The sequence below is a fragment of the Oncorhynchus keta genome, chromosome 7 (genome assembly GCF_023373465.1).
Source record: "Oncorhynchus keta strain PuntledgeMale-10-30-2019 chromosome 7, Oket_V2, whole genome shotgun sequence".
Taxonomy (NCBI): Eukaryota; Metazoa; Chordata; class Actinopteri; order Salmoniformes; family Salmonidae; genus Oncorhynchus; species Oncorhynchus keta.
This window is the reverse complement of record NC_068427.1, coordinates 2,290,120-2,434,298: the sequence shown is the minus strand read 5'-3', so window position 1 is coordinate 2,434,298 and position 144,179 is coordinate 2,290,120. Positions and strand designations below refer to the sequence as shown.

The window sequence follows — 144,179 nt, the reverse complement described above, 5'->3', positions numbered from 1 at the left end:
GTAAACAGTCTTCAGACATAGTTTCAGGCTTTTATTTTGAAAAATGAGCCAGAACGATAACATCGCGTCAAGTGTTCACATGAGTTTTGCTCGCTCAATAGAATTTGGATAGGTATTGCTTTTTCCTCTCCTACTGTGAAAGACATTTGCGGTTGATATATTATCGATTATATATATTAAAAACAACATTAGGATTGATTATAAAAAACGTTTGACATGTTTCTGTGGACATTTTGGAAACTATTTGGAATTTTAGTCTGCGTTGTCATGACCGCTCTTTCCTGTGGATTTCTGAACATAACGCGACAAACAAACAGAGGTATTTTGGATCTGAAAAAAGTATCTTTATGGAACAAAAGGAACATTTGTTGTGTAACTGGGAGTCTCGTGAGTGAACACATCCAAAGATCATCAAAGGTAAACGATGAATTTGACTGCTTTTCTGCTTTTCGTGACTGAGCTACCTGATGAATTGCTACCTGATAAAACTAATGTTTTATCGTGCCATCAATAAATGTACACAAACGCTTGGATTGCTTTCACTGTAAAGCATAATTTCAAAATCTTACACGACAGGTGGATGAACAAAAGGCTAATCTGTGTTTTCCTATATTGCACTTGTGATTTCATGAATATAAATATTTATAGTAACATTTATTGTATGTAGCGCTATGCTATTCAGCGGTTGTTGATGACACTTATCCCGATATCGGGATTGTAGTTATAACAAGTTATACAATACATTTTCATTTCCCATTTCTTTCCCTCTTGAGTGGGCGCAATGTGTTTTTTTGTGCACGTGAATGTTCACAAGACTCATGAGGTAGAAGTTTATTTAATTCAATGTATGGTTTCCTTTGTTCACATTTCCACTTGTGATTCTAAAGGGACATTTTATGCTTCCAGGAATTGTGTACAGATCTTTGTGACATGGGGCCGTGCATTATCATTGTGAAACATGAGGTGATGTCGGCAGATGATTGGTACGACAAGGCCTCAGGATCTTGTCACTGTATCCCTGTGCATTCAAATTGCCATTGATAAAATGAAAATGTGTTCATTGTAGCTTATACCTGCCCATACCATAACCCCACCGTCACCAACGTTGACATCAGCAAACCTTCCGCCCACGCAACGTGATACACGTGGTCTGCGGTTGTGAGGCCGGTTGGAAGTACTGCCAAATTCTCTAAAACGACGTTGGCAGTACAGATTCTTATGGTCGAGTCAGCATGCCAATTGCACGATCCATCAAAACTTGAGACATCTGAGGCATTGTGTTCTTTGACAAAACTACACATTTTAGAGTGGCCTTTTATTGTAAACAAATTTGAGCACAACATTTTGGAGAAATAAGCTTTTTATGCTTTTTATGGAACGTTTCTGGGATATTTTATTTCAGCTCAAGAAACATTTTACATTACATTTAAGTCATTTAGCAGACGCTCTTATCCAGAGCGACTTACAAATTGGAAACATGGGACCAACACTTTACATGTTGTGTTTAGATTTTTGTTCAGTATACAGTACATATGACAATATAGTTGTACATGCAATTGGAATATATACTGTAACAGGAATTAAAATTATATTAACATAGCAGCATATACACATCAACAAAACCCTAACCCATACACTTCTCTCTGGAGAGAGGGAGAAACAAATTACTCTGACAGGCTAGATTTATGGCCCTCTCTATCTAGACTGGTGGAGATCTTATCTAAACTGTCCTGGCGCCACATGGTAGTAAATTACTTTGCTGATGTACTAGCTCCAAGACCCATATCTGAAATATCTATTAGGTTCTAGAAACTCGCCATGGCATAGTACTAGCGCGAACGATGAATGCGCAGTGGTAGCATGTGCATAAACTTAAGGCTATACAATAACCATCTCTAAACTAACATATTATGCATAAATAGTCATGCAATTAAGGCAATGTTGGCACAGAAAATATAAAAAAAACTTGCAGATGTCATATCTGAAATATACACGTACATTAGCTGCATGTTACAAACAGTACAGTATGCGCAGTTATACATGTAAGAAAGTAACTATAGGTGACTGAGCATTGCTAACAGCATAAAACCCACAACAGTAAACCCACAACTCCATATGAGTCCAAATATGCATTCTCTGATTGGTGGAATCCAGGAGGCTGTTATAGGCAGCTGAGAAGCTCAGAAATCACCCTAGCGGGACTGTGGGGAAAGTCACTTGCACAGGAATGGCCTTTTGAGTCAGTAAACTGAATAAGAGAAACATTTTCATGTACAGTGGCTTGTGAAAGTATTCAACCCCCTTGGCAATTTTTCCTATTTTGTTGCCTTACAACCTGGAATTAAAATATATTTTTTTGGGGGGGTCTGTATCATTTGATTTACATAACATGTAAATTGAAGAACAAACAAGATATAAGATTTTTTTTTTAAACAGAGAACTTGAGCATGCATAACTATTCACTCCCCCAAAGTCAATACTTTGTAGAGCCACCTTTTGCAGCAATTACAGCTGCAAGTCTCTTGGAGTATTTCTCTATTAGCTTGGCACATCTAGCCACTGAGATTTTTGCCCATTCTTCAAGGCAAAACTGCTCCAGCTCCTTCAAGTTGGATGGGTTCCGCTGGTGTACAGCAATTTAAGTCACACCACAGATTCTCAATTGGATTGAGGTATGAGCTTTGACTAGGCCATTGCAAGACATTTAAATGTTCTACCCTAAACCACTCGAGTGTTGCTTTAGCAGTATGCTTAGGATCATTATCCTGCTGGAAGGTGAACCTCGGTCCCAGTCTCAAATCTCTGGAAGACTGAAACAGGTTTCCCTCAAGAATTTCCCTGTATTTTAGCGCCATCCATCTTTCCCTCAATTCTGATCAGTTTCCCAGTCCCTGCCAATGAAAAACATCCCCACAGCACGATGCTAGGATGGTGTACTCGGGGTGATGAGAGGTGTTGGGTTTGCACCAGAAATAGCGTTTTCCTTGATGTCCAAAAAAGGGAGTCTCACATGCCATTTGGCGAACACCAAATGTTTTAGCTCACTGTTTTCTTTAAGCAATGGCTTTTTTCTGGCCACTCTTCCATAAAGCCCAGCTCTGTGGCGTGTACGGCTTAAAGTTGTCCTATGGACAGATACTCCAATATCCACTGTGGAGTTTTGCAGCTCTTCAGGGTTATCTTTGATCTCTTTGTTGCCTCTGATTACTGCCCTTGTTGCGTGGTCCATGAGTTTTGGTGGGCGGCCCTCTCTTGGCAAGTTTGTTGTGGTACCATATTCTTTCCATTTTTTATTAAAGGATTTAAATGGTGCCCTGTGGTATGTTCAAAGTTTTGGATATGTTTTATAACCCAACCATGATCTGTACTTCTCCACAACTTTGTCCCTGACCTATTTGGAGAGCTCCTTGGTTTTCATGGTGCCCCTTTCTTAGTGGTGTTGCAGACTCTGGGGCCTTTCAGAACTGGTGTACTGTATATATACAGAGATCATGTGACACTTAGATTGCACACAGGTGGACTTTATTGAAGTAATTATGTGACTTCTGAAGGTAATTTTTTGCACCAGATCTTATTTAGGGGCTTCATAGCAAAAGGGGTGAATACATATACACGCACCACTTTTCAATTAATTTAATAGGAAAAACACCAAGAGGAATGAATACTTTTACAAGGCATTGTATGAATGGTTCTGAAATATGGGAGGGGCCAAGTGCTTATACGCTTATACTGAATGTGCCTGTTTGAGCTCTGTTAGACAGAATGGATTTGGTTTCTCAAGGGGAGGCTGTGCAGTCTTGCCCTCTACCTGTGTCCTTTCAGATTGGACATGTTAAGCCTGATACAGAGGCTATTGCTTTTGTGCTATTGTCCTGTATATTTGGTATATCTATTTGGCACTTTCACCATTGGATCACCAAAACCTGTAAATAAATCTACACTCTGACCACGTCAACCTACCTTGCATCTGCTGATTTCATGCCCTTGCGACTGCTACAAGGTCCCTATTTTACAATTAGGCCTACATAATCAAAATAATGAAAAGGGCTGTCAGATAGTCTCAATAATTAGACAAAGTTGAAGAAGTCATTGCAGGTTTAGATTTGCTTATTTATTTGTATTCTTAGAATGCACGACTTGGACTTGACTCGAGACTCAGACCTCGTGATTTCAGACTTGCTTGTGACTCTAATAATAATGACTTGGTCCCACCTCTGGGTTTTAATGTTCAAAAGCTGAAAACAATCCTGGATCAAGAGTATGAAGCATGTTTTCAATTCCTGCTCTTCACATACGAAATGGGATGCAATTAGGGCCAGATTTTGTCCATCTGTATGTGTGCATATGTGTGTGTCCGTGCACGTGTGTGTGTCTGTGCATGTGTGTACGGATGTGTGTGGGTGCGTTTGTGCGTACATGCATGCAGGCTTCTTGCACATGTGTGAATTTATCGAAACACATTGCCCACTGGGCAAAAACTGGTTCAATCAACGTTGTTTCCACAACATTTTTGGTAAAAAATGTGGAAAACTGATCGATTTGCAAAAAGTCATCCATGTAAGGAATTTGAACCTAAATCCAATGCAATGGTGAATTTTTTTTTTGATTTCATGTTGAATTCACATTAGATGACAACTCAACCACATGTAAATCAAAAATAGACGTTGAACTGATGTCGGTGCCCTGTGGGTGTGATCCCCTTTGATGGGATGATGAAACGGTGTAACTTTCAAAAATGACCCTATGATGATGCTTCAGGTTCATATGGCCTCTGGTGACGTAACATTGTTTCAGTTGGCACTGTCTGTGACTAAGACTAAAGAGTGTTTCTTTTAGAAAGGGCCTTCAATGTTTTGATTTGGGGGCCACCCTTGCTTCATATAAGGTGATGGCTGCGTCTTGCTATCTTTGTCTGCAACTATTGACCCTGGTTTGTACTGTTTACCCATTACAACAAATCTGATAAATCACAGTTTTGAATGGATGCCAACAGCTGGCTGGATGCAAGGCATCAGTTACGAACATCCATTATCAGTGGGCCATTGGTTCCAGACTGGAACCTAGCAGTTGGTGGAACACATTCTTTGGGCTTTTTTGCAGCTAAATTGGTCATGCAAACCCTTGAAATATACAGCAACATTTTTTTGAAAAAATACAGGTGCTACTGACAGTCGTCCAGAACCAAGGATTAGTGACATTAGTGGGGAAAAAGACGGCGCCACAGTGGGGGAGTGAAATGCATTCCTTTTGAGACCAACAGGTTTCCGTTTCCTCTCTATGAACCCCCATATACTGGTGATTCATACTTGGTACTCCAGTATTGGAGAGTTTATGTGCTGGACTCAATCAGCAACAGATAGAAGTGGCTGGGGGATCCAAATGAGTCATCAACGCCAAGTTGATCACGGTCTTGTCACTTGTTATTAAGTAAACAAAAAAGTGAATCGTCTGGTAGGCAGATTGGAAGCAGATCATCAAAGCCATCAATTTAAAATGATCATGTCAGATGTTATGTATTGCTTATGCGTTATGAAAATCTCACCTGCACCCATAGTGTAATTACGAGTTGCCTTCATGGCAGCCCCTCTTTAAACCTCTACAGGATCGGTGTCCTCCCCCGCAGGATGGTTGAGCTAACGTAGGCTAATGTGATTAGTATGAGGTTGTAAGTAAGAAAAGCATTTCCCAGGACATAGACATATCTGATATTGGCAGAAAGTTTAAATTCTTGTTAATCTAACTGCACTGTCCAATTTACAGTAGCTATTACAGTGAAAGAATACCATTTTATTGTTTGAGGAGAGTACACAGTTTTGAACTTGAACATGTATTAATAAACCAATTAGGCACATTTGGGCAGTCTTGATACAACATTTTGAACAGAACTGCAATGGTTCATTGGATCAGTCTAAAACTTTGCACATATACTGCTTCCATCCAGTGTCCAAAATCGATATTGCGCCGAGATTCCTAAGTCATATATTGGCCTTTCTCTTGCATTTCAAAGGTGATTTTCCTGTCACAGCCTTTAATATGTTATATTCTCCTACATTAATTTCACATTTCCACAATCTTCAAAGTGTTTCCTTTCAAATCGTATCAAGAATATGCATATCCTTGCTTCAGGTCTTGAGCTCCAGGCAGTTAGATTTGGGTATGTAATTTTAGGTAAACATGTTAAAAAAGGGTCTGATCCTTTTAACTCATCACACTTACTGTAAGGGCTCTTGTGTTGACATTGCCAGCGTACCCATGCATACACCTCAATCAAACCTAATGTACCCCACTAACTGAATGCAGTAATTTTGTGTTCAAAAGCAAACCCAGGTTTTGAAAGCGAAAGGACTGTTTCTATAGACGAACTCTGACTTCCAGGTGTGAGACCCAGATGAGTCACTCATCTGTCCACCGCCGCGGATCATCTGGAGGGCCTGGTGTCTTTCCAAAATATCAATGTTTAATCCCTTTAAGAATGAGGGGAATCAAAGGAAATGGGTTCACTGAGAGATGGCTTGCAGCTGTGCCTGTGCTTCCCATGTGCGCCGCACATTTCAAGCTTATTCGTCCTCTTGGGCCCAAGAGCTTTCTTTTTTATTCCGCCTTCTCTCTTTTTTCATCTGGATGGCTGTCAGGGATGTCTGCTTCCCATTTAGTCTTTTTCTTTTAAACATTCCTCCCTTACTTGGGCACCCTAGAGATGACAGGATGCCATTAAAATAGCCAACTGGTCAGTTTCACCTACACTAAGCTCTGTAGCATTTACTCCCACTCAGAGAAGTTTTGGAGATTGACAGTCATTGTGAGACATCATTGTTATTTGCTCAAAGATGCATATGATAGGCTAGCTTTGGTTTTCCTTCCGTCAAATGTACCACCTTTGGAATTCCAAAATGATTTTAATTAAATATAGTAAGTGAATCATTAACATTACTGGATAATGGAACATTTACAGTGCCTTCAGAAAGTATTCATACCCCTTGACTTATTCCACATTTTGTTGTGTTACAGCCTGATTTCAAAATGGATCAAATAAAAACAAGTTCCTCACCCATCTACACGCAATACCCCATAATGAAAAATTGAAAACATTTTTGAAATTGTTGCACATTTATTGAAAATTAAGCACACAAATATCTAATTTACACAAGTATTCACACCCCTGATTCAATACATGTTAGAATCACCTTTGGCAACGATTACAGCTGTGAGTCTTTCTGGGCAAGTCTCTAAGTGCTTTGCACACCTGGATTCCACAATATTTGCCCGTTATTCTTTTAAAAATTCTTCATACTCTGTCAAATTGATTGTTGATCATTGCTAGACAACCATTTTCAAGTATTGCCATAGCAGATTTCTACTGAACAAAAATATAAATGCAACATGCAACGATTTTGCTGAGTTACATTTCATATAAGGAAATCTGTTAATTGAAATAAATAAATTAGGCCCTAATCTATGGATTTTAGCTGACTGGGCAGGGTTGCAGCCATGGGTGGGGAGCCACTGAGGAGCCAGTCCCAGCCAATCAGAATGAGTTTTTCCCTACAAAAGGGCAGATTATTACAGACAGATATACACCTCACCAGGTTTTCCTCTGAGATTTTGCCTGTGCATAGCTCCATTTTGTTTCTTTTTTTTGTCCTGAAAAACTCCACAGTCCTTAACAAATACAAGCATACCCATAACAAGATGTACCCACCACTATGCTTGAAAATATGGAGAGTGGTACTCATTAATGTGTTGTATGGGATTTGCTATAAAAAAATTATATACACACTATATACACACACTATATACACACACACACTATAAACTCCCAGTAACATATTGGGTAAAACACCAATGTTTCGGCATCACTGTGCCTTCTTCAGGGTAATGTCATGAATGGTTGAACCAAGTTTTGGAGACAAACAGTGCAATTAGTGTAACAAATTACAATAGTGAGGGTGTGTCATAATTATTAGATTGATCAGAATTAATTGAGTGAAACTCTTAAAAGACAATTGTTTACAGCATATAGAATGTATTAGGCTATTGCTATCATATGGAAACATGATTAGATATTGTACATACGTAGAATGTATGCACACATGACTGTAAGTCGCTTTGGATAAAAGCGTCTGCTAAATGGCATATATTATTATTATTATTATTATTATTACATAATATTACCATCAACATACATTATTGTTTCATTTAATTTCACGTATATGTTTAATTGTTTCCAAGAGAAATAGGATTTCCTGTTTTTAGATAGGACATCCAGAAGGATGCACACTGTGGTAGTAGAATACCAATGCTACCTCCTCTCCATGGTAGAGTAACATGCTCAATGCCTGTGTATTTGAGGGAGGAGATAGGGTGGTTATAGCTTCCACAAAGGCAGCTGCTACTGGATAGTCAATGTTCTTACACCTGATTGAGCTGCGGTGTTGGATCAGCTATGAATGGATTTGCACCAAACATAACACTATGTATTCAGGAAAATAAGTGAATTGCTTTGCCACATTTTTTTGCAGTATTCAATTTAGTGCCTTCTTGCAGACAAGATGCATGTTTTGAACTATTTTTTATCCTGTTCAGGCTTCTTTCTTTGCACTCTTCCAATTAGGTTTGTATTGTGGACTAGCTATAGTGTTGATGATGCATCCTCAGATTTTCCTATCACAGCCATTAAACTCTGTAACTGTTTTAAAGTCACCATGGTGAAATCCCTGAACAGTTTCCTCTACGGCAACTGAGTTAGGAAGGACACCGTTATCTTTGTAGTGACTGGGTGTATTGATACACCATCCAAAGTGTAGTTAATAACTTCACCACTCTCAAAGGGAGATTCAATGTCTGTTTTTTTTGTGTTTAACTATCTACCAATACCCTTCTTTGCGAGGCATTGGAACTCATTCCTGGTCTGTGTGCTTGAATCTGTGTTTGAAATTCACTGCTCAACTGAGGGACCTTACAGATAATTGTATGTGTGGGTTACACAGATGAAGTAGTCATTCAAAAATCATATTGAAAAAAGAAAAGGAGAATGGCACACTCCAGGAGCTCAGATGCAATAATTTAATAATCTAATATCCAACGTTTCGACAGACAAGCTTTATCATTGCACACAGAGTGAGTCCATGCAACTTATTATGTGACTTGTTGAGGAGATTTTCACTCCTGAACTTATTTAGGCTTGCCAAAACAAAGGGGTTGAATACTTATTGACATTTCAGCTTTTCATTTTTAATTTGTAAAAATGTCTACAAACATAATTCCGCTTCGACATTATGGGGTATTGTGTTTAGGCCAGTGATAAACAAATCTCCATTTAATTCATTTTAAATTCAGAATGTAACAGAACAAAATGTGGAAAAAGTCAAGGTGTGTGAAGGCAATGTAAATGTTTTTTTATGAACTTGTCTTTCATTTTAGGGGGTTCAAGGACAATCTAGATGCATCAAAAGCCCAATTTTTTTCCTCTTTATGGTTCACAGTAGTGGACAGACTCTTCAATTGAAAGACCATGTAATTCCTCCCCTCTCTCAGAAAATTCAATATCATAGTTAAGTTGGGAACATGTCTAGTTGCATATTTGTTTGCCTTGATGACTCTCTGGTTTAGAGCTTGTGCAGTTCGCTTCCCAACAATCTCTGATCTTTAACGAAATGATAACAAACCCACATATAATTACAGTTAAGTTAAACAGATCTACCGTATGATGAGCTGAGTGCTCCACCAATGGCATTTCAAGGTTGTGCTGGGGGTTTGGGTTGGCCCTGCGATGGAAATCGCCTGTATAGTTTTGCCATCCCCTGTGGCTTGTAACTTAGCATCCCCTCACACATGTACACACACTTATAAACACAGTGTAAAACCTGTCAGCTGTGTTTGCCATTTCCACGCTTTCAGGGGTCCGTGCTTGAATCAGTTATGATTTTGTCTATGTTTCAGCACACTTTGTCCCTGTGAGAACTCCTCCCTGGACTGTGGGCTATCAGTGTCAGTCAACACACACACAAACACACATACACACACAGACAGACGCACACACAAACACACACACACATGTTTGTTCTACTATCCCAGTGGGGACCAAACAGTTGATTCCCGTTAAACATCATATTTTCCCTAACCCTTAACTTGACCTTATCCCCTAACCCTAATTCTAACCCTAAACCTAACCCTTAAACCTAAAAATAGCCTTTTTCCTTGTGGGAACCGGATAAATGTCCCCACGTCTGGTCCCCACAAGGATAGGAAAACCAAAGCACACACACACCCCATATTCCGGATGTTGTTATAAGGGGAACGTGCCCAAGGAGACCATTTCCAGTGTATAATGGAGACAGCAGACTCCCCAGTCAGGAAGTAGTCTCATTGAGGAGGACAGATTAAACACTGGAGAGTATAACAGTCATGGGCTCACTAAACTGCATACCACATTACTGCACATTACTTTTAAACATATTGCATCACTTCCATACATACTTCTCACAACTGTATGCTGGCAATGTCAACACAAGATCCCTTACAGTAAGTGTGATGAGATAAGTTAAAAGGATCGGCCCATTTTTTTCAATTTTCCTCTAAAATTACATCCCCAAATCTAACTGCCTGTAGCTCAGGCCCTTCAGCAAGGATATGCATTTTCTTGGTACCATTTGAAAGGAAACACGGAAGTTCGTAGAAATGTGAAAGAAATGTAGGAGAATATAACACATTAGATCTGGTAAAAAACAACATTTTTTTGTATTTTCGTGTACCATCATCTTTGAAATGCAAGAGAAAGGCCATCATGTATTATTCCAGCCGAGGTGCAATGTAGATATTGGCCACTAGATGGCAGCAGTGTATGTGCAAAGTCGTTCTCTGATCCAATGAATCATTGCATTTCTGTTCATAATGTTGACTGCCCAAATGTGCCTAATTTGTTTATTAATACATTTTCATATTCAAAACTGTGCATTCTCCTCAAACAATAGCATGGTATTATTTCACTGTAATAGCTACTGTAAATTGGACAGTGCAGTTAGATTAACAAGAATTCAAGCTTTCTGCCAATATCAGATATGTCTATGTCCTGGCAAATGTCCTTGTTACTTACAACCTCATGCTAATCGCATTAACCTATGTTAGCTCAACCATCCCGCAGGGGACCCACCAATCCTGAAGAAGTTTTAAGTACTGTAAGATCCCTGCTAAATAATCAAGGAAACTAAATAGGTATTCAGCCCCCTAACCCCCCAAAAGATGCCAACAAACATTATAGTGTATTTTCTAGGGCAACAATAATGATGACAGATCACCAGATAAGGAGGCATTGGCCAGACACCAGTCATGTTTTAGATTAATGGAGGACATAACCCCCATTGACAATGTAATCAGTTCTGTTTGTGTCTTGTATGTTGTAAGGGGCCTACCATCCATGGTGCTACAATGGACTACTCCTGGGCCAGGCTGACTAATGCCAACCAGTCAGTGCCATGCTGGCACATGTCCCTTGTGAATTAGCTGTGAATCATAATATCTGATTGGCTATGTTCAACCGTGTATTTACTGATGGCTTCCGTGAGTGTATGGTGACAGTTTCTCTCTCTCGTCCCTCCCTCTCTTTCTCTGTGATAGTTGCTGGGTTGGATCTGTAGGTCAGGCACCTTCATGACCAGTATCTGTGACGAGAGTGGCCTGTAGCTGATCTACTTGTGCTGGCAAACACCTCAGAAGGGACAAAACGTGATTACTAATAAGACAGGACATCACAAGTGTTGAGTAATATCTGAAATCACCTTTATTCTCCAAATAATTTTACATGTACAGAAATTTGACTCCAGACAGACAAACTGAATATACATGGACAAGATAACAATACCCATTTTATGTGTCATTCATCAACTATACCTAATTTTTCAACAGATGGAGGACAGGAGAGAAGCTTTGCTCATGGAGTCCTCTGATGGAAAGAGGTTGATACTGATGTCTGAATAGGGAGAGACCTTGAAATCAGCATTATAATTATGCAAGACACATATATAACTTTTTAAATTATTAAATCGAATGGTACTATCAATGGTGGGCAGATACTGGACACCATACAAGAAGGTCTCACGACTGACATGTTTGGCAAGGTAGTCCCAGCACCACCAAGAAAAATGTTGATAGGTACAGTATCTGTATCGGCTGTGAATGACAGTAAATGATGAAAGAGTAATATTTGCAAATTGTTATATTAGCAGAACACTGCTTCTACATTATTATGTGAAGGATTGTTTATTCTACATGGAACTGTTACAGTTCAAATTTATTAAAACACATTGTTTAGAATATCTACAAAAGTTCAGCAATTGCATTCTTCTCCTATTTCTTTGTAGGCTACTCAGTATGAGAAGAGTGCCATCCTCCTGTACCTCACAGCTGCCTGTAGTTATTGATCTTTGCCTGCTGGACCCATGAGGCAAACTCTGTCATATCCAGGATGGAGTGTCATGAACTCCACCCCTTCTGTCACCTGACTGCACCTGTCCATAACCTGTAATATATTACATCGATGGAAGGGACTTCACCACCCACTGGAGACTTGAAGACAGAATTTCACCCAGAGAGCTGTGCATGTCAGTGTTTGGTAAGACTGCCAAATCCTTAGATTTTACCAAATAGACAAACAGAATTCCACTCCACTATAGTTCTGCTTAGACAGCTGAAGTTGTTCTTTACACACAACTGATTTTCATTTGCTAAGTAAGTGTAGGCATACCTTCTTTATTAGCACATCATTATGATATTTACAGCATAAAATGTTTTGTTTTTGGAACGTGGACACATCCATTTTTTTGTTGATAAATGTATCTACACTTAAGCTGGGCGATGTTTACAAAATGTCCACATGTAGCATACTCCTGTTGTAGGGATATTTGTAGTTCTGGGATTTGTACCCCGGGAAAGATCTATCACTGGACATAAGGAGAGATGAGACAAAATTAGCCAGATATTGAATATTGTGTTGCAGGACAGCTGAGCTGACTCATGACCGGGCATTCAACTCGCAGTTGATACCGTTTACGCAGTAACATGTATTTACATGACGTGATGAAATGTTGTAAGCTTCTTTCGTAGTAAAGTGTTGTCAAACAAGTGTCAAATGAAACACATTGCAGACATTGGCTCTTGCTATCGTGTGATAACTGATTTGACAGAGCAATATCATCTAAATAGGATAGCCAGCTGCAGCTATCACCAAGCTATGCTAGCTGCTGTCAGCTTGGCTGAACACAAGGTCGAATCAAATAAATGTTATTTGTCACCTGCGCCGAATACAACAGGTGCAGACCTTACAGTGAAATGCTTACATAGAAGTCCTTAACAAACATTGCTTTAAGAAGTTAGGAAGAAAAATGTGTTAAGTAAAAAATAGATAAGTAAAAAATAATTAAACAGCAGCAGTAAAATAACAATAGCAATAGCGAGGCTATATACAGGGGGTACCAGTACAGCTAGTCGAGTTAATTGAGGTAATATGTACATGTAGGTAGAGTTTAAGTGACTATGCATATATAATAGAAAGACAGTAGCAGCAGCGTAAAATAGGGGTCTGGGTAGCCCTTTGATTAGCTGTTCAGGAGTCTTATGGCTTGGGAGTAGAAGCTGTTAAGAAGCCCTTTGGTCCTAGACTTGGAGCTCCGGTACCGCTTGCCATGCGGTCTATGACTAGGGTGGCTAGAGTCTGACAATTTTCGGGCCTTCCTCTGACACCGCCTGGTATAGAGGTCCTGGATGGTGAGAAGCTTGGCCCCAGTGATGTACTGGGCCATACGCACTACCCACTGTACTGCCTTGCAGTCAGAACCCGAGCAGTTGCCATACTAGGGAGTGATGCAACTAGTCAGGATGCTCTCGATGGTGCAGATGTAGAACCTTTTCAGGATCTGAGGACCCTTGCCAAATCTATTCAGTCTCCCGAGGGGGAATAAGCTTTGTCGTGCCCTCTTCACCACTGTCTTAGTGTGTTTGGACCATGATCGTTTGTTGGTGAAGTGGACACCAAGGAACTTGAAGTTCCCACCATGCTCCACTGTAGCCCCGTCGATGAGAACGGGGGCGTGCTTGGTCCTCATTTTCCTGTAGTCCACAATCATCTCCTTTGTCTTGATCACGTTGAGGGAGAGGTTGTTGTCCTGGCACCACACGGCCAGGTCTCAGACTTCCTCCCTATAGGCTGTCTCATCGTTGTTGGTGATCAAGTCTACCACTGTTGTGTCATTGTCAAACTTGATGATGGTGTTGGAATCGTGCCTGGCCATGCAGTCATGAGTAAACAGGGAGTACAGGAGGGGACTGAGCATGCACCCCTGAGGGGCCTCCGTGTTGAGGATCAGTATTACGGATGTGTAGTTACCTACCCTTACCACATGGGAGCGGCCCATCAAGAAGTCCAAGATCCAGTTGCAGAGTGAGGTATTTAGTCCCAGGGTCCTTAGCGTAATGAAGAGCTTTGAGGGCACTATGGTGCTGAACACTGAGCTGTAGTCAATGAATACCATTCTAGCATAGGTGTTCCTCTGTTGATGCTGTTGATGCTCTCATGCATGTTTCAGTGTTTTTTTGCCTTGATGAGAGCATAGAAGTAATTTAGCTCGCCTGGTTGGTTCGTGTCACTGGGCAGCTCGCGGCCGTGCTTCCCTTTGTAGTCTGTAATAGTTTGCAAGCCCTGTCACATCCGACGAGTACGATTCCATCTTTGTCCTGTATTGAAGCTTTGCCTGTTTGATGGTTCATTGGAGGGCATATGAGAATTTCTTATAAGCTTCCGGGTTAGAGTCACGCTCCTTGAAAGTGGCAGCTGTACCCTTTAGCTTAGTGCAGACGTTGCCTGTAATCCATGGCATCTTGCTGCGGTATGTACGTACGGTCACTGTCGGGACGACGTCTTTGAGGCACTTACTGATGAAGCCAGTGACTGATGTGGTGTACTCCTCAATGTCAGAAGAATCCCGGAAACATATTCCAGTCTGTGCTAGCAAAACAGTCCTGTAGCTTAGCATCTGCTTCATCTGACCACATTCTTATTGACTGAGTCACTGGTACTTCCTGATTTAGTTTTTGTTTGTAAGCAGGAATCAGGAGGATAGAGTTATGGTCAGATTTGCTAAATGGAGGGCGAGGGAGAGCTTTGCATGTGTCTCTGTGTGTGGAGTAAATGTGGTCTAGAGTTTTTCCCCCTCTGGTTTCACATTTAACATGCTGGTGGAAATGAGGTAAAATAGATTTGAGTTTTCCTGCATTATAGTCCCTGGCCACCAGCAGTGCCGCCTCTGGGTGAGCGTCCTGTTTACTTACGGCCGTATACAGCTCATTGAGTGCGGTGGTGGTATGTAGACAGCTACGAAAAATACAGATGAAAACTCTGTTAATAGTTTGTTAATAGTGTGGTCTACCGCTTATCATGAGATACTCTACCTCAGGCGAGCAAAACCAGAAGACTTATTTAGATTTTATGCACCAGCTGTTGTTTACAAATATACATAGACCGCCACCCTTTGTCTTACCAGATACCACTGTTCTATCCTGCCGAAAAAAGCTTAAAACCTGCCAGCTGCATGTTATTCATGTCATCGTTCAGCCACGACTCGGTGAAACATAAGATATTAGAGTTTGTAATGTCCTTTTGGTAGGATATTCGCTATCGTATTTTGTCTATTTTATTATCGATTGACTGTACGTTGGCTAATAGGACCAATGGTAAAGGTAGATTACCCTCTCGGCGACGGATCCTAACCAGACCCCGGATATTCATCCACAATACCTCCGTCTCTTTCTCCTGCGAATGATCAAATCAAATCAAATCAAATTTTATTTGTCACATACACATGGTTAGCAGATGTTAGTGCGAGTGTAGCGAAATGCTTGTGAATGACGGGGATGAGAGCCTTGTTGGTTGTCTAAAGTAGATCCTTCCCATCAGACTCGTTGATGAAAAAGTATTCCTCCAGTATGGGGTGAGGTATTGCTGTCCTGATATCTAGAAGCTCTTTTCGGTCATAAGACATGGTGCCAGAAACATTATGTACAAAATAACTTTCAAACAATGCAAAAAAATATATACGAAATAGCACATTTGGTTACAGGATCTTAAAACGGCAGCCGTCTCCTTAGCCTACAATTCTAACTGCATTTGCTGACGGCTTTAAAATCTAGTTCTCTCAATAGCAAACCTGGCTTAGCTTACCTCCATACTGCCCTTGTTTGTATGACTGAATGGCAAAGACACACCCAAGAAACACCCACATCAAACCACACCCCCAAGACAACTTTCGTTTGCCTTAACTCATTGCCACTAGCATTTCTTCATGCGCATTGATGAACAATAAGCCCATTTCTTTAATTATAGTCACCCTTTAATTGTCATAAAAATTACAGTAAATGTTAGTTGTTTTACCACAGATTTGCACAGAGGTCTTTTGTTGAACACAGCTTTGAGCTGTAAACTCAGTAAAAAGGAATCGTCCTCTCATTGTCAACTGTTCATTTTCAGCAAACTTAACATGTGTAAATATTTGTATGACCATAACAAGATTCAACAACTGAGACATAAACTGAACAAATTCCACAGACATATGACTCACAGAAATGGAATAATGTGTCCCTGAACAAAGGGAGGGGGGGTCAAAATCCAAAGTAACAGTCAGTATCTGGTGAATAAAGTACTGCATTAAGTACTGCAGTGCATCTCCTCCTCATGGACTGCACCAGATTTGCCAGTTCTTGCTGTGAGATGCTACCCCACTCTTCCACCATGGCACCTGCAAGTTCCCGGACATTTCTGGGGGGGAATGGCCCTAGCCCTTACCCTCTGATCCAACAGGTCCCAGACGTGCTAAATAGGATTGAGCACGTTCCTTCAATTCTGACAAGTTTCCCAGTCCCTGCCGATGACAAACATCCCACAGAATGATGCTGCAACCACCATGCTTCACAGTGGGGATGGTGTTCTCAGGATGATGAGAGGTGTTGGGTTTGCACATGGTGTTTTCCTTGATGGCCAAAAAGCTCAATTTTAGTTCCTTCTTCCATGTGTTTGGGGAGGCTCCCACATGCCCTTTGGTAAACACCAAACGTGTTTGCGTATTTATTTCCTTAACCTCTACCTGACACGCAGGCGTCCCATCTAGACATCTGGAAATGCAAATGCACTACGCTAAATGCTAATAGTACTAGTTAAAACTCAAACGTTCATTAAAATACACATGCAGGGTAGTGAATTAAAGCTACACTCGTTGTGAATCCAGGCAACAAGTCAGATTTTTAAAATGCTTTTCGGCGAAAGCATGAGAAGCTATTATCTGATAGCATGTAACACCCCAAAAGACCCGCAGGGGACGTAAACAAAGACGTAAACAAAATAATTAGCATAGTCGGCGCTACACAAAACGCACAATAAAATATAAAACATTCATTACCTTTGACCATCTTCTTTGTTGGCACTCCTAGATGTCCCATAAACATCACTATTGGGTCTTTTTTTCCGTTTAAATCGGTCCATATTTAGCCTAGATATCAATCTATGAAGACTGTAATCAAGGAAAAAAACATTGTTTTATAACGCGACGTAATTTTTTAAAATTAAAAAAGTCGACGATAAAACTTTCACAAAACACTTTGAAATACTTTTGTAATGCAACTTTAGGTATTAGTAAACGTTAATAAGCGATCAAATTGATCACGAGGTGATGTGTATTCTATAGCTGTCCATCTGGAAATAATGTCTTGGTAAATCTCAACCAAAATATCCGGTCAAAAGAAACAAATAGTAGGCAAATGACAAGACTCTAGACATCGTGTGGAAGCTGTAGGTATTGCAACCTCAGCCCCATTAAATGTGGTTCACCTTTATCAATGGGTTCAAGTCGCGCATGGATATATTTTTCCATTTTCAGTGATCAGATTTTCCTGCACTTTTCGATGAAACGCACGTTCTGTTATAGTCACAGCCGTGATTTAACCAGTTTTATAAACGTCTGAGTGTCCATCCACACATACGAATCATATGCATATACTATATTCCTGGCATGAGTAGCAGGGCGCTGAAATGTTGCGCGATTTTTAACAGAATGTTCGAAAAAGTAAGCCCTAAGCTTAAGTGGTTTAAGCAATGGCTTTTTTTGGCCACACTTCTGTATAACCCAGCTCTGTGGAGTGCACGACTTAAAGTGGTCCTATGGACAGATACTCCATTCTCCGCTGTGCAGCTCCTTCATTGTTATCTTTGGTTTCTTTGTTGTCTCTCAGATTAATGCCCTCCTTACCTGGTCCATGAGTTTATTTGGGGTCTTCATATATATACAATATGTATGCATATGAATACATATGCACACACACCACTTTTCCGGGTGTTTTTGTTACATTTTTTGCAACAAGTAATTTTTTTCATTTCACTGCACCAATTTGGACTATTTAAATTTCACTTCAACGAATTTGGACTATTTGGACTAAATAGAAAAAACGCCTAGGGTGGTGAATACTTTTGAAAGGCACTGTACCTTATTTACATAAGTATCAGTACAAAAATGAAAACAACATTTCAGAGACATGTCCACTGTCAAAGCCACCAACCAAAAAAATATTATATATTTTAGTTTATATATTTTTTTTAGGGTCAACAATAACTTGTACCATAGAAACAATTACAGTGTCTTATAAAATCCTGATTGTTGGCCTATTTCTTTTTTTTTTTTTTTGGGGGGTAAATGTATATATAATTTGTTGGGATTCTGTTATATAAAACTAATAAATTAAACCAGTCTCCCATATCTCCTGAAGGGGCAGAGAGTCACCCTGAGGACTGGGATAATTCGTTTTTTTGGTGTCATCCTTGTTTTCATCTCCACCACAGTGTTTCTGAATGTGGGGTAGGAACTGTGTGAGTTACTGTATGTCCACATCTGGATGATACTGCAATCTCGATACACCTGAGCACTGATGAACATTGGGTAGAAACAATGTGCTTATGTGTTATCGCCATTATGATAGCCGGCCCACAATGGGTTCAGGGACTGGCAAGCAGTAACTTGTCCCCTGACCAAGCCACTTGGGAGCACTTTTGCCACAGTAAATTCTTGGGAAGGAAGGCCCAGAGAACACGCCCCCTCCCCAGGACTCCAGCTAGGGGCCGAGGTCTGCTTCTTACCCCGCGAAACTATCTGTTTTCACCCCACTCTCCTTTGACCCAACACGGTATCTGTGCCAAGACGACCGCTGCTGCACAGAAGCACCAAGATGATCAAAAACCAACATTGAAGTCACCCCCTGGCCCAGGCAACCCGCCTCTGGCCTGGACCCTTTCCACCAAACCTTGGGAGCTGCTGAGCCGACCCTCTGAAGGATTTTCCTGGGAAAAGGACCCGAAGAGCTGCGTCCTGTTTCTATTTCTCCTCGAATCGGGCCTGTAAGGATTACCTAGTCGAGCCAAACAACCTTGTTGGAGAACACGTTCAGCCACTGCGTTCTCATTCGAACCATTGGTACAACAATCCCGACCGTTAAAAATAACTGCGTGCAATACAGTTTTGGAAACTTCAGAAACTAAACTTTCATATTACTATTTTACAAATACAGAATATACACTTACTGTGCACAGTTTATACACATATTCCCACGGAAATGTTTTGCACATTTTACCTGAACTAAACTTAAAAAATAAACGTCCCTTTTTCAGGACCCTGTTTTCAAAGATAATTTGTAAAGATCTAAATAACTTCGCAGATATTCAGTGTAAAGGATATAAACACTGTTTAAACCCATGCTTGTTCAAATAACTATCGACAATTAATGAACATGCACCTGTGGAACGGTTGTTAAGACACTAACAGCTTACAGACGGTAGGCAATTAAGGTCACAGTTATGAAAACTTAGGACACTAAAGAGGCCTTTCTACTGACTCTGAAAAACACAAAAAGAAAGATGCCCAGGGTCCCTGCTCATCTGCGTGAACGTGCCTTAGACATGCTGCAAGGAGGCATGAGGACTGCAGATGTGGCCGGGGAAATAAATTGCAATGTCCGTACTGTGAGACGCCTAAGACAGTGCTACAGGGAGACAGGATGGACAGCTGACAATCCTCGCAGGGACCACGTGTAACAACACCTGCACTGGATCGGTACATCTGAACATCACACCTCAGGACAGGTACAGGATGGCAACAACAACGGCCCGAGTTACACCAGGAATGCACAATCCCTCCATCAGTGATCAGACTGTTCGCAATAGGCTGAGAGAGGCTGAACTGAGGGCTTGTAGGCCTGTTGTAAACGCAGGTCCTCACCAGACATCACCGGCAACAACGTCGCCTATGGGCACAAACCCACTGTCGCTGGACCAGACAGGACTGCAAAAAGTGCTCGTCACTGAAGAGTTGCGGTTTTGTCTCAACGGAGGTGATGGTCAGATTTGTGTTTATCGTCGAAGCAATGAGCATTACACAGAGGCCTGTGCTCTAGAGCGGGATCAATTTGGAGGTGGAGAGTACGTCGTGGTCTGGGGCGGTGTGTCAGCTTCATCGTACTGAACTTGTGTCATTGCAGGCAATCTAAACACTGTGCGTTATAGGGAAGACATCCTCCTCCCTCATGTGGTACCCTTCCTGCAGGCTCATCCTGACATGACCCTCCAGCATGACAATGCCACCAGCCATACTGCTCATTCTGTGCATGAGTTCCTGCAAGACAGGAATGTCAGTGTTCTGCCATGGCCACCGAAGAGCCCGGGTCTCAAATCCCATTGAGCACATCTGGGACCTGTTGGATCGGAGGGTGACTTGGTGGACGAGTGGGGTAACATCTCACAACAAGAACTGGCAAATCTGGTGCAGTCCATGAGAAGGAGATGCACTGCAGTACTTAATGTAGCTGGTGGCCACACCAGATAATGACTGTTACTTTGGATTTTGACCCCCCCTTTTTCAGGGACACATTATTCAATTTCTGTTAGTCAGATATCTGTGGAACTTGTTCAGTTTATGTCTCAGTTGTTGAGTCTTGTTATGTTCATGCAAATATTTACACATGTTAAGTTTGCTGAAAATCAACGCAGTTGACAGTGAGAGGACGTTTCTTTTTTTGCTGAGTCTATTTGTAACTATACATCCTTGGGAGCTATTCCCATCCCAGCTCGCACTACCCTTATCCACCCATCAAGATGTGAGGTGAGCTTCTGTTTTGGCACACTCCTAGTCCCAACAAATTAAACTCCTAATCTACTGGAGGCAAAGGCTCAAAGGGAACTGAATCATACCACAGTGTGACATATTCATGCTGAAGCCCGGGTGTCACAAGCTTGTCCAGATGTATCTTGGCCATTTAAGTTTAGTGGATTTAGGGAAATGAACAGTGGTGAGGGAGTGTTTGTTAAATTCCCACCTGGCTTCAAAATAGTGCCCTCTGCTTAAACCCAATGGATGTGGTAACATGATGTGCAGCCCCTCCTTATGTGACATACACTGAGTATACAAAACATTAAGAACTCCAGTCTCAACAGTGAAGAGGCGACTCCAGGATGCTGGCCTTCTTAGCAGAGTTGCAAAGAAAAAGCCATATCTCAGACTGGCCAATAAAAATAAAAGATTAAGATGGGCACAAGAAAACAGACACTGGACAAAGGAACTCTGCTTATAAAGCCAGAATCCTTGAGTCGCCTCTTCACTGTTGACGTTGAGACTGGTGTTTTGCGGGTAGTATTTAATGAAGCTGCCTGTTGAGGACTTGTGAGGCGTCTGTTTATTAAACTAGACACTCTAATGTACTTGTCCTCTTGCTCAGTTGTGCACCAGGGCCTCCCACTCCTCTTTCTATTCTGGTTAGGGCCAGTTTGCGCTGTTCTGTGAAGGGAGTAGTACACAGTGTTGTACGAGATCTTCAGTTTCTTGCCAATTTCTCGCGTTGAATAGCCTTCATTTCTCAAAACAAGAATAGACTGACCAGTTTCAGAAGAAAGTTCTTTGTTTCTAGCCATTTTGAGCGTGTAATCGAACCCACAAAAGCTAGATACTCAACTAGTCTAAAGAAGGACAATTGTATTGCTTCTTTAATCAGGACAACAGTTTTCAGCTGTGGTAACAAAATTGCAAAAGGGTTTTCTAATGATCAATTAGCCTTTTAAAATGATAAACTTGGATTATCAATAGATTATCAGACACGCAACAAGAAGGTCTGATATCATTATTACTGAAACAAGACCCAAGTGGTATATATAAAGATCCAGCCCATTGAAAAATTGGAGACCTCTTGCACTTCAGTGATATGATGAAAAAATCAGAGCAAAATGCTTGGTGCATAGAATTTAAAAAGTATTGTCAGATATTATTCATCCTAGTCAGACAGGTTTTTTACATGGACGATACATTGGATATAATATAAGACAAGTACTGGAAACAATAGAATACTATGAAATATCGGGGACACCAGGCCTTGTTTTCATAGCTGATTTTGAAAAGGCTTTTGATAAAGTACGACTGGAGTTTATATATTAATGCCTAGAATATTTCAAGTTTGGGGAATATCTAATAAAATGGGTTACAGTTATGTATTGTAACTCTAGGTGTAAAATAATAAATAATGGCTACATCTCAGAAAGTTTTAAACTATCTAGAGTAAAACAAGGTTGTCCACTATTGACATATCTATTTATTATTGCCATCAAAATGTTAACTGTTAAAATTAGATCAAACAGTAATATTAAGGGATTAGAAATCCATGGCTTAAAAACCAAGGTGTCATTGCGCGCTGAAGATTCATGTTTTCTTTTAAAACCACAATTAGAATCTCTCCACGGCCTCATAGAGGATCTAGATACTTTTTCTATCCTCTCTGGATTAAAATCAAATTATGACCAACATTACGCAAATTTAACATTACCGTATAGTTTATCAATTAAATGGTCTGACAGAGATGTGGACATACTCGGTATACAAACCCCAAAAGAAAGAAATGATCTCACTTCAATACATTTTTATAGGTTAGAAAAAATAGATAAGATCTTGCTACCATGGAAAGGAAAATACCTGTCTATTTGTGGAAAAATCATCCTGATTAACTCATTAGTCATTTCACAGTTTACCTATTTGCTTATGGTTTTGCCTACACCTAGTGGCCTGCTTTTTAAAATATTACATTTAATTTGGAATGGCAAGCCAGACAACATTAAAAGGGCCTATTTATATAACGCATATGAATTCAGAGGGCAGAAATGATTAAATATTAAAGCATTAGACTTCTCACTAAAGGCATCAGTCAGACAAACTAGTTCTCTAGTAAATTGGTAGGAATGTCTCGTCCTTTGTTCAATAATGGCCTTTTCCCTTTATTCAGATTACACCTGCTCACTTCAGGACGAGGCGCAGGGCGATCCGGATGGAGGCGATGGAAATCCCTCAACATTGACGGACCCACAACCGTAAGGCTCTCCAGAGGGTAGTGAGGTCTGCACAACGCATCACCGGGGGCAAACTACCTGCCCTCTAGGACACCTACACCACCCGATGTTACAGGAAGGCCATAAAGATCATCAAGGACATCAACCACCCGAGCCACTGCCTGTTCACCCCGTTATCATCCAGAAGGCGAGGTCAGTACAGGTGCATCAAAGCTGGGACCGAGAGACAGAAAAGCAGCTTCTATCTCAAGGCCATCAGACTGTTAAACAGCCACCACTAACATTGAGTGGCTGCTGCCAACACACTGACACTGACTCAACTCCAGCCACTTTAATAATGGGAATTGATGGGAAATGATGTAAATATATCACTAGCCACTTTAAACAATGCTACCTTATATAATGTTACTTACCCTACATTATTCATCTCATATGCATACGTATATACTGTACTCTATATCATCGACTGCATCCTTATGTAATACATGTATCACTAGCCACTTTAACTATGCCACTTTGTTTACATACTCATCTCATATGTATATACTGTACTCGATACCATCTACTGTATCTTGCCTATGCTGCTCTGTACATCACTCATTCATATATCCTTATGTACATATTCTTTATCCCCTTACACTGTGTATAAGACAGTAGTTTTGGAATTGTTAGTTAGATTACTTGTTGGTTATTACTGCATTGTCCGAACTAGAAGCACAAGCATTTCGCTACAATCGCATTAACACCTAGTGGCCTGCTTTTTAAAATATTACATTTAATTTGGAATGGCAAGCCAGACAACATTAAAAGGGCCTATTTATATAACGCATATGAATTCAGAGGGCAGAAATGATTAAATATTAAAGCATTAGACTTCTCACTAAAGGCATCAGTCAGACAAACTAGTTCTCTAGTAAATTGGTAGGAATGTCTCGTCCTTTGTTCAATAATGGCCTTTTCCCTTTATTCAGATTACACCTGCTCACTTCAGGTTGTTTGAATATAAATAATCTCCAAAATATATTTTAAACAACCCTTAGAAATGTGGTTACAATTTCAGGTTAATCCACCTGAAAAGACAGAACAAATAATACAACAATTATTGTGGTTAAAGTCAAATATACTAATTGATAAAAAATGTATTTTTTAAAGAAATGTTATAAAAAGGTATTTTTGTGAATGATATCATAAATAACACAGATATATTGTAACGTACTGGGTGTCGTGAGTGTGAAGGCGCAGGGAAACGGAGTTCAATATAGTGCTCTTTTAATGCACACACAGGGAACCACGGCCACCCCACTAAACACTGTGTGCTCAAAACCAAAAATGCCTCAGACACAGGGAACGAAAACAGTCCAGGACTATATACGAACATACACCAACACGTTCGTCTGTATCAAACACCAGGGTTACAATAATCAATCCCGCACAAAGAAACGGGCGGGCCGGCTGAATAATAAAGCCCAACTAATTACAACCAACTCAAAGCAGGTGTAATCAATAAACACATAAGGAGGGGGAGAAAATAATCAGTGGCAGCTAGTAGGCCGGCGGCGACGACCGCCGAGTGCCACCCAAACGGGAAGGGGAGCCACCTTCGGTCGGAGTCCTGACAGTACCCCTCCCCCTGACACCGGCCTCGAGGTCGACCCGGAGGACGAGGCGCAGGGCGATCCGGATGGAGGCGATGGAAATCCCTCAACATTGACGGATCCAAAATGTCCCCCACCGGTACCCAGCACCTCTCCTCCGGACTGTACCCCTCCCAGTCCACGAGGTACTGCAGGCCCCTCCCCTGGCGTCTTGAGTCCAGAATGGCCCGTATCGTGTACGCCGGGGATATCCAGAGGGGGAGGAGGGACCTCCGGCACCTCACTGTCCTGCAGGGGACCAGCTACCACCGGTCTGAGGAGAGACACATGAAACGAGGGCTCAATACGATAATAGGAAGGGAGTTGTAATCGATAATACACCTTGTTTATTCTCCTCAGGACTTTGAAGGGCCCTACACACTGCGGCCCCAGCTTCCGGCAGGGCACTGCGGTGGCGGTCAGCACTCCTTTTCTGCCGTCCACTAGCTTGTTGGAGGGATTCCTGGACGGCCCTCCAGGTCTCTTTGGAGCGCTGCACCCATTCCTCCACCGCAGGAGCGTCGGTCTGGCTCGTATGCCATGGTGCCAGGACCGGCTGGTACCCCAACACACACTGAAAGGGGGACACGTTAGTAGAGGAGTGGCGTAGTGAGTTCTGGGCCATTTCGGCCCAGTGATGTATCTCACCCAGTACCCTGGCCAGTCCTGACAATACGACCGCAGAAACCTACCCACTTCCTGGTTCAATCTCTCCACCTGCCCATTACTCTCGGGGTGATAACCGGAGGTCAGGCTGACCGAGACCCCCAGACGCTCCATGAACTCCCTCCATACTCGGGACGTGAACTGGGGGCCCCAATCAGAAATGATGTCCTCCGGCACCCCGTAGTGCCGGAAGACGTGGGTGAATAATGCCTGTAGGGCTGTAGGGATACCGGGCAACGGGAGGATACGGCAGGACATAGAGAACCGATGCACAATCCCCAGAACCGTTGTGTTCCTCCGAGACGGGGGAAGATCGGTCAGGAAATCTACGGATAGATGAGACCAGGGCCGTTGTGGAACGGGGAGGGGTTGTAACCTCCCTCTAGGAAGGTGCCTAGGAGCCTTAATCTGGACGCATTCCGAACAGGAGGAGACATAAACCCTAACGTCCCTAGCCAAGGTAGGCCACCAATACCTCCCCCGAAGGCTCCCCACTGTCCTCGCCACCCCAGGGTGACCCGAGGAGGGTAGGACGTGAGCCCCCCGAATCAGTTGGTCCCGAACACCAAGCGACACGTACTTCCGCCCCGCCGGACACTGAGGAGGCGCGGGTTCCGCCCATAACGCCCGCTCGATGTCCGAGTCCACCTCCCATACCACTGGTGCTATCAGCCTTGAGGCGGGAAGGATGGGAGTAGGTTCGGTGGACCGATCCTCCGTGTCGTAAAGGCGGGACAGTGCGTCCACCTTTACGTTCTGGGAGCCCGGGCTATAAGATAACGTAAACCTGAATCGGGTGAAGAACATGGCCCACCTTGCCTGACGTGGGTTCAGTCTCCTAGCTGCCCGAATATACTCCAGATTCTGGTGGTCGGTCCAGATGAGAAAGGGGTGCTAGCCCCCTCAAGCCAGTGTCTCCACACCTTCAGAGCCCTGATCACCGCTAACAACTCCCGGTCCACCACATCATGCTTCCTCGAGAAGAAAGCGCAGGGGCGGTGTTTTGGTGGCGTACCCGAGCGCTGTGATAGCACGGCACCGACTAATAAAGCCCAACTAATTACAACCAACTCAAAACAGGTGTAATCAATAAACACATAAGGAGGCAGAGAAAATAATCAGTGGCAGCTAGTAGGCCGGCGACGACGACCGCCGAGCGCCACCCGAACGGGAAGGGGAGCCACCTTCGGTCGGAGTCGTGACACATATGGAAATGTCTGCTCTACCCAAAATTACAACCAACTAATTGTAGCAATATCACAAAAATGGAAGAGGCAAGTAGAAGGGGAAAAAAGTAAGGAACTTGTATGTCTGCCCTGTATTAAAGTACATAAATGGTTTAAAGAAAAGTGTGATGAATAAAAACATATACCAATTTCATTTAAGGACAGCTGTGCCATATAAATTGCAAAATAGTTGGGAAGAGATTTTCGATGTACCCATTCAATGGCACATGGTTTATGAATTGATACGCAAAACAACGCCGGATTCAAAACTTGACATTTTTAAATTTAAATTACTATACAAAATTCTTGTAGTCAATAGAATGTTATATATATGGGGGAATATTCCCAGCTCTGCAGATTTTGCTGTGAGGAGGCAGAGTCATTAGATCATTTATTTTGGTACTGTCCATGGCTGAAAAATTGCAACATTTGCCTAGAACTAACACTGCAGATAGCAATACTGGGTGATTTGAAAAGATTGTGTCTGTAAAATGTGTATAAGATGTATATACTGTAGGTAGAAGAAGAAGTGTTATTGATTATTAGTTTACTCCAATTGGGGGTAGGGTTTGGGCCTCTACACTGATGGGGGATTGGAAATGAGGCAGAAAATAATTGATGGAAGCAACAATCTTTCCGCAATATTAAGCTGATCCACCCTTTGACAAAAACACACAACATGCCATTGGAACACAGGAGTGATGTTTGCTGATAATTGACCTCTGTACGCCTATTTAGATATTCCATTTAAAATCTGCCGTTTCCAGCTACAATAGTCATTTACAACATTAACAATGTCTACACTGTATTTCTGATCAATTCAATGTTATTTTAATGGACCAAAAAACGTGCTTTTCTTTCAAAAACAAGGACATTTCTAAGTGACCAAAAACTTTTGAACGGTAGTGTCTATCATGTCATACCCTCTTACATATTGTTGGAATTTTCCAACTTGATGGAACCCCCTCCCCCCAGGTACCTCTGACTCATAGGCATTTCTTCAGTTGGTGGTTATGGAAACAACAGCACATGAGCCCTTTTAATGTGTTGAAACCTACAGGAACATACCATACAAACCACAGAACACAACATACAAACCACATAAATTAATGGACCATTTTACTGGCTGTGCATGTGGAACGCATGTGGAGCGTTCCACATTGCTGGTCTCTCCACAACAAGCAAAGTTTTCCCTATGCTGTGCTGATTAGCCCTCTATGTTTTACCACCATAGAGACCTCATAATTTGGTCAGAGTTAGTGTACGACTTTCCTTACAAAATGCGATCTCTCTCTGTTTGTCTCTCTCGCTCTCTCTCTCTCTCTCTCTCTCTCTCTCTCTCTCTCTCTCTCTCTCTCTCTCTCTCTCTCTCTCTCTCTCTCTCTCTCTCTCTCTCTCTCTCACTTCATTAATCCAAAACATGTCTTTCTGTGTATCTTTCCTTTACCTGAGAGCTGATCGTTCTCTCCTCAGAACTGAGAGACTGAGGTTGAGAGGCAGGAAGACAGAAGCATTAGGAATGGGCAAAAAAAAATGAGTGGGAAAATAATTGTATGAGTTCATCTGTTTTTCAGAGGGGGGGCGGGGGAAGCCATCTTTTCAAAATGTGGCATTGAGCAGCGTGTTGAGAGTCAGCTGTTAATGTGTCCCGTGAGAATCCACCTCTACTGCAGTGGGCCTCATCACTCCTTTCCCCAGTTGGGGCCTCAAAGTTCAGGAGAGCCCTAAAGGGTTGTACAGGGTTCATGTCTTTGAACAACAGGGCAAGCTAAAATGCAATATGTGACATCTGAACTCACAGAGATTGCCCCTACTTTAGTGCACACTGACTTTTAGTCCTTTCCAGCTTGATCAAATGGCTTCAGGTGAGGCCAAATGTGAGGAAGACCATGGGAATGTCTTACATTTGCCCCAAGATCCAAAGAAGATATCAGAACAGTTCAAACAAATGAACGATAAATGTTGTTATTTCATGAGTGATTGCAGCTTGAAACTGAATTGATCCACTCACACAGACAGTATCGTGAAGAAGGCGCAGCAGCGCCTCTTCAACCTCAGGAGGCTGAAGAAATTCGGCTTGTCACCAAAAGCACTCACAAATTTCTACAGATGCACAATCGAGAGCATCCTGGCGGGCTGTATCACCGCCTGGTACGGCAACTGCTCTGCCCACAACCGTAAGGCTCTCCAGAGGGTAGTGAGGTCTGCACAACGCATCACCGGGGGCAAACTACCTGCCCTCTAGGACACCTACACCACCCGATGTTACAGGAAGGCCATAAAGATCATCAAGGACATCAACCACCCGAGCCACTGCCTGTTCACCCCGTTATCATCCAGAAGGCGAGGTCAGTACAGGTGCATCAAAGCTGGGACCGAGAGACAGAAAAGCAGCTTCTATCTCAAGGCCATCAGACTGTTAAACAGCCACCACTAACATTGAGTGGCTGCTGCAACACACTGACACTGACACTGACTCAACTCCAGCCACTTTAATAATGGGAATTGATGGGAAATGATGTAAATATATCACTAGCCACTTTAAACAATGCTACCTTATATAATGTTACTTACCCTACATTATTCATCTCATATGCATACGTATATACTGTACTCTATATCATCGACTGCATCCTTATGTAATACATGTATCACTAGCCACTTTAACTATGCCACTTTGTTTACATACTCATCTCATATGTATATACTGTACTCGATACCATCTACTGTATCTTGCCTATGCTGCTCTGTACCATCACTCATTCATATATCCTTATGTACATATTCTTTATCCCCTTACACTGTGTATAAGACAGTAGTTTTGGAATTGTTAGTTAGATTACTTGTTGGTTATTACTGCATTGTCCGAACTAGAAGCACAAGCATTTCGCTACAATCGCATTAACATCTGCTAACCATGTGTATGTGACAAATAAAATTTGATTTGATTTGAGTTGATTTGATTTAACTGACACATACATTTCCCATTGAAAGCCAAAAGGTGGTCAGGTTTTTTCCTTTTGATAATGTGTTTATGGGGGAAGGCAAGGAGAGGCACCAACAGGAAGCCTAGCGTGAATACTTTGGTTATGACAGAGACAGTATGCTGTTGCTTATGAATAGAAAAAATAAACTAGCACACTGAGCATATCTTTGCGGCTTGACTAGGAATAAGAACAACATTTCCATTTCGTAATTTCCACATAGGCAATGAACACCATTTGAACCACACCCATAGAATCATCAGGATGAGAATCCTCTGGATGCTAAAGAAAATGGCATCCTCATCCATTGTAGAGTTGAAAATAATCAGTCCCATTGTCTGCATTGTGTCAGCAACCTGCTTGTTAGTATTACATCTGAAAGCTGGCTCTCGTTATAGAACGCAACGAGCTGAAAAGCACCGTGAGAATACCCTCAGAATGCTTTTATCCACCCAAATTAAGTCACTTCGGTGACATGCGTTGAATGAGATTCTTAGCACAGATGTCAGCTGAGCTCTGCCTTGACATGTTGGTCAGTTGCTTAAAGTTGTGAGGGAGACATTAATAGTGTGCAACAATCATTAGTGCTTGCCACATCGGAACCGTGAAATATGTAAGACATGTTTCCTTTTGCTCTGAGACCTTTTGGTCTTTATGTAGAGAGACATGGGGCACCAATTAGGCCACAAACTTCACATTAGTATTTTCTATCTTAATATGGGGGGGTTGGTTGTCGGTAATGCAATATATGGTGACAACATTGGCTGTGATAGATGATGAACCAGGAAGAATTTAATTAAACACCGACTTTCAACTAGGCCTATTTTACATGGAAAGTCACAGACAGTTAATACATTGAACTGCACTTTAACAATTTATAATCAACAAAAAAAATTGAAATAATTTACAAGAATGTAGCCACCCCTCATTACTGTAACATTTTCAGTTTAGCTAGCTGGATAGCACACTCAAATATGCATGTTGTGTCTGAATTTAACACAGCTTGTAACGCAGTGGGATACGACAACATTTCTGGGAAGCTGTTGCCTAGCACCATCATAACAGTGTAACGCAATGCAGGACATATTGGGGGGTGCTAGTAAAACCTTACAGACAGGCTGCAGCACAGCACAGGGACCCAGACACATCATGGAGCACTCTAGAGTAGACAGACTGTGAAGGTTTCCAGGCAGTTAGCATTGTCCCAGCAGGCAAAACAGATTGTAATGATCTCATGACGTCATGGTCAGGTTTTATACTGGTTGTAAATCTATGTTTTGTGAATGTCTTTTAAGCAACCAGAAAATTATGTCTTTATCGGGTTGGTAATTTGGTGACGTCCTCTCAACCAGAAAACCAGTTAACAACCAGAAAGTTACATCACGATATGTGCCTGATTTTGCCTGCTGGAGTAGGGAATTTCTTATTTTTCTTAGTTTACAGCTTGTAGAAATTTTCAGCAATGTTAAAATGAATGTGAAGAACAAATGTTAATTTAACAGTGCAGTGACAACTGGGAGAACGCCTGGGTTTGCTCATATTCAGAAACATGCTGCTGTCACGACTCCCACCGAAGGTGGCTCCCCTGCCGGTTCGGGCGGCACTCGGGGGTCGTCGTCGCCGGTCTACTAGCTGCCCTTTTCCTTTTCTGTATGTTTTGTCATATTGGTTGCACCTGTCTCTTATTTGGTTTTTGATTCAGTACTATTCAAGCCTGTTAGGCCTGCCTGTTTTTGTGTGGGCTTGTTTTCTGTTAGCCAGGTTGTGTGTGTAGTGTTCCTCTCTGTTTGTGCCCTGTGTTGGCTTGGACATTTTGGTGATTATTTCGGCAGTTGTTTTGGGTGTTGGCATTGGAAACCGAAACAAAGTCCGGTTTCCCAGTATCCTCTGCTCTCTGCGTTTGAATCCGCACCCACCACTCCAGGCGTTGTGACAGCTGCGGCCTCTACTTACAGCTACTCTTTTAGGCTTTCTTCTTCTCATTGGCTTAGATTTTAACATTTCGTACATTTTTGAGATGTTGTGAATTGCTTAAATTCTCATAATGCAAGTTCAGACTGAAATTAAAGCAGTTACATTATATCATGTATTTTGTATATGCACTTTTACCTTGCATGAATTATTGGCAGCCTGCATAAACTTCCCAGAATTAGAGGTTGGAATAAATTATAAAATAGTATTTGGAGTATTGCAGTCTTTTTTAAAGTGTCAAAATTGGGCCCTGGAGGTTCTGCACTGTCATTTCAAAAAGTTGCAACAAAAACTTTACAAAGCATTATCAGGGACTTTGTATTTTAATTAGTTCCATGGCATTGTATGGTTCATTTAGCAGACTTTCACTAGCAGCAGTATTGCATTTCCATCTGGTGCCAAACTATTTCATTAGTGCTCAACACTGTCTTGCACATTCCTGAAGAACATCTTGACACTAAGCAAGTGTAATCATCTAATTTGTGGGGGCTCCAAACCAAGGTCTTGGCAGACCAACAAATCATCCATCCACATTCTGAGATGTTGTGCACAGTCAATGGCCCTGGAATTATTTTCACAGCACGGGACCTGTTTATTCTCTCTCTCTTCTTCTCTCCCTATCCCTCTCACCCTCTCTCTGTTACAGAGCGAGAACCAGCTGAACCAAGACCCAGAGGTAAGACTCTGTCCCAAGTTTCAAAGAGCCTTGTCATTCCATTTAGCATGGCTAAATGAGAGGGAATCGCTAGGGGTGCGTCACATTAAAATCACATGCCAGTTACTTAAACTGCTTGCAAACTTGACTCAACTTTGACATCAAGAGAAAAAACAAAGGAGTAGAGTGATAACTTAATGATGCTGTTTTTGTGTTGTTGTTTCTTCCTTTTGAAACAAATATCCAGATCTCCAGGTTGCCAGGTTAACCAAAAGGGCCCTGCAGCGTTGGAGGAAGAAAAGAAAGGAAGGAGGGGAGGGGAGAATCCTGCTCTAGGTTTGTGACATCACATCTAGATCAAACAGGGCTGTGCATCTGGTTCTCGTTTAAGACTCCTTTTTTTCTCCCCTACCCCTCCTCAATCTTTTCATTTTTTCCCCTCTTTGGAGAAAGTGGGAGGAGGAAAAGAGGGGTGGCAGTGCTCCAGGAGGTTGGGATTTTGTTCCATCTCAACCTTAGAGTCAGTGCCACAGTTCCTCTGCAGAGTGATCGGGAGGGTGTCAGTCTGTTTCTGAAGTGCTGAGTTTCAGTGTGTGCCGATAACCAAGGCTCCTCTGTGGTCTATCAGCCCATCTCCACCACGCTCATCCGCCTTCCTTCGGGGGAGCTGGACAAGCCAGCTGCACAGAGAGGAAATACCAGGAGGATAATGACCTAAAGGCCTTTGTCATTTTGCAGATTTTTGTTTTTACCAAAGGCTGTGGAATACAGCTATTTCAGCTCAGGGTAAGTGATAATTTTGAACTTGTGTTTGCCTGAAACTGGCCATGGTAGGTTGCCTCATTATAACATGTGAGCATGCAAGCACATCTTGCATAATAATAGGTTTTGTCTGACATGTTGAGTTTATCTCTCATAAATATCAGACACCATGTGTTTGAAGGCAGAGTTATAGCTACACTTGCTGCAGTTACAGTGGGGCAAATGAGGAGTGCTTAAAGGGCAATTCCGTCACTTTTCAACCTCATATTCATCATCTCCTGCACCAAACTAGTGTCTGCATATGCGGAAACAGAGCTTTTCTATGATCTATAGTCAAAAAGATAAGGTCATACATTTTTTTGAGACATCACAGGGTAGAATTAAAAGTAAAAACTGTGAATTTTCAATCTTTACAGCCCAAGGGGGGGTATTTTCTTGTTCTCCACATCACCGTGAATCTCATTGGGTAGAACTTTTTAACTTTATATATTTTCTCTACAAAACTTTGAAATTCTCCATTTTCACATATGTTGACATTGGTGTTGTGCTATATATAATGAAAATGAGAAAGTTGAAAAGTTGCGGAGTTTCCCTTTAATGATAGGGCAAAATGTAGATTTCTGTCTAAATATAATTGGAATGTTACTATATTTAGAAAGCATTCCAAACAAATTATTGTTCATGAGCTGGCCATAAACAATAACTGCAATAACTGGTAGTGTTGAATAGTTTTAGAAAAGTCTGGAATTCACCTTTCTGGTATTTAAAAAAATATATATTTAAATTAGAGGTGTAGTCACTTTTGAGTACACAAGCTCAAGTTTATAGTACAAAATATTATGAAAATGTAAAAATCATTAGATTTTTTTTCTATTCATCAAAAGTGGAGCAATTGGTCTCGAAATGACTGAAATGCTTTCTAAATATAGTACCATTCCAATTATAAACAATTTACTATAAGATTTCACCTTTCTTATAGCTGTAAAAATAAATATGATCATACTTTGTGACAGTACAATATTGGCACCATTTCATATAACTGACAGATATTTTTCTTCCAAACGCCCACTGAGTGGAGCAGAGACACATTTCAAATGTTTGCAGACTCGTTAGAACTTCAGCTTTAAGCTGAAGCTTTGTCCATCTGTGACCATGGGAAAGTTAACATGTTTAAATTCTATGAAATGACTATTTTTGAGTATTTTTTTCATGTTGAGAGCTCTAGAACCAGATGTGAATATCCCAGGATTTGCTAGACTGACACCTTTCATATGCTGTCTCCCAAGCTGGGCTCCATCACTCACAGGAAGAGCAAAACAATTATTTGTCTGGATAGGCCAGAAAATATGGCACTCCCAATGCAAATGTGTGGTCTAAAACCTGACACTTCAAGTCTGCTCCGCAGAGAGAGTAGTAGTGGAGAGCAGCCAGATGGATCTTTCTGCCACTATAAGGCTCAGGACCCTACAACGTTCACAGATTGCTTTGTTCACCAAAAAGTCGGAACCGGTCCAGAACCGCTAAAATGCATCATCTCTGCAACTCGACATTGAGTGCTTGTTTCAAACTTGTTTTTTTTGTTGCTCACTTTGGGGAAAAACCCTGAAATACCTGCATCAAGATGAAATCCAAGTGCTGATCATTTACCAGACCAGAGTTGTGAACATATAAGGGACTGCATTCCACAAAGTTGGGCAGTCATTCTCTCCTCCACGGACGTGTGGTGTATTTGAGAAGTGTTTGACCTAATTCCAATGTAGTGTTCATTTAAGGCTTTATTGGAGCCCTGTGTAAACAGGCATATCACAATAGCAGCACTGAATGAAATTTGTTCTCCAAGAAGCTCATGTCAAAGTGTCCCAGATTCACTTGTTCATTGTTTGCTTGTTTTAATATGCATATTATTTTAGCATTTGTCCATTTAGTGTAACATACGTGTCCTCCAATAGCTGTTAGTATAAATAAATACACTGTAGTCCAGACTGATAGAACTGGCTTGACATGGAAACGTCTGGAATACATTTCACAATATATTACTGGAATAGATTGTGTCCCTACACTGGCGATTCAACACCACCGATCTGTGGCGGTTGAGTGTAGAGATGTTTTCAGCTCCAGCTCCAAACCACACCCTCTGTAACGAATGGGATAGTGGAAAGTGGGAAGAAAGAGCATTTTCCACACTACCAGCCAGATGGACTGAGAAACCTGGGGGAGTTTGGTCCTTCCATATGAAATCTAGAGTCGGGGAAAACCAGGTGTACATCATTAATCTTTACCCTCACATCCATGGCTGTCCAAGTGTAGACACTGGCATTCAGCTCTGCCTTCATCACAGTGTTTTATGACTTGCTGAGGGATATGGTCAAAAAATACATTTTATTCCTTCCCGCAAGTGAATGCAGAATTGAGTTACACTGAAAATAGTCATAAATAGTTGTGTTATGCGCTACTGCACCAGGACTGTTTGATATGACAATTTCTATGATTTAAAAAGCAAGATATTGTTCAAAATGTATTTCAGCAGAGGCACGAAGAAAAAACGTATTGCTGTATTTCAAAAGTGAAGTCAGTGAAGTTAGTCATGAGTATGTTTTTGTAAGTGCTTAATCTTTTCCATTTCACTCCCGAAAATGTACTCCCTACACAGTTGTACTCCCACAGTTAGGCTTTTGGAGAAGCTCTTATCATTAAACACTGGCAGAGCAGCAATAGGAAAATATTTTTGAAGGAGTTGCTTTGTAAATCAGGCTAGCTGTACTTTATTGCTCCTCTGTGCTCTCCAACAAGGTCTTAGTTTTTTTTCCATGCTGCAGCACAGACATTTGGGGGGTAGGGGCCATTTTTAAGGCACATATGAAAGAGTTTGTCCTCAAGGGTCATTTCTTTCAGAGTGAGCATTTTCTCCAAGTTTCATGACTTCATGATTCACTACAACTGATGCCATTACTCATCTGAATGGTTAATGTCTAGATCCATGTGTGGCTAATTAGTTGTTCTATCAATGCTTTGGAACTCTTTGAAACTATACTTAGTTTCTAGATCATGTGCTGTGCTTTTGTGTCTTGTAGAAGGGAGTGTCATTGTAATGTAAACTTTGCAGTTATCACAAAGTCTTGAGAAACCATTTGCCAATGCCTGTATTCACAAAGAATCTCTGAGTAGGTGTGTTAATCTATTATGATCTCTATAAAACATAACTTGTTCTATATTAGCTGTCCTACTCACATGTTTGGGAATACGAGCCCAGATTTTGACAATGTGCAAAGAACATGGAGTTTCTTGGTGATTATCACCTACTGGGACTGTTTCTTTCTATCATACTTTGTACAATTACTCGTACAAACTTAGTTTGTTCAATAGTAGTGGCTGGTGTAAGGGGTCAAAGTCAGCAAGCCTGAAGCATTAGGATACACATCTGCTAGGTGTCAGACAGGCTAACAGGGACCATCTGTGTGAAACTCGCCTGCCTGCATGCCTGGCGCCTGTCGTCTTTTAACTTTAATTGATACTTCATCTGCAGCACATACTGTATGTCATATCCTGCCAGATGGTCGGAGAGGCCTTTTGGCCAGTGTGCCCCTTTGATTGGCTCATTCACAGGGGACAGACTTCAGGTGTTCTTAGTTGGCACAGTTTGAGGTTAATGTTGAGAAATAGAATGCAGAGAATACATTTAATTTGGAAAGTAGCAATGTCCATTCTAGACCCTCAATTTCTACCTGAAACTTTTCTTGTTTTTATTTTCTATTGTGCCAGCAGAGTACATCTCAGAACTCATTGTAGCCAAGAGGCCTAATTAAGCATGGGGCTCTGCCCTAGAGTTATAGGTTCTATACAGTAAGATCACATTTGGATAGCTGCTGGTGTAGTGTTAATGTATGAACCCCACGTTACATTGACCTTGCATCATGATTTGTGGGAGACAAGCAGCATGTGGGAGCAAGGCCCTGTATTGCACAGATCATGGCCATTTAGTGTAATAGAGCCCAGTGGGCCGCTTAGCTCCAAAAATCTGAAACAATCATATTTTTTTGTGAAAAGTGCAAACTTGTAAATGTAGATGTATGGACCCTGAAAAGATTTAGAAATGGAGCCAACCCAGATTTGGCCCCAGAGGGGGTGTGGCCGCAATTTTTCAAAATTGTAACTAGAGCTGTGTTCAAATACCCATACTAACTGCACTATGTATGCTGTATATTGAGTATGTGGTATGCTTGTTGGTCATAGGACGGCAGCATAGCCTAGTGGTTAGAGCGTTGGACTAGTAACCGGAAGGTTGTGAGTTCAAACCCCCGAGCTGACATGGTACAAATCTGTCGTTCTGCCCCTGAACAGGCAGTTAACCCACTGTTCCCAGGCCGTCATTGAAAATAAGAATATGTTCTTAACTGACTTGCCTGGTTAAATAAAGGTAAAAAAAATAGTATGGATATAGTTAGTATGCCAAAAGATCCCGGATGCCATACTACATTCACCAAAGTAAACAAGCAGTGGACCCTATTGCTGTGCTTTTAGGGCCGCTAATGCATATCCTCAGAAAATGACTACACAACATTTTCAGATTGAAGCAAATGGTGGGAAACATGCAGCCAAAGTCCAATGAGAGAGGATACAAATTCATTGCTTTAACTAATTATGGCAAATGTAAAGTAAATGTTGAGCAATATAATAAAGTAATGACTTCAAATAAGTTACGTTACATGTTGTGTTGGCTGACAATTGTTAGCTACGCTGGCAACATAGCATATCATTACAGCAATTTCTGGTATGTTCCGGTAATATAGCTAGATACCTAACGTTAGTTGGCTATTAATATATAAAACTTGACAGTATTGTAACTACTGTATATGCTATCTAACTAACTAACTGAGTTGATTATTCACGTCATTCTTAGCATAGCCAAGTTGTATATTCATTGTGTGTTCTCAATGGACATTGTTAATGAAGTTGTAAGATGTCTAGTTGGTCATTTATTAGCTATGCTAACAAGCTAGCAAGATTTTGGCTAGCAACATCATCTACTTCCGGTAGACAGGCGAAGCGCTAGTACACTCAACTGAAAGGATACTGTTTGTTTACATTATACTAAAATGATAGTATGTGGTGTATACTCATTTAGTATTTAGTATACAGTATATTAGTATGGGTATTCGGACACAGCTACTATATTTTGGTATTCAGATGTATTGTTTAAGATAAAGGCTCCAAATTTGATCATTAGGTAGATTTATGGACCCTGAAAAGATTTAGACATGGAGCCCCCAGAGATTTGGCCCATGGGGGCCTTGGCAGTCATCTTATGAAATGGCCACAGACGGTGTTATAATTTGCAGTTCAGAAGGAATATTTTGAGATTAATACACCATAAACGGCCGTGGTTGGTAATACAATTTTAGAGTTCTGAAGGCTTTTTTTGAGATTAACACACTAAATTTGTCACATAGGTAGATTTATATAGCCTGAAAAAAATGACATATGGAGCCCCCAGAGATTTGGCCCATGGGGGTCTTGGCAGTCATCTTATGAAATGGCCACAGACGGTGTTATCATTTGCAGTTCAGAAGACATATTTTCAGATTAACACACCATATTTGGCACAGAGGCAGATATGTGGAGCCACCACAGATTGGCCCGTGAGGGCCTTATCAGCTATTTTACTGAAATGCTGCAACCTGAGCCACTATTTTGTAAACCTTTAATCTACAAAAAGTAATTCCTATAATTGTTTCATTTTAAAAGTAATATATTTCTGCCATATACAGTACTTCTTGCCATGAATCACAGAGTATATTCAAATTAGTACAGAGTGAAATGTAACATTTCTGGGATGAGTGTAGCGGAGGGGAGTTTAAATGTTCTATTGATGAGGTAGCCCTGCCTGCGACTTAAACCACCCTCAGCCAAAGACGGAATATTTTTGGGGTCTAATTGTTAAGACGTTTGGTTATGGAGCAGGAGACTGGGGGGGGGGTCACATCCTACCAGTTACATGAGCATGTAAAGAAATGGCTACAAAAGCTACTTTGCAATGCCCATATAAGGAGCAAATTCGGACTAACTACAGCTGTAACTGGGAGAATATAGCAGCCATCAAGCTGTGTTTCAGTTAGAACTGTGCCTAGCCGACAGAATGTTTTACTTCCAACCTGTTTCATGAACAAAGGTATGAGAAATTATAATCCTGTAATTGGAACCAAATAAAGGCCATGTCACAGTTTAGTATAGAACCAACTCAGTGGCATTGTGGTGTGTCTGCCCTGAGATTGTAAGTTTGGGAGTTCGATCCACAGCGGAATCATACCAAAGACTGTCAAAATGGGAAATTGTCCTTTTGAATTCCACAATAGTGTTGCCCTTTTAGTCAACTAAATGGCCTTTAATTTGAGAAATGCCATGAATAGAGCCGACACTATTCCTTATTCAACATGTCAGAAAGGCATGTTTGTTCTACATAACATATTTCTATCTACATATTTCTATCCTGCTGAACGAGCCCCAGGTTGTTAGCTATAGCTAGCTAATGAGGTAACATGACTGAAAAAGGTGTAGCCTAATGGGCTGGTCCGCAATTAGCCTAGTTTTAGTATGGTCCGCGATATGCTTTATGAATGTAAAATGCGACCAGCCAATGTAAAATGCGACCAAAAATCTATTGCTGGTATTATGGGTAATAACTTTTTTTTATGGTAATAGTTAGATTGAAGACATTTTCTCAGAGGAAAGATGGAGACTAGGCTGGTACGTTGGCTACAGAAACTGGCTACAAAATACAATGGGGAAAGTGCGAGGGTTGAGCGAGATTACAAATTCAAAAAGGGGAGAAAACATAGCTAGACGGTTGTTTTACTATTAAACTTAAAGCTACATTACTGTATGTAACTTTTTGGGTGACCAGGCCAGATTCCCATAGAGATGTGAGTTATTGATCTTTCATTCATGTTGAAAGCAAGTCTATGAAGCAGTAAATCTGTGTGTGCGATTTTTATTCTTACCGATCAGAAGTTTAGTTTTTGAGTCTTTTACTTTCGATTTTGTACACCAGCTTCAAACGGTTGAATAGACAATATTTTTGTATGTATATAAATATATTCCACAGCGGATTAGATGGTACAATGACTGCTTGTTTTGTCACATAAACTGAAATTAGGCAAACTATTTGAATTTTATCAACAAGGAAATGTTGGAGTGATTTCTGCATGGTGCATCTTTAATGTTTTTTTATTTTGTAAAGCAGCTTGTGTTTCTTAATAAGCAGGCAAATCTTACTAGAAGACTGGTGGTGACTGGATAGCTATGGGGAAGCAAGAGAGTTGCGTGCACGATGTGTATAATCAGAGGCAGAGCTGAAACGGAGCCTGTCTGCCCACACTCATCGCTTGCTCCCCTACAGTTCACCAGCTGATGTAGGCTAGGCTGTGTGTCGGATCCTTCCCTCTGCTGAACAGAACTGCACAGCGCATCTGAGCTGCTAATATTAATTGTGCTTATCACTGTAAAGCTCTCAATCTCTCCAAAAATGATTGTCCAGTTTTAGTCACAGAGATAATTTAGTCTCAACTGTTTTTTAATAAAATTAAATAAAACCATTTTTGTTTAGTTATAGTTTTTTCTATTTAGTCAGTTATAGTCTAGTCAATTGCCACTGAAAAATAGGTGTGTTTGACTCATCCTGAAAAACATGAAAGGTCACTTTTTTCTCTTCACAATACGGTGCACTTATCTCAAATTGAAAGCTAATTTGAGCAATCTGATTATGTCAGTTAAGTGGTTATGAAGATAAAGTATGAGCCAAAAGTTGTAGAGGCCCTAAACATCAGTTTTGAACTAAAAATGGGTTTCATGGCAGAATGAATCAGAGACATGTTTGGAAACTGGTTTGTGAATGAAGGCAATAATTCTGCTTTTTTTCTATCCCACACTGTTTATCTCTATATTTAGCTTGTTGTGTTTCTGGCTCATGATGACCTGTGCAATATGGAAATGAGTGTGCTCCATGTTTTTCTTTGTGCAGTTAGGCAGAGTGAAAGCCATAGTGATGACATGTTGGTCAGCTTAGTTGCCTCGGCCGAGACACTTCTCGGCAGAGACACTTCTCGGCACAGAAGTGGCTTTCGAGTGACCCTGAAAAGACTTCAGCACATGAATGGAGAGCACAGCCATCTAGCAGCTTATAAGCCTTTTTCTCAGTATTTGTATTTGAAGTGGATAGGTAGTAGATGAGTAGGATAGACAGTTGGAAGTGTTTGACCTTGTCTAGACAACTTTGTCTGCTTTGACTGAAGGCCTCAGAACACACTGTAGTTGTAGTATGTATTGTAGTTGAATACTGTACTGACTGATCACTAGTACCGGACAATAACAAATTAGACTTCTGTGAGATCGCATGTATAGCAAAAATCATCAATCACAAAGCACTCATCTTTTCTGTTACCCTTCAGTACAGTGAATTCCTAGATCCTGTTTAGATCGAAATGAAAAACAGCCTCTATCTCAAGGCCATCAGACTGTTAAATACTCACCACTAACCGGCCTCCGCACAGTAACCAGCCCTAAAATTTACTCACTGTTACCCACTGGCTACTACCCGGTACTCAACCTTGCACCTTAGAGGCTGCTGACTATGTACAGTGCATTTGGAAAGTATTGAGACCCCTTAACCCTTAATTCCATTCTTTGTTACTTTACAGCCTTATACTAAAATGTATTAAGTAGGTGCTTCAATAAAGTACTGCATAAAGGCTCTGAATACTTATGTAAATGTGAAATTTCAGTTTTTTTTATTGTAATAAATTAGCAAAAATGTCCAAACCTGCTTTCACTTTTTCATTACTGGGTATTGTGTGTAGGCTGATGAAGGATTAAAAAATATATATATTTTAGAATAAAATTGTGGAAAGAGGGGTTTGAATACTTTCTGAGTGCACTGTATGCTATTCTATACTACTATTATATGCTATTCTATATTACGTATTTCTGAGGTATATTACACCCCCCGCTATAATGTGGATAAAGAGTTACTTGCCTAACAGAATACAGAGGGTGTTCTTTAATGGAAGCCTCTCAAATATAATCAGGAATTCCCCAGGGTAGCTGTTTAAACCCCTTGCTTTTTTCAATTTTTACTAACGACATGCCACTGACTTTGAGTAAAGCCAGAGTGTCTATGTATGTGGATGACTCAACCCTATACACGGCAGCTACTACAGTGACTGAAATGACTGCAACCCTCAACAAAGAGCTGCAGTTAGTTTCAGAGTGGGTGGCAAGGAATAAGTTAGCACTAAATATTTCTAAAACTAAAAGCATTGTATTTGGAACAAAACACTCACTAAAACCTAAACCTCAACTACATCTTGTAATAAATAATGTGGAAATTGAGCAAGTTGAGATGACTAAACTGTTTAGAGTAACCCTACATTGTAAACTGTCATGGTCAAAACATATTGATGCAGTAGTAGCTAAGATGGGGAGAAGTCTGTATATAATAAAGTGATGACTTCATCACTACTTTTATTTATGAGAGGTATTGACATGTTGAATGCACTGAGCTGTCTGTCTGAACTACTGGCACACAGCTCAGACACCCATGCGTACTCCACAAGACATGCCGCAAGAGGTCTCTTCACAGTCCCCAAGTCCAGAACGACTATGGGATGCACACAGTACTACATAGAGCCATGACTAAAAATAACTCTATTCCACATCAAGTAACTGACGCAAGCAGTAAAATAAGAAGAGCTATATAAATACATTTGATTTGATTTGATTCTGTCTCCTAGAGATGAATTTACTTTGGTGCGAAAATTGCAAATCAATCCCAGAACAACCACAAAGGACCTTGTGAAGATGCTGGAGGAAACAGGTACAAAAGTATCTATATTCAGAGTAAAACAAGTCCTATATCTACATAACCTGAAAGTCCGCTCAGCAAGGAAGAAGCCACTGCTCCAAAACCGGCATAAAAAAGCCAGTCTATGGTTTGCAACTGCACAATGGGGACAAAGATCGTGCTTTTTGTAGAAATGTCCTCTGGTCTGATGAAACAAAAATATAACTGTTAGGCCATGATGACCATCGTTATGTTTGGAGGAAAAGGGGGAGGCTTGCAAGCCGAAGAACACCATCCCAACCATGAAGCACGGGGATGGCAGCATCATGTTGTGGGGGTTCTTTGCTGCACTTCACAAAATAGACGAGGAAGTAAAATTACGTGGATATATTGATTCAACATCTCAAGACATCAGTCAGGAAGTTAAAGCTTGGTCGCAAATGGGTCTTCCAAATGGTCAATGACCCCAAGCATACTTCCAAAGTTTTGGCAAAATGGCTTAAGGACAACAAAGTCAAGGTATTGGAGTGGTCATCACAAAGCCCTGATCTCTATCCTATAGAACATTTGTGGGCAGAACTGAAGAAGTGTGTGTGAGCAAGTAGGCCTACAGACATGATTCAGTTACACCAGCTCTGTCAGGAGGAATGGGCCAAAATTCACCCAACTTGTGGTAAGCTTGTGGAATGCTACCCGAAACTTTTGACCCAAGTTAAACAATTTAAAGGCAATGCTACCAAATACTAATTGAGTGTATGTAAACTTCTGACCCACTGGGAATGTGAAAAACGGATTTAAATGTATTTGGCTAAGGTGTATGTAATTTTCCGACTTCAACTGTATATTAATTGAAATGCTAATCCTTTGCACATGAACGCTCACTCATTCGGGAATATTTGCAATCAATATATATTTACGCCCAGTGTGTCGTTGTGATCTCTGTTGGAATCGTCAGTCTGCGGAGAGTCCGTTCTTCATTGCGTCTCTCTCTCTCTGCTTCCCTGAAGTCTTGGGTGGTTAGAATGAATACTTCAGAGTACCATTCAGAAATGTTCTCATAGAATAGATGTTTCAGTGGTTGTCGGTCTTCACATCCCAGGTTGACATAATTTCTAGCTGCAGACTAGTAATTATTATCTATGATTTGTTCTTATTCGGTAGGGATCGATAGTCTCAGAGTTTAACCATTTCCAGCCATGTAGCCAATACTCCACGTATGGTATGGTTAGGAATTCGACAACCATTACAACCTTAGCTAATACTGAGGTGTTCCCTCAGTGTCCATCGAGGTACACGTGGTCTGAAGAGGATTTTCTCAGGAGGGGTTTTTATTCGTAACAGTAGAAAAGGGATGTTCCATGACGCCAGATCATGTCTGTGCTTATTAGTGGCGGGCCAGTGATGTAGTCAAACTTTAAAGGGAATACAATTCTTTCATATTAAAGGTTTAACATCATATTATATCATTTCACAAATAGTTTAATCTTTACTCATTCATTTTAATCAAGAATTAGATGCAAACACCATAATTGAGAAAAATATTCAGAGGATTAGTCATGTGTGTTTCCTGTTCTCTCTGAGGTCACCAAATGAAACACACTCATCATACCTGTCCCTTAAGTGTCCACGGACCATACCCACCTTCTCACAAGTGGACATTTTGTATCAAATCCCGATTTTGTGGATTTAGGAGTTCACCATGTCAAATCCTTTATTCTCTCTATGTGTCTCTTTCTGCATGGCCAGGGGGAGAGATTCTTCTCCAGAAATAAATGTATGACCTGAGATAACAGAACCTGGGTGTAGGAGAGAGAGGGGGGGAAGCCACGAGCTATACCCACAAAGGGCCACGTCATGACACTACTTTGAAATATCTAAAATATTAAATATTTTTTTATTTGTTTTACACTTTTTTGTTTACTAGATGATTCTATGTGTTATTTCATAGTTTTGATTATTCTTTAAAAACCCTTGAATGAGTAGGTGTGTCCAATTTTTTTACTGGTACTGTATATATATATATATATATATATATATACACTGCTCCAAAAAATAAAGGGAACACTAAAATAACACATCCTAGATCTGAATGAATTAAATATTCTTATTAAATACTTTTTTCTTTACATAGTTGAATGTGCTGACAACAAAATCACACAAAAATCCCTGGGTCCTGGAAACTGGGTCCAGAAATTAAGACGGCAACTTTTTTCCATGAACAGTGAGAGCCAGAATGGAAACTGTGTTTTCCAGGACTTTGGCCCAGATTTCCTTTGTGTTTCTTTAAAGTGCATTTCAGCCTTTAGCTCACCCTGATGTTAACCTTTTGAAAGAGATAGGTGCTAAACTGAGAGGATAAAAATTCACGTGTAACAAAAGTAGCTCCACTGTAAGTCTGTCTTCACATTACCTACTTTGAGTTTCAGGTACTTTATTTGCTAAATATGTTTATGCAACCACAAAATGGGATTTAATTTGAGGACCTGACCAGTTCACCAGCATTGACATGATCAACACTGAGTGTTAGACAACACTGTCAACTATGCAGTGGGGTCTGGATAAACAGTATGCAAAGTGAGTGTAAACAAGTCGTCCAGATACTGCCCTCTACAATTCATTTAAATGGTTTGGATCAGATTTTGTGGGATTGGATGGAAACTTCCAGAAATTAAGACGGCAACTTTTTCCATGAACAGTGAGAGCCAGAATGGAAACTGTGTTTTCCAGGACTTTGGCCCAGATTTCCTTTGTGTTTCTTTAAAGTGCATTTCAGCCTTTAGCTCACCCTGATGTTAACCTTTTGAAAGAGATAGGTGCTAAACTGAGAGGATAAAAATTCACGTGTAACAAAAGTAGCTCCACTGTAAGTCTGTCTTCACATTACCTACTTTGAGTTTCAGGTACTTTATTTGCTCTCTTCAGAATTTCCTCCCCTTTAGCTTCATGCTTGTAGGTATAAATTCTTCCATGCTTCAGCAATGAAATGCTTAATTAAATCAAGACAGGAAACCTGAGTATTGGCATCAGCTGATATTGCGCCATTTATATTAATCCCTCTGATTTAGTATGGCGTTCTATTTAGTCATTCAGGTTCTGCACACACATTATCTGATGGATGTGCTTTTGTTCCTGGTAGCATGCTGTTTAATACAGAAAATAAGCAGCTAAACAAAACAGGAGAAGAGTACTGAATGTGAACAAAACCAATACTGCCTGAAAACAGAGGCTACTGATTTCTCAATAAAGGGAGAGTAATCAAGGTAATGATGAAGTTCAGGTGTGCATAAAAATGGGTAGCAGGTGTGCGTAATGATGGTTGCCAGGTGTATTGTTATGTGGGTTGCCAGGACCGGAGGTTAGTAGACCAGCTGCCTCGAAAGCTGGAGAAAGGGAATTGGAGTAGGCATGACACTAGTTTCTGGTGTCCCCACACATTGACTCTGTACCGGTACCCACCCCTGTATATAGTCTCGCTGTTATTTTACTTATACTCTTTAATTACTTGTTACTTTATTTCTTATTCTTATCTGTATTTTTTAAAAACTGCATTGTTAATTAGGGGCTTGTAAGTAAGCAGGCCACATTCCACCTGTTGTATTCGGCGCATGTGACTAATACATTTGATTAGATCACTGTCACCTGCTTTTACATGCAGATGTGCACAGGTTTTCCAGGTGGAAATTGATCAACAGTGTTTATGTACTGAGGCGTGAAATCCAGGCATTTCTAACCCAAAAGAAATAAGATCTAGCTCTGCACCTGCATGCAAGATGATGAATGATTTCCGAAACTGGCATACTTCTCTGATATACTTGAACATTTCGACCATTTCAACCAACTCAACCTATCTATGCAGGGACATGCAAGTGACATTTTCCCCAAAAACTATCAAATTGGCAATTTCAAGCATAAATTGTGGCGTCTGGAGAGACCTAGTAGATAGAGGCATGTTCCCCCTATTCTCAACTCTAGTTGACGAGGGTGATGTGGACATGGATCACATGCGTAAATTGACTGGGTCACATCTGAGACAAACTCTTCCTCAAATTTGAGGATTACTTTCTATCACAATCTGCCCCACACCTGAGGAAAGCAGTGGATGTGTACAGTTGAAGTCGGAAGTTTACATACACCTTCGCCAAATACATTTAAACTCAGTTTCACAATTCCTGACACAATTCCTAATCCTAGTAAAAATTCCCTGTCTTAAGTCAGTTAGGATCACCACTTTATTTTAAGAATGTGACATGTCAGAATAATAGTAGAGAGAAGGAATTATTTCAGGTTTTATTTTTTTCATCATATTCCCAATGGGTCAGAAGTTTACATATACTCAATTAGTATTTGGTAGCATTGCCTTTAAATTGTTTAACTTGGGTCAAACATTTTGGGTAGCCTTCCACAAGCTTCCCACAATAAGTTGGGTGGATTTTGGCCCATTCCTCCTGACAGAGCAGGTGTAACTGAGTCATATTTGTAGGTCTCCTTGTTCACATACACTTTTTCAGTTCCTCCCACAATACCTTGACTGTCTTGTCCTTAAGCCATTTCCCCACAACTTTGGAAATATGCTTGGGGTCATTGTCCATTTGGAAGACCCATTTGCAACCAAGCTTTAACTGATGTCTTGAGATGTTGCTTCAATATATCCACGTAATTTTCCTTTGTCATGATGCAATCTATTTTGTGAAGTGCACCTGCAGCAAAGCACCCTCACAACATGATGCTGCCATCCCCGTGCTTCACAGTTGGGATGGTGTTCTTCGGCTTGCAAGCCTCCCCCTTTTTCCTCCAAACATAATGATGGTCATTATGGACAAACAGTTCTATTTTTGTTTCAACAGACCAGAGGAAATTCCTCCAAAAAGTACAATCTCTGTACCCATGTGCAGTTGCAAACCGTAGTCTCCTTCCTGAGCGGTATGACGGATGTGTGGTCCCATGGTGTCTCTACTTGCATACTATTGTTTGTACTGATGAACGTGGTACCTTCAGGTGTTTGGAAATTGCTCCCAATGATGAACCAGACTTCTGGAGGTCTACCTATTTCTCTGAGGTCTTGGCTGATTTCTTTAGATTTTCCTGTGATGTCAAGCAAAGAGGCACTGAGTTTGAAGATAGGTCTTGAAATACATCCACAGGTAAACCTACAAATGACTCGAATTATGTCAATTAGCCTATCAGAAGCTTCTAAAGCCATGACATAATTTTCTGGAATTTTCCAAGCTGTTTAATGGCACAGTCAACTTAGTGTATGTAAACTTCTGATCCACTGGAATTGTGATACAGTGAATTAAGTGAAATAATCTGTCTGTAAACAATTGTTGGAAAAATGACTTGTGTCATGCACAAAGTAGATGTCCTATCCGATTTGCCGAACTTTGTTTGTTGACAAGAAATTTGTGGAGTTGTTGACAATCAAGTTTCAATGACTCCAACCTAAGTGTATGTAAACTTCCGACTTCAACTGTAATTCATTCACTAGCACAGAAGAGACTTTCATCTTGTTCTTGCAACCTGGCTCAGTGCATTTTTCATTATTTTGTATGTTAATCTGAGACAACCATTTAGTGTGATATGTTATGTTATGTTTCATATGATATGTATTAATTTAATTTGTGGATTACCCATTCCGTGTGATATGTTATAAATTACAATTCATATTATGTGTTACGGATTTGAAAAACATAAAATACTTTCCATAATTACAAAATGTATGATATGTTACAAATTCTAGCTAGGTAGTGAACGTCAGCTAGTTGGCTAATATAAGCTAGACTAGGGGTTAGGGTTTAGTTTAGAATTTAGGTTAAAGGGTTAAGATAAGGGTTATCTAAAAGTGTTAGGGTTAGAGGAAATGTTTGCTAAAATGGTTATGGTTATGGGGAGGGTTAGCTAACATTCTTAGTTGTTGCAAAATAGCTAAAAAGTAGTTGAGGTTGCTAATTAGCTAATATGCTAAAGATGTCGGTGATGAGATTCAAATTTTCAACCTTTGGGTTGCTAGACGTTTGTTTTAATCCAACCCCTCCACTTTGACCAACCACCCTACTTTTGTTTTTGCCTTAAGTAACCATCTGTCTTATGTAACCATACCAAATGTAACATACTGTATCATACTAATTTGAGTGATGCGGATTTATATTTACTATGTTACGTTTAGTCTATGAGACCAGGCTGGTTCTTGAGAATGAACTATGACCATGGTCTGTGACCATGTTTTAATGAGACAAGCTTTCCACATTCTGGCTGTTCAGCATCGGAGATTACTCGCAACACCGCAAGATGGCAGTGAAGTTGTTAATATCTTTTCAATCTACCTACTTACTCTATGTGAGACCAGCTTCTCCTTTCTTGCTGCAACATAATCTAAATATTGCAGCAGACTGGCTGCTGAAAACACCTTGAGAGTGTCTCTCTCCTCCTTTTTTCCGAGATTTGACCTGATGGTGTCCAAGAGACAGGCACACCCATCTCATTGATTGTGTGAGTCAATCATGTACTATTCCATTTTTTAAATAATATATATATTGAAATAATTAAAGATTATTTGTTCATAAAGATTCAGTTGTTGTTATAGTTTTTGTTACACTGACAGACCGACCATGAGTTCAACAGACAGACCGACAGATAGATAGACAGTCTAATACATAAAGTAGAAAGTCGGAGTAAATTTATTTTTATTTTTTAAGAAAACCTAGTTATTTTTTACCAAAGCGGTCCATAGAGGATGAAGGTCATGCCTTGCTGGTCCCTGGCACAAAACAAGTTTGAGAAAGCCTGGAGTAGAGTAAAGTAGGGATCAATACAGTACATTATTCTATTGTATTGTAATGCAATACATTTTTCATCACCGTAATGTACAGTACTGTGATGTACTCTATGGTCCCGAGAACTGTGATATGCCTTTCTCTGCGCTCACCACAAAAAGGAAAAGCAACTGTCCAGCACTGGGAGTGAACTTGTGATGCTCAGAGCCAGAGAGCACTGCTGAGACCACTGTGCTACAGTAGTCCTGCGAGAATACTGACAATACCTGATGGTAGTTTGGACTTAACCACTTGGAATTAATACCTAAGCGTAACCCTTTGTGTCGTTTCTTTTTTAACCCTCTAACCACGCAGAATTAATGGCGTCAAAAATTAACCGTCCATAATACGTCAAATGTAATCTATGATTGGTTCAGATTTGATTAGGTCAGGACCAAATATCAACGTCTGTGGACATTGAAATCAAAGCTGTTTCTGACCACACCAAAAAAGAAAAGGGGGAAAAATGGCAGCTGGTCAGGATGGCGTCAGTCCATGATTAGTGGGAATAGTAATGACTTGCTCAGACTTAACCAGAAATCACATCTGATTGGGGTGAGAGTGTTTGACCTTCTAAAATATATGATTATTTCCTTAAATGTCTTAATTTTTACACTTAAAGAAAAGTATGAATTCCCCAACTCCTGAATTTTGCCCCATTATTGTGTAACCACCCTATATACCAATACATTTCAATTGTTCTTAATATCCTCACGCACACTTTTCCTTCTGTAATCTGTAATCTGTGGATCATTCAGCTGCCGTCCGATGTGAGTTGGCTGCAGTTGCTGCCAGAGCACTGTCTGAGGGCACTTAGGACTGTAAAAAGAACTCAACTAAGGGCATATGACTGCATTCACCTTCATCATTATGTTAATGTTCGGATACCTTTCCAGCCATGGGCCATCTATGCCAGCCCGAAGCGATAGCTTTTTTGGGGCCCTTTTTTTTGGTGACAACCTTTTATATAGCTCTTTCTGTCCCTAAATGGCCGCAGCATGACAGCCTAGGAACAGTGGGTTAACTGCTTGTTCAGGGGCAGAACGACAGATTTGTACCGTGTCAGCTCAGGGGATTTGAACTTGCAACCTTCCGGTTACTAGTCCAACACTCTAAGCACTAGGCTACCCTGCCGCCAGTAATGGACAGTAATGGGTCGACAACACCAGCTCTGTGTGAATGGTGCAAAAATGAGACCCTTGCTGTGAATGGTAGTGCTCTGACAAGTTATCCACTGCTTGGGGGATGTGTGCGTGTGTCTGAATCTCGGGTTGGTCAGCAGCCTACAAGGCATATGATTACTGTGTTTGTAAACACATTCTCAGAGATCCAATAAATTCCTGAGCTCAGCCAATTTGGCATATGTCCTTCAGCCATGGCATTTCCATGATGGGCTACTAGAATGCAGACCTGAGATCAAATACTGTTTGAAATAATTTCAGATACTCTGTCTGTGCTTGATTGAACTTGTTTGGCTTAAGGGACCAATATAATAGTTACAAAATGGTAAATACTGCCCATCTGGCACTGTAGACAGGCTAGAGCAAATGCTCAAAGTATTTGAAAGATGTCAAATAGTATTTCAACCCAGGTCTGCCAGAATGGTGACTGGATGACTTATCACTGGCAAACACAAGGAGAAGCCAAGTGTGCATGAATCTTCTAAGCCCTGCGATACAGAGACAACAGCAGTCACGGCTTCTCTTCATAATGACCTAGCCTAGAGACGCATACACTCAGAAAAAAAGGTGCTATCTAGAACCTTAAAGCGTTCTTCTGCTGTCCCCATAGGAGAACCCTTTGATTACCCTTTTTGGTTCCAGGTAGAGAACCCTGTTGAGTGCCATGTAGAACCCTTTTCACAGAGGGTTCGACATGGAACCCAAAAGAGTTCTCCCTGGAACCAAAAAGGGTTCTACCTGGAATCAAATTTCTTTATTTTATTTATTTTATATTTATCCTTTACTCAACTAGGCTAGTCTTACTGTGAACACTGAGGCTGTACCAGTTAAAGTTGCAGTTTTAACAGGGGTCAAGTAGGCTACTGTGGCTATGTGATCATAATGTACAGTAGGCCTACCAGAGTGGTGTAGCATCAAAAACAATGGAGAAAGTTCATCCCATGATTTTATTTATTTTTTACCCCTTTTTTCTCCCCAAATTCATGGTATCCAATTGGTAGTAGTTACAGTCTTGTCTCTTCGCTGCAACTCCCGTACGGACTCGGGAGAGGCGAACGTCGAGAGGCATGCGTCCTCCGAAACACAACCCAACCAAGCCACACTACTTCTTGACACAATGCCCATCCAACCCGGAAGCCAGCCATACCAATGTGTGGGAGGAAACACCATACACCTGGCGACCGTGTCAGCGTGCACTGCGCCCGGCCCGCCACAGAAGTCGCTAGTGCACAATGAGACAAGGATATCCCTGCCAACCAAACCCTCCCTAACCCGGACGATGCTGGGCCAATTGTGCACTGCCCCATGGGCCTCCCTGTCACGGCTGGCTGCGACATAACCTGGACTCAAACCCAGAATCTCTAGTAGCAATGCCTTGACCACTGCGCCACTCAGGAGGGTCATCCCATAATGTTTTAACAATGGAATAGCTGTTCTATCATTCAGCCTACAGTAGCAGCCAATGTTCAAAGTTGGCCTACATTCCATGATACTTTTGAAAGTCCTGTTAGCCTGTTTATCCACCCAGGAGGTGAATGAATATGTTGTTTGATAAAAGAAAGTACTTTTCAAAATAAAAGGCATCATTATTACCATGTCATTATTACAGAAAGCCAGACAAATGATGCTACCCTCTGTATATTGGCTACTTATCTTATTCACTGCCAGTCTCAAAATACCACACTGCCCCTTTAAGACAAAAAACTCTTTACCTGTGCTGTTGCAGGAAATAATCACTCCCCCATTGCTAACTACAAATGATCTATAACGGGGCTAATAACTCACTAACTACAGTGGCTTGCGAAAGTATTCACCCCCCTTGGAATTTTCCTATTTTGTTGCCTTGCAACCTGGAATTAAAATAGATTTTTGGGGGTTTTGTATAATTTGAGTTGCTTAACATTCCTACCACTTTGAAGATGCAAAATATATTTTTGGGTGAAACAAACAAGAAATAAGACAACAAAACCTGCACAGTGGTCCTTCTGTGGCTCAGTTGGTAGAGCATGGCGCTTGTAACGCCAGGGTAGTGGGTTTGATTCCCGGGACCACCCATACGTAGAATGTATGCACACATGACTGTAAGTCACTTTGGATAAAAGCGTCAGCTAAATGGCATATATTATTATATTATTTATTAACTATTCACCTCCCCCCAAAGTCAATATGTTGTAGAGCCACCTTTTGCAGCAATTACAGCTGCTAGTATCTTGGGTTATGTCTCTATAAGCTTGGCACATCTAGCCACTGGGATTTTTGCCCAATCTTCAAGGCAAAACTGCTCCAACTCTTTCAAGTTGGATGGGTTCCTCTTGTGTACAGCAATATATAAATCATACCACATATTCTCAATTGGATTGAGGCCTGGGATTTGACCCCTTAACCACTCAAGTGTTGCTTTAGCAGTATGCTTATTGTCCTGCTGGAAGGTGAACCTCTGTCCCAGTCTAAAATCTCTTTGAAGACTGAAACAGGTTTCCCTCAAGAATTTCCCTGTATTTAGCGTCATCCATCATTTCTTAAATTCTGATCAGTTTCCCGAGTCCCTGCCGATGGAAAAACATCCCCACAGCATGATGCTGCCACCACCATGCCAAAACGCTTAATTTTAGTGTCATCTGACCAGAGTACCTTCTTCCATATGTTTGGGGAGTCTCCCACATGCCTTTTTAGCAAACACCAAATGTGTTTGCTAATTTCTTTCTTTAGGCAATGACTTTTTTTCTGGCCACTCTTCCGGTAAATCCTAGCTCTGAGAAGTGTACTGCTTAAAGTTGTGGAACTTTGCAGCTCCTTCAGGTTCATCTTTGGTCTCTTTAATGGTGCTCCGTGGGACGTTGGAAGTTTTGGATATTTTTTTATAACCCAACCCTGATCTTTACTCTCCACAACTTTGTCCCTGACCTGTTTGGAGAGCTCCTTGGTCTTCATGGTGCGGCTTACTTAGTGGTGCCCCTTGCTTAGTGGTGTTGCAGACTCTGGGGCCTTTAAGAACAGGTTTTTAAATGTGACACTTGGATTGCACACAGGTGGACATTGACAAATTATATGACTTCTGAAGATAATTGGTTGCACCAGATATTATTTAGGAGCTTCATAGCAAAGGGGATGAATTCATATGCACGCACCACTTTTCCGTTTTTAATTTTGTAGAATTTCTTGAAACAATAAAAAAAATTATTTCACTTCACCGATTTGGACTATTTTGTATATGTCCATTACATGAAATCCAAATAAAAAACATTTAAATTACAGGTTGTAATGTAACAAAATAGGAACTCCAAGGGGGATGAATACTTTTGCAAGGCACTGTAGCAAAGGATATGAACAAATGTGCACACGTCGCTACATGTAGCTCTCGCTTTGATCTCAAAATATGTGTACCTACTCACGACCGCTCATGCTGTAAACACAGTCAAGTTCAACGTGAACGGTACAAATCCATATATGGAAATGTTCTATTTGCATATAGGCCTATTGCAGATCTGATTGGTTATGGCGCACCAGTCTGTAGAGTACGGGCCTGAGTGTTCCTGTCAATGCTACTACGATGCGTTCCTCCTACAACAAAATCTCTTGCATAGTTCGTTTTGCATACTAAGTCTTGATCATTTGTTTTGTTTCAGTATGTTTAAATTGACAAATATTGCATTGACTTGATCGCAGTAAAAGGAAACGTTGATTGGTGTTAACTAATGGGGAAAGCTCTAGAAAATTAAGTGATGTTCAGGTCAATCTCGTGCTTCTCTGCGTGGACTGATATTCCTTCTGCATGGCATTCCCATTGAGCTAGAGGGAACATTGCACACACTTTTTCCTATGAATATTTGATTGAACATTTCGCTCAGTGTGACTTTTTCATTTCCCTCGACGTTACGTATCCTCTTAAGGATTGGACCCTTTTTTTCCATTTCTGCCTAAAATGACATACCCAAATCTAACTGCCTGTAGCTCAGGATCTGAAGCAGGAATATGCATATTATTGATACCATTTGAAAGGAAACACTTTGAAGTTTGTGGAAATGTGAAATTAATTTTAGAGAATATAACACAATAGATCTGGTAGAAGATAATACAGACAAAAAAAATGTGTTTTTTCTTCATCATGAAAGAGAAAGGCCATACATTCAGACAGGAGTCTTGGTGTGATTTAGATTTTGGCAGCAGCATATGTGCAAAGTTTCAGACTGATCCAGTGAATAAATACATCCCTACACAATATGTTATATCAAGTCTGCCAGGAGTTTTCCCAAATGTGCCAAATTGGTCAATTGATACATTTTCAAGTACATAACTATAGAGAACATGCAAAAATGCTATGGTAATAAAATGTTAAGTTTACACACTCACAGGAATGTCATACATGATGGATAATTAGCTTCCCTACAGAAAAGACACTGACCTTCACATGTCTTATTGGCCGGGCAGGGTGGGTGTGTGGCCAGAGACAGCAGGGGTTCAAACTGTAGAACCCAGTTCCTACATTTGAATATAAAATTGGTTTTATGTAGCTATGCTATATTTTATCTCTGGGAACCTTAGGATGACAAATCAGAGCAAGATTACTGAATGTAAGTACATTATTTAATTTCAGAGGTGAATGTATCAAACCAGTTTCCATGATTAAAGTGTTTTGTTGTTGTGCACTCTCCTCAAACAATAGCGTGATATTTTTCACTGTAATACCTACTGTAAATTGGACACTGCAGTTAGATTAACAAGAATGTAAGATTTCTGCCTGTATAAGAAATGTCTGTCTCAGAAAGTTGGCTGTTGTTTACAACGTCATTCTAGTCACATTAGCGCAGGTTAGCAAAAACCGTCCAGGTTTAGGGACACCAATTCCGTTAACATCACAATAAGGGGGAAAGCTGACTAAATATAACACACAAACCCCTAAGTGAAACTGGACTTTCCAGTCCAACAACTCTCCTGTGAACACAACAGTAGATCAATACTAATGTGGATTGGCTTTTTGAACAGGTGGTTTCAATCATGTCATTCTAGGCTCTGCAAGTCAAAGTTCAAGCTCAATATCGCCCATGGTGCTACTTATTTGGACAGAGAGAAATTAAACACCAATGACAGCACTCTGAGAGAGACATAAGCTGTGGCTGTTGATTTGAACCCTGAACTGGAGGTATTTGCTGGCAAGTGCCTGTTGTTGATGTGGTTAAGGGAGAAAGCCATTGAAAACGCCAATGTTAGAGTCTTGGCAAGCCCTAGCTGACATTGTGGTAGCAGTGGATCACATATTTCTGCATATAGCTCCATGTGATGGTAGTATGAGGTATTTTTTTCTCCAATGGTGTGTTAAAGAGTAAAAATAACTCTAAACATGCTGTTGACATTAGGAATTTAACTTCAAACCATGTGATGACAGTGGGAAAGGGTGGAGAACGAAAACAAGAAGGAAAACGGATATTTGGAGCAGCTCCAGAATTCTGGAAGATTGGATTTGCTGGCGAAATGGATTTCAACTGAAATACTACTTTACACTTAGTTTGCTTCAATTGCCCTGAGTTCTTCTTCCAAAAGTTAATATGGCAAGGACAGTGCAGACAAGCCTTAATTCTTTGCTCAAACTGATTTGGGATGGTATGTGCGTGTCAGAGTTTGTGTGTGAGTTAGTGGTCTATGCCAGACCTAAAGGTCACAACTTAATTTAGAGTATTCAAGGAGCTTTATAATGTCCCTGTCAGAATTAAAATAACTCAGTCATTTGCCTTTATAAGTCCTTTCATTTTGAAATATATGCCCATTTCAAAATTATGATGGATTATTATGTTGCATTGTATTTCATGAATTAATATTGATGTTATAAAGTTTTGATGATGGAAATGTTAAAGGGAAACGGACACATTTAGCACTACTTCGCAAAATTGCAACATTCAAGTCTTTCATTGCTTTCCCTAATGTGATGTCATATAAATTATTTTCAGAATTATACCTGCCATAGATACTGTTGTAATGCTGAAAAGAGCCTAAACATTTTCTGTTCTATTTCATTTGCAGGTGTTCTTTTTGGTGCTAGGTAGAAGATGAGGAAACACCGGCTGTTACCGCTGTGCGCGCTTCTGGGTGTCCTGTTCGCAGGACTTCTGCCCAAACTTGATGCCCAGGGTCAGGAAGGTAAGCTTGACTCACTGTTTTTGTCTTCAATTCAACTTGCAGGCCCATGTGGTGCCCTCTCTTAAGCCCTATTCAAAAATTAAGTTTTCTTAGCCATGCTCAGTATCGTTTCACACTTCAGATATCCATTAATCTTAGTAGCGCCTGGAAGGCCTACTTATTTTTGTATTTTTGTATTTTTGGGGGGTACTTTTTACCGGATCATTCTTGTTGGTTTCAGCACAAATAATTAAATTATCAAAACATTTCAGACATTTAACGAAAAGTAGGAATGACAATGCTAATATTGCTGTTAAGCTGGAGTTGTATTGATATTTATGGGTTGAGTTTCCGCCTTCCTTGAAACAATAAACGTTTGGGAACAAGTCAAAGTGTCTAGTTCCCTGCAGGAACTCAGAGGCATTGTCATGGCATGAATGAAAAAAGGGGTCTACTCAGGAATCACTGTTGCCTTAGAATGCAAGTCCAGTGTCATGTTGGAGCCCTGGCCTCACAGTTCTGCCTCGTTTATGGTAGCATTTTGGCAGGTGAGGTGAACTAAGGTGTAATATTTTAGCACAAGTTAATTGGCCTAGTTTCCAGCGGTACTGTTGTTCGGTACATTAACAGGTTACAGCCATACCACTGGACTTGCCTCTGTCTCGGCACGGTGAGAGTCCTCAAAACCAAGTTTCTTCTTTTGAAGATTGCGCACAAGGCCTGGCTGCCGATATATACTTTCTTGTGGATTCGTCCTGGAGCATGGGACAAGAGAACTTTGAGCACGTCCGACAGTTTCTGTACAGCGTGGTTAAAGCACTGCACGAGGGTGGCGGTGGCAGATTTCAGTACGCCCTCGTCCAGTACAGCGGCTCGCCCAAAACTGAGTTCCAATTGAACACATACCCATCTCCGCTGGGGGCCCTGGCCCATATCCGGGCCATGGCGTACCGGGGGGGTGGCACCCGGACGGGTCTGGGCTTGGACTTTCTCATCCGGGCCCACCTGAACGCAGCGGCTGGTAGCCGCGCTGGCGTGGGTGTGGCGCAGGCGGTGGTGATCCTGACAGACGGGCGCTCCCAGGATGACGTGGCTGAGCCGGCGCAGGTGCTGCGGCTAGCAGGGGTGAGCATGTTTGCGGTGGGGGTGCAGGACGCCGTGGACTGGGAGCTCAGGGAGATGGCTAGTGTGCCACAGGACATACACATATTCAGCGTAGACTCTTTCCAGGCCCTGAAGGGTATTATCCAGGACTTAGTGGTGGGCTTGTGCGGCGCAGTCACTCAGGCCGGGGGCGCCCCGATGGCTGTCGCAGCCAAAGAAGTGCCTCGAGACGTGACAGGTAATAACAGGGGGCCTGTGTCACTACCATACTAATGCCCACATCATCATAAGAGAAGAAAGTAGCTACACATGTGTGGCCATGTCTGGATCGAGTCCTCTATTAACACATTAAGGGGTATTTTACACGATAACCCTCATTTATCATCCACTGTCCGGCACCCATTAACATCACTGTTTCTCATCATATTTTATTTGCCCGTAACACTTTACGATCACCACCCAGGTTTGCATGTGATTGACACTAAATACTTCTCAGAAGAGGGCTTCTGATGGCTGCTATGTCTCTTCCAAGCCAGATTGACCAAATTTATAAAGCTTGCGCATGAACTGAGAACATGCCATCTCAGTCAATGGGAATATCCATTGCTTATTTGATATGGTAAAGACATATCGCTCTTCGTTTGCCAGTTTAGTTTGTTACAACCAACATTGACTATGTAACAGTTACAAGCAGGATATTCAAACAATTCAACGTTCGTGACAGACTGCTACAGAAGGATTATCATCTAATTACATGACACAGTAACAGGATATTCAATTATATCATCTCTTTTTTCTCTATAATCAAATAAAGACAGATATGCAAAACACCTTCAGTCCATTATATTTGCCCTACAAAAATCACAAATGCTTTTGTCTGATTTTAAACAAATCTCCAAGTATCAGCAAGAATCAATAGCGGTGACAAGCTGTTCCAATACGGCCTCCCGAAACACGGCGCAGCTTTTAACAATGGCTAACCACCCACCCACTGCTTGTGTGTCTTGTTAACGTTTGTTTGTGTTTAGGCTATGTTTTATCAGTAACTGTCAAATATGTGCTTACTATTCTACAACTGAAACAGTGATGAACCTGCCCTGGACTCATCCTTGACTTGCAGCAGAGCCTAGATCGAGAGATTTAAAAGATAACAGCTTAGCACAATGTATGAAACAAATGTTATAGAATAGTTATTTATTCTCTTGATTAGTGGTAAGGGCTCTTAAGCATCAAGGATGGGCCACAGGGTCATGACTGGTACTTATTATCTCTGAGGTCTGTAACATGAGTCTGCATGGGGTGGCTGAACTCAATGGAGTTGGCAGGAGGTTATGTTTAGGTGCATTATCATAGAACCCAAACTGATATAAGACAGATAAAAGGAGAAACTGACATTTTTACAATACACATTATACATTGTCTTATACATATGTTCAAAAAAAACACTATGAGTATATTATGAGTACAGTGCTAAATTGGTAATGTTCTGTTGGTGTAGTTCATTTTCACACCGCTCTTAAGTTTTTTTTTTAGATAATCATAAATAACACATTTCGCAGAAAAATACGTTTGTGGGGTATTTTAGCAAGCAACAGAGTCATGCTCAGATTAATTTGCACCCATCATCCTTTGAGCTCCAGATCTAATCACTCCTTGGTTCAGCCTACATGCAGTATAATGTGCTTTTGTGATGTTTTTTTAATGATTGATTGTGTTCATCATGAATGTCACATGCAATGATGCGCCAGCACTTTCTCTTTCTCTCTCTTTCTCTGTTTTAACGCTTTCACGTTGCATTTTGTTTCTGTTTTGTTTCTCTCTCTCTCTCTCTCTCTCTCTCTCCCTTTTAAGCACAAGAGTCAGCTGACCTTGTACTCTTAATTGACGGATCTGAGAACGTTGGAGCGGCCAACTTCCCCCGCGTGCGCGATTTGGCTATGAAAGTCATTGAGGGCCTCGATGTGGGCAGGGACACAATTCGGGTGGCTGTGGCTCTGTACAGCGCGGACCTAGAGATTCAGTTCTTTCTAAATAGCTATGACACCAAAGCCGCTGTCCTGGATGCTGTGAAGGCCCTTCAGTTCACAGGCGGCGATGAGGCTAACCTTGGAGCCGCCTTGGAGAATGTCGCTGGGAGCCTGTTGACTCCGGCATCAGGGGGCAGGGCAGAGGAGGGGGTGCCCCAAGCTCTGGTGGTGATCAGTGCCGGGCCGTCCAATGACGATTTCAGTGCGGGTGACAGGGCTCTTAAGGCAGCGAGCATTATCACGTTTGGCGTGGTGGTCGGCGGCGAGGCTACAGCCGAGCTGGAGACTATCGCCACAGACAAGAGCTTTGTTCTGTCGGCCCCCGATTTCAGGGCAGTGGCAAGCTTGGGTGACCAGTTGCTACCATATGTTAATGCAGTGGCCCAGCGCACCATTGTCATTCAGAATGAATTTACAGAAGGTAGGTAACTTCTATGCAAGGTAGGATTGGGTGGGGGATTCATGAAAAAAATGATTAAGTGTGTCTTCTAGCTGATTTCATGCTTGAGGTAAGAATAATACATCGCTGACACCTAATTTGAAGCGGGTATATGTGATACTTTTATAACACCTTAATTACACATTCATCATTGTTCAAGAGACATTTTCAAAATGACCGACGCAGTGCCCAACCCCCTGGCAAAACACACACAACAGGCTGAGAGCAGCACAGGGTCAGCCTCAGAGCATTAGGCTGCCCGTTGATATTGCTTTGCTCAAGGCCACAAATGGCAATACAACAAATAGTAATTTAAAGGTGTAATATGTAGACATAGCCCTGCCATTTCCTAGTTGCTAAAATTAGCTTGATTTCAGTTTGTGCCAAAACAAGCAATATAGTATAGTGTATATAGTGTAGGGAATCATTGTCATATCTTAACCGCTGTGAAATATATTTTCAGCTGTTTGAAGCTGGTTTATAAAACCGACAGTAAAAAGACAAAAATAGTTTAAAATATTGCACATGGAACGGATCTCCTGCTTATCCAGACTTGCTTTCAATGAGAATGACAGATTAACTCACATTTCTATCTGAAGTCTGTCAGGTCCTACATAAAGTTGAATAATGGATCTTTAAATGTATCCTGGCAAAATGGAACCAAGAGAATAGTCCCAAATGAGGCACACATAGAACATCTACAAACATCTGGCTCACTTCCACAAGATCTCCTATTAGCCATTGTATTTGAACCATCAACATTCTACTTACTGGTTTTAGGCTACCTGACACACTTTGGTTCTCATGATATATTTATCTATTTTGATGGAAAAATATTTTTGTACTGTAATGGAAATGGACTTTTCTTTCAAAAACACATCTTGCATAGATGTGTTATGAATGTTTTGGTCGTTATGAATACAGGTGTATACCCTCTTCAAGTAAGGCGTTAATAAATCATTGTACTTCATCTAATTGTAAGACAGCACATGCTTGACATTTGGGGGTTGAGTGTTGATCTCAATCTAATAGTTCAATATAATACTGTATTAGTATTGAAATGGTTAACATTTCACAAATGTGTTGTGAGGACTATGCATTGTGAGGACAGTTATAACAATAGAAAGACAAGATAGCATCTTGACCTGATTTCTAACATTAACCAGCTTGTTAACATACCTAACAAGTGCACAAGCATTACAAAACTAACAAAATGAACTGAATACTGAAAATAGTTTATTAAATTTGCTGACATGAAATTTGCTGACATACAAAAAAGCAACCTGATATAGTAGGTTTGGTATAGTTTAGTTATCTTGCTGTCTTACTTATATGTAGATGTCTGTGTATACGGTTTTCTAGATTTACTATTAATCTTTTTCATCTCTTCCTGTGAAGCAGGAACGTAATTTTATTGCATCAGGTTTTCATTTCATTGGTGGGCCCTATTTTAAAGTAGAAGCTATTCATTTGTTAAAGTAAATTACAGTTACCCCCTTCTCCTAAACAAGTATTATAAAATGCAATTCATCTTCAACACCTCCAAATTGGCACCATTCTCTAATTCCCAGAATGTCACACAGTTGTATTTGTATAATTTGCAGCAATTCAGATGCCATTTCATACTTCTTCAGATGTTACAACTTTACTAATATGAATAAATGTCCGAAAAATAAGTAATTTGTTAGTGCCTTTATTAAACATGGAATGCTTTGTGAATGCATTCAGTCGTGTTAAATATGGCATTAATTATTAATTAAGTACATTTGTAAGAGGCTAAGCATAGATGCAATTAATCCGATCATCAAGAGAGTATCACAGCTTTAGTAGCTTTATTTAGCTAATAATAGCTAGCTTTTCATAGATTATTCTAACACGTTACTGTATTTTCTCTTTCAGCCTTGGAAGTGGGAAAAAGGGATATCATTTTTCTCGTTGACAGCACTATGGGTGCCACATTGATCAACTCTCTTCGTGAGTTTATCAAAAGGTTTGTTGACACCATGCCGATCGGACCGGATCAAGTGCAAGTGGGTGTGACCCAGTTCAGCAACACTGCCAGGGATGAGATTGAGCTGAACGCATATGGATCCAAGGAAGACCTGAGTGCAGCCCTGGGCAGACTCAAGCCAAGACCAGGACAAGTGGTGAACATCGGGGCGGCCCTGGACTTTGTGAGGACCAATACACTGAGGGCTGACAAGGGGAGTCGTATTAAGCAGGGCGTGCCCCAGCTGGTTCTGTTGTTGACCAGTAAGAAGTCCAGCGACAGTGTGGGGCAGGCTGCTGAGGCACTGCAGCGCATGGGGGTTCTGACCCTGGCTGCCGGCTCTAAGACGGCCGATGAGCAGGAGCTGAAGCAGATTGCCTTTGATGAGAGCTTGGTGTTCATGCTGAAGGACTTCCGCGCATTGATCCGCAACCCCAAGTTGATTGTCTCTCCCCTCTCCACTCTATCGGGGGTTGTGGTGATTGAGGGACCGACAGAGCCAGGTAATTCTCCTATCCTATCGTCACTATGCTTGATACCAGCTACTTAAATGTAATTTACCCCTAACATGTAAGGTGATATTTTCTTATCCAAAGACTCCATAAGGCATTTAAAAATCATTGACATCTAATATTTGTGACATGAACATTAGAATAGATGTAATGATGTTTTTTCCCTCCCCTGTTTTCCTCAGTGGTTGAAATCACAACAGTGCAGACCCAGCGAGTAGTCAGAGACATCGTCTTTATGGTGGATGGCTCGAGCTACATTGGGGGTGCCAACCTTCCGTACGTGCGGGATTTCATTGCCAGTGTGGTAAACCAGCTGGACGTGCGGCCCGACAGGGTGCGCATCGGTCTCATGCAATTCGCAGAGAACCCAAAAATTGAATTCTATCTGAACACGCACAACACAAAGCAAGATGTGCTGGCTAGCCTGGGTGAGCTCAGGCTAATGGGAGGGTCTGCTTTGAACACGGGCGCGGCAATGGATTACGCACTTACCAACATGTTCCAGGCCTCGACTGGGTCACGTAAGAGGCAAGGTGTCCAACAGGTGCTTCTCCTGATCACTGGAGGCCCATCCCAGGATGAGGTTAAAAGGATAGCAGACAAAGTGGCCGTGGCGGGTGTACTGACCTTCACAGTCAGTGCTGGCCAGGCAGATGAGGACTACTTGAAGACGGTCGCTTTTGTTCCAAACTTGGCTTACCATGAAAGCCGATTTGCTGACCTGCCAAGTGTTGTTGAACAGATCATGACTCCTTTGACTACTGTGGTTGGAGATACAGACATCACAGAAACAGAAATAACCGAGGAACCTGGTGAGCTTTATGTTGTATTTTAGCTTTGTTGCTACATGTTGGGTTAAACAGTGCATATTAAATAGAACAAACTGCATTATAATGCTATTGACTGAGAGAACTGAAGGTGGTGTTACCTTTCCTCTTTTCCTGCAGCAGTCGTTGGAGGCGAGAGGGATGTTGCGTTCCTGATTGACGGCTCTGATAATGTCCGAGCAGATTTCCCCTACATCCGGGACTTTATCATCAAAGTCATTGAGCCTCTTGATATTGGACAAGATAGAGTGCGGATTTCAGTTGTCCAGCATAGTGAGAGGCCAGCTCCCAATTTCTACCTGAATACATATAAGGATAAGGCTGAAGTTTTAAGGGCTGTTAATGATCTAAGACTGTCTGGTGGACGGAGTCTGAACACCGGAATGGCTTTGAAATTCATGAAGGACACCATCCTGTCCCCAGTTCATGGTAGTCGGGCGGCTCAAAATGTACCCCAGTTTTTGATTGTTTTGACCGGAGGCAAGTCTAAGGATAGCGTGAAGGAGTCTGCTGGTGCTTTAAAGACCGATGGAGTGGTACCATTTGGCGTTGGTGTCAAGGATGCAGACCCTAAGCAAATCGAGGCTATTTCTCACAACCCATCCTTTGCTTTCAACGTGAAGGAATTCAGCCAGCTCAGTACGGTCCAACAAAAGCTCAATAGCTATGTGAGCCTTTCCAAGGAAAATCTGAAGGTCGTCTTGGAGGAAGGTAAGCAAAAGCTTTTCTCATATTCTATGTTGTGTGACACGCCTGTCATTGTCTTTGCTCTTGATGATGCTCTTTGTGCTGTGCTGTTTGTTTCTTCTAAATGTGCTTTATTGTTGTGTCTCAGCCTCAGTTCATGCTGATGCTATGAAAAGAGATATTGTATTCCTGCTGGATGGTTCTGATGGCACAAGGAGTGGATTCCCAGCATTGCGAGACTTTGTTCAAAGTGTAGTGGATAAACTCTCTGTGGAGGAAAACAGAGAAAGAGTTTCTCTGGTTCAGTACTCTGACAAACCAGAGGCCCATTTCTATCTGAACTCGCACAAAACAAAGGATGCCGTTATTCACGCCATAAGTAATATGAGGCACAAGGGTGGAAGGAGCCTAAACACTGGGGCAGCTCTCCAGTTTGTGAGACATAACATCTTTACTGCCTCCTCTGGCAGTAGACGACTGGAAGGTGTACCCCAGGTCCTGATCCTTTTGACAAGCAAGAAATCCAGAGATGATGTTACGGGCCCTGCTGTAGCTCTTAAAGATCTGGAAATTGTGTCAATAGGGGTCGGAGTTGGGGACGCCAATTTCCGTGAGTTGGAAATCATTTCCTTCCAACCCGGTTTCACATTCCAGGTCTCTGAGTTGTCTGAGTTGCACTCAATCCATCCACAGTTTGTTGCTCTTCTTAAAAGACTGTCAAAAGACACAGAAGAAGCTGTGGCTCCTGTGACTCGTGGAATTCCTGATTTAGTAGGTAAGAACTCCAACTTGGATATGAGTATGCTAAATACAAGAAACATACCGTATTCTTTTTCTTTGGAACAATGCTGAAATTGAAGCATGATAAATACATGGATGCCTAAGACTTTGGTCAACATAGTCTCAGTAGAGTATTTCCTACAATGTCGATACATTGTGCATTTTGATAGAAACGTTCTCGTCTTTAGTTGCATGGTTGAGAAAACCTTTGATTCAGAGCATTTATTGGCTTTTTATTCTCTTAAGACAAAATAATTTCCCCCTATTTCACTCTATTCACTCTATTCCTTTCTTACCTCAACCATGTATGGATAAACTATGCCAAACTTCACATATTTGTGTTGAAAAGATGGTTCCATGTTGTTCTGCTTGTGATGATACTATCTCAGAACAGCACTCCCAAAACCTGCCTACAGTGTTCCAGCTTCTCATTCACCCTTGCAGATATGCATGCAAATATGTATTAATACAGACAACCAACCATAATCTTGGATTAATTTATTCTGTCATTGATATTTTTTCACTGTCTTGTGTAAATATTCAGCTTCAAACATTCTTAACAATGTTTGGTTGTTTTTTACATCTTACATTCATTTTCTATAATATAATTGTTAGTCAATGTATCCCATTTTTATCCATCTTCATCACCTAGTGGATACAGTGAGCAGCAAAAGGGACATAGTGTTTCTCCTTGATGGTTCAGACGACTCCAGAAATGGATTGCCTGCCATCAGAGAGTTTATACGAAGAATGGCAAATGAACTTGACATCGATGGGGACAATGTTCGAGTTGCTGTTGTGCAATACAGTGACGACGCTGCGGAGTACTTCCACCTGAAAGCTCACAAAACAAAAAGGGCTGTCATCTACGCTGTTAGAAGCCTAAGGCATAAAGGAGGAAGACCCCGCAACACCGGGGCAGCTCTTCAGTATGTTAGGGACAATGTTTTCACTGCTTCGTCCGGGAGTCGACATCTGGAAGGGGTTCCTCAGATTTTGTTTTTGTTAATTGGTGGAGAGTCCAGTGATGACGTCACAGCTGCTGCATCTGATCTCAAACGCCTTGGGGTTCTTTCGTTTGCCATTGGGATGAAAAATGTCAGGCAAGAGGAGCTGCAGAGCATTGCCTACTCTTCCAGATTTATTTTCAACCTACCAGTCTTTGGTGAACTTTTGTCCATACAGCCAGAGATCCTTGCCTTTGTCCAGTCAAAAATGGGAATTGAGCCCCCCACTATTGTCGGTAAGAACCACCATGACTCTGCATCAACAATTAAGTTGACTTTCCCAGATGTCATTAATTTTTCTTCTATCAAATATTGGTCTTGACTGGTTTGATTACTTATGTAACTGCGCCATTCTTTGAAGAAAGTATATGGATCAGTTTTACATTCCCTCAAATTTCCTGCTTTGAATAGAGGCCAGCATCTTTGAATGGTTACGCTATATAATCCTACTTTTATGAACAAAACACCAGAGCTGGTGCTGGGATGGTTACTGTTCTACTTGCATCAAATACATTTCTATTGGCATAACAATGCCAAATCTTCTCTTTCTTGTTCCACATTCCAGAAAAGTAATTCTATTCTTGATTGTTTAAAATCAGGAAACTATGCTTTTCTGGTCCTTTCAGCTTAAGCTCTTTTTTGAGCCAATGATACAGTACATCATTGTCTAGTTATTTTAAGCTAGTTTAGATTCTCATCTCAGCATACAATCTTCCCCTTTCTTCATGGAACGAGTGTTTGATTTCACATCTACATTTTTTTTCTTGAAACTCAAGCTCTTTATCTACAAACTTTCTTAAATGTTTTGACATTTGAGACCATTTGAACTCACTTTACTTTCACTTACTATTTCTTTGCATGTTGCATAGAGCTATGTTATGACGTGATAGTCATCATAGTTAAAATATATTATGGAGAATATTTCAGACCATTTTGCAATGTTTTGGTCTACTTTACAACATTCTATTGACATGCTGCCCTTGTGAATGCATTAATGCATATATTTAGTGGTTTTATTATTAAATAGGTCCTTCAATGTTTTCTTAGTTGAATTAGATGCTGCACAGAGAGACATAGTGTTCCTATTGGATGGGTCTGATGATAGTAGGAGTGGATTTCCAGCCATGTGCGGATTTGTTCAAAGATTGGTGGAGAACCTCAATGTTGGAGAGAACAAAGATCGAGTTTCTGTGGTTCAGTACAGCAGAACTCCAGAGGCCCATTTCTTACTGAACACATATCCAGAAAAACAAAGTGTTCTAGGTTCTATTCGAAGCCTACAGCACAAAGGGGGTAGACCCCTCAACACCGGGGCAGCCCTCCAGTACGTAAAGGACAATGTCTTTACTGCCTCCTCGGGAAGCAGAAGCCAAGAAGGCATCCCTCAGATACTGATACTACTAAGTGGTGGCAAATCTCAAGATGATGTTGGAAGTGCTGCTGCTGCTTTGAAACAGGACAGAATTGTACCATTCAGTATTGGTACGAGGAATTCAGACATTCTAGAGCTCCAAATGATAGCACATATTCCCTCCTATGCCCTTTCTGTCCCTCGGTTTGATGACCTTGAAAGCATTCAACAGCAGCTTTTGTCATTTGTTAAAAGGGTCCCTCGTCAGCCAAGAGTGTATCAACCAACTGTAGTAGGTAAGGAGTAATATTTCTACCTCTCTTCATTATGCACTTTAATCTGTTATATTTCAGGTTACTACATTCTTGCTGAAAATTCAGCACATTCATGATACTGCTTTATGCATGCCTTTTGAAATATGTTGGTATCATTTGCTAGTCACAAATATACATGATCTTTCTTGATCATTTTACCTGAGAATTTCATTTAATTCATGTGCATTTCTAGATAACACTGAATCCAAACAACTTGATGTTGTATTTTTACTGGATGGCTCTGATGAAACTCTAAATGGATTTGAGGCAATGCGTGACTTTGTTCAAAGAGTAGTGGAGAAACTCACGGTGCAGGAGACTAGAGATCGAGTCTCTGTGGTGCAGTATAGCAAAGAACCAGAGGCCCACTTCTATCTGAACACTTACACAACAAAGCAAGACATTGTTGACGCTGTAAGACAACTGAGGCACAAAGGAGGGATCACCCTCAACACTGGGGTAGCTCTCCAGTATGTCAGGGATAACATCTTTACTGCCTCCTCCGGAAGTAGACGCCAAGAGGGCATCCCTCAGATTCTGGTTTTATTGAGTGGAGGAAGGTCCAATGATGATGTCAGAAATGCAGTGAAAAACTTGAAAGCAATTGATGTGATGGCAATAGTGGTGGGGATGAGGAATGCTGATACGCTTGAGCTTCAAACTATTTCAGATGAACCCAGCTATGCTTTCTATGCTCCAAATTACAATGATCTCCCAAACATTCAACAGCAAGTGTTCTCGGCTGTTCAGAGAGTTGCAATGACTACTCCTAACTTGCCAACAACACTAATAGGTAAGAATGCAATCATGGCAAGAGTTATGCTGTAGTTGGTCATTTGAGTTAGCACTTTATTGATGTATTTCATTTCCCCAAAACACAGAGGTGTTTGTTGAAATCTTTATATGTATATTTTAAAAGTTATTCTTTACCATTAACCCATTTTATGAATGGTTATAGATGCAACAACGGACGACAGGAGGGACATTGTATTTTTACTTGATGGTTCTGATGATTCCGGAAGAATATTCCCAGATATCCAAGACTTTATGCAGAGAGTTGTGGAGAAACTCAAGGTAGACGGGAACAAAGATCATGTGTCTGTGGTTCAGTACAGTGACACAGCAGAGGTTAATTTCAACTTGGGTATGCATTCAACAAAAGATGATGTTCTTGATGCTGTTCGAGGTCTGAGGCACAAAGGAGGAAGCCCTCTAAATACTGGAGCAGCTCTCCAGTATGTGAGGGATAATGTCTTTACTGCCTCCAGTGGAAGTAGAAGCCTGCAAGGTGTTCCACAGATACTAATACTGCTGAGTGGTGGAAGATCTACTGATGATATCAGAACTCCTGTCACAAAGCTCAAAGAAATGGGAGTCATTTCAATCGGTATTGGCACAGGAGATGCAGACACACTTGAATTGCAAACAATATCTCATGAACCCAATTATGCTCTTTCCATTACTGATTTTGAAGACCCCACAATTCAGAAAGAATTGCTGTCATTGTTAACAGACGCATCCCATCAACCAGAGCCAGCTGCTCCTACCATTCATTTCGGTAAGCTGTGGCCATTTGTATTTTGCTGTAGTGTCACGTGTTTTCTGCATTTTGGTAAATGATCTTATCTATGTTATTGCATGTCTTTTGATGAAACCATATACTTGCGTCCAAGATATTTCATCTTTAGAGAATAAGATTATTGAAATTTCAGTTGGACAATGGTTTTATGCTAGCAACGACCTTGATATCACCGCAGTTGCTTTCTGTGCCCTCTCTGAAAAAAAGTGCCTTTTCTTTCCCTTTGCAACTTTTCTTTACCTTCATTTCAGAATCTGACAAAAAAGATGTTGTATTTCTCATTGATGGATCTGACAACTCTCAAACTGGTTTTGAGGGGATTCGTCGCTTTGCAGAGAAAGTAGTGGAGATTCTTAATGTGGAGGAAAATGGCGACCGGGTGGCCCTTGTTCAGTACAGTGGGAACGCCACACCCAATTTCTATCTGAATTCATACTCTTCTAAAAAGGACGTGCTTAATTCAATAAGATCCATGAGGCACACAGTTGGAAGACCTCTCAACACTGGCACAGCCCTGCAGTTTGTGAGAGACACCGTATTTACAGCTTCAGCTGGAGGCAGACGTGCTGAGGGTGTGCCTCAATATCTATTTGTCTTCAGTGGAGGGAGATCTAGTGATGATATAATGGGACCAGCACAGTCATTGAGAGGGGATGGAGTAAGAACATTTAGCATTGGAACAAGGAATGCTGATACGTTGGAGTTACAAATGATATCTTTTAAACCAGGAGACTCTTTTTCTGTTTCCAATTTTAACAACCTTGACAGCATACACTCTTCAGTGACAGCTGTAATAAATGGTGTTCGGGAAACACCTGAAATGTCAACTGTCATTGGTAAGATTATTAAGATAAAAATGTACATCACTTAAGGCCTTTTAAAATCACAAATTCACAGTCATTCACTGAGAATATATTCCAAATCTTACTATTAGAGGGCAGCGTTGTCATAAAAAAAATGGTGATTTCAGTACAGATGTGCAGTATATATGGACCTGTTGGTTGTGCAATTATTATTTTTGCTCATTTCAGACAATTCCACTTTGTTGACATCAGATATCCAGAGGGTGGATGGGGTTGATGTTGTATTTCTACTTGATGGATCTGATGAGATGCAAAAAGGTGTCCAATCAATCTGTGATTTCCTTGGCCAATTTGTTGAACATCTTGACATCGGGCCAGACAAAGCACAAGTTGCTATGATCCAGTACAGTAACAAACCTACCACTCATTTCCTATTGAACACGTACTCATCGAAGATTGATATCATGGCAGAAGTACGCAATATCAATCTTGAAGGAGGAAGGTCCCGCAACACTGGGGAAGCTCTTGATTATGTTAAAAACAACGTCTTTAATACCTCCTCAGGAAGTAGACGCCAAGATGGCATCCCTCAGATACTGATACTGATAAGTGGGGGAAAATCACAAGATGATGTTCTGGTTCCATCTGAGAGTCTGAAGGCAGATGGAATAGTGCTTTTGACTGTTGCGGTAAAATATGCAGATGGAGCGGAGATGCAGAGCATTGCATACAGTCCTAATCATGCATATTTGCTAAGAGAGTTTTCTGACCTTTCTCTTGTTAGACAACAGTTGCTCTCAGCAGTTGTCTCTCATAAAGACACAGTAAGACCGGGCTTAGGTGAGTGAAAAAGAGTACAATAATAAACAATTGAATTGAAAATGTGTATAAAAGAGAAGTTATATTTTTCAATCATTTTCAAAATATGTAGCTTATACTGTAGCTTGAAATGTGTATAATGTACCATGCACAATTAGCTGATTTAGTTCAATTTTCATCCTAGTTCAAGGCTCCAGTGTGAAAAGAGACATAGTTTTCCTCCTTGATGGATCTGATGATGTAAGGAGTAGATTTACAGATATACGAGAGTTTGTTGCGAAAGTGGTGGAAAAGTTTGATGTCGACAAGGGAAAAGATCAAGTTGCTGTCCTGCAGTACAGCAACAGTGCAGCAGTGAACTTTAACCTGAATGCGTACAAGACAAGAGATGATGTGCTTTCAGCAGTCAGAAATCTGAGGCCAAAGGGTGGGAGGCCACTATATACTGGCACGGCCCTCCAGTTTGTGAAGGACAATGTCTTTACTAATAATGCTGCAAGTCGACGTCATGAAGGTGCTGAACAGATCCTAGTGCTTCTGACTGGTGGCAGATCTAGAGATTCTCCTCGAGGTCCTTCCAGGGCCCTCAAGACTTTGGGGGTTGTAACATTTGCTATTGGATCAAGGATGACCGATTTGGAAGAAATGCAATCAATATCATCTCTTCCAAATTATTCTTATTCAGTCCATGATTTTGCAAACCTTCAAAACATCCAGCAAAGTTTGGAGACAAATCTTGCTCAAGTACGACCACAGGAGGTACCTAGAGTTGGTAAGAAAATATTAAACTTTTATACTGGAAATGTTGATTTCCGACTATAATTATTAATAAAGAACCAGATAGTTTATTGACATAACAGGTCATATGTTTTTACATATATTAATTTTTTTATTGTGTATTGGACAGTGGAAAGTGATGGAAGTAGGAGAGATATCGTGTTTCTTCTGGATGGATCAGATAACACCAGAACAGGATTCCCAGCTATTCAGGAGTTCCTCCACAAAATCATTGAAAATCTCAATGTGGAACAAAAGAATGACAGAGTGGCTGTGGTTCAGTTTAGTGACAGTGCAGTGGCAAACTTTTATTTGAATTCATTTCTGAGAAAGAATGACATGTTGAATTCTGTGAGGGGACTCTCACACAAAGGGGGAAGACCCCTTAATACTGGAGCAGCTCTTAAGTTTGTGAAAGAAAATGTATTCACAAGATCCTCTGGGAGTAGACAATTGGACGGTGTGAAACAAATGCTAATTCTCCTCAGTAGTGGACGGTCAAGAGACAATGTGGATGCACCAGCCTCTGCTCTCAAGGAGCTTGGTGTCTTGGTGTTTGGAATTGGAACAAGGAGCTCTGATATCAGAGAGTTACAGAAGATATCCTATGACCCCAGTTATGCTCTCTCCGTGTCTGAATTCACTGACCTCCCCGACATCCAACAGCAGCTTCTTTCTGCCATGAACACTGCCGTTATACAGGACACAACCATGACACCAACACTAACACCACCAATACTAGGTAAGAAAAATATGGTTTTGATCTGTTCCATTTCCTCTTTTACATTAGGATAGAGTAGTCGATAGCTTAAAACACTTGTGTAGATTCCCCTGAGGCCTTTCATGTGGTTTCTTTTCATACCTCTGTACCAATGTTCCCTATGATATAACTCAGGGCAATGCACAAATGGTCACTTTCTTTGAATAGTTGTTTGTGATAAGTGAAAGGGATGACTTTCATGTGACAGAAGCAGCTTTGTTCTGTTTTCCCTTACCTATGCCACATGTAATATGACTTTATCTGAACCTTCACATTCCCTAGTTGAGAGTCAGGCTCCCAGGAGGGATGTTGTGTTCTTGCTGGATGGATCTGATGGCACTAGGAGTGGATTCCCAGCCATGCGTGACTTTGTTCAAAGAGTGGTGGAGACTCTCAGTGTGGATGAGAACAAAGATCGCGTTGCGGTGGTCCAGTACAGTAGAGATCCAGCCGCCAAATTCTATCTGAACACATACACAACAAAGGGAGAGATTCTCAACACTGTAAGAGGTCTGAGACACAAAGGCGGGAGACCTCTCAACACTGGACGAGCTCTCCAGTATGTGAGGGACAATGTGTTTACTGCCTCCTCCGGAAGCAGACGCTTGGAAGGCGTTCCACAGCTACTGATTCTGTTGAGTGGTGGAAGGTCCGTTGACAATGTTGACACGCCAGCCTCTGCTCTGAAGGAGCTTGGGGTTTTGGTCTTTGGAATTGGAACAAGGAGCTCTGATAGCAGAGAATTGCAGAGGATATCACATGATCCCAGTTACGCTCTGTCTGTCTCAGACTTTACTGACCTTCCGAGCATCCAGCAGCAACTTCTGTCCTCGGTGGAGGCAGTGTTTATTGATGTTACTCCAGAATCACCAACAGTTTTAGGTATGTGTTATCACTGTGAATTAAGAGTCAGGATGTGTTAGTAAAATGGCCGCAGAGTCTTAGAAACGACTATATAATTTGGCCAAAAACACCACATTTGATCAGTTTGATTGACATAATCTATTTATTTTCTCAGTTGATCATGACACCGCCAGAAAGGATGTGGTATTCCTTCTGGATGGTTCTGATGGCACAAGGAATGGATTCCCAGCAATGCGTGATTTTGTTCAGAGAGTAGTAGAGAAACTCAATGTGGGAGGAGACAAAGACCGCGTTTCTGTGGTCCAGTACGGTAGAGATCAAGAAGTTAATTTCTATCTGAACACCTACACCACGAAGGGCGACATTCTTGACATCGTCAGAGGTCTGAGGCACAGAGGAGGTAGACCCCTCAACACTGGGGCAGCCCTCCAGTATGTAAGGGACAACGTCTTTACTGCCTCCTCAGGAAGCAGAAGCCAAGAGGGTGTCCCTCAGATGTTGATACTGCTGAGTGGCGGGAGGTCCAATGATAATGTTGATATACCAGTTTCTGCCCTCAAAGAGAGTGGGGTCTTGATCTTTGGCATTGGAAACAGAAATTCTAGCAAAGAGGTTCAAAGGATTGCCTCTGACCCCAGTTATTCCCAGTCTGTTTCTGAATTCTCTGATCTCCCCAGCGTCCAGGATAAGTTTTTCTCCTCACTCATTACTGTACATGATGGCGCAACACCCATTTCCCCAACAGTCATAGGTAAGACCGGATGCATTATCTTGGAAAAGTAAAGCAACAAACACATATTTCAGGTTTGATGAAGCAATGTTGACATACGTTTTCTGTTTTGCTTCTGACACTCTTAGTGGACCTAAACGTCGTCAGAAAGGATGTAGTATTCTTGCTGGATGGTTCTGATGGCACTAGGAATGGCTTCCCAGAAATGCGTGACTTTGTTCAAAGAGTAGTGGAGAAACTCACTGTAGGGGAGAACAGAGATCGAGTCTCTGTGGTACAGTATAGCAGAGAACCAGAGGTCCACTTCTATCTGAACACTTACACAAGAAAAGAAGAGGTTGTTGACACCGTAAGAGGGCTGAAGCATAAAGGAGGGAGACCCCTCAACACTGGAGCAGCTCTCCAGTATGTCAGGGACTACGTCTTTACTGCCTCCTCTGGAAGTAGGCGCCTTGAAAGTGTTCCACAGATTCTGATACTGCTAAATGGTGGAAGGTCCTTTGACAATGTAGATAAACCCGCTTCTGCTCTCAAGGAGCTTGGTGTCTTGGTGTTTGGAATTGGAACAAGGAGCTCTGATAGCAGAGAGTTACAGAAGATATCCTATGACCCCAGTTATGCTCTCTCCGTGTCTGAATTCACTGACCTCCCCGACATCCAACAGCAGCTTCTTTCTGCCATGAACACTGCAGTTATACAGGACACAACCATGACACCAACACTAATACCAACAATACTAGGTAAGAACAATATGGTTTTGATCTGTTCCATTTCCTCTTTTACAGTAGGATAGAGTAGTCGATAGCTTAAAACACTTGTGTAGATTCTCCTGAGGCCTTTCATGTGGTTTCTTTTCATACCTCTGTACCAATGTTCCCTATGATATAACTCAGGGCAATGCACAAATGGTCACTTTCTTTGAATAGTTGTTTGTGATAAGTGAAAGGGATGACTTTCATGTGACAGAAGCAGCTTTGTTCTGTTTTCCCTTACCTATGCCACATGTAATATGACTTTATCTGAACCTTCACATTCCCTAGTTGAGAGTCAGGCTCCCAGGAGGGATGTTGTGTTCTTGCTGGATGGATCTGATGGCACTAGGAGTGGATTCCCAGCCATGCGTGACTTTGTTCAAAGAGTGGTGGAGACTCTCAGTGTGGATGAGAACAAAGATCGCGTTGCGGTGGTCCAGTACAGTAGAGATCCAGCCGCCCAATTCTATCTGAACACATACACAACAAAGGGAGTGATTCTCAACACTGTAAGAGGTCTGAGACACAAAGGCGGGAGACCTCTCAACACTGGAGCAGCTCTCCAGTACGTGAGGGACAATGTGTTTACTGCCTCCTCCGGAAGCAGACGCTTGGAAGGCGTTCCACAGCTACTGATTCTGTTGAGTGGTGGAAGGTCCGTTGACAATGTTGACACGCCAGCCTCTGCTCTGAAGGAGCTTGGGGTTTTGGTCTTTGGAATTGGAACAAGGAGCTCTGATAGCAGAGAATTGCAGAGGATATCACATGATCCCAGTTACGCTCTGTCTGTCTCAGACTTTACTGACCTTCCGAGCATCCAGCAGCAACTTCTGTCCTCGGTGGAGGCAGTGGTTATTGATGTTACTCCAGAATCACCAGCAGTTTTAGGTATGTGTTATCACTGTGAATTAAGAGTCAGGATGTGTTAGCAAAATGGCCGCAGAGTCTTAGAAACGACTATATAATTTGGCCAAAAACACCACATTTGATCAGTTTGATTGACATAATCTATTTATTTTCTCAGTTGATCATGACACCGCCAGAAAGGATGTGGTATTCCTTCTGGATGGTTCTGATGGCACAAGGAATGGATTCCCAGCAATGCGTGATTTTGTTCAGAGAGTAGTAGAGAAACTCAATGTGGGAGGAGACAAAGACCGCGTTTCTGTGGTCCAGTACGGTAGAGATCAAGAAGTTAATTTCTATCTGAACACCTACACCACGAAGGGCGACATTCTTGACATCGTCAGAGGTCTGAGGCACAGAGGAGGTAGACCCCTCAACACTGGGGCAGCCCTCCAGTATGTAAGGGACAACGTCTTTACTGCCTCCTCAGGAAGCAGAAGCCAAGAGGGTGTCCCTCAGATGTTGATACTGCTGAGTGGCGGGAGGTCCAATGATAATGTTGATATACCAGTTTCTGCCCTCAAAGAGAGTGGGGTCTTGATCTTTGGCATTGGAAACAGAAATTCTAGCAAAGAGGTTCAAAGGATTGCCTCTGACCCCAGTTATTCCCAGTCTGTTTCTGAATTCTCTGATCTCCCCAGCGTCCAGGATAAGTTTTTCTCCTCACTCATTACTGTACATGATGGCGCAACACCCATTTCCCCAACAGTCATAGGTAAGACCGGATGCATTATCTTGGAAAAGTAAAGCAACAAACACATATTTCAGGTTTGATGAAGCAATGTTGACATACGTTTTCTGTTTTGCTTCTGACACTCTTAGTGGACCTAAACGTCGTCAGAAAGGATGTAGTATTCTTGCTGGATGGTTCTGATGGCACTAGGAATGGCTTCCCAGAAATGCGTGACTTTGTTCAAAGAGTAGTGGAGAAACTCACTGTAGGGGAGAACAGAGATCGAGTCTCTGTGGTACAGTATAGCAGAGAACCAGAGGTCCACTTCTATCTGAACACTTACACAAGAAAAGAAGAGGTTGTTGACACCGTAAGAGGGCTGAAGCATAAAGGAGGGAGACCCCTCAACACTGGAGCAGCTCTCCAGTATGTCAGGGACTACGTCTTTACTGCCTCCTCTGGAAGTAGGCGCCTTGAAAGTGTTCCACAGATTCTGATACTGCTAAATGGTGGAAGGTCCTTTGACAATGTAGATAAACCCGCTTCTGCTCTCAAGGAGCTTGGTGTCTTGGTGTTTGGAATTGGAACAAGGAGCTCTGATAGCAGAGAGTTACAGAAGATATCCTATGACCCCAGTTATGCTCTCTCCGTGTCTGAATTCACTGACCTCCCCGACATCCAACAGCAGCTTCTTTCTGCCATGAACACTGCAGTTATACAGGACACAACCATGACACCAACACTAATACCAACAATACTAGGTAAGAACAATATGGTTTTGATCTGTTCCATTTCCTCTTTTACAGTAGGATAGAGTAGTCGATAGCTTAAAACACTTGTGTAGATTCTCCTGAGGCCTTTCATGTGGTTTCTTTTCATACCTCTGTACCAATGTTCCCTATGATATAACTCAGGGCAATGCACAAATGGTCACTTTCTTTGAATAGTTGTTTGTGATAAGTGAAAGGGATGACTTTCATGTGACAGAAGCAGCTTTGTTCTGTTTTCCCTTACCTATGCCACATGTAATATGACTTTATCTGAACCTTCACATTCCCTAGTTGAGAGTCAGGCTCCCAGGAGGGATGTTGTGTTCTTGCTGGATGGATCTGATGGCACTAGGAGTGGATTCCCAGCCATGCGTGACTTTGTTCAAAGAGTGGTGGAGACTCTCAGTGTGGATGAGAACAAAGATCGCGTTGCGGTGGTCCAGTACAGTAGAGATCCAGCCGCCCAATTCTATCTGAACACATACACAACAAAGGGAGTGATTCTCAACACTGTAAGAGGTCTGAGACACAAAGGCGGGAGACCTCTCAACACTGGAGCAGCTCTCCAGTACGTGAGGGACAATGTGTTTACTGCCTCCTCCGGAAGCAGACGCTTGGAAGGCGTTCCACAGCTACTGATTCTGTTGAGTGGTGGAAGGTCCGTTGACAATGTTGACACGCCAGCCTCTGCTCTGAAGGAGCTTGGGGTTTTGGTCTTTGGAATTGGAACAAGGAGCTCTGATAGCAGAGAATTGCAGAGGATATCACATGATCCCAGTTACGCTCTGTCTGTCTCAGACTTTACTGACCTTCCGAGCATCCAGCAGCAACTTCTGTCCTCGGTGGAGGCAGTGGTTATTGATGTTACTCCAGAATCACCAACAGTTTTAGGTATGTGTTATCACTGTGAATTAAGAGTCAGGATGTGTTAGCAAAATGGCCGCAGAGTCTTAGAAACGACTATATAATTTGGCCAAAAACACCACATTTGATCAGTTTGATTGACATAATCTATTTATTTTCTCAGTTGATCATGACACCGCCAGAAAGGATGTGGTATTCCTTCTGGATGGTTCTGATGGCACAAGGAATGGATTCCCAGCAATGCGTGATTTTGTTCAGAGAGTAGTAGAGAAACTCAATGTGGGAGGAGACAAAGACCGCGTTTCTGTGGTCCAGTACGGTAGAGATCAAGAAGTTAATTTCTATCTGAACACCTACACCACGAAGGGCGACATTCTTGACATCGTCAGAGGTCTGAGGCACAGAGGAGGTAGACCCCTCAACACTGGGGCAGCCCTCCAGTATGTAAGGGACAACGTCTTTACTGCCTCCTCAGGAAGCAGAAGCCAAGAGGGTGTCCCTCAGATGTTGATACTGCTGAGTGGCGGGAGGTCCAATGATAATGTTGATATACCAGTTTCTGCCCTCAAAGAGAGTGGGGTCTTGATCTTTGGCATTGGAAACAGAAATTCTAGCAAAGAGGTTCAAAGGATTGCCTCTGACCCCAGTTATTCCCAGTCTGTTTCTGAATTCTCTGATCTCCCCAGCGTCCAGGATAAGTTTTCTCCTCACTCATTACTGTACATGATGGCGCAACACCCATTTCCCCAACAGTCATAGGTAAGACCGGATGCATTATCTTGGAAAAGTAAAGCAACAAACACATATTTCAGGTTTGATGAAGCAATGTTGACATACGTTTTCTGTTTTGCTTCTGACACTCTTAGTGGACCTAAACGTCGTCAGAAAGGATGTAGTATTCTTGCTGGATGGTTCTGATGGCACTAGGAATGGCTTCCCAGAAATGCGTGACTTTGTTCAAAGAGTAGTGGAGAAACTCACTGTAGGGGAGAACAGAGATCGAGTCTCTGTGGTACAGTATAGCAGAGAACCAGAGGTCCACTTCTATCTGAACACTTACACAAGAAAAGAAGAGGTTGTTGACACCGTAAGAGGGCTGAAGCATAAAGGAGGAGACCCTCAACACTGGAGCAGCTCTCCAGTATGTCAGGGACTACGTCTTTACTGCCTCCTCTGGAAGTAGGCGCCTTGAAAGTGTTCCACAGATTCTGATACTGCTAAATGGTGGAAGGTCCTTTGACAATGTAGATAAACCCGCTTCTGCTCTCAAGGAGCTTGGTGTCTTGGTGTTTGGAATTGGAACAAGGAGCTCTGATAGCAGAGAGTTACAGAAGATATCCTATGACCCCAGTTATGCTCTCTCCGTGTCTGAATTCACTGACCTCCCGACATCCAACAGCAGCTTCTTTCTGCCATGAACACTGCAGTTATACAGGACACAACCATGACACCAACACTAATACCAACAATACTAGGTAAGAACAATATGGTTTTGATCTGTTCCATTTCCTCTTTTACAGTAGGATAGAGTAGTCGATAGCTTAAAACACTTGTGTAGATTCTCCTGAGGCCTTTCATGTGGTTTCTTTTCATACCTCTGTACCAATGTTCCCTATGATATAACTCAGGGCAATGCACAAATGGTCACTTTCTTTGAATAGTTGTTTGTGATAAGTGAAAGGGATGACTTTCATGTGACAGAAGCAGCTTTGTTCTGTTTTCCTTACCTATGCCACATGTAATATGACTTTATCTGAACCTTCACATTCCCTAGTTGAGAGTCAGGCTCCCAGGAGGGATGTTGTGTTCTTGCTGGATGGATCTGATGGCACTAGGAGTGGATTCCCAGCCATGCGTGACTTTGTTCAAAGAGTGGTGGAGACTCTCAGTGTGGATGAGAACAAAGATCGCGTTGCGGTGGTCCAGTACAGTAGAGATCCAGCCGCCCAATTCTATCTGAACACATACACAACAAAGGGAGTGATTCTCAACACTGTAAGAGGTCTGAGACACAAAGGCGGGAGACCTCTCAACACTGGAGCAGCTCTCCAGTACGTGAGGGACAATGTGTTTACTGCCTCCTCCGGAAGCAGACGCTTGGAAGGCGTTCCACAGCTACTGATTCTGTTGAGTGGTGGAAGGTCCGTTGACAATGTTGACACGCCAGCCTCTGCTCTGAAGGAGCTTGGGGTTTTGGTCTTTGGAATTGGAACAAGGAGCTCTGATAGCAGAGAATTGCAGAGGATATCACATGATCCCAGTTACGCTCTGTCTGTCTCAGACTTTACTGACCTTCCGAGCATCCAGCAGCAACTTCTGTCCTCGGTGGAGGCAGTGGTTATTGATGTTACTCCAGAATCACCAACAGTTTTAGGTATGTGTTATCACTGTGAATTAAGAGTCAGGATGTGTTAGCAAAATGGCCGCAGAGTCTTAGAAACGACTATATAATTTGGCCAAAAACACCACATTTGATCAGTTTGATTGACATAATCTATTTATTTTCTCAGTTGATCATGACACCGCCAGAAAGGATGTGGTATTCCTTCTGGATGGTTCTGATGGCACAAGGAATGGATTCCCAGCAATGCGTGATTTTGTTCAGAGAGTAGTAGAGAAACTCAATGTGGGAGGAGACAAAGACCGCGTTTCTGTGGTCCAGTACGGTAGAGATCAAGAAGTTAATTTCTATCTGAACACCTACACCACGAAGGGCGACATTCTTGACATCGTCAGAGGTCTGAGGCACAGAGGAGGTAGACCCCTCAACACTGGGGCAGCCCTCCAGTATGTAAGGGACAACGTCTTTACTGCCTCCTCAGGAAGCAGAAGCCAAGAGGGTGTCCCTCAGATGTTGATACTGCTGAGTGGCGGGAGGTCCAATGATAATGTTGATATACCAGTTTCTGCCCTCAAAGAGAGTGGGGTCTTGATCTTTGGCATTGGAAACAGAAATTCTAGCAAAGAGGTTCAAAGGATTGCCTCTGACCCCAGTTATTCCCAGTCTGTTTCTGAATTCTCTGATCTCCCCAGCGTCCAGGATAAGTTTTCTCCTCACTCATTACTGTACATGATGGCGCAACACCCATTTCCCCAACAGTCATAGGTAAGACCGGATGCATTATCTTGGAAAAGTAAAGCAACAAACACATATTTCAGGTTTGATGAAGCAATGTTGACATACGTTTTCTGTTTTGCTTCTGACACTCTTAGTGGACCTAAACGTCGTCAGAAAGGATGTAGTATTCTTGCTGGATGGTTCTGATGGCACTAGGAATGGCTTCCCAGAAATGCGTGACTTTGTTCAAAGAGTAGTGGAGAAACTCACTGTAGGGGAGAACAGAGATCGAGTCTCTGTGGTACAGTATAGCAGAGAACCAGAGGTCCACTTCTATCTGAACACTTACACAAGAAAAGAAGAGGTTGTTGACACCGTAAGAGGGCTGAAGCATAAAGGAGGGAGACCCCTCAACACTGGAGCAGCTCTCCAGTATGTCAGGGACTACGTCTTTACTGCCTCCTCTGGAAGTAGGCGCCTTGAAAGTGTTCCACAGATTCTGATACTGCTAAATGGTGGAAGGTCCTTTGACAATGTAGATAAACCCGCTTCTGCTCTCAAGGAGCTTGGTGTCTTGGTGTTTGGAATTGGAACAAGGAGCTCTGATAGCAGAGAGTTACAGAAGATATCCTATGACCCCAGTTATGCTCTCTCCGTGTCTGAATTCACTGACCTCCCCGACATCCAACAGCAGCTTCTTTCTGCCATGAACACTGCAGTTATACAGGACACAACCATGACACCAACACTAATACCAACAATACTAGGTAAGAACAATATGGTTTTGATCTGTTCCATTTCCTCTTTTACAGTAGGATAGAGTAGTCGATAGCTTAAAACACTTGTGTAGATTCTCCTGAGGCCTTTCATGTGGTTTCTTTTCATACCTCTGTACCAATGTTCCCTATGATATAACTCAGGGCAATGCACAAATGGTCACTTTCTTTGAATAGTTGTTTGTGATAAGTGAAAGGGATGACTTTCATGTGACAGAAGCAGCTTTGTTCTGTTTTCCCTTACCTATGCCACATGTAATATGACTTTATCTGAACCTTCACATTCCCTAGTTGAGAGTCAGGCTCCCAGGAGGGATGTTGTGTTCTTGCTGGATGGATCTGATGGCACTAGGAGTGGATTCCCAGCCATGCGTGACTTTGTTCAAAGAGTGGTGGAGACTCTCAGTGTGGATGAGAACAAAGATCGCGTTGCGGTGGTCCAGTACAGTAGAGATCCAGCCGCCCAATTCTATCTGAACACATACACAACAAAGGGAGTGATTCTCAACACTGTAAGAGGTCTGAGACACAAAGGCGGGAGACCTCTCAACACTGGAGCAGCTCTCCAGTACGTGAGGGACAATGTGTTTACTGCCTCCTCCGGAAGCAGACGCTTGGAAGGCGTTCCACAGCTACTGATTCTGTTGAGTGGTGGAAGGTCCGTTGACAATGTTGACACGCCAGCCTCTGCTCTGAAGGAGCTTGGGGTTTTGGTCTTTGGAATTGGAACAAGGAGCTCTGATAGCAGAGAATTGCAGAGGATATCACATGATCCCAGTTACGCTCTGTCTGTCTCAGACTTTACTGACCTTCCGAGCATCCAGCAGCAACTTCTGTCCTCGGTGGAGGCAGTGGTTATTGATGTTACTCCAGAATCACCAACAGTTTTAGGTATGTGTTATCACTGTGAATTAAGAGTCAGGATGTGTTAGCAAAATGGCCGCAGAGTCTTAGAAACGACTATATAATTTGGCCAAAAACACCACATTTGATCAGTTTGATTGACATAATCTATTTATTTTCTCAGTTGATCATGACACCGCCAGAAAGGATGTGGTATTCCTTCTGGATGGTTCTGATGGCACAAGGAATGGATTCCCAGCAATGCGTGATTTTGTTCAGAGAGTAGTAGAGAAACTCAATGTGGGAGGAGACAAAGACCGCGTTTCTGTGGTCCAGTACGGTAGAGATCAAGAAGTTAATTTCTATCTGAACACCTACACCACGAAGGGCGACATTCTTGACATCGTCAGAGGTCTGAGGCACAGAGGAGGTAGACCCCTCAACACTGGGGCAGCCCTCCAGTATGTAAGGGACAACGTCTTTACTGCCTCCTCAGGAAGCAGAAGCCAAGAGGGTGTCCCTCAGATGTTGATACTGCTGAGTGGCGGGAGGTCCAATGATAATGTTGATATACCAGTTTCTGCCCTCAAAGAGAGTGGGGTCTTGATCTTTGGCATTGGAAACAGAAATTCTAGCAAAGAGGTTCAAAGGATTGCCTCTGACCCCAGTTATTCCCAGTCTGTTTCTGAATTCTCTGATCTCCCCAGCGTCCAGGATAAGTTTTTCTCCTCACTCATTACTGTACATGATGGCGCAACACCCATTTCCCCAACAGTCATAGGTAAGACCGGATGCATTATCTTGGAAAAGTAAAGCAACAAACACATATTTCAGGTTTGATGAAGCAATGTTGACATACGTTTTCTGTTTTGCTTCTGACACTCTTAGTGGACCTAAACGTCGTCAGAAAGGATGTAGTATTCTTGCTGGATGGTTCTGATGGCACTAGGAATGGCTTCCCAGAAATGCGTGACTTTGTTCAAAGAGTAGTGGAGAAACTCACTGTAGGGGAGAACAGAGATCGAGTCTCTGTGGTACAGTATAGCAGAGAACCAGAGGTCCACTTCTATCTGAACACTTACACAAGAAAAGAAGAGGTTGTTGACACCGTAAGAGGGCTGAAGCATAAAGGAGGGAGACCCTCAACACTGGAGCAGCTCTCCAGTATGTCAGGGACTACGTCTTTACTGCCTCCTCTGGAAGTAGGCGCCTTGAAAGTGTTCCACAGATTCTGATACTGCTAAATGGTGGAAGGTCCTTTGACAATGTAGATAAACCCGCTTCTGCTCTCAAGGAGCTTGGTGTCTTGGTGTTTGGAATTGGAACAAGGAGCTCTGATAGCAGAGAGTTACAGAAGATATCCTATGACCCCAGTTATGCTCTCTCCGTGTCTGAATTCACTGACCTCCCCGACATCCAACAGCAGCTTCTTTCTGCCATGAACACTGCAGTTATACAGGACACAACCATGACACCAACACTAATACCAACAATACTAGGTAAGAACAATATGGTTTTGATCTGTTCCATTTCCTCTTTACAGTAGGATAGAGTAGTCGATAGCTTAAAACACTTGTGTAGATTCTCCTGAGGCCTTTCATGTGGTTTCTTTTCATACCTCTGTACCAATGTTCCCTATGATATAACTCAGGGCAATGCACAAATGGTCACTTTCTTTGAATAGTTGTTTGTGATAAGTGAAAGGGATGACTTTCATGTGACAGAAGCAGCTTTGTTCTGTTTTCCTTACCTATGCCACATGTAATATGACTTTATCTGAACCTTCACATTCCCTAGTTGAGAGTCAGGCTCCCAGGAGGGATGTTGTGTTCTTGCTGGATGGATCTGATGGCACTAGGAGTGGATTCCCAGCCATGCGTGACTTTGTTCAAAGAGTGGTGGAGACTCTCAGTGTGGATGAGAACAAAGATCGCGTTGCGGTGGTCCAGTACAGTAGAGATCCAGCCGCCCAATTCTATCTGAACACATACACAACAAAGGGAGAGATTCTCAACACTGTAAGAGGTCTGAGACACAAAGGCGGGAGACCTCTCAACACTGGAGCAGCTCTCCAGTACGTGAGGTACAATGTGTTTACTGCCTCCTCCGGAAGCAGACGCTTGGAAGGCGTTCCACAGCTACTGATTCTGTTGAGTGGTGGAAGGTCCGTTGACAATGTTGACACGCCAGCCTCTGCTCTGAAGGAGCTTGGGGTTTTGGTCTTTGGAATTGGAACAAGGAGCTCTGATAGCAGAGAATTGCAGAGGATATCACATGATCCCAGTTACGCTCTGTCTGTCTCAGACTTTACTGACCTTCCGAGCATCCAGCAGCAACTTCTGTCCTCGGTGGAGGCAGTGGTTATTGATGTTACTCCAGAATCACCAACAGTTTTAGGTATGTGTTATCACTGTGAATTAAGAGTCAGGATGTGTTAGCAAAATGGCCGCAGAGTCTTAGAAACGACTATATAATTTGGCCAAAAACACCACATTTGATCAGTTTGATTGACATAATCTATTTATTTTCTCAGTTGATCATGACACCGCCAGAAAGGATGTGGTATTCCTTCTGGATGGTTCTGATGGCACAAGGAATGGATTCCCAGCAATGCGTGATTTTGTTCAGAGAGTAGTAGAGAAACTCAATGTGGGAGGAGACAAAGACCGCGTTTCTGTGGTCCAGTACGGTAGAGATCAAGAAGTTAATTTCTATCTGAACACATACACCACGAAGGGCGACATTCTTGACATCGTCAGAGGTCTGAGGCACAGAGGAGGTAGACCCCTCAACACTGGGGCAGCCCTCCAGTATGTAAGGGACAACGTCTTTACTGCCTCCTCAGGAAGCAGAAGCCAAGAGGGTGTCCCTCAGATGCTGATACTGCTGAGTGGCGGGAGGTCCAATGATAATGTTGATATACCAGTTTCTGCCCTCAAAGAGAGTGGGGTCTTGATCTTTGGCATTGGAAACAGAAATTCTAGCAAAGAGGTTCAAAGGATTGCCTCTGACCCCAGTTATTCCCAGTCTGTTTCTGAATTCTCTGATCTCCCCAGCGTCCAGGATAAGTTTTTCTCCTCACTCATTACTGTACATGATGGCGCAACACCCATTTCCCCAACAGTCATAGGTAAGACCGGATGCATTATCTTGGAAAAGTAAAGCAACAAACACATATTTCAGGTTTGATGAAGCAATGTTGACATACGTTTTCTGTTTTGCTTCTGACACTCTTAGTGGACCTAAACGTCGCCAGAAAGGATGTAGTATTCTTGCTGGATGGTTCTGATGGCACTAGGAATGGCTTCCCAGAAATGCGTGACTTTGTTCAAAGAGTAGTGGAGAAACTCACTGTAGGGGAGAACAGAGATCGAGTCTCTGTGGTACAGTATAGCAGAGAACCAGAGGTCCACTTCTATCTGAACACTTACACAAGAAAAGAAGAGGTTGTTGACACCGTAAGAGGGCTGAAGCATAAAGGAGGGAGACCCTCAACACTGGAGCAGCTCTCCAGTATGTCAGGGACTACGTCTTTACTGCCTCCTCTGGAAGTAGGCGCCTTGAAAGTGTTCCACAGATTCTGATACTGCTAAATGGTGGAAGGTCCTTTGACAATGTAGATAAACCCGCTTCTGCTCTCAAGGAGCTTGGTGTCTTGGTGTTTGGAATTGGAACAAGGAGCTCTGATAGCAGAGAGTTACAGAAGATATCCTATGACCCCAGTTATGCTCTCTCCGTGTCTGAATTCACTGACCTCCCCGACATCCAACAGCAGTTTCTTTCTGCCATGAACACTGCAGTTATACAGGACACAACCATGACACCAACACTAATACCAACAATACTAGGTAAGAAAATATGGTTTTGATCTGTTCCATTTCCTCTTTTACAGTAGGATAGAGTAGTCGATAGCTTAAAACACTTGTGTAGATTCTCCTGAGGCCTTTCATGTGGTTTCTTTTCATACCTCTGTACCAATGTTCCCTATGATATAACTCAGGGCAATGCACAAATGGTCACTTTCTTTGAATAGTTGTTTGTGATAAGTGAAAGGGATGACTTTCATGTGACAGAAGCAGCTTTGTTCTGTTTTCCTTACCTATGCCACATGTAATATGACTTTATCTGAACCTTCACATTCCCTAGTTGAGAGTCAGGCTCCCAGGAGGGATGTTGTGTTCTTGCTGGATGGATCTGATGGCACTAGGAGTGGATTCCCAGCCATGCGTGACTTTGTTCAAAGAGTGGTGGAGACTCTCAGTGTGGATGAGAACAAAGATCGCGTTGCGGTGGTCCAGTACAGTAGAGATCCAGCCGCCCAATTCTATCTGAACACATACACAACAAAGGGAGAGATTCTCAACACTGTAAGAGGTCTGAGACACAAAGGCGGGAGACCTCTCAACACTGGAGCAGCTCTCCAGTACGTGAGGGACAATGTGTTTACTGCCTCCTCCGGAAGCAGACGCTTGGAAGGCGTTCCACAGCTACTGATTCTGTTGAGTGGTGGAAGGTCCGTTGACAATGTTGACACGCCAGCCTCTGCTCTGAAGGAGCTTGGGGTTTTGGTCTTTGGAATTGGAACAAGGAGCTCTGATAGCAGAGAATTGCAGAGGATATCACATGATCCCAGTTACGCTCTGTCTGTCTCAGACTTTACTGACCTTCCGAGCATCCAGCAGCAACTTCTGTCCTCGGTGGAGGCAGTGGTTATTGATGTTACTCCAGAATCACCAACAGTTTTAGGTATGTGTTATCACTGTGAATTAAGAGTCAGGATGTGTTAGCAAAATGGCCGCAGAGTCTTAGAAACGACTATATAATTTGGCCAAAAACACCACATTTGATCAGTTTGATTGACATAATCTATTTATTTTCTCAGTTGATCATGACACCGCCAGAAAGGATGTGGTATTCCTTCTGGATGGTTCTGATGGCACAAGGAATGGATTCCCAGCAATGCGTGATTTTGTTCAGAGAGTAGTAGAGAAACTCAATGTGGGAGGAGACAAAGACCGCGTTTCTGTGGTCCAGTACGGTAGAGATCAAGAAGTTAATTTCTATCTGAACACCTACACCACGAAGGGCGACATTCTTGACATCGTCAGAGGTCTGAGGCACAGAGGAGGTAGACCCCTCAACACTGGGGCAGCCCTCCAGTATGTAAGGGACAACGTCTTTACTGCCTCCTCAGGAAGCAGAAGCCAAGAGGGTGTCCCTCAGATGCTGATACTGCTGAGTGGCGGGAGGTCCAATGATAATGTTGATATACCAGTTTCTGCCCTCAAAGAGAGTGGGGTCTTGATCTTTGGCATTGGAAACAGAAATTCTAGCAAAGAGGTTCAAAGGATTGCCTCTGACCCCAGTTATTCCCAGTCTGTTTCTGAATTCTCTGATCTCCCCAGCGTCCAGGATAAGTTTTTCTCCTCACTCATTACTGTACATGATGGCGCAACACCCATTTCCCCAACAGTCATAGGTAAGACCGGATGCATTATCTTGGAAAAGTAAAGCAACAAACACATATTTCAGGTTTGATGAAGCAATGTTGACATACGTTTTCTGTTTTGCTTCTGACACTCTTAGTGGACCTAAACGTCGCCAGAAAGGATGTAGTATTCTTGCTGGATGGTTCTGATGGCACTAGGAATGGCTTCCCAGAAATGCGTGACTTTGTTCAAAGAGTAGTGGAGAAACTCACTGTAGGGGAGAACAGAGATCGAGTCTCTGTTGTACAGTATAGCAGAGAACCGGAGGTCCACTTCTATCTGAACACTTACACAAGAAAAGAAGAGGTTGTTGACACCGTAAGAGGGCTGAAGCATAAAGGAGGGAGACCCCTCAACACTGGAGCAGCTCTCCAGTATGTCAGGGACTACGTCTTTACTGCCTCCTCTGGAAGTAGGCGCCTTGAAAGTGTTCCACAGATTCTGATACTGCTAAATGGTGGAAGGTCCTTTGACAATGTAGATAAACCCGCTTCTGCTCTCAAGGAGCTTGGTGTCTTGGTGTTTGGAATTGGAACAAGGAGCTCTGATAGCAGAGAGTTACAGAAGATATCCTATGACCCCAGTTATGCCCTCTCCGTGTCTGAATTCACTGACCTCCCCGACATCCAACAGCAGCTTCTTTCTGCCATGAACACTGCCGTTATACAGGACACAACCATGACACCAACACTAATACCAACAATACTAGGTAAGAAAAATATGGTTTTGATCTGTTCCATTTCCTCTTTTACATTAGGATAGAGTAGTCGATAGCTTAGAAAACTTGTGTAGATTCCCCTGAGGCCTTTCATGTGGTTTCTTTTCATACCTCTGTACCAATGTTCCCTATGATATAACTCAGGGCAATGCACAAATGGTCACTTTCTTTGAATAGTTGTTTGTGATAAGTGAAAGGGATGACTTTCATGTGACAGAAGCAGCTTTGTCCTGTTTTCCCTTACCTATGCCACATGTAATATGACTCTTTATCTGAACCTTCACATTCCCTAGTTGAGAGTCAGGCTCCCAGGAGGGATGTTGTGTTCTTGCTGGATGGATCTGATGGCACGAGGAGTGGATTCCCAGCCATGCGTGACTTTGTTCAAAGAGTGGTGGAGACTCTCAGTGTGGATGAGAACAAAGATCGTGTTGCGGTGGTCCAGTACAGTAGAGATCCAGCCGCCCAATTCTATCTGAACACATACACAACAAAGGGAGAGATTCTCAACACTGTAAGAGGTCTGAGACACAAAGGCGGGAGACCTCTCAACACTGGAGCAGCTCTCCAGTACGTGAGGGACAATGTCTTTACTGCCTCCTCCGGAAGCCGGCGCTTGGAAGGCGTTCCACAGCTACTGATTCTGTTGAGTGGTGGAAGGTCCGTTGACAATGTTGACACGCCTGCCTCTGCTCTGAAGGAGCTTGGGGTTTTGGTCTTTGGAATTGGAACAAGGAGCTCTGATAGCAGAGAATTGCAGAGGATATCACATGATCCCAGTTACGCTCTGTCTGTCTCAGACTTTACTGACCTTCCGAGCATCCAGCAGCAACTTCTGTCCTCGGTGGAGGCAGTGGTTATTGATGTTACTCCAGAATCACCAACAGTTTTAGGTATGTGTTATCACTGTGAATTAAGATTCAGGATGTGTTAGCGAAATGGCTGCAGAGTCTTAGAATCTACTATATAATTTGGCCAAAACACCACATTTGATCAGTTTGATTGACATAATCTATTTATTTTCTCAGTTGATCATGACCCCGCCAGAAAGGATGTGGTATTCCTTCTGGATGGTTCTGATGGCACAAGGAATGGATTCCCAGCAATGCGTGATTTTGTTCAGAGAGTAGTAGAGAAACTCAATGTGGGAGGAGACAAAGACCGCGTTTCTGTGGTCCAGTACGGTAGAGATCAAGAAGTTAATTTCTATCTGAACACCTACACCACGAAGGGCGACATTCTTGACATCGTCAGAGGTCTGAGGCACAGAGGAGGTAGACCCCTCAACACTGGGGCAGCCCTCCAGTATGTAAGGGACAACGTCTTTACTGCCTCCTCAGGAAGCAGAAGCCAAGAGGGTGTCCCTCAGATGCTGATACTGCTGAGTGGCGGGAGGTCCAATGATAATGTTGATACACCAGCCTCTGCTCTGAAAAAAATAGGAGTTATGATATTCAGTGTTGGATCTCGAGCGTCAGACATTAATGAGTTACAACGCATTTCCTTTGATCCAAGTTATGCTCTTTCAGTGTCTGAGTTCAGTGATCTTCCAAACATCCAAGAGCAGCTACTCACAAGAGTTGAAACTTTCAATATTAGTCTTATGGGTAAGATTCATTAAATGAATGAACATGAAGCCAAATTCATAATTGCAATATTAATAATTCTGGAAAATATACCAAATGTCTTTTTTCTGAAATATTAATCTAGGGAATCTGTTTAAAATGGTCAAAATTAACTTGCTGCATATATTAAACTATTAATACCTTACACTGCTATTTTGTTTTTAAAATCTTTAGTTTAAGATCATAATTGCTATTCATACATATTTTATTATCTCGTATATCAAGGTTTGTTTCATTAGGCATAAATGTAATCCTTAGAAATAACTTCTTTATTCATGTTTTACTAGGAGAAACTATGATGGGACATAGAGATGTTGTATTTCTTCTGGATGGTTCTGAGGGCACAAGGAATGGATTCCCAGCAATGCGTGATTTTGTACTCAAAGTAGTGGAGAATCTCAATGTGGGAGGAAACAAAGACCGCATTTCCGTGGTTCAGTATAGTAGAAATCAAGAGGTACATTTCTATCTGAACACATACACCAAAAAGGAGGACATTCTTGACAGCATAAGACATCTGAGGCACAAAGGTGGTAGACCCCTCAACACAGGGGCAGCACTCCAGTTCGTTAAAGACCACATCTTTAAAGACACCTCTGGAAGCAGACGTTATGAAGGTGTCCCTCAGATATTGATTTTGCTGAGTGGTGGACAGTCAAATGACGCTGTTAGCCAAGCTGCCTTTGACATGAAAGGTCAAGGAATTCAGAGTGTTGGCATTGCCATCAGACAGGCCGACACTAGAGAAATGCAGTCAATTACGTCTGATCCACAGCTCATCCTTGTGGCACGAGACTTTTCAGATCTGTCAGCAATGCATCTGGAGCTTTTATCATCAATTGCTCAGGTTTCCAGTCCTGGTTTGATAGGTAAAACTTTTTTTTTGTTCTCTCAGTCTATTTAACCAGTTGATTGCTCTGTGATGTTAAAATCTGTTAGATCTACTGGTATAGTCATCTACTCTTTCCTAGCAAGATGTTTGCTACATTCTACAAAATAATGTGTGGAACTATTTTAACAGTTTTAGAAGTTTTGAAGCTGCTCATTCATTAAAGTGTCATCAATGAAAATGGGTGACCATGGATTGTTTAATATCATCCTCACCTCATTTGTCAAATCCTACAACATCTTGATTAACCCTTCTTTCATATTGCTCTCTCATTCATTTTTGCTTCTACATTTTTCTTTCAAAGATTTTTCTTGAATATTCAGAGTGAATCCTTCCACTTTGCATTCGTGCTTATGCTTGGTATTATTACCACCTTTTTTTCTATAAAACTTTTTCATTCTTTATTTAATTGTTCTCTTCAAATTCTTTCAGCATAGTCTTACTAAAGGTCTCCTTTTTGCAGCAATTGAATTTACTTCAACTCTCTGGAATGCATTCGCTTCAATCAGCTGCAGTTGCTTACCAGCGATTATAGTATATTAATGTATTATCCTACAAAATCATTATTCCTTCCTAAGTTCTATTTACATTCATTGAATATCTGTTCCCCACTTGAAGTAAAGTACCAAAAAGAGGCATTGTATTCCTTCTGGATGGTTCTGATGGCACCAGGAGGGTAATTCCTAGAGATGCGTGATTTTGTACAAAAAGTTGTGGACAAACTCAATGTGGAGGAAACCAAAGATCAAGTTTTGGTGGTCCAGTCCAGCAGAGATCTAGAGGTCCACTTCTATCTGAACACTTATACAACAGTACATCAAGGACAATGTTTTCACTGCTTCATCTGGAAGTAGACGCTTGCTTGGTGTTCCACAGGTTTTAGTCATTTTAAGTGGAGCAAGATCCAGAGACCCAATTAGCAATGCTGCTCATGCTCTGAAACAACAGGGTATCATGGTCATCACCATCGGTTCAAACAGCTACAGAAATCGAAAAGCTGCAAACTCTTTCTTTCAATCCTTTTTTGGCATTTACATTTTCAGAATACTTTGATCTATATAGATTGGAGAATCCGCTTTTATCCTCAATGAGAATCACAACTTTGAAATGTTCTGGCATTTTGGGTAAGGGATGTCAGAAACACTTTTCAGATAATAACTTATTGAAACTCGTGAATCCCATGTGAATAATGTAATTGCCCCGCCGTTGATTGGCATTGTTCTCCAACGTAAGAACAATGTATCATTTTCTTCTCCTTAGGAAAAGCAGGCTCAAATTGTTTATTTTCTTTTGATGATATCACTTTTCCCTAAGACAAGACAAGATTCTAGAATCTTGGTGGTGTATTTAGAGACTTAATTTGCCACTGTCCTCAACACAGAGGACAATGTGCTCTGTTCGCCTGCAATATATAGCATGTGATGGTAATTCATCTGTGCTCCTTTCTTATTTGCTTGACTTTTTGCTGCATTTTAAAACAAAATGCTGCGTATTTTAAGATTCGTGCATCACATCTTTTAAAGTGTCAATCCTCGCTTGACTCTCACCACTCTATGCTGGAAAAAAAACCTTTCTTCATTTGTTTCACTGGTTCTTTTTTTGCTATGCCAAATGGTTATAGCATGTCAACCCCCTGTCCCCCTTAAGAACTGATATGACGAGTTGCATCTTGTTAAATCCACATGTACTATTCTCCCTAGTGGAATCGCAGATTGGACGACGTGATGTTGTGTTCCTCATCGACGGCTCAGACAGGAGTCGGAGTGGGTTTCCTGCTATGCGAGACTTTGTACGAAGAGTTGTGGAAAACCTTGACGTTGCCGAAGACAGAGACAGAGTAGCAGTGAGCCAGTTCAGCAGTGACGCTGTAGTGTACTTCTACTTGAGTTCCTTTTCATCCAAGGACACTGTCATCAGCAAGATACGATCATTAAGACATAAGGGAGGAAAATCACGCAACACTGAGACAGCTCTACAGTATGTTAAGGACAATGTCTTTAGCACCATCTCTGGAAGCCGACATCTTGAAGGTGTTCCACAAGTACTGATACTGCTCACAGGAGGACCCTCCAGCGATAGTGCTAGGCAGCCGGCTTCAACACTTAAAGATCTTGGCATTTTGAGCTTTAGTATTGGCACAGACTCAGTTGGTCTTCCCACCACTGCTCATAATTTTGTTTTTCCAATCACTGACTTTGGAGAGCTTCCAGACATCTTATTAGATGTACTGTTCACTTTAAAGCATACCACTCGTATTGGTAAGTAACCTTATTTTTCTAAGTGTCACTTGTCTATTCTCTTCATATTGGAAAGACAATTTGGTGACATCCAAAGAACTATGGAATAATCTAAAGTTAGTCAATGAGTTAATTTGAAAATAAAACACGAGTCGTTGTGCAAAACACAGCCTATATTTATTGTAATTTCTCGCTCAACCTGAAGAAACCACCAAGAAGGATGTTGTCTTCTTGTTTGATGGATCTGATGACATTATAAATGAGTTCCCAGTTATACAAGACTTTATACTGAGAGCTGTTGAGAAGCTCAATGTGAATGAGAACAAAGACAGCATTTCTGTGGTCCAGTACTGCAAGGATGCCATGGTCAATTTCTATTCCAACACTTATGCATCCAAAAACAAGGTTATACATGCAATCAGAGGCATCACACTTAAAGGAGGGAGACCCCTTAACACTGGAGCAGCACTTCAGTATGTCAGGGACAATGTCTTTACCTCTTCCTCTGGCAGCAGGCACATGTGTTTGTGTTCCACAAATACTCATTTTGATTAGTGGTGGGAAGTCTAGTGATAGTGTTGAACTCTCAGCGATCGCGCTAAAGCGTATTGGTGTGGTCCCTGTCAGTATTGGCCTTAGAAATGCCGACTACAGGGAGATGCAGTCGATCTCAAATTCCCCTAACGAAACATTTTCTGTCCGTGACATGCGGAACCTCCAAAACATCCAGACAGAGCTCTTTTCTGCTTTGTCAAGACTTGTCAAAGCCAGGTATCCCGATCCTACCATATTCATTAGCTCGGGAGGTAAGACACTTAGAAGCAAAGTCCTTCAGCTGAAGTGTTCAATCATTGTTTGCAAAAGGATATTGAACATTTAAAAAAAAAATACTTTTGAAATGTATTAGCCCACCTACTACAAACGGAGCAGTGGTTTATTAAAAATGTTTGTTCTCCCTTCCTTTTAGCTGAGTCTCAGGGTCCCAAGAAGGATATCGTCTTCCTTGTTGATGGCTCAGATGGCGTCGGAAGGGAGTTCCCCATCATCCAGGAGTTCATCAGCTCAATCGTGAAGGACCTCAACGTGGGCGAGAACAAGATCAGGATTGGTGTGGTGCAGTATGGCGACTCCCCCAATGCAGATATCTACCTAAACTCCCACACAACCAAGGAGGGTGTTATGAATGCTGTCAAGGGACTGAGGCAGCGAGGCGGCCGGGAACGTAACCTGGGTCAGGCAGTGGAGTTTGTCAGCAGTGAAGTGCTGAATGTTCGACGTGGCGGCAGGAAGGAGGAGGGTGTTCCACAGTTCCTGATTGTCGTTTCTGGTGGAAGGTCCACAGATGATATCCGTCGACCTGCGACCTCACTGAAGAAGTCAGGTGTTTTGCCCTTCAGCATCGGGACCAGAGATGTAAACTCTCAGGAGCTTCAGGTTGTTTCCTATGTTCCCAACTTTGCATACACTGTGGATGACCTCCCTGGCCTGTACACAGTCCAGGACAAACTGATCTCCACGCTCACAGAGATGTCCGATGACGACATTGCCAGGCTACGTCCTGTTTTCCCAACTCCGGATGGTAATGCCCTCTCTTGCTGTCATTAATGTGTTTTATAGGATTAATGTCTGTTTGAATTTCATTCACAATATTTTTGCACATTTTATGGAATATTTGGACAACACTTCACAGTAGTGGCCAGTGGTTGGCTAATTACCAGGTGGCGTATGTGTCAAATTGTCATAAAAGCATCATGATTGATTGTTGCTCTCATGAACCCAAAGCAATCTGCCTTATCCCAAGGGTTCTCGGCCATGTGAGCAACAATCCTGACTCTCATTTAGAAACATCAATAATCATCACTTGCGATAGTTTTAAAAACATATGTATCTTTCATATCAGTGAGAAATAATCTTTAAAATAAAAAGATACACTTACTTTAGCAGCTTTGTACAGATCCATACGGCTGTCTCTCTCCATCCGAAAAACTACACTTCCGCTACACTTCCTCCCCAGTTACACTTACACACCGGTGTTTGAGCATGTTAGATAACTAATTAGCACAGGTGGTTGTCTCTGTCTTCCATCTGTCTTCCGTAAACAAACGCTGTAACATGGCAGTGTGGGAACACTAAACCTATAAAAGTGTAATTTAGTATTTTGTTTTTTAAAGATTATTTCTCAATGATATGAAATATACGTTCCTTATGTTTCCAAAACCGTACTGCTAGCGATGCGGTCAGAAGATGTCTTCATGAATAATCGCTAAAGGGAGTTAGCTTCTATGAATAGGCTAGATGGATTGTACATAATCAAACATGTTTTATGCCAAGTTTTCAAACTTTCTTGAGAAGAGGCCTATGAGTAAGCATATCACTGTAAAGTCCACAGGTGTTGTATTTGGGTTGTGTTCGGTGCATGTGACCAATACAATTTGATTTGACTGAATTGACGAGTGCCCAATTATATATATATTGTATATTAGATTTTTTAGCAATTAAACAAACACTTTACATCTGAGTGTATAAGGTATTATTGGAAATGCCTGGGTCTTGTGCTTCGAATGAATACAATTTAGCTGCCCTCCAGGGGATAGTAGTGGTACTACACCCCAAAATGATGTCACCATCCATGCTACATTTTAACTGGTTTAAATGGACCTACAATTACTTTAGCATTACTTATGTCTTTTGCTGTATTGTTTATCCATGTCGGACAGAGGAGGCCAACGCCACTGTGAAATTCATGCATGGAGTAGTACAGAAATTGCATCATTTGGTGATTCTTTTTTTTTTACCACCACTCATAACTTCATAATACATCCTATTGATTTCTATCCCGGTATAGCAAATATAGGTGAATAATTGCTTCAAGGTGGTCAGCTGAGGAGATTTTACATTTTTGCATGGGAAACCCTAATCCACTAATTACTGCACGTGGCGCCACTTTGTTCTGAACAGGATAACTATCTGTTTAGAACGGGGTCATGAGGTATCGGCAGGGGCACAAAAATAAGTATCTCTTAGCTAACACACAAGTTCAACCAAACAAAGTGCTGGTACAATACTATTTCTTGAAGGCAATACAGTCTCCAGAGACCGAAAACAACAATTCTGCTAAATGTGCTCATGTGGTAGAGTGTTTACAGCTTTGATTGATGTTAGCTACCAGTGGGTTAAAATGGAAAACAACAGGTTATTTTACTGGGGAGTTTGTCAAAACAGCACTACAGAGCTAGCTGTTTTTCATTCGGATTCACTGTTAACGGGTTTCAGTCATCGGCATCACCACCTGTGATACTGTAGTCTAGTTGAATATCAATTAAAACTGTTTCTCAAATGTTACCACTAATAATGTATTATTAACAATAATGACAGATTAAAACTCGATTATATCTTTTGACTCATACAAACAGATCAGTAGTGAAAAAGGATCGATGCAAGGTGAAAACATAGTTATTATGAAGTACAATTAGAACATAAAATATCACCATAACGAATTTGGTTTATATCTATGCCCTAATGCAGCTCAATTTGTGTTGCTAACAAACACATTTGATGTGCTTGTCTTCTCCCACAGTCATAGTACCCACTGGCGGAGAAAAGAGGGATGTGGTGTTCCTCATTGACGGCACAACAGCTGTGCGCAGCGAGTTCCCCGCCATCCGTGACATGATCGGGAGGGTCGTGGAAAAGCTGGACGTGGGTCTGGATCGGGTGAGGGTGTCAGTGGTGCAGTACAGCGACGATGCCAGAACGGAGTTCCTCTTGAACGAGCACTCCACCAAAGACGAGGTCCGCCAAGCCACGAGGAAGATTCAGAGCAGGGGTGGAAACCGTCTAAACACTGGCCGTGCCCTCGATTGGGTCTCCAAGAACATCTATCAGAGATCAGCCGGTAGCCGCATCGAGGAGGGTGTGCCTCAGTTCCTCATTCTAGTCACGGGGGGAAAGTCCAACGACGACGTCTCTGGACCAGCCAACCAGCTGAAGACCAACCTGGTTGCCCCTCTTGCCATCGGGGCAAAGAATGCCGACCCCAACGAACTGCGGCAGATCTCCCTGAAGCCAGAATTCGCCTACTCCATTAACAACTTTGGCCAGCTTCCAACAGTGGAGCAACAGCTTATTGCTTCAGTCAACACCATGACCACCACTGACATCTCCAGTAGTTTTGTCCCTCCTGTTTTGGATATTGGTAAGAGATTCTACATTATTTAACCCAATGCAGTTTCTAAATAGTGCCGACCCATCAAATATATTTTTGACTGTAGCTAAGTTTCCATCCAATTGGTGACAGATTTGAATTTTCTAAAGTCTGCATAAAACAATATGATAATGTTCACACCCGAGTGTGGCGCAGCAGTCTAAGGCACTGCATCTCAGTGCTAGAGGCGTCACTACAGACCCTGGTTCGAACCTAGGCTGTATGTTTTCGTAACAAAACAAAATGCATTATATAGTGAATGTGCCCACTTTGGTCTTGGCACGTACGCTCTAGCCAACAGCTCCCAGATACAGTGCGGGTATATTCTTCAAATGGCAGCAAAGCTTCGGTCATCATGTCACCAGAATAAGACTCTCAATATTTATTGGAAAGGAGCATCAAGCTCATCACTGTGTACTTTCACCACCATGTGGAGTTCATCATAATTTATTTAATCTGTATCTTAATAAACTACATGCTTTCCCGAGTCGTAGTGGAAGGACTACACAACATATAATCGCGTGACTCCCAAGTTTACTTTTGGTTGGTTATATCAATACTTGCGCGTAAAGGTCAACTTCCACCTCCTTTTCTCAAATAATTCATTTTACAGACACAGAAAGATCCCACCCTGACTAGCATATTTTGTTTTGTCAACATTTGGAAAGTCTACCGACAAAATAGCTGTTTCCATCAGGCCGGTTGTGACATGTTTTATTCAACATGTACTTTTCCCTGAATAAAAAGGTTGGATGGAAACCTGTTTTTTATGTTTTGTATGGTATCGCCTCAACTGTTACAATCTCCTTTGTTTACATTTTTTAAATACTTTTTTGCCAACATAAAAAGTAAAACCCCACTTGCTTGACCTTTTTTTCTGTTCTACTTCTCAGCTAACCTCAACATGGGGAGGAAGGACATCATCTTCCTCATAGACGGCTCGGACACCACAGGGTCCAGTGGCATCGCCCACATCCGTGACTTCATCCTCAACATCGTTCAGCAGCTGGATGTGCAACCTGACCAGGTTCGGGTCGCTGTTGTCCAATACTCTGACAAGGTCAAGACTGATTTCTCTCTCAATTCCCACAACAACAAGCCAGCTGTGCTCTCTGCCATCAAAAGACTACGCCAGCAGGGTGGCAGATCGTCCGATCTTGCCAAAGCCATCGAGTATGTGATCAGGAACGAGCTGAAATCCTCAGCGGGTGTCCGGCTTGCGGAGGCCTCCCAGCATCTAGTGGTCCTCACCGGCGGGAGGTCCCCCACTGACGTGTCTGTGTATGGCCCTCTGCTCAAAGGCTCTCGGGTCAACTGCATTGGCATTGGGGCTGGCGGAGTAGACTCCAGGCAGCTCAACCAGATTGCCACCAGCTCTGCCGATGTTCTTCAGGTACCTACTTTCCCCGGCTTGCCTACCATTAAGGAGAGGTTCATTGCCAGGCTCAATGGGACAATCCCCGAGGAGGCCCCTACAGAAATTGATGACCCAAGTAAGTGAAACCACAAAGAATGCATTCTCGCCTTATTCTGTATAAGAAATGTACTGAAAAATATTGAATAATAGCCAAATAAATACTGTGAATAGGATTTAACATGGCACCTCTCTTTCACTCCATCCCTCTCCGTCACTCTCTCTCTCTGTTTTCTCTCAAGCTTCAGGACTCCCGAAAGCCAAGGCTGCTGACATCGTGTTCTTGGTGGATGGCTCCATCAACCTTGGCAAGGACAACTTCAAGGAAGTGATGGAGTTTATCCTGAACCTTGTAGACCTCTTCTTCACCGAGCGTGACAACCTGCAGATTGGCCTGGCCCACTATGCCACCGACGTCACCGACGTCTTCTACCTCAACACCTACAAGACCAAGGATGACATCATCAACGCCCTTAGTCGCACAGAGTACAAGGGTGGCCGCAGGATCAACACGGGTGCTGCCATTCGCCACGTGCAGGAGAACCACTTCATCAAAGATAAAGGCAGCAGGAAGGATGAGGGCATCCCCCAGATCCTGATGATCGTCACTGGCGGAAAGTCATCCGACGATGGCAAGACTGCCGCTCTGGGGTTGAAGGCCACCGGTGTCCGTATCTACGCCGTTGGCGTGGGCGACATTGAGGACGAGTTGAACAACCTGGCAAGCGAGGCCTCCACGGTGGCCAGGGCGAGCACGTTCGTGGAGCTCTCTGAGCTCAACGAGCAGATCTTGGAAACATTGGACGACGAGGTGAAGGGCATCAAGCTGTGCACTGGCGTGAGCCAGGAACCCTCAAAAGGTGAGGATCACAGATATTTGACCCCATCTTTCCCCTAGTGTTGGTGTTAGGAGGACATATCTTGCCAGATCTATGTCAATTCCTCATGCTTGTTTTACTTACATCCTTTACTTTCATATAGAACATTGATTAAAAAAATGGTTATGCTTTAGAATGACTCAGGTAATAGCAGACCGCATATGGATTGTAAACATCTGGTAAACATCTACATTACAAGACATAGTACAGTGAAGCTCCAAACACCAACCACCAATCAACCTCCCCGTATCTTCTCTCTCTCTCTTTCAGCCTGCAGTCTGGAGGTGTTGGTGGGCTTCGACGTATCCTCGCAGAACATCTTCCAGGCCCAGAGGATCCTGGAGTCCAAGATGGGTGCCATCCTCCAGAGGATCACCAAGATGACGGGCATCAGTTGCTCATCGGGACAGATCCCCTCGATCCAGGTGGGCATCCTGGCCATGGATAGTGCCTCGGAACCTGTCCACTTGGAGTTCACGGACAACGCCGACATGCTGTTTGAGGCATTCCGGGCCCTGCGCAATCGCGGCCCCTATGTCCTCAATGCCAAGACCATTTCCGCATACGGTTCGAGGTTCAAAAGCCGAGCCACAGACGCAGTCAAGGTGTGTCTGCATGTCTCTTTTTTTAATAAATGTAATTAATATCTTCACACACAGGGAACGGTGTGAGTAGAGTAGATTGAAGTCTGTAATTTATCTTTTTTGGTTAAGTTCGACTTGAGAGTGAAGCAAACTTATTGAAATAAATGCCATTCATTATTAGTAAAATGAAATGACATGATTGCCCCCCCAACCACGCACAGGTTGTGATCCATCTGACTGACGGTCTGGATGGCCAGTATAACGAAATGAAGAGAGGAGTTGAAGAACTTAAGATTTCAGGTGAGGATACGTCTTATGGCTGGATTATTGGATTGCTATGGCTGTTGAAACTACTGAGAAAGATCCTGGACAAAGATAATTAAATATGTGTTTTGTGCCATGTTAGGTGTGAACAGCTTCATCCTGGTGGGTCTGGAGCGGGTACCCAGGTTTGAGGAGGCTGTGCTGCTGGAGTTTGGCCGAGGCTTCAGGTACACCAGACCCCTCCGAGTCAATGTCATGGACCTGGACTACGAGCTTCTGGAGGAACTGGTGAGTGCTGTCACTGTCACTCACTACAGAAACGGTACATGTTCTCGTACTTGTACCTGTACCATACAGTCCAACTCAGCCATGTAACCCAACTGTGCCACACACATGCTTTTCGGAAAGAACCTGGAGAAAGTCTAAGGACTAATCTACTGTACAGTATGGCCACGTTGAACATTAGGAAGATACTTGACGTCGTAGTAAAGTCACAGATATGCAGTTTTGGATTGAGTGGATAATCAACCAATTTTGGCTGTACACAGAAAATGTTTTGTCCCATCTTAAATTCCAACTTTATATTCATTCCAATTTACAGGACAACATTGCTGAGAGGGAGTGCTGTGCAGTGCCATGTAAATGCACCGGCACAAGGGGAGACCGAGGAGCAGTCGGGCTTGGAGGATCCAAGGTTACTAATGTGTTTTGTTATTATTACTTGAACTTAACTACGGTATACGAATACACAATCTTAGAAAAAAGGGTTCCAAAAGGGTTCTTCAGCTGACCCCATAGGATAACTATTTTTGGTTCCAGGTTGAACTCTTTTGAGTTCCATGTAGAACCCTCTGTGGAAAGGGTTCTACATTCAACCCAAAAGGGTTCTACCTGGAACCAAAAATAGTTCTTCAAAGGGTTCTCCAATGGGGACAGCAGAAGAACCCTTATTGGTTTTAAATGTACCTTTTTTTTCTAAGAGTGTACTTAAGTGTGTAAAAATGTCTTGGGAAATATAAATGCCTCTTGAAAGACTATTGTGATGAGTTAGTTATACAGTGCAGATTTATGCATAATACGCTTCTTATCTTGCAGGGCAGCCCAGGTGGAGCAGGCGGAGCAGGACATCCCGGAGATGAGGGAGGACCCGTAAGTCAGATTTCTGTTCATATCTGAAACAGCTTTAAGCTCACAAATATCTGTTCAGCTTTCTTCCTGTCTTCTTTAGTAAGACTGTACCCTCAGGCCACACTATGCACCTGCTTTGAAGTTTAAAAATAATAATAGTTGGATTTACAGTATATAGAGCCTTTCCGGTGCTCAAAGTGCTGTAACACATTGCTACACATTGCACCACCAATGTGTAGCACCTTAGAGTGATGAACGGCAACAATCATCAACCTCAATGCTATTCAATATAGTGTAAATGTTGTGTAACAGGACATCTCTCTCTCTTCTCATCCTGTGACAGGGAGACAGAGGTCCTCCTGGTGTCAATGGAACGCAAGGTTTCCAGGGCTGTCCTGGACAGAGGGGCATCAAGGTAAGTACCCATTTAGCACTACTGTATCAATCAAAAGGTTAGCTGATGTGAAATCAAAACAGAATGTAATATTTTTTTTGAATAAAATATGTAAGAATGTATCTCCTTTTTCTCAATTGATCAGGGTGGTCGTGGATACTCTGGAGAAAAGGTGAGTTTCAAAAAAAATATAAAAATCAATACTTTACTTCACCTGATAATAGATAATATATTGATCACATAATAGCTTGTTTAAATGTTAGTGATGAGCAATACCCTCAATAACCATTGTCTTCTGTCAGGGGGAATATGGAGAGATCGGCCTGGATGGCATAAACGGAGAAGAGGTAAGAAAAACACAATTTATTTTACAATAAGATTTGTTTTTCTATGGCATTTGCTGAAAATGTATCCTAAAGTTAGAAGGTCATACAGAACTTTATGTGAACAGTTACAGCTTTTGACATATTGGCCTCATGTCAGAAGTTCTTTTGAAACCCTCCCTTTAATCCACGACTTTACAAAGCAAAATGTACAGTAAATCTAGCTTTGAATGCTTATGCTTACAAGACAGTAGTAAAGGTGAATATAATGACTTATGATTGACTTTTAGACCACTCTTGAATGTGTGGCTGACTGATGTATTGCTTTCCACCAGGGCAAGAGTGGAGTCGCTGGACCCCCAGGAGACAGAGGGCACTCTGGGAGAAGGGTGAGTCCTCATGTGGTCATTGCAACCTCATAAACATCCATTTCTGGCTACTTTTCCATGCATTCATTCATTTGAATTATTCTGATGTGCTTACCACTCACAAATGTTTGTTTCTGTGTTCAGGGACCCAAAGGAACTAAAGGACATGCAGGAGACATCGGGGATACAGGAATCAGAGGAGATCCTGTAAGTAATATATTAACATCTGAAATACAGTACAGCCTTATTCCAGATTACATTTTACATTTCAGTAATTTAAGCGATTTACAGGAGCAATTAGGTTTAAGTGCCTTGCTCAACAGATCAGTGCTTGTTTTCATTACAGAATGATTTAGTTCAGGGCCAGGGATGGGAAAACTGATACTGGTTCAGTCTTCAGTTGGTGTTACCTTATAATGATAGCAGGAATCCCAATCATTGGGATTCATATGTTAGATATAACAGAGAAACCAACCAAATTTGTCGACAAAGTCTTTTGTACTACATCATTAACATCCATAGTGATTCTGATTCCATTTGCTTTCTGTTTGCTAGGGAACCACAGGTCAAGATAACAATGTGGCTGGACCTAAAGGAGACCCAGGCGATGTCGGCCCAGTGGTAATGTCTTCCTCTCACCAAGCTAGTGTGTTAACTGCCTGTGGGGATTACAGTGTTTGTATAGGAAATGAACCATAAAGTATCCTTCTATTCTTAATGTTTTGTGTGCTGATTTGCAATTGCACAGTGAGTAGGAGTGAGCATCTTCACACCTCCTTTCCTGTTTAAGCCGTCACTCTGTTTCTTTCACTGGTGTCACTTCCTGTTATTGTCATTGATGTACTTTGTCTTGAATCCTAGGGAGAGCCAGGGGAGGATGGTAAGAAGGGAGGCCCCGGTGAACCAGGCAGGACGGTAATGACTCCTCTCTCTCTTCTTCTCTATTGCTAAAAACGGTGTTATCTGATATTTGGCTGAATATTTCTTTATACCGAATAGTTCACTTATCTATGCACCACCACATTATGAGGTAACTCAGTAATAACTGTGTCTTTATAATGTATTTATTCCCTGTTTGGATTGTATTAGGGTTCTGATGGTAGAAGAGGCCCACCTGGACAAGCTGTAAGTGAACCCTGAACCTTACCTCTGAACATACCCAGTCTTGATGCCTTACATTAGCAGGCCTAATGTTGCATAACCATTACTGTGCCTGATATCAGGGTAACCAGTCCTTCCACACCCAATTACCCATTGCCATCTGCACATTGACAGCACTTCCCATGCAGTCATCAGACTTAAATCATGGCCACTGTTAGGGTTCGTTCCTTTCGTTCTTCTCAATCATTATTGGCTCATTGGTGAAATTAGCATCATGACAAGATCTTTAATTAAATCATTCAAAAACCTTTATTAATGCAATTGCGGACATAAATTGACAATCAGGAACATAGCACGCATGTTTAAGAGTAAGTTCTGCATCAAACAAAAGGTCTCCAGTTGTTTCATTAAACCCTCAGTCTAGCCTGGTGGTCACTACCTTTTTACTCCTGAGAACAAAACCCTGCCTACCAGGCTATATAAACAATGGCTTTTAGTGCCATCTAAAAACTTAGCAGTAAACATCCACTCCCCAAAGTTGATTTATTGTGGAATGTTTGACTGGTCTTATCTCCTTCACTCCCCTGCAGAGCTCCTTCTTCACAGTCACACATTTCTCAGAGGGACCTCTTTATAATGAGGCAGAGAGAGAGAATTAGAAAACAACCATGGAAAAATATTAAAACCCTCAATGTATATGTATTGTTAATCTGTCTAGGACCCTATAAATGTAAGGAGAGGGGGGTTTTATAACCCTTAATACAACATAAGTATAATCAATTATTCTAATACATCAAACATTTTGGTACAACCCTTATCATGACCCCTAGGTGAACCCGACACCACCCTAATACACATACATGTACTATAGTGTGGGGCCACCATAATTAGCAGACATAGCATCCCCCTCTCCATTACTTTCTGTGATCAAACTTAGCATATCTAGCTAGCGACTGTCCTTTAAATACGCTACTCAATTATCTACAGTAAACTCACTTCATCTAATCTCAATAAACTGATCATGTTTACTGAGGTCTAATCACATGTCGTATTTAACCGAGACATGGGTTTCTCCTGTGTGATAGGGAACCCCTGGCAAACCCGGAGGCGATGGTGTGCAGGGAGAGCCTGGTATTGGAGGATCCAGAGTAAGTGCCTCCATACACTGTGTTTCTAGACTTGTTGACAGAACATTGTGTCGTTTGCGGTGTGCATGTTTATCGTCCCTTGCCAAAAAATCCATTACTGTCATTACACTTTTATTGGTATCAGTCATTACATGGGCTTTCATAGTAGCCATGTTTATACTGAAGCTAAGGGGCTGAACTAAGTCCAACAGGCAGTTCAACTTCAGATTCAAATCACACTCACTCTGTAACTAAACACAATTTTTTTATCCACCAAATCTATTGGTCACTTTGATTCTACAGGAGACCCGTCTCTGATGTAGACATGTGTTTGTGATGCTTTTTGTCCTATTCAGGGCCAAGCTGGACCAATCGGTGCACCTGGAACCAGAGGTGAGGACGGAAACCCTGGACCAAGGGTAAGTGAACTACCAGCTCCATTTTAAATGTGGCACACTTCTGATATTGAAGCTTCTGCAGCATGTTAAGACCTCAGTCTCTTCTTTGTATCAAGACATACAGATAGATGTAGGATCTTAATTTGAGTCAGAAAAATAATCCTTTTGCAACAGGAGATGTGAATTATTATGTGGATTATAATTAATAGACATTTTTTGGTAGGGGTTTGTCGTTAGGGCAAATTAAGTCTGACATTTTAAAGTGGAAATTACGAATGTAAAAATTCTCAACAACAAAAGATTGGACATATGTAGGCTTCTCAAAGGAACAGTGCCAATATTAACCCCTAAAACATTGGTCCTAGTTATAGTAGATCTATCTAATCATTAATATTTAACCTAATTGTTTGTGCCACAGAGTGATGAATTACAAAAGGGTTTTCGTGTCCTCTTTGATATTAGACGTTTTTTTTTTTTGTTGACATTTAAGTTTGGACTTTGAGATGTACTGCACGGCGCCATATAACTTGATGAAAAGGCATCTAATTGGGAATCACAGTAAACACAAGCAATGTGCGGTTGGAAAGAAGTAACACATGTTCTGTGGGAAACGCAGACAAAATGAATGCATGTGCCTCCCAGCTGACATACAGGAAAAAAAATGCTGACACTGTTAAGAGCACATTTCACATGTCGGGTCTGTAGGAGTGAATCTGCTTTGTAATCATGACATACGACAACACGCGTTGCTTCAGCATCTCTGTAACCTGACAGTGCCATGGTGTCAATGGTGAGAAGGTTTTCTCTGATTTGTTTGTTTTATTCCAGGGTCCAGGAGGAGCCCAGGGAACCCCCGGAGACAAGGGCAGGAGAGGAGCTCTGGGTCGCAAGGTACAGAACTGATCATCATTGGCAACGCTCTAGTCTAGCCTATGCCTCACAGTCATCCCAGCCTTGTTTAGGTTACAGTATATTCACAATGGCCTAAGCCTCCCACTCTCCCGTTACTGGACACACATACACGGCCTATTAGAGTCAACACAGATTGATCCCTAACAAAACTTCCAGGCCCTGTGTCACATTTACTTCAAGTAACGGGGGTGAATGCAATTAAATCTGGAGGAAATGTCTGCGTGACTCAGAAGGAATGTTTTTTTTCGAAGTGTGTTCTCTCTCTCTTTCTCTCTCTTTCCCTCTCTCTGCTTCTCATTCCTTGTATATCTGCATTATAGGGTGAGCCAGGAGAGCCCGGACCAAAAGGCATCGTAGGACCTCTGGGACCTCGTGGTGAGCCTGTAAGTCATTACATGACATTCTGTCAGCTAAACGCAATTGACACCTAGGGAAGATTATCAAACAGACTGACTATTAATCAGATCGTAGACTGCACACGTGCAATACATCATAATCTACAGTATGTTATTGGAGTTCAAATCATCTTTTCCCATTCTTATCCTATTTAGTGGATACATTTCTGACATTAATTGTTTCTATTGTAGCCCTATGACATTCTGCTCATATGAGCCCAGGCTTGTGACAGTGTGAGACACAGATTCTCTACTCTTCTCCTGAAGTGTGCACTTGCACACTCCCCACTACAGATTTGAGCATAGTGTAAGTAAGGAATAAACATTGGTTGTAGGGAGTGTCCATCATTGTTCAAGGGATAGTTCACCCAAATTACAAATGTATATATTGGTTTATTTACCCTGTAAGCAGTCTATGGACAGAAATCCATGCTTTGGTTTTGTTAACCTGGTCACGGTCCAGTGTTAAATCCATGAGAGGGAATGTGCAAGTAGTCAACTTTAGACATGCTCCAGTCTCTTGGGCTTTCTGATGGCAATCTGGACATCATCATCACGGCCAGTTCAAAGAGCAGCAAGATTTATGTCTGTCTCTGAACTCCTCTCACTTCTTAGAACCTGGAGCATGTGTCTTTAATCTCTTAACTGGTATAATTTTGCTGAAGTGCTCGTACGTTCTGTCTCATTTCATTAGCCTCATACATGATCTGTCCCAATGCAGTGACTTCGTACACGGTACTAGTGCATAGTGTCCTGGTACTGGAATGATCAATTTAGATCAGTGCATACAGTACTACTCAACTATTATCTCAGTCTGTACATTAGACTTGGGTTCAAATAGTATTTCACAGCTTTCAAATAGATTGAGTGTTTGCTTGTGTCTGCATGGAGTGCCAGATGGGTGGGGTTTGAACTTTTGGAACCATACCATTGGACCGTTCCTTTGTGCCAGGCAAGCTCAATCAAGCACAGCTAAAGTATTTGAACGATTTTTAATACTATTTGAACCCCGGTCAGCTGTACATAGTGATATTGTTCATTGTTTAGCACACATGGTACTGTTAACTAAGATTGGGTCATTCGCTTTGCGCTAAGCTCAGTATTCTCTTCTTACAGGGCGAAGATGGTCGAGATGGATTTGGTATCGCAGGGCCCAAAGGAAGAAAGGTAAATAATCAATATGTCTGTTTGTCCCTCATATTCATATGTACTAGTCCAATCTGCACCTACATAATTAATGTAATCACTAATATCCAACAAATTCAACCAATACATCAATGTCCGATGTTATAATGAGCTTGCATGATGTTAAATTGCCATTATCAACCCATGCTCAAATGAACTGACAAATGTCTTCCTTTACAGGGTGATGAGGGCTTCCCGGGATTCCCAGGACCAAAGGTAATGTCAAGTACATCATCACCGTCACAGCTTACTCAGTTCAATTCAAGGATTGCTGAAATGAAGAAAAGCGCACTGTTTCATTCAAAGGATCTCAGGTGGAAATGTAATGTCTGTAGAGAGTAGCCTCTCCAATTTGTTTTGCAACAAAAATGAAAAATTTGTCATTTTCAAAATCACCAATTTTCTAAATCACCAATTTCATATTGGTCAAATTCAGACAGGTGTCTGTCTTATTGTTCCACGTGACAGTTCCCACACTGATGTTTCTGTCACCATGCAGGGGGCGGCAGGTGATGGAGGAAACAATGGCGGACCAGGACCCATAGGAAACCGTGGCCAGAGGGTGAGTGCTTTAGCTGGGGTGGGAGACTGGGATGAGGGGTGCTGTGTGCAATGGGTGTTTCTTAACTGATAGTATAACTAAAACAAGCACTGTGGTATGTGTTTGTTTTACCTAACTGAGTTGAATGCACTGACTGTAAGTAACTCTGGCTAAGAGTGTCTGCTAAATTGCCAAATAGAAATGTAAAAATATCAAGGTAGAGTGTACCATACAGTACGGGTAAATTGATGCATACATTTGGAATGAAATCATACGACTTTTTAAATCTGACTTTTAATGCTGTTGTATTGCTTTTTCTAGGGTGTTTCAGGTGAAATCGGTACTCCGGGTCAAAAGGGAGAGGTTGGATACCCCGGGCCTTATGTAAGTACTGACTTTTACAGTGGGTCCCTTTCTCAGACCCATATTTAATCATGGTCCTGGACTAAAAAGCATGTCCAATTGAGATTCTCCACTTATAATGCGTTTTAGTCCCGGCTTAATCTGGATCCAGGAAACCAGCCGCATGTGTTCACTACACTTTATAAACCTTATATTCTCTCCTTGGCCCTGCATAATAATCCATAACTGTATCGATATTCATAGTCACGACTTTATAGTCTAAGACATTGTTAGCAGTTTAATTCAGCTCTAGGAAGAGGCTATCAATATTTACCCATAAAATGAAATATCTTGACCTCCCACATAATGTCACATTATAAAATCTCCATACATAATTTTGTAACATTCACAGTCTTTGGAGGTTTGCGAAGTAGTATATGTATTGTATATAACGTCATTACAAACTGTTCACTGTTTATATAATGGACACAAATAATGATGTTGTTATCTGGAGCGGTGCCAGGCCTGAGAAAGTAGCCTAGTGCTTTGTCTCCTTCCAGCTGTGTCCATCTGTTCAACTCTGCTGTTTGTCTTCCCACAGGGCCAGAAAGGACCGAGAGGACCTGGCGTTGTGGTAGGAATCCATTTATCATACAGAAGTCATTTTGTATAGGAAAATTGACCAAAGTTTACATGTGTGGAATATGTACTGTACAATGTCTTAACATCGGTTTGAAATTGTCTGTTTTCTCCTTAGCAATGTGACCTTGTGAAGAAAATCAGAGACAACTGTCGTAAGTACAAAATGCTTACACTGATCACCATGTAATATACCATATTTAATGTATTAATTGGCACTAGAAGGGGCGGTAGGGGCACCCACAACCGTATGTCGTGTAAAACCACCTCAAGATACACACTGCATAACCGACCTCCCTCCCTAGCCCCAAAATGTCAACATTTATTGACATATGAGTACGAATGCCCCTAAACTTGTTTTTCTTTTTCATTTCATTCTCAGCTTGCTGCTATGGTCAACAGGAGTGCCCTCTCTACCCCACTGAGCTAGCCTTCGCCCTGGACGCCTCAGACGGCGTGGGTCGGCCCGCCTTCAACAACATGCGTGACGCCGTGCTCCGCCTGGTCGGCAACATCACCATCTCCGAGAGCAATTGCCCACGCGGTGCCCGCGTGGCCCTCACCCTCTACAGCAATGAGGTGACCACCGAGATCCGCTTTGCCGATGCGCTGAAGCGCCGCTCCCTGGTGCAGCGTGTGGAAGGCTTGCAGGCATTACAGACGCGCAAACAGCGCAGCCTGGAGACGGCCATGAACTTCCTGGCTCAGAACACCTTCAAGAGGGTGCGCAGCGGCTTCCTCATGAGGAAGGTTGCCATATTCTTTGTCAACGGGCCAGTGAAGGATCAGCGGGCAGTCAGCGCCGCGGCCCTCCGTCTCTATGACTCTGGCATCGCCTCAGTGTTTCTGGTCAACAAAGAGGATGGCCAGCTTACCAGAGCCCTGAAGGTAATGTAAAGGATGCCGAAATAGACCCCTCTTCCATAGGGTAAAGTTTTGCTCTGATACCAATAACACAAAGTAGGGAATCATTTTGGCTTTGCTCCATTATCTACACTACCATAGTATTTAGAAGAAAGTGTTGGCATGCAATGTGGAAGTATAGATATTGGAATGTCGCTATTGCTCTGGTACCTGAAAGCAGTGTACAACACTTAAAAATGAATTTACAGAGCTGTCTTATTGTCAGCTGACCTGGCCATGTTTTTGAATTGTCATCGCTTCCTCCCTGTGTGTCAGATGAACAACACGGGGTCAGCACTGGGTCAGGTGATCGTACTGCCTAATCCCGGAAGTGCACAGTACAACTCGGCTATCCAAAAGGTCATGAGCTGCCACATCTGCCTGGGTAAGAGCTTTTCTCATATCTTCAGAGATTGACTTCACACAAATGCTGCATTGAATTGTTATTTATATTCAACGCCCAAGACATTTTGTGCGTTCTTGTGTTCTACATTTTTTTTTTTTTTATGACGGTGTAACTGATTAGTCCAAACTTTCTTTCTGATCATAGTTATTCTATTGTAAGCTTATTAGATGCACATTGCCTCTTGGTGCCATTGACAGTTACATACGAAACGAAAATAGCTTTCCAAACAAATCCAGTAAGACATAATGAAAACCATAACAAGCCAAAATGCTTGAGACAATATCTGTGTTCATTTACTCTCCAGACTCCTGTGCTCCAGACCAAATGTGTGACTACGTCCCCCCTCAGCAGTCGAGAGACAGGAGGTCCTCCACCACCGACGTGGACATTGACATGGCCTTCGTCATGGACAGCTCCGAGACCACCTACCCCACTGTCTTCACAGAGATTAAACGCTATGTTGCTCACATTGTAGAGCAACTTGAAGTCTCGTCAGACCCTATGGCATCCATCCACCACGCCCGTGTGGCTGTGATCCAGCAGGCACCCTACGAGTTCCTGCGCAACAGCAGCGGCTCGCCGATCCGCGTGGACGTGGGTCTGACCGACCACCGCTCGGCCCAAGACATCCGCAACTTCCTCCTGGACAAAACGCCCCAACTGGAGGGTGGGCGGGCGCTGGCGGCAGCCATCGAGCACACGGTGGAGCAGGTGTTTGAAAGGGCGCCCCACCAGCGTGACCTCAAGATGCTGACATTGTTCGTGACAGGCCCAGTGGAGGAGGATGAGGAGCGGCTGGTTGCCGTGGCCACCGATGCCAAGTGCAAGGGCTATTTCTTGGTCATTCTGGGCGTTGGCGAGAAACTTAGTGCTGGGGACGCCCGCGTGATGATGCGCATGGCCAGTGAGCCCTCCGACGTCTTCTTCAAGAGGCTGACCAGCACCTCACACTTCTACGACAAGCACATTCAGAACTTTGGCCGACTGCTGCCCAAGTATCTCAGCAGTAAGTGCTTTATTTCACACTGTTGCCGTATTTTGAGTACCTGTTAGATGTCCACCTTTTATTCACCTTTTATGTCCACCTTTTATTCACCTGTTATGTCCACCTTTTATTCACCTGTTATGTCCACCTTTTATTCACCTGTTATGTCCACCTTTTATTCACCTGTTATGTCCACCTTTTATTCACCTGTTATGTCCACCTTTTATTCACCTTTTATTCACCTTTTATGTCCACCTTTTATTCACCTTTTATGTCCACCTTTTATGTCCACCTTTTATTCACCTTTTATGTCCACCTTTTATTCACCTGTTATGTCCACCTTTTATGTTTTATTCACCTTTTATGTCCACCTTTATTCACCTTTTATGTCCACCTTTTATTCACCTGTTATGTCCACCTTTTATTTTTATTCACCTCACCTTTTATGTCCACCTTTTATTCACCTTTTATGTCCACCTTTTATTCACCTTTTATGTCCACCTTTTATTCACCTGTTATGTCCACCTTTTATTCACCTGTTATGTCCACCTTTTATTCACCTGTTATGTCCACCTTTTATTCACCTTTTATGTCCACCTTTTATTCACCTGTTATGTCCACCTTTTATTCACCTTTTATGTCCACCTTTTATTCACCTGTTATGTCCACCTTTTATTCACCTGTTATGTCCACCTTTTATTCACCTGTTATGTCCACCTTTTATTCACCTGTTATGTCCACCTTTTATTCACCTGTTATGTCCACCTTTTATTCACCTTTTATGTCCACCTTTTATTCACCTTTTATGTCCACCTTTTATTCACCTTTTATGTCCACCTTTTATTCACGGACTAATTCAATAATTAGTTTGAATGCACATACTTGTTAACACATTGACAGTCGTTCAGGTTGACATTGTGGAAACCACTTACAAACGCGTTGTGAGGGCCTTTGAGTCAGGTTGACACTGTAGGTGAAGATTGTCCTTTTCCTCTTGTGTCTGCAGTTGAGAACGCTTTCTACATGTCCCCCGAAGTCTCCAAAAACTGTCATTGGTACCAGAGTGACCAGCCATTCCCCAAGTTCCCCTTCCCCAAATCACACCACAGCCAAGAGTGAGTATTCAGATCATGTTACATAATACATTTGTATCATATTATGACATTGCTCATCATGATTGTCATGTAAATCACTATAGTTTATGTATTGGAAGAATTCAGAGGCTGGAGACCCACGGCATAGTCTCCGTGTGGTCCGCGCCAACAAAGCGTGTTTCAAAACTCGTCTAATTTAATAAAGACATTTTTAAGTAAAATATAATGGGAAAAGGGAATGAGAAGGCTCCTTACAGTGTTGGGAAGGGATCACAGAGGTGATTTAATGAGGGTATGAGGCATGAGTTGGTGTTCAGAGGCATGACTTCAGTGCAGTACAGGGGTTGAGGTGTTGAGGCTTCAGTGCAGTACAGGGGTTGAGGTGTTGAGGCTTCAGTGCAGGACAGGCTCATCATGGATAGATGGTGTTGGAGAAGAGCTCAACTCTTCCACTGAGGGCAGGACAGGATTTGACTGGGAAGACAAACAACAACACAACACATTTAGACAAAAGAGCTAAGAATGAGTTTGTCCAAGCAAGGAGTAAAATCGTTGATGTGTATGATGTCAGGAATCATGAATTTGCCCAAGGTGTGGAAATGCTGGTTACAAGGATTAGGTGAACAAATTCTATATTTTAAAATGTTTATTAGACATACAGACAGACAGACAGACAGGTGCACCAAGAGACAGACATGATCCTCCGAAGTGTCTCGCATTGATGCGTAATAATGTGAATGTGTTTGTCTATGTGATTGACTCTACGTACAGTAATGAGAGAAAAATGACAGGGCTACTCACAGGGCTTGGAAAGGACACATTCAATGTGCTAGTGGATGAGAGGGAATATGAGACATGACTTCTGTTCATAACAAAGAGTTGACACTGGTAGTGGAGTGGTCATGCCCTCTTAATCAGGGAACAGGAGGAACTTAGAAGTAAATACAAAATAGAAGATTAATTGCAAACCTTCATCCATTACATGATCGATGCAGGTTTATTCTAGAAGCTTGAAACTGATCTGGGCACGAAAGGGGTTCTTCAATAAGAAATCCACTTCATTAGCATTAGCTAGCCATTCTGGCAGAGAAACCTGCACTCTGGTAGCTAGCTAGCTAACTACCTGCTTGCTACTAAAGTTTTAAAAAATTAAGTTTTAAAACCAAGGAAACAATATATAATCTACCTCCTCCATCTCCTAATTTGAATTGAATAATATCCCCCCAAAAATCAACTCTCAATCTCAATCTGTCCAACAATGTCACCAGCTCACCAAGCTTCTAAACCACACATACATAGTACTAAGTTCACTCTCTGATGGACAACATGTCAGTTCATACTGCAAAGGCTTTGATTGGTTGGAGGACGTCGTCTGGAAGTCGTCCTAATTACCATAGGTCTGTGGAAGGGGGTGAGCAGCATGAGCAATATATGTTTTGTATTGAAGTCAATGTAGCCAGAAGAGGATGGAAAATAGCTGTCCTCCGGGTACAACATCTCAAAGTGCTGTACAGAAACCCAGCCTAAAACCCCAAACAGCAAGCAATGCAGGTGTAGAAGCACGGTGGCTAGGAAAAACTCCCTAGAAAGGCCAAAACCTAGTAAGAAACCTAGAGAGGACTACTGTAGACATTCATTTCAAAACAGTGTCTTTTAATCAGGTATTTAGCAAACATATATTTCGTAAAGTTTTATCTTAAAAGGATAACTTTTTTAAGGTTTCATTATATTACATTTTTCAGAAATTCACTGAGTAGGATGGTCCTCCCCTTCCTCCTCTGAGGAGCCTCCCCTGGTAGAATGTTATATATTCTGTGTCAATTATCCACTCTCTGTGTAGGAAACATCAAAAACACCATGAAAATCACCAGGCAGTCCATCCAAGAAAGCACAAAGGTAAGACATGAAATATAAAATGAAATAGCAGGGTTGACATCCAGTTCAATAAATCAATCCCCATTTCCTGTGGTGGTTCAAAGACTAATCAATTGTCAATGTCTCTTTTGTTTATTGACTGTGATTTTATTGTCTGCTTGTGTGTTATTTTTGCGTGTGTGTTAATACCACACGGTTTGACCACTAGACCAAGAGGAGTTGCACGTAACCAACACCACTTCCAGTGGCCTGACCCTGCGCTGGGCCAGCCCAGACCCCAAGCTCATAGCCTACTTCGAGGTGGTGGTGACGCGCCTGCGCGACCACACACTGGTGCTGAGGAGGAATGTGACAGGCACGGAGCTCACTGTCGGCGGCCTGGAGAGCGCCCAGACCTACCACGCCGTGGTGACCACACGCACCGCCCAGGGCCACGTTGCGGCCACACACAAAGGCATTATTACCACCAGTAAGTCCATGAACAACACCACAGTGTGCTTAGGTTACCTGTTTTACTCTGCAATGGTGACGTCAACCTGAAATCCATAGTCAATGATCACAGTTTCGCCAGAGCGATTGATTGTTATGTGTATACTTTTCAGTAGGCCTTTATTATTCTGAAAAATAAGAAACTGATTGTTATTATGATAATTAAATGACTATTGGTTTATTGTTGTGGAACATCCAAGCAATGGTTAAAGGGACTTTTCCTGTTTCGTCAATATCTTTTTGGCGTTCATATATTTCATTGGAATTTGTACCTTTTTGTAATGTAAGACAAAACAAGTCACCTGTTGGCAGACAAAGCCACACAACATCCATAAATATTGTTTTAACTGAATCCATTGACCATTGTTGTGTAATGCCTGATTGGACAGAAGCAGCAGCAGAGCATAAGATCGCTGCTCCCATGGAGGTGACTGGTATCATAGCCACTACACCACTGGACAAACCAGAGATTGGTGAGTGACACTTGTCGTGTGTGTATTTGTGTGTGTGAGCGAGCGAGCGAGAAAGATGGTTGGCGTAATTTAAACCTGGATTTCTTTAAACAGTTAGCTGATTTATGAGGCATTGAGGATAATTGATTTGTCCCATGGGAACTTGCAATTCAAACTCTAAAATAGCCAGCCTCTACATTTGAGAAGCTTTCCCCTTTGTTTCTATCTCATGGTCTCTAAATGAGAATTCATTGTGTTTGGATTTTCATTGGCAGCATTGTTGTTACTACAATGAATCCAAATGTATGGAGCAGCATCACTCTTCAAATCACATTAAGCTTTATCACACATGATGCTCCATTATTTTCAAGTTAAAAGCCCACTCATATATAATTAGTTTAAAATATGAAATATGTCTGTAAATATCACAGAGTGGGCCTTAAAGAAAATAACAAATGGGCTTTTAATATACACGGAATGTACAAAACATGAGGAACACATTCCTAATATTGAGTTGCACCCCCCTTTGCCTTCCGAACAGCCTCCATTCGTCGGGGCATGGACTCTACAAGGTGTGGAAAGCATTCCACAGGGATGCTGGCCCATGTTGATTCCAATGTTTTCCACAGTTATGCCAAGTTGGTTTGATGTCCTTTGGGTAGTGGACCATTCTCGATACACATGGAAAACTGTTGAGCATGAAAAACCTAGGAGCGTTGTAGGTCTTGACAGGTGACATCGATAAGGGATCATAGATTTCACCTGGTCAATCTATATCATGGAAAGAGCAGGTGTTCCTAATATTTTGTATACTCAGTGTGGAGCCAAGAAGTCCAGAGGAGAATATTACTTAATAAACAACAGAACTGTTCACTGACAGACAATATCTTCAGTATTATTTTAGTGCCTTTAGCTTTTACAGTGAGAGACTTAAAATAAGTAGGTTGCAGGACCATCAGAGCTGTAAACTTGCAATATCTGCAGTCTATTTTTCAGTGCAAAACTTACAAAGTCTAACATGTCTTGTGGAAAATAACTTCATTGATGAAGATTTATTGCTCACATGTTGAGCCTTGGAGTGAGGCCACTGCAAGCGCTCCCTTATGGTAGAAATATAAGGTAGTAATAGCTAAGAGGTGAGGTCATCTACAATAGTTGTCATAGTGACTGCTGATGTTTATAGACATACTGTATATATTCATGCTCTATGTACATGTCATATGATATATACTGTATATATTATATAAATACACTACCATTCAAAAGTTTGCGGTCACTTAGAAATGTCCTGGTTTTTGAAAGAAAATAAATTGTCCATTTAAAGTAACATCAAACTGATCAGAAATACAGTGTAGACATTGTTAATGTTGTAAATGACTATTGTAGCTGGAAACTGATGATTATTTATGTAATATCTACATTGGGGTAGGGAGGCCCATTATCAGCAACCATCACTCCTGTGTTCCAATGGCACGTTATGTTAGCTAATCCAAGTTTATCATTTTAAAAGGCTAATTGATCATTAGAAAACCCTTTTGCAATTATGTTAGCACAGCTGAAAACTGTTGTGTTGATTGACAATAGGAACATGCTATACTAGCACTATGTAACGTGCAAAGCAGAAAGGACTTTATCGTAGCGTGGTTTTGACAGGTTCGCTTGAGTCCAAGACTGTGGATCAATTCATGTACTTTCTCAGCATTACCCGAGAGGTACTTGTGGAGTTGGCTCAACAGGATTAGGTACAGATGGTGGTTTCGCTGCATATCACAGAGATCACACAGCCACAGACCTAATAAATTACTAAAATGTATTCTCTGATAGCAACATCGTTAATGGAAGAGCAGTTTATTGAGTATGGCTATTATTCCTTCATCTCAACAATTCACCAATAGAAACCTATGCTCCTGTACAACTTCTACCTTTTCCACTCGACTCACAATTAACAATTTACTGTTCAAAACTACTCACAATATTAATTGCCGATTAGAGATTACAGATTAACCACTGTAATGTGCAATAGTCCTACTAATTGATTTTCACGAGTTTCATTTACCAGCAATGAGAGAACTTTAATTTCCTAACAAATGTTCTGCTTTCACTTTTCAAACACTTCTAGCCATTAACAATTTCATTACATATTAATGACTTACTGTTTAGTGATGGCTGACAACTGGCTCACAGTAACTCAAATATGCTTTTAGATGGGTGATGTTCCTCATAACCATACTAATACCTCTCTCCTCTCTCTTACCCCTCTTGTGACTGGTCTTGTTTTTGCATGTTCTAGCTAACGAGCTCACAGACCCATGCTCTCTTGACTTTGACCCTGGATTGGCGTGCAAAAACCATCAGGCTAAGTGGTTCTTTGACAGAAAGAATGGGATCTGTACCCAGTTCTGGTATGGTGGTTGTGAAGGCAATGGCAATAGGTTCGAGACTGAAGCCCAGTGCTTGAAACGCTGCATGAGGTCAGGTGAGTGGTCCTTGTTGCCAGGTTTTCTGAAAGCTTATAGAGGCTCTTTGCACCTGACTGGTCTACTTTGACAAAACTAACTAAGTAGCCAATTGTTGACTGTCTTTTGCTTAATAACAGCTGTTTTAAGCAGTCCTGATAGCTCATGTCATGCTTTTGAAAGCAAATGCATATTATGTTACCTGGTTAGCTAGCTGATAAGCTAACCATGGTACTTTTGTATATTGTTATTTGAGTGTTATTTCATGTGACATACACAAGTCACCTATCATGACTGTACACAACATCTATTATATCATGCTATCACACTGTAAAAACAGCTCTATGACATATAGTTCAATTAAAGTGTTATGGGTTGTTGTAGATCAGTTGGTAAAAGGTTGACTTCAGAAACTCTTTTTTTTTTCTTATTCTACATCACCAGAACCTGAGCAACAAGTGGAACAGCTTCAGACTGAGATCCTTTCAGCGCCCGGTAAGTAAAGCCATTAATATACACTGAAAACAATATATATAAATGCAACAATTCCATAGATTTGACTGAGTTAGAGGTCATATATGGAAATCAGTCAATTAAAAAAAAAAAAAAGAATTAGGCCCTAATCTATGGATGTCACATGACTGGGAATACAGATGTGCTTCTGTTGGTCACAGATACCTTAAAAAAACAGGTAGGGGCGTGGATCAGAAAACCATGCAGCACACAACACATCTTCTTCGCATAAAGTTGATCAAGCTGTTGAGTGTGGTCTGTGGAATGTTGTCCCACTCCTATTAAATGGCTGTGCGAACTGGATATTGGCGGGAACTGGAACACACTGTCATAAACGTCGATCCAGAGCATCCCACACATGCTCAATGGGTGACATGTCTGGTGAGTGTGCAGGCCATGGAAGAACTGGGATATTTTCAGCTTCCAGGAATTGTGTACAGATCCTTGCGACATGGGGCTGTGCATTACCATGCTGAAACATCATGCGATGGCAGTGGATGAATGGTACGACAATGGTTCTCAGGATCTCGTCACGGTATCTCTGTGCATTCAAATTGCAATTGAAAAAAAAATGCAATTGTGTTCATTGTCCGTAGCTTATGACTGCCCATACCATAACGCCATCACCACCATGGGGCACAAATCACTCGCCCACATCTGCCATCTGCTCGGTACAGTTGAAACCGGAATTCATCTGTGAAGAGCACACTTCTCCAGCATGCCAGTAGCCATCGAAGATGAGCATATGCCCACTGAAGATGGTTACAACGCCGAACTGCAGTCAGGTCAAGACCCTAGTGAGGACTATGAGCATGCAGATGATGGTTTCTGACAGTTTGTGCAGAAATTATTTGGCTGTGCAAAGCCACAGTTTCATCAGATGTCCAGGTGGCTGGTCTCAAACATTCTACAGGTGAAAAAGCTGGATGTGGAGGTCCTGGACTGGCGTGGTTACACATGGTCTGCGGTTGTGAGGCCAGTTGGACGTACTGCCAAATTCTCTAAAATGATGTTGGAGGTGGCTTATAGTAGAGAAATTAAAAATACATTACCTGGCAACAGCTCTGGTGGACATTTTTGAGTTGCCAATTTTCACGCTCAACAGTTTCCCATCTGCTATCAAGAATGGTCCTCCACCCAAAGGACACCCAGCTAATGGCAGGCCAGTAGTCAAAGAGGGTCATTGATGAAAGAGGAAAAAATAGGCTGACAAAGCAACAGACCGGCTACAGTTAGTCAACTGACAATCCAGTACAATATTGGTGACCAAAGACCCATAAAATAATATCGTTACACAAAAGCGGTATGGCAGCCCACGACCTTACATAGTTCCACTTTTTTCAGCAAAAAACAAGGAATTGCAGTTGCAGTGGATCGAAAACACTGGACATGGAGGTTTGTAAAAACATTGCCTGGTCTGATGAATCCCAGTTCCTGCTGTTTCATGCTGATGGGAGGACTAGGCTATGGAGAAAACCACATGAGTACATGCATCCATCATTCCGCATGTAAACATTGCAGGCTGGTGGTGTGAGGGTGTTGGGTATGTTTCCATGGCACACATTGGGCCCCTTGATAAAAGTGGAGCAACGGTTGAATACCATAGGATATCTGAACATCATTGCCAGGTGCATCCTTTCACGGCAGCAGTGTATCCATCTGCAAATAGATTTTTTTCCAGCAGGATAATGCCCCATTCCACAACGCTAGGATTGTCCAGGAATGGTTCCACGAAAATGACAGTGACTTCAGAGGCCTTCCCAGTCACCAGATCTCAATCCAATTGAGCATCTGTGGAATGAGATGGAACGAGCTATTCGGAGTAGAGATCCACAACCAGCCAACTTGACACAACTGTGGGAAGCATTGGAGTCAACATGGGCCAGCATCCCTTTGGAATGCTTTTGACACCTTGTAGAGTCCATGCCCCAATGAATTGAGGCTGTTCTGAGGCCAAAAGTGGGTACAACTCTATATTCCTAATTTGTTGTACATGTATGCCATTTAGTAGATACTTTTATCAAATGCAACTTAGTCGTTTATGGCATACAATTTACACATGGGTAGTCCCAGGAATCGAACCCACTACCCTGGCATTACAAGCACCGTGCTCTACCAACTGAGCTACAAAGGACCACTATTCTCAGACTATGGTGGAAAAAACATGCCTCACATTTAGTTGTGGTCTCTCATCTTAATACATTACAGCCTGATCCATTCCAACTACCTCTGTAGAACATATGACCGGCTTTGATCGCTGTTGAGTGCGTCATCCAAATGCTTTGCGGTTCAGCTGACATAAACATAAAAGCATTTCCTCCTAACCAACATGTCTAGGTTTCAGGCAGGCAACTCTGACTCTCAACTGAAACATAATTTAAATTCAGTCCTCTTGCCCAGATCCGTTGAAAACAGTGATATATAATCTCTACTGTAGCAGGTTATATACATTACGTAACACAATTTCCTCGGTCTGTGTTCACTTTGGAAACAAAGATTCCCTTTGTGTCTGGCTATAAACCCTCCATTGCCTCTGAATGAAGTATGGAATGAGTGAAAAGCCAAGCATGGAGAAAGGGAAAGTTATACTTTCATCTTCGCTGAGACCGGGCCAAGTCATAAGCGTGGAGCAAATTAATGAAGAGGGCTAATTCTTTGCATGGTTCATTGTGTTTTGGACTAGTGAACTTTGCAAAAATGAGCCTGATTAAGTGGTTCACTGTCAGTTTTCCTAGGTCTTGGCCTAAATGGGCAGCAGAGAGTTCTTATTATGATCTGTCGTACTGTAAACTATATTCGAGATCTTGAGTTTGAAGAAGGAATGGCTTGTGGTGGGGAGTGCTTTCTCTCAAGTTGTATATCATTTTGCACCTCTATTGTTACAATTAACATCCATTTGGACCAACTATTGGATCATACAGGCATCCCCAAAAACACGTGGACAAATATTCAACATAAACAGATGTCATGTCAATGGATAACAGATGTCCCTGTTTTGTGTTATCCGGAAATGAATTCCAACATGTCTCCACAAACAAAAAACTGACAACATGTTTATTGACGTTGGATGTCATTCGATGTTCATTCCCACTGCATGAAGCATGTTCTGTACACACTACACCTGCAAAAACATGTCCTGAGCTACACCATTGTATTGTATCCTAACAGTGTACCTTTTCAGAGCAGAGTGTTCTGCGGTGTCCTTGCTTGCCTACGTGCACAGTGCATAGGCTTTGGCTAAACGGCTTAACCCTGGTTTTCGAACCGTGTCAGACACATATTCATCGGCCTGCCTATTCTCACCTCCCTCACAGCGGCCTTGACAGGAGTGGAAATCTGTCAGCTCCCCAAAGAGGAAGGCGCATGCGCAAAGTTTGTTCTCAAGTGGCACTACGATGCACTCAGCAAGAGCTGCACACGCTTCTGGTACGGAGGCTGTGGCGGCAACCAGAATCGCTTCGAAACTCAAGAGGAGTGTGAGAAGGCCTGTGGAAAAGCAGGTGGGTCTAGCTAGTCATATATATCTGTGTGTGTCTTTGTCTGTCTCTGCTATTGCCTGTCCATCTATTTGTCCATTCATTCATCTATTTGTACAATAATTATATTTAGTTGCTGGTGTCTGTCGAACTGTCTATGTCCATCTATTTAGTCATCGGTCTGTATACACTGAGTATACAAAACATTAAGAACTTGTTAAATCCACTTCAATCAGTATAAATGAAGGGAAGGAGACAGGTTAAATAAGGATTTTTAAGCCTTGAAACAAGTGAGAAATGGATTGTGTGTGTGTGCCATTCAGAGGGTGAATGGGCAAGACGAAAGATTTATAAGTCCCGTTGAAACGGGTGTGGTAGTAGGTGCCAGGTGCAACTGTTTGTGTCAAGAACTGCAACGCTGCTGGGTTTTTCACACTCAACAGTTTCACGTGTGTATCAAGACCACCCAAAATGCAACTTCATTTTTTGGAAAGTGTTCGTAATGTTTCGTATACTCTGTGTATTTATCTAGTAATTTAACCGTCGGCTGTCAACTCACCTCCTTGTAGTTAGATATACACTATATATATAAAAAAATATGTGGACACCACTTCAAATTAGTAGATTTGGCTATTTCAGCCATACCCGTTGCTGACAGGTGTATAAAATCGAGCACATAGCCATGTACTCTCCATAGACAAACATCGGCAGTTGAATAGCCTTACTGAAAACCTTTTCCATGTTCCATCTGTCAATCCACCTAAAACTAATTTCTCAGGGACAGACATGCTATTGCAAATATTCTGTATGTGTAAATAAATGCTCAGTGGAGTTTTCCTTCAATCTTGTCCTGAGGGCAGCTCTGCCTGGAGGGCAAAAGGCATGGGATTGGTTGGATGAAAGCCGCGCAAACCCAGAGCGGCACTCACAGCGACGAGTGAGAATGAAAGGAAAGAGAAGAAAAGGCTCGCTAGGTGGTAGGTTGGTGGTAGAATGGGGGCGTAACAAAGGTTTCTATATGCAAAGTTGCTCTTTCGAATCTTACCACAACCCCTAACCTTTCCCAATAACATTTATTTTATAAACTTAACCCAACACCTAACCCTAACCGTAGCCAATTGGGATTACGTGTCTAAACTTAACCAGTCACATTTCATGACTAACGTTAACCAATCACATTTGATTCTGCCCTCGAGGTAGACCTGCCCTCAGAACAAGATCAAATCAGGGAAACTCCAAAATGCAGGGAGAATTGGTGTTGTGTTAAAATCATGTTTGTCTTCTTTCCTGCTTTTCACCGACAGCACCTGTCAACCAAGGAGTCATTGCCGCAATACGAACATAGGAGGACATTGATTCATTGTCAACATATTCCTCTTCTGAGATTCGGAAGAAAACCAATTCAAATGGCCAAAGAAAAGCTATACCAAAGGAAAGGTGGCTGCACTGGATTCCATGAACAGGATTTGATCAAAAACAATCTTGAAGTAGTCTTTTTCACAAAATGAAAGCAACACAATTTGCTGCATGATTTCTCCTACTGGTGCTACATATTGTTTTTTAGTTCTCTGATGGAGTTGCAGAGTACATCCAGTGTTTGTAATGTAAAACATTCTGCAACAGTTACACCATATGTTTAACATCAAATAATAAACTCATGAGAATAAGGTTTTATAATTAAAATGTATGTGTATGACCATCTTGGGACAGAGATGATCAATAAATCGTTATTTACACACACACACGAACACACACACGAACACACACACACACACACACACACACAGGTCCACAATGACTTTGAAAGGGTCACCATAGGTTTATTTTACTTCACTATATAAGTAAGTAAGCATTTCACTGTTAATCTACACATGTTGTTTACAAAGCATGTGATGAATAACATTTGATTTGATATATCCCCCAATTTACTTTCCCTCACCATGCCAAATACTCTCCTAGTTGCAGAGTTCACGCTGATGCTAACACAAGTCCTACCTGGCAGTGTGTATATAATGAGTTAAACCAATTTCTCAGCGTCTAAAGGAATTCATCATGTAACGTCAATGCACTTCTGGAACCACTGCCTCAAACACATGTTCCAGTTTTTGAATATGGAATGTAATTGTCAAGCTGTTTTTTGTTTTGTTTTACTAAACTTTGTGTTTCATCTGGGAATGGGGGAAATAAAAATGAATTAGACTTTCTAATAAACTCGAGCATTGAATTTCTTCTTTTTGATCTCTTGAATCACCAACTATGCAACACGCTGTGTATCTAACATCAAAACATAGAATCAAAGACTGGAGAAAATGCAGAGGGAAGGAATTAAACCAATGAAACTCTATTTTTGAACATGGGAATCAAATGGACAGGACTGTGTAAAAGAGGAAGTTCAGGGTCTGAGCTGTAAGGCTGAAGGAAATCTGGTACATGACTCAGTTTGAGAGCAAAGCCCTTGTAAAGTACTGACTGTTCCTTGGGGCCTGTGAAATGTCAGAGTGACCAAGAAAGAGACAAAGGCCAAAAGCGAAAAAGGAAGATCTTAAGCACAACAAATTCTACCATATTGCATGAATTGGATTTGTAACATATCACACAAATTGCAAAATGTGTATGATATCATACAAATTGTTACATTCATATCACACCAAATGAATGGTGTAGTACACAATTGGATGACTTAGTAAACAAATAAAGGGGGCTAGTTTTGGCTCGTGAGCACCACTTTCAAAACGACTGTCTGAAATTATACAAAAGTTTGTGAGTGCATCTTTAACAGAGTGTGTGTGTGTGCATCTGATACTGACACAACGTAGGGTAATTTTGTATCATTTGTGAGAGGAGTAGGAAAAGGTCCAGGAAAGCACTTACAGAAGTCACTTGAGTTTAGGGATTGATCATCTAACCAGTAAAGAAGTTGAGATGGGACTACTAGCACCATTTAAGTATTATATTCCACTGTTGAAAATAGAATTCCCGTAGTATGATTGGCTTACTACTGTACTCATTAAGTTGATGCATTCATCTTCTAAGTGATCAAGTTCACGTTCATTGTGACGAGAAATTATTTATCTGTGGTCTATTATTGTTCTTCATTACACCATTAACTTGTCTTGACCTGTCTCGCCAAGTAGGACTGGTACACCATACTTTTTATGTCTCTGTGTCCAGTATGAAGGAAGTTAGAGGTAGTTTCGCAAGCTAATGCTAACTAGCATTAGCGCAATGAGCAGATACCCATAGACTTCCAGTCACTGCGCAAATGCTAGTTAGTAATCCTCACGCAGAGACATAAAAGTGGTATCCACGACTTCATCTGACTCCTGGAAAGTAGATAAAAACTGCCAAAATCCCGAAGTATCCCTTTGTGTGTATGAAAGCGACACTGACCCTTTCATGTCATAGGCAGGGATAATGGTGGCCTTGTCAAATAATTTACTGTGAGTCTCTAACCTTTGAAACACTGTAAGTCTGCATATTTTGTCTTGCACTTTCATGCTGGCTACAAAGAATATCCTGAACATTCACAAGTCACGTCCAAGGAGCTCAAACTGTGGACTGTGGAGGAAGAGGTGAACTATGGATTTGGACTTAGTACTGTTAGGGGGTCACTGGCCTCCTTCTCCAACTCAGCACAGTATCTCCAGATGTCCTGCCTCTGCAGTAGTTTTGATGGCCAAGACAGGACTGTACCCTTCACAACTACGTTCCTAAAGTCATATGCAAATGAGACATTTGGATCAGGGAGGGAGGGAAAAGCATTTAACTACCCCAATCTTTTTAGTGTTGATCGCCATGCTAACTCGAATCAACAAGCAACAGCGTCCCAACTTTTTGACTGAACGTTCCTTGAACCCCCTTTGGGAGTATTTGCTGTATCAAAAGATAACCGCTTTTTTGATTGGGCCATGCAAGACTCTCAAGACAAGCCCATGTTTGATTACGATTTTTGACTAGGATGACCACATTTAGACTACCCGAATGTGGGACAACAGGATGATTTTGTGGGACAATGAGTGAATACATTTTTTTGGGAAGCAATCCCATAACTTTAAGAGGGAATTTCCTTACAGTAGGGCATTTAATAACGCTATCTTTGGAATGTTTCCAAGATGTGCAAGGAGAGATCATCCCCTTAATGTCAAATACATCTTATCCAGAACACGGTTACCATGTTCTCAGAATTTAAGATATTAATGTTCTAGAACGATATTGTTAATGGGAACGTTGCAAGAACAGTCATGTGTCCAGTTTTCTGTGGGTTGGGAGAATATTCCATCTACACCCCACCAAACATACACAGGACATAGTTGCCATGTTCTCAGAACATATTGTCGATATTAATGTTCTAGACACATTTCATGGGAACGTTGCAAGAACATTCAAGTGTCCAGTCTTCTGAGGGTTAGGAGAACATACACAGAAGATAAAATACAAATGTTCACACATTTTATGGGAACATTTCTGTGTATCAGTTGTCAGGACATCACCTAATGGTCCCAAAGACCCCCCCCCAAGAAGTGGTTCATTACACATTGTAACTGTTGCTAAGCCAATCAAGACCCTGATTGGTGAACCAGTGACATCTCTTTGTCTGTTGGCAAGGTTAGGGATGCCCTCACACACTATATATTTGACACACTTTGATGTACATGTTTACATTACATTACAATATTCAACATCCTCACCTGGGATTTGAACATCAAAACCACCCGGTTCAAGGTATTCCGATCTTCCCACTACACCACAATGTCTGTGTCAGGTATTGGTTAATCTGATTATTTAAGGACTGTCTGTATAGTTGTCTAATGTTGGTGGGAAATGGTAACCTGTTTTAATTATACTCCTAATTCACTATGATCAATAAAATAGCTTTTCTTCAGTGTACTTTTAACAGAGCAGAGATTTACTTCAAAGTGCATTCACTCTACTCCTTACACCTCTCAAGTAGTTATACGTACATAAGTGACGAGGGATGAGGGGTTAGGGTTTCTTCTGGACAGGGCCTAACTATACTGCCCCAATAAGCGCATCCCCGAGAGATATTGTCACGCCCTGAACATATAGAGTCTTTTTATTCTCTATTTTGGTTAGGTCGGGGTGTGGCTAGGGTGGGTAATCTAGGTTGTTTTATTTCTATGTTGGCCAGGTATCTTCCCAATCAGAGGCAGCTGTTTATCGTTGTCTCTGATCAGGGATCATATTTAGGCAGCCCACTGTGTTTTTTGGGATCTTGTTTATGTGTAGTTGCCTGTGAGCACTCCATAGCTTCACGTGTCCATTGCTCTTTATTGTTTTGTTGTGCGGTTCACTTCTAATAAAAAATGTTGAACCGATTTCACGCTGTGCTTTGGTTCGAATGTTCTTACGACGATCGTGACAGAAGATGCCACCACACCAGGACCAACCTGCATGCCCAGGAGGAGAAGGTATCCTGGACTTGGGATGAGATCTTGAATGGGAAGGGATCCTGGACTTGGGAGGAAGTCCTGGCAGCAGACGCAAGGAGAGAAGGGAGGACACCGACGACACCGTGGTTCGCGGCCACAAAGAAAGCCCAAAAGTTTTTTGGAGGGGGCATACGGGGTGGTCGGAGGAGACGAGGAGTGAACCGGAGCCAATCTGGGAGAAGATGGAGAAATTGGAGGAGAGTGAACGGAGAGAGTCAGAGACCGTCAGTGCGTTGATGGAGAAATTGGGGGAGGAGAGAAATGAGAGAGTTGTTGTATTGGTGTCTGAGGCACGACATTCTCAATAAGGAGCGTGTTATCAGTCTGATGCCACCTAGGTCAGCTCTCTGTACTCATCCTGAGGAGCGTGCTCTCAGTCTGGTAAAATCTGTGCCGGCTCCACACCAGGTCTCCAGTAAGCTTCCCCAGCCCTGTGCGTCCTGGGCCAGCTCTGCGCACTCGCCTTGAGGTGTGTTTCACCAGTCCGGTACCACCTGTGCCAGCTCCACGCACTTGCCCTGAAGTGTGTGTCACCAGTCTGGTACCACCTGTGCCGGCTCCACGCACTAGGCCTCCAGTGTGCCTCCCCAGCCTGGTACGTCCTGTGCCTGCTCCTCGCACCCGCCCTGAAGTGCGTATAACCAGTTCGGTGCCACCTGTGCCGGTTCCAAGCACCAGGCCTCCAGTGCACCTTCCCAGTCCTGTACATCCTGTGCCTGCTCCTCGCACTCGACCTGAAGTGCGTGTCACCAGTCCGGTGCCACCTGTGCCGGTTCCACGCACCAGGCTTCCGGCGACGATTCACAGTTCAGAGCTTCCGGCGACGGTCCCCAGTCCAGAGTTTCCGGCAACGTTCCCCAGTCCAGAGCTTCCAGCGATGGTCCGCAGTCCAGAGCTTCCGGTGACGGTTCACAGTCCGGAACCTCCTACGACGGTCCACAGTCCGGAAACTCCTGCGACGTTCCACAGTCCGGAACCTTCAGCGACCATCCTCGGTCCTGAACCTCCAGCGGCGGTCCACGGTCTGGAACCTCCAGCGAGGGTCAACGGTCCGGAGCTTCCAGGCGTCCAGTCCAGCTCCAAGGCCGGAGCCTTCCTCTGCGCCGGTGCCCTGAGTCATTAAAACTTGTTTTCAACCACTCCACACATTTTTGTTAACAAGCTATAGTTTTGCAAGTCGGTTATGACATCTACTTTGTGCACGACACAAGTAAAATAGAACTTTTGGGCCATAATGACAATTGTTTTTGTTTGGAGGAAAAACGGGGATGCTTGCAAGCCGAAGAACACCATCCCAACCGTGAAGCACGGGGGTGGCAGCATCATGTTGTGGGGGTGCTTTGCTGCAGGAGGGACTGGTGGACTTAAAAAAATAGATGGCATCATGAGGAGGAAAAGTATGTGGATATATTGAAGCAACATCTCAAGACATTAGTCAGGAAGTTAAAGCTTGTTCGCAAATGGATCTTCCAAATGGACAATGACCCCTCGCATACTTCCAAAGTTGTGGCAAAATGGCTTAAGGACAACAAAGTCAAGGTTTTGGAGTGGCCATCACAAAGCCCTGACCTCAATCCCATAGACAATTTGTGGGCAGAACTGAAAAAGCTTGTGTGAGCAAGGAGTCCCACAATCCTGACACAGTTACACCGGCTCAGGAGGAATGGGCCAAAATTCAACCAAACTTATTGTGGGAAGCTTGTGGAAGGCTAGCCAAAACATTTGACCCAAGTTAAACAATTTAAAGGTAATTTAAAGGTAATGCTACCAAATACTAATTGAAATTAAAGCTGAAATAAATCATTCTCTCTACTATTATTCTGACATTTCCCATTCTTAAAATAAAGTGGCGATCCTAACTGACTTAAGACAGGGAATATTTACTAGGATTAAATGTCAGGAATTGTGAAAAACTGAGTTTAAATGTATTTGGCTGCACGTGTGTAATTCTAATGGCATTTTGAATCAGACTTGCACAAATACACAAACACTCACAAAAACCGTTATGCACTCTGACACATATACACATACTGGATACAAGCTCCATTGTGTTTTTCGTGCTTGCTCGGCATGCTCTTTGTTTGTAAAACGATCACAACATATCCATCCCCGTCACAATTACAACCCATTAACCTGCAATCCACTGTTTGCATTGATTAACACTTTAAGCTGTGATAAATAACCAGCACACATTCCAAGTGTCACCTCGTATCACATATCTCAGAGGGGCTCACACAGCTTAACATTAACATGGCTCCCAGTGCGGTTATGTGAACTTGATAAGCGGTGTGTGGATTTTAACACCTTCTCCTCTGCTGCCACAGCCGAGTTCGGTAGCTTCTCCATGATTCTCCAAGAGGTGTGGTTCATCCTGGGAGAGAAGAACTCTGGCAGTGCAAACTTCTAAGTTGTCAGCCATCCATGTACAACAGAAACGAGGGCCAGGCCAGACTGGCACCAACTGTGTCAGAGTTTCCTTTGGGCAGGAAGAGTGACTAAGTGGCGTACTGCAGGGCATTCAGCATGGGCCAAAGAAAACGTCCCTTTCCTTGCCACTATGATACCACCATCTGCCGAATTAATTAACTCCATTTACCACACAAATCATGGTATTGGTTTCCATTTCACAATACAAGTGACAGGGGTCACAAAGAACCCTGTCTAAAACCATACATTTAGTTTAAAAAAGTATGTCTAAAACCATGTTATACTACTGTTAACCTTATTTTGAAAGGTAGGTGTGTATTCATGCTGTCACAGAGCTCCACATTTTGGTAATTTGGTAAAGGCTGTGATTAACGTTGGTAGGGGACAAATTACACTAGGCTACTAAGTAGTTACCAACCTATTGGTTAATCAACAGAGGCCGTAGCTAGGCAAGTCCTGTAATGATACAAACCTGGCATGAACAGACTCAATTCAAGTAAAGAGAGCGCTGATCAGTGGAACAACATTTCTGGGTTTGTGAACCACTTGTATTTGCCTCATTACTATGTTGTGGTTGAAGGCTTGTGGCTCAGCGTGTGATGTCACATGACTGAGACTAGGAAAGGACAGAGCTTTCTCACAAACTGAACCAAAGAAATAACATTGGTCATTCAGTTGAAGCAAGGGAATTATTTTATGTATACGTATGGTTCCAAGTTTTTCCTGACCATGTGACCTGACCAGGAAAAATTATGGCACCTAAATATAAGTATGCTCAGTGCTCAAGTTCTGTCTGCATGTGTCGTTTTCCCTTTGTTCACCGTGACAGATGTGTTCCTTATTGAAACCATTTAGAGTGAGTATAAGAGAGATCTCATCAAACTGACTCTGTTGGCTTTGCAGAATGCTGGCTATGCCAACACAGTGGTCTGTTCCCCTCTGCTCAGCTTGATGAGTCATAGAGTGTCATGAGACTGTGTAGACATTGTTAGAGGGAGGGTCAATGATATTTCAGTTATAGGCCAAGAACTTACCGTACTGAAGCAGATCTCTAAGGTTGCGTGTCTTGTGCAAACCTAAGGTCTTTCCTCAACTTTTTGATTGAGGCTGGAGCAACCACATAACACTCCTCTAGGGTGCAGAAGTGGAAAGAAGCAATGTCTTTGCACTGAAGGAAATTGCGTCAGGCCATTAAGCAATACCGTGCAGCATCAAGGTAAAAGTCCTCGTGCACTTGTGGTATGTCAGTGTCAGTTCGTGCTCCAGATGATGAATGTGTCGAGGTTAAACTGAGAGTGTGGGAAGAGATATTCTGCCTTGGTGGTAATGTCTGTGGTTGAGTGGGAGTGGGAAAGAGAGAAATAAAGAAAGGAGGAGATAGCTCTCCACCACTATGCTCAGCAGCACCACACATGCCAAAGCTACAACGGTCGGTGGTGATTCATTCCTCTGGCTCGCCGTCTTTCCAAAGGAGCCATAAAAGCCTGGACCCTTAATGGGTTTCACATTGAGCAGCCTAGCTGTAAATACACTTAATTTATCTGCAGGGCTGAGTCACAGTGGAAACTCTCTCTAGACTCCAAACTGTTTCTTTCTCTCATCGATCCCCTTGAGGGCAGGCATCCTGTGGCACAACCAAAAACAGTCGGTCGGCCACCATTCTCCTCCTGGACTTCCCCGATGCTGAGTGTGCAAGTCGGCAAATCTCCCAGGACTGGCCACTGCCATAACTCTGCCAAGTAAAACAGTAAGATGTGGGGAGGGCTTGGAGATCTGAGGCAAACGAGGCAGTGAGGGCCACTGTACTGTTAAAAGTCAAGTGAAAGAAGATTCTGACTAGAAACTTCATACAGAGAAAAGGAATGCTATATTCCTTTGTGAACGTAGAACTTTGTAATAGTAATAATATATGCATATACACAATGCAACCATACACCTGGAATGATATGCATCCGTGACACTTTTTGCAATTGTGTCAAAATAAGGTAACATTTTTGTAATTTTACTCATCCCCGATTTTGGGGCAGTTCACTGTTTCAAAAACTTAATCTCAGGCTGAATAAAATGAAGAACAGATGTTTTGTCTGTTCTTCATTTTATTCACCCTGAGAGTTTCACCATAGCAGGTTAAGGATTCACTTAGGTTTTTGAAAAAGTGTAGTTCTCCAAAATCGGGAGTGAGCTAAATTACAGGTATTCATTCACCTGTTGAGTAGAGCTCAGCGAGAGAGAGAAAGAGAGGGAATTGTATCAACCATAGCAAGTTTTATCATTGAAGAACCTTGAGCCTCAACTAAGGTATCATATCTTGTCATCTAGGGAAGAATCCTGCTGAATCTCTAGAGCCAGGGAAAGAGTTTAAAAACACATTCTGATAGGAGGAAATCATTACTCATTACATTCTGCAGTGTCCCCTGAGAGAAGCTCAAATGTTTCCACTCAAATGTTATTCTTATCATCAGACCACCTGAAATATTACCTTAAACGTGGAATTATTTTAGAGCCTTTGTTTATTTTGAAAAGATTCACAAACGGTACAGCCTATGAATATTAGTAGACAGAAGATTTAATGACAATTGATGTTGGCTGGTGTTGAAGAATTTGTTAATAAAGGGGGTGTCGGGTCCTTTCAACCCATATACAATGCTTATTTTCAGCTGAATCCATTCCACGTACATGTTCTGACCCTAATAATCAGAAATGCTGATCCAGGCTCATCCCAAAGCTATAAACCCACATCACAGGTCTGTGTTTTTACCCCAAACCCTAGGGTCTGTAAGGGAACGAGACCTACTTAGCATTCCTTCCAGACTGAGTCACCCAAGGGTTTACAAGCATCCTCAGACCTGATTTGAATCAAATTGAAGACATAACCAGACACAGATAATATGATAAATTTGTATCTCCTCTCATCAGAGGGACAATATTGGAAGAGTTGTTAGTATAACAATACTAAAGAAACAGCCATGTTAGCTCATAGGATATTCATAGTACAATTTGTATTATGAGATATACATTATATATACACAAAAGTATGTGGGTTCGGCTATTTCAGCACACCCATTCCGGACGGTGTACAAAATCGAGCACACAGACATGTAATCTCTATAGACAAACATTGACAGTAGAATGGCCTTACTGAAGAGCTCAGTGACTTTCAATTTCCATTATAGGATGCCACGTTTCCAACAAGTCAGTTTGTCAGATTTCTGCCCTACTAGAGATGCCCCAGTCATATGTAAGTGCTGTTATTGTGAAGTGGAAACTTCTAGGAGCAACAATGGCTCAGCTTCTAGGAGCAACAATGACTCAAAGTGGTAGGCCACACAAGCTCACAGAACGGGGCCGCCGAGTGCTGAAGCGTGTAGCGCGTAAAAATCATCTATCCTCGGTTGCAACACTCACTACGAAGTTCCAAACTGCCTCTGGAAGCAATGTCAGCACAAGAACAGTTTATCAGGAGCTTCATGAAATGAGTTTCCATGGCCGAGCAGCCATGTGCAATGCAAAGCATCGGCTGGAGTGGTGTAAAGCTTGCCGCCATTGGACTCTGGAGCAGTGGAAACGCTTTCTCTGGAGTGATGAACCAAACTTCACCATCTGGCAGTCCAACAGACTAATCTGGGTTTGGTGGATGCCAGGAGACCACTACCTGCCCCAATGCATAGTGCCCACTGTAAAGTTTGGTGGATGAGGAATAATAGTCTGGGGCTGTTTTTCATGGTTTGGGCTAGGCCCCTTAGTTCCAGTGAAGGAAAATATTAACTCTACTGTCACGCCTTGACCTTAGAGATCCTTATTATTCTCTATGTTTGGTTAGGTCAGGGTGTGAAAATCTATGTTTTCTATTTCTTTGTGTTTTTGGCTGAGTATGGTTCCAAATCAGAGGCAGCTGTCTATCGTTGTCTCTGATTGGGGATCATATATAGGTTGTCATTTTCCTTTTGGGTTTTGTGGGATCTTGTTTTCTGTATAGTTTATTTTTACCTTACACAACTGTGCGCTTTCATTTTTATCGTTGTTATTTTGCTTTTGGTGTCATCAATAAAAATAATTATGTACGCCTACCACGCTGCACCTTGGTCCGGTCATTCCACAAACGAGAGCCTTAACAGCTACAGCATGCAATGACATTTTAGACGATACTGTGCCTCCAACTTTGTGGAAAGGGCAGGCCCTTTTGTGTTTCAGCATGACAATGCTCCCATACAGAAATGGTTTGTTGACAATGGTGTGGAAGATCTTGACTTGCCTGCACACAGCCCCTGACCTCAACCCCATCAAACACCTTTGGGATGAAATGGAATGCCGACTGTGAAACAGGCATAATCGCCAAACATCTCTTCCCTTTTCATCTGTGCTATGAGCATACGGCTGGGGTTTTTCTAGTCAGGCCATGTGAATTGGAAACACTCCTGGCCTAAGGTGGATCAAACCATTCCTGAATCGGATATTGAAAGAGCCAGAGAAAACAACTTCAATGGAAAACATACTCGGTAGTATAGTGAACTGCTATTGCAGGGCTGAGCATGATGCAAAGAATGGTTACACTGTCTTTAAAGGCTCAGTGCAATCAAAAACATTATTTTCCGTATTTTGTATATATATTTACACAATAGGAAGTTGAAATAATACATTCTGGTAATGCCCTTTTAGTGTAAGAGGTGTTTGAAAAGACCGCCTAAAATTTCAACCTGTTTTGGTGAGATGTAATTTTGACCTACCTGGTGACATCACCAGTTAATACATCAATAAGAAAGAGAGTTCCAAACATAGGATTAGGATCTCTATGGTTCCAAACCTCTCGCCACTAACAGCTAGTTTTATGTTTTCCCCTCCCCACAGACCACTCCCAGACAGTCCTAGAAAAATTATTGCATGAGAAATTGCTCTTTGTTAAGAAGCAATTCATGTTTTTATTGACCATTTAATTGAAAACACAGTATCACAGTAAGGAACTTCCTTAATTGTTAACCAGCAATGATCTGATATTGAGATACAAATGACTGCATTGGACCTTTAAATATTAATTTCACTCTATACATACACAATGTTAAGTAGTGGACTTTGAAAAATAAGAAAGATGATAGGTTTTGAATTTAGAAAAGTATTAAAATTGTATGTCATAAAACCTATTATTTGTTCATCTGATTACAGTGTATGGCAGGGTTACATTTAACACTATACATAGTACACTTTCTAACAAGGCAGGGTTACATTTAGCACTATACACAGTAGACGTTATTACAAGGCAGGGTTACATTTAACACTGTTGATAGGCAGTAGACTTGTAACAAAATGTTTTATATCTGTAAGTTATAAAACCTCTAACCTTGTGTTGTTAGTGTTAGTACAGCCGGCTGACCCTGAGCAGGACATTTTCTACAGCTCTGTGAGTCACACTAGAGGACCAGCACAACAGGCCCTAAACCCTGAAAGCCACAGTGACTTGAACAGCGCCCATTTCCTGATGATGCAGCGACATACAGCGCCGTGGTCACCAAGAACAAGACACAAATAAATGCAGCAGAACCAGATGATGTGATCTACAGCACAGTGGCCCCACACCAGAGATAGCAGGGGGTAGCAGCAGAGCAATGACTAAATAAAGTCCTTGGTCCCAAAGATCTCAGTGTACTACGGAATCAAAACAAGAAATGTCAAGAAATTGTATTTTATTCCTCAACCTTTGTTATTATAATTTTTTCTTCTTCTCATTTGCTTGTTAATATTGATCTTGTACTTATGGTAAACTGTCCCAATTATGCCCACATTGACACAACTGTACATGTGTGTTTATTCAATAAAGAATTAAAAATAAAAAAAACAGAATAAAATAAAGACAAGAAACCTTGTGTTATTCTGGTCTCCATCTGGCCCACCAGAAGTTGGTTCCCTGGCGCTCAATGTAGGAACTGACTGCCTGTAAAATCCATATACTCAATCGTTAAATCAACTACATGTTATTCAATGTTTATTGAAAATAATACCCCCCTTTTCATGAAGTAGACTTTATTGAGTGTCACTCATTATATTACACTCTATTCTAACCAAACCTTCATTACCAGTTCATATCAGTAGGTGTCACTATGCACGAGCTAGTCGAAAAAGACTCCATGATGGCTGCTTGTCTCTGTATTTGTGAAAGTTATTGTAGGGATAGAATTAATAAATGATCTCTTTCTGCATTAGCCATCCATCTTACAGTTACACAAATGTGTTAATATTGTATTTGTAGATGGCTCTGTGGTGGAATTTTCATCCCAAACATTTACACATAATCACCTGCAGTGGAAATAAAATAATATTGTGTCAACATTACTGGACTAACAAACTGGCTAACTAACCTTTTCAGGAACTTCCAAATCCCTTGACCTTGGGTGGCAGCAACACGCCAAAGACATTTATTCAGTGATTCTTAATTATTCATGTTAGCTGCTGGTTGCATGATTGCATCAACGTCACTGGATGGCCAATGTTAGTAGTTTTGTTAGCTAGCTATAGATTGGCTCATTCTTTATTCACTCAGAATTCCTCATCTATATCATTATTTTCTGATGCAGGGACATAGATATTGCATCGGTTGTGAGTAGGAACCTACTGTATTTGATGACACATTGAAAGAGTTACGGAAAATAAAGATATTCAACAAAAGTCTGCAAAAGATGACAAGAATATGTGCGATTGGCCATAATTGAAAAACCTTTTAAGTTCATATGACTGGACACATGGCGGTGTAGGCCTACTACCAAAAATGAATTTATGTTTACTAAAAGAATCATGGAATGAACATTTTATCAAAACAAAGCATTCAAAGCTGAAGGTGTGCCATTGCTACTTTCATGTGTTGGAATCAGATAAGCACAGCAGGAGGCAGTTAAGTAAATATTTACAGATACAGCACATCATAAATTACACACTCAAAGCACCTTATAAATGACTCACCACCTCTCCTTTAGACGCTTCAGCCTTGAAATACATGAGATTGGGTTAGGTCAGAGTTTCCCAGTTCAGTTCCTGGGGAACCCCCAACAGGGGCCTTAGCACTACACACCTGATTCAAATAATGACATTTGACGATGAGTTGTTCATTTGAATCAGGTGTAACGTAATAATGCTAAGCCAAAAACAAAAATGTGCACCCCTTGGGTTCCCCGGGACTAGGATTGAGAAACATTAGGTGATCAATGGAGACAGAGATAGAGCATGGGGGGTGATGGGGATTGAAAACCTTTACAAGCCCTGAAAATATTTCCTCCCTACTACAGAGCTATTCCCCACCAAAATAGGGAGCTGGTTTGCATGTGCTGGATGAGTTTTCAGTAGTTTGTTTCACAGGGCCTCAAATCCTGTCAAAACCATCCAGCTCAACAGTACTGTTTGATACATATTAGTGTTCTCTCAGCTAATCTCCATGAGACTCTTTACCGCCAACACTGTACACCACTAGAGATGGGCAGTATACTGTATTCTACTATATCCTGTTAGACCTATAGGGGCAGTATTTCATTTTTGGATAAAAAGACGTGCCCGTTTTTAGCGCAATATTTTGTCACGAAAAGATGCTCGACTATGCTTGGAATTGATAGTTTTGGAAAGAAGACACTCTGACGTTTCCAGAACTGCAAAGATTTTCACTGTGAGTGCCATAGAACAATATCTACAGGCAAAACCAAGATGTTTGAGTGACCAGGAAATCAACAGGATTTCTGAAGGCACGTTTTCCATGATCTCCTTATATGGCTGTGAATGCGACAGGAATGAACGGACACTTCCTATCGTTTCCCCAGGTGTCTGCAGCATTGTGACGTATTTGTAGGCATATCATTGGAAGATTGGCCATAAGAGCCTACAATTACCAAGTGTCCCGCATGGTGTCTGCGTGGAAATTGGTGCGCAAAAGTCAGGTCCCAGTATTTTTCCATCCGAATCAGAGAAGAATGCACGCTTCTAGGACTGGCATTTCAATGAAGAGATATATGACAAAACACCTTGAGGATTGATTCAAACAACGTTTTCCATGTTTCAGTCGATATTATGGAGTTAATTCGGAAAAAAGTTCGACGTTTAGGTGACTGAATTTTCGGTTAGTTTCGGTAGCCAAATGCATAGTAACAAAACGGAACGTTGTGTCCTACACAAGCATCTTTCAGGAAAAACTGGACATCTGCTATGTAACTGAGAGTCTCCTCATTGAAACATCTGAAGTTCTTCAAAGGTAAATTATTTTATTTGATCCCTTTGCTGGTTTTTGTGAATGTTGCGTGCTAAATGCTAACGCTAAATGCTAAGCTAGCTATCACCACTCTTACACAAATTATTGATTTTCTCTGGTTCTAAAGCATATTTTGTAAATCTGAGACGACAGGATTGTTAAGAAAAGGATAAGCTTGAGGACAGGCATATTTACATTTACATTTACATTTATATTTATTTCATTTATTTTGCAATTTTCAGAAATCGCTAATGTTGCGTTATGGTAATGAGCTTTGAGGCTGTAGTCACGATCCCGCATGCGGGATGGGGCGGCCTAAGAGGATATACTGGTATTGATGCACAGACCGGTTTGGGATTTTACTTGACCTTCTATAACAGTATTTCAATATTTGGTTTGTTCAAATGTGATAAGCAATTACGGCACGTGTAAATGTCAGTGTTTATAGTTTACTCCGTTTGTTACTTGAGTCATCTTTTCCCGCTCCTGCTGCTGCTTCCCAAACCAAGTCCTGCCCCCTGTCACTCAAGGAGAGCAGTGGCTCAACAATGGAGTCATCATGGAGCACTTTCTTACCGTTTACTCTGCAGTCGGCATTGTCAGATCAAATCAAATTGTATTCGTCACATACACGTGCTTAGCAGATGCTATTGCGGGTGTAGCGAAATGCTTGTGCTTCTAGTTCCGACAGTGCAGCAATATCTAACAAGTAATATCACAAAAAATATCTAATAGACAAAAAATTAAGTAAAGGAATGGAATTAAGAATATATAAATATATGGACAAGCAATGTCAGAGCGGCATAGACTAAGATACAGTACATATTACAGAAAACAGTATATACATATGCCATGAGTAATGCAAGATACGTAAACATTATTAAAGTGGCATTATTAAAGTGACTAGTGTTCCATTTGTTAAAGTGGCCAATGATTTCAAGTCTGTGTATGTAGGCAGCAGTCTCTTTGTGCTAATGATGGCTATTGAACAGTCGGATGGCCTTTAGATAGAAGCAGTTTTTCAGTCTCTTGGTCCCAGCTTTGATGCACCTGTACTGACTTCGCCTTCTGGAGGTAGATAGATGCAACAAGATGTTGGTGACATGCTGGTTTCCAAAAGCATTCTATAATTACACTATTTGTCTATTTGACTGTCTGTACACTACTGTAAATCAGAGAGAAACAGGAGAAGTATGAATATGTTAGCTACAGGGAGCTGGAGCTGGAGCAGACCGAGGAGCGTACCCAATTTGACAAGAGCGTGGAGTGACATTCCCAACGGCTGGAGCCTTGGCCTTCTTGCCTGCTCCAATTTCGCTCCAGCAGGGCTCCAGTAGTGCTGTCTTTAGGAGCTCAGAGCATTCCCTGCCCCAGCATGAATTTGTAGTCTACTTGTACGCTGCTAATAGCCCCTTGCTTTAACTACTGTAATGGAGTTTCATATGGAAACTAATTAAAAACCCAGGTGCTAGATCAAGGTATTTGTATTTATTATGGATGCCCATTAGCTGCTGCAAAGGCAACAGCTAATCTTCCTGGGGTCCAGCTAAATTAAGGCAGTTACACTTTTTTTTTAAAACATTACAATACATTCACATCAGATTTCACAACCTATTAAGTGGGTGCCCTCAGGCCCCTACTCTACTACCACATATCTACAACACAAAATCCATGTGTACATTTGTGTGTATGGTGTGTATGTTATCGTGTGTTTGTTTGCATGTGTTTGTGCCTATGTGGGTGCTGCTTCACAAAGTGTCCCCACTGTTCAATAGGATGTATTTGTATCTGTTTTTTAAATCAATTTTATTGCTTGTATGAGTTACTTGATGTGGAATAGAGTTCCATGTAGTCATAGCTCAATGTAGTATTGTGCAACCCCCAAAGTTTGTTCTGGAGCTGGGGACCTTGGAAGAGACCTCTGGTGGCATGTCTTGTGGGGTATGCTGGGTGTCTGAGCTGTGTGCCAGTAGTTCAAACAGACAGGTCGTTGCATTCAACATGTCAATACCTCTCACAAATACAAGTAGTGATGAAGTAAATCTCTCAACTTTGAGCCAGGAGAGATTGACATGCATATTATTAATATAAGCTCCCTGTGTCGGCTCTTAACCAACCATGCTATTTTTTGTGTCTTTTCGCGTTGTTCGTAACTTTTTTTGACATAATGTTGCTGCTACCGTCACTTATAACCGAAAAGAGCTTCTGGACATCAGAACTGGGATTACTCACCTCAAATTGGACTAGGAGTTCTTCTTCAATGAGTCGGATGCGAGGGATATAGTACGGACCACGGCCCGATCCCTGTGATTTGCTGGAAAGGAAATGCGGGTTTTGCGGAAAGACATCAGGATGCCTTGTGAGGATTAGGCGACGAGTGGCTAATCTGCCCTTGCCTTCCGTTGTGCTAGCTAACGTTCAATCATTGGAAAATAAATGGGACCAACTGAAAGCAAGTATATCCTACCAACGGGACATTAAGAACTGTAAGATCTTGTGTTTCACAAGGTCGTGGCTGAAATACGACATTAAGACGATACAGCTGGCTGGATATACACTCTATCAGCAGGACAGAACAGCAGCCTCTGGTAAGACACGGGGCGAGGGCCTATGCATTTATGTAAACAACAGCTGGTGCACGACATCTATGGAAGTCTCAAGGTTTTGCTCGCCTGATGTAGAGTATCTCATGATAAGCTGTAGACCACACTATCTACCTAGAGAGTTTTTATCTGGATTTTGTCGTAGCTGTGTACATACCACCACAGACCGAGGCAGGCACTAAAACCGCACTCAATGAGCTGTATTCAAAAGCAAAAAGGAAAACGCTCATCCACAGGCGGCGCACCTAGTGGCCGGGGACTTTAATGTAGGGAAACTTAAATCAGACCACCATGGCGGACTGAAGATGGTGGACTGAATGTAGTTATATAGAGCACCTCAAGATTGAAATGTAATATTCAATATCAGTAAATTAGACTAAATATTAGCACTACACAATCTGGTGGGTGATAACCTTCAATCTGGATAACAACACAAAACAAATCTTAAGACTAGAGAAATGTATCGACAAATATTACGAAAACAAGCAACACCCAAACATGACGGATAGTAACACAGGGGAATTCGATTTTACCTGGATTTTGTTGGAGAGGCTTTCATTAAAGAACCCCCTCTGTATTCTGTTAGACAGGTAAGTCTTTATCCACAATATAGCAAGGGTGTAAAGCCATAACACAATCGTTTTTCCAGCAACAGACTATGATCGTTAATGTCAAAACCGCACTGAAGTCTAACAAAACAGCCCCCACAACCTTTTTATCATAAATTTCTCTCAGCAATCATCAGTAATTTGTGTAAGTGCTGTGCTTGTTGAATGTCCTTCACTATAAATGTGCTGAAAGTTTGTTGTCAATTGTTTTCACTGTAAAATGGCATTGTATCTGGTCAAACACAGTTGTTTCCAAAAGTTTCCTAAGGGTTGGTAACAGGCTGAATGGTTGGCTATTTGAGCCAATAAAAGGGGCTTTACTATCCTTCTGTAGGGGAATAATATTTTGCTCCAGGCCTGAGGGGACACATTTTCTAGTAGGCTCAAATTGAAGACATGGCAAATAGGAGTGGCAATATCGTCCGCTACTATCCTCAGTAATTTTCCATCCAAGTTGTCAGACCGTGGTGGCTTGTCATTGTTGACAGACAACAATAATTGTTTCACCTCTTCCACACTTACTTCACGGAATTCAAAATAATAAAGCTTGTATTTCATAATTTGATCAAATATACTTGGATGGGTAGTGTCAGCATTTGTTCCTGGCATGTCATGCCTAAGTATGCTAATCTTGCCAATGGAAATAATAATTAAAGTAGTTGGCAATATCAGTGGGATTTGCTTATGAATGAGCCATATGATTCAATGAACGATGGAGTTTGCCTTTTTGCACAAAATTCTATTTAAGGTGCTCCATGGCTTTTTACTATCATTATTTATGTCATTTATCTTTGTTTCATACTGTAGTTTCTTCTTCTGTTTATTCAGTTTAGTCACATGTTTTCTAAATTTGCAGTACGTTTGCCAGTAGGTTGTACAGCCAGAACCATTTGCCATTTATTTTGCCTCATCTGTCTCAACAATGCAATTTTTAAATTCCTCATCAATCCATGGGGATTTAACAATTTTTACAATCATTTTCTTAATGGGTGCATGCTTATTAGTAACTGGAATATTTTCATAAATGTGTCAAGTGCAGCGTCAGGTTCCTCCTCATTACACATCACGGATCAACAAATATCCTTTATATCAACAACATAGGAATTGCTACAAAATGTATTGTATGACCTCTTTATACACTATTTTAGGCCCAGCCTTTGGAACTATGGTTTTCTTAGATATGGCTACTATATTGTCATCACTACATCCAATAGATTTGGATGCTGCTTTCAAACAAATTTCTGCAGCATTAGTAAATATGTGATCAATACATGTTGACGATTTCATTCCTGTGCTGTTTGTAACTACCCTGGTAGGTTGATTGATAAACTGAACCAGGTTGCAGGCACTAGTTACAGTTTGAAGCTCTCGCTTGAGTAGGCAGCCTGATGAAAGCCAGTCAATATTTAAATCACCCAGACAATATACCTCTCTATTGATATCACATTCATTATCAAGCATTTCACACATGTTATTCAGATACTGACTGTGGGACGTGGTGGTCTATAGCAGCTTCCCACCAGAATGAGCTTTAGGTGAGGCAGATGGGGGGGGGGGGACTAATGGTGTCAGTCTCGCAACTGACCCGATAATTCCCACTGGTGAAACACCTTGCAATAACACAGACAGATATCCCAGTCTCAGTTCGCAGGTACTGAAGAGATTGCCACATGCAGACGCTGTGGTGACTGACAGGCCTCGACAGCCACTGAGCGTTTTGAAGCACAAACACCATGAGATTTGGTTGAAATGTTACAGCCATTCTCATAACGTGGCCGCTCACAACTCGTACATAGGGTCCGATCTTTTCGTTTGTGCCTCGGAA

The 144,179-nt window shown here is 42.0% G+C and overlaps 2 protein-coding genes across 2 annotated transcripts; both read left to right on the top strand.

Annotated features, from left to right (window-relative positions):
• The first annotated feature begins 33,048 nt into the window (after window positions 1-33,048).
• Window positions 33,049-125,262, top strand: LOC118385867 (collagen alpha-3(VI) chain-like). Its single transcript, XM_035773042.2, has 60 exons — window positions 33,049-33,326; window positions 57,140-57,256; window positions 60,191-60,787; window positions 62,705-63,298; window positions 63,490-64,119; window positions 64,255-64,878; window positions 64,970-65,596; window positions 66,254-66,844; window positions 67,656-68,255; window positions 68,467-69,066; window positions 69,232-69,831; window positions 70,104-70,688; window positions 70,884-71,495; window positions 71,659-72,246; window positions 72,382-72,993; window positions 85,045-85,644; window positions 85,781-86,377; window positions 88,834-89,445; window positions 89,748-90,347; window positions 90,483-91,061; window positions 91,367-91,948; window positions 95,173-95,784; window positions 97,783-98,400; window positions 99,303-99,902; window positions 100,066-100,683; window positions 100,972-101,306; window positions 101,507-101,585; window positions 101,692-101,837; window positions 102,151-102,243; window positions 102,645-102,698; window positions 103,021-103,092; window positions 103,217-103,243; window positions 103,374-103,418; window positions 103,730-103,783; window positions 103,907-103,969; window positions 104,318-104,383; window positions 104,624-104,677; window positions 104,852-104,887; window positions 105,949-106,011; window positions 106,347-106,409; window positions 107,217-107,279; window positions 107,621-107,683; window positions 108,812-108,862; window positions 109,061-109,096; window positions 109,380-109,442; window positions 109,743-109,805; window positions 110,365-110,397; window positions 110,521-110,557; window positions 110,785-111,290; window positions 111,582-111,690; window positions 112,016-112,717; window positions 113,703-113,811; window positions 115,631-115,686; window positions 115,874-116,134; window positions 116,544-116,627; window positions 118,897-119,082; window positions 119,507-119,557; window positions 122,890-123,075; window positions 123,912-124,028; window positions 124,356-125,262. Exons 2-60 carry the CDS (start codon window positions 57,166-57,168, stop codon window positions 124,394-124,396), a joined length of 18,036 nt encoding a protein of 6,011 aa, XP_035628935.2. The 5' UTR covers window positions 33,049-33,326; window positions 57,140-57,165; the 3' UTR covers window positions 124,397-125,262.
• LOC118385868 (collagen alpha-3(VI) chain-like) lies at window positions 57,267-60,178 on the top strand. The gene has a single exon (XM_035773051.2). It carries the CDS (start codon window positions 57,998-58,000, stop codon window positions 58,610-58,612), a length of 615 nt encoding a protein of 204 aa, XP_035628944.1. The 5' UTR covers window positions 57,267-57,997; the 3' UTR covers window positions 58,613-60,178.
• Window positions 125,263-144,179: the final 18,917 nt, after the last annotated feature.

What these genes read in the sequence shown, in the direction of transcription:
- LOC118385867 (XM_035773042.2), top strand. Translation starts at nt 57,166, where the DNA reads ATGAGGAAACACCGGCTGTTACCGCTGTGCGCGCTTCTGGGTGTCCTG. An exon ending in TGCTCCTACCATTCATTTCG is followed by an intron (nt 69,832 to 70,103) that starts GTAAGCTGTGGC and finishes CCTTCATTTCAG; the next exon opens with AATCTGACAAAAAAGATGTT. An exon ending in GAAAATCAGAGACAACTGTC is followed by an intron (nt 110,558 to 110,784) that starts GTAAGTACAAAA and finishes TTTCATTCTCAG; the next exon opens with CTTGCTGCTATGGTCAACAG.
- LOC118385868 (XM_035773051.2), top strand. Translation starts at nt 57,998, where the DNA reads ATGGGACAAGAGAACTTTGAGCACGTCCGACAGTTTCTGTACAGCGTG.